This window comes from Tasmannia lanceolata, unplaced genomic scaffold, assembly GCF_043159265.1.
Source record: "Tasmannia lanceolata isolate RefF3 unplaced genomic scaffold, GAP_Taslan_0.1 ptg000020l, whole genome shotgun sequence".
NCBI classification, from domain to species: domain Eukaryota; kingdom Viridiplantae; phylum Streptophyta; class Magnoliopsida; order Canellales; family Winteraceae; genus Tasmannia; species Tasmannia lanceolata.
Window position 1 is genome coordinate 16,562,375 of NW_027518697.1, and position 122,345 is coordinate 16,684,719.

General features: G+C 39.7%; 4 protein-coding genes across 7 annotated transcripts; 3 read left to right on the forward strand and 1 right to left on the reverse strand.

Annotated features, from left to right (window-relative positions):
* Nucleotides 1-21,775: 21,775 nt before the first annotated feature.
* LOC143855120 (protein CHAPERONE-LIKE PROTEIN OF POR1, chloroplastic-like) lies at nucleotides 21,776-40,125 on the forward strand. Its single transcript, XM_077365312.1, has 3 exons — nucleotides 21,776-22,179; nucleotides 25,309-25,669; nucleotides 39,588-40,125. Exons 1-3 carry the CDS (start codon nucleotides 21,847-21,849, stop codon nucleotides 39,761-39,763), a joined length of 870 nt encoding a protein of 289 aa, XP_077221427.1. The 5' UTR covers nucleotides 21,776-21,846; the 3' UTR covers nucleotides 39,764-40,125.
* Nucleotides 40,126-54,284: 14,159 nt separating this feature from the next.
* LOC143854642 (translation initiation factor 3 (IF-3) family protein) lies at nucleotides 54,285-84,373 on the forward strand. The gene is made up of 8 exons (XM_077364697.1): nucleotides 54,285-54,648; nucleotides 54,733-54,823; nucleotides 56,458-56,525; nucleotides 58,726-58,824; nucleotides 59,426-59,482; nucleotides 62,901-62,969; nucleotides 81,888-81,950; nucleotides 82,505-84,373. The coding sequence occupies exons 1-8, from the start codon at nucleotides 54,442-54,444 to the stop codon at nucleotides 83,897-83,899; spliced, it is 2,049 nt and encodes a 682-aa protein (XP_077220812.1). The 5' UTR covers nucleotides 54,285-54,441; the 3' UTR covers nucleotides 83,900-84,373.
* Nucleotides 84,374-86,583: 2,210 nt separating this feature from the next.
* LOC143853717 (uncharacterized) lies at nucleotides 86,584-104,422 on the forward strand. Of its 3 annotated transcripts, XR_013237284.1 has the most exons (15): nucleotides 86,584-86,653; nucleotides 87,173-87,807; nucleotides 93,217-93,298; nucleotides 93,443-93,499; nucleotides 94,712-94,767; nucleotides 99,167-99,389; nucleotides 101,503-101,589; nucleotides 101,688-101,762; nucleotides 101,838-101,921; nucleotides 102,138-102,202; nucleotides 102,345-102,591; nucleotides 102,682-102,770; nucleotides 103,844-103,958; nucleotides 104,048-104,166; nucleotides 104,212-104,422. XR_013237284.1 is itself a non-coding variant. In XM_077363440.1 (14 exons), the coding sequence occupies exons 2-14, from the start codon at nucleotides 87,233-87,235 to the stop codon at nucleotides 104,087-104,089; spliced, it is 1,797 nt and encodes a 598-aa protein (XP_077219555.1). In that variant the 5' UTR covers nucleotides 86,584-86,653; nucleotides 87,173-87,232; the 3' UTR covers nucleotides 104,090-104,422. The 3 variants fall into 3 exon arrangements, 2 of the variants coding, with proteins under 2 accessions (XP_077219555.1, XP_077219556.1); XM_077363440.1 differs by having other exon boundaries at nucleotides 104,048-104,422; XM_077363441.1 differs by lacking the exons at nucleotides 86,584-86,653; nucleotides 87,173-87,807 and adding an exon at nucleotides 89,860-90,064 and having other exon boundaries at nucleotides 104,048-104,422.
* Nucleotides 104,423-105,899: 1,477 nt separating this feature from the next.
* LOC143854473 (pre-rRNA-processing ESF1-like protein) lies at nucleotides 105,900-121,664 on the reverse strand. 2 transcript variants are annotated; one of them, XM_077364471.1, is made up of 9 exons: nucleotides 121,510-121,664; nucleotides 120,643-120,730; nucleotides 119,979-120,483; nucleotides 119,194-119,265; nucleotides 118,650-118,873; nucleotides 109,536-109,698; nucleotides 107,744-107,872; nucleotides 106,757-107,457; nucleotides 105,900-106,402 (listed from the first exon to the last, which is right to left on the reverse strand). In XM_077364471.1, exons 3-9 carry the CDS (start codon nucleotides 120,459-120,461, stop codon nucleotides 106,171-106,173), a joined length of 2,004 nt encoding a protein of 667 aa, XP_077220586.1. In that variant the 5' UTR covers nucleotides 120,462-120,483; nucleotides 120,643-120,730; nucleotides 121,510-121,664; the 3' UTR covers nucleotides 105,900-106,170. The 2 variants fall into 2 exon arrangements, with proteins under 2 accessions (XP_077220586.1, XP_077220585.1); XM_077364470.1 differs by having other exon boundaries at nucleotides 119,979-120,730.
* Nucleotides 121,665-122,345: the final 681 nt, after the last annotated feature.

A 122,345-nucleotide genomic window follows, 5' to 3' on the forward strand; every position in this document is an offset into this window, starting at 1 on the left:
TCGATCGGTTAGACGTTTAGTCGAACCGATGGCTAGACTAGGAAGCATATAGTCAACCCATGGTTTTCCTTAGAATGCACAGCCTAGATACACATAGGATATAGGGCCCACCTGCATTAGCTTAAGGCTAATCAACTTGCATTAGTTAGGGCATATAGAGTCCTAAAAATTACAATCCACTTGAATTTAAGCAATCGCACAAAAAGCTTTAAACATCAGTCGAGTCTAGTGGATCGAGTCTAGGATAGCGGTCCTAGAGTTTTAGGCATCGTAGTTTAGAATAGGGCACCGAACTACGTTGGCTCTGATTCTTCCCGAGGCCGGGATACGTAGTGCAGCTAGGATGGATGGCCATCCTGGTCCGAGTCAAGTATTGCATTAGAGTCTAGGGTTTGTCGTGTCGGGTCGTGTGTCGAGTCATGTTGTGTTGTGTGTTTTGCTGTGTTTTCTTATTTTTATGTACAGATCTTATACCTTTAGCTGTAACATGCATGTGCTTGTCCACCAGAACTTAGACACCAATTAGGCATGGCACTCATAACCTAGCTATTCTTAGGCGACATATCTTTCATTTCTTTTGTGTGTGCTTCTTATTCATCTCCGAGACATGCATGATTAGCTAGACGTTATCTCGGAGATATTCGTTCCCATTTCGCATGATTTTCGCCCAAAACTCTTCAAAATTAATAATAAATGGCATAAGAGACCAGGTGCTAGCACTTGGGCGAATTGGGGGCGCCTAATCCCTTCCCCATTCGTCATCAGGCACGAACCCTATTTTATATCTCTGGTTATCCGTTGCAACAGAGCACAGCATGGGATCCAGGGCCCACTTCCTTGGATGGCGACTCTTTCTTTGCTTAAGGTGCGTCTCGAATCCGGGCTAGTCCCCGAATCGAGAGGTATCTCACTTTACATCGCCTCTCATGCTGTGAGGGGCACTCTTTCGAGAGTTCCTTGGTGGGGCTCTCCTTCACGTGGACGATCCTGAGACTCGCGCGGGGGCACGTCCTCCCGCCCCGTCCCGGATCGCGGGTCCACAGGCTGGCGACTCTGCTGGGGAATTTTTGAAACATTGCCTAACTCTGTAAAAATGCCATTTCTAATTAATTTTGAGGAAATTTGGGTCAAAACCAAGTTAAATGGGAACTTTATCGTTAGAAATCCAGGGGCACCAGATAGGTGCGTAATTAAAACATGGGATTCACACACTACACATCATGCATTATCATATTTTTTATTCCTTTCATTGTTTTTTATTTGTTTTTCATTATTGGCTCCACGGGATAGATTCAATGCGTGTCCGACTGGGATGTCATTACACCCTGATGGTGCTGTTGAATCTATTTCCAAGCTATGCGCCAGCGCTGCAGCCGTAAACACTCGGTGCACTTGTGTTTACAGCAGCCGATGAGCAATGAAGCATACTATGTATAACACTCGGTGAACTTGAGTTATACATATTAAGTATGTTTCATACGCATAGTACCCGATAGATTGAGTCCGGAGCCCTACTTTGTTTTATATATTATGTATATACTTACTGGCTTAGTGAAAACCAACTAGGAAGTACCCGTGTTTATATACATCTATATTGTACTCATATAGGACGAACATATGTTGCTTACACATGTGAAGCCTAGAGTTAGGAGCCTTGTCCAATTTGTAGACTAGGGTAGCTCACCTTGCGTGGCTACAGCGCGGTCCTAGTACACTCATCAGTCTGTCACGAGTCGAGACCTCCTTGACTCCGCTAGATTAGACTAGGGTTGGTGTCCCTGGTTAGGATGTATATATGTGTATACATATTTGTTATTAGATTAGGGTTTACTTCCTAGTTAAGTTTTCCTTCATAATCTAATCAATTATTCCTCTCTCTCCATTCTATGGATTATCATCAGATGCTTGGCTCTTTTAGCCATGATCTATCTCCCATGTGCTTGATCATTTGATTGATCCTGATCAGGTGTACTCCGCATGTCGATTATGAGTCTATCTTGCCATTATCATTATCGGAGTGTGTTCTTGCTGAGAGCCCTGCTTTATCTTGACCATGACGGCATACTCTTCATGTTTAGTTGCTGAGACCCTCCTAGTATAGCCGTTATGCTGCCAATTTTTTTTCAGAACCCTTGAGCGTAATCATTCTCCTTTTGGGTTCGTTGACAACCATGTGCTTACCTTACCACATCTCCTGGTATAGCCGTTATGCTGCCGAATTTTTTCCAAATACCTTAAGTGTGGTCATCATCCTTTTAGGCTTGTTGACGAACCATGTACTTGCCGTACCACATCTTCATGTACAGTTGTTATGCTGTCGGATTTTTATCCAAGGGGAGGATGTGTTTGTGCTACCTTTTGCTTCAACTTGCACATTACATTGTCATGCGATTAATTCTCATTGAGCCTAGTGTTTATGATGTCCATGACAGGAGTCTTAGTCACTCGTCTACCATCAACCCCAAAAAAGCTTTCATCTCTAAACTCGCTTGGTCTAGCCCGCTACCTGGTAGACAGGGATTCCCTCATTCTTCTTGAACTCAAATGCTTCTGAGAACCCTGCACATAACCATGTTGCACTTCTTTCACCCACCATGGGAACCATTTCACCCATTCAACCCTTCACATATCTTACCACCTTTACCTGTACCGCCTCTGGGCTGGAAAATGATTAGGAAGGGAAAAGAAAAATGTCAGAGCTTGAACTCCTTGAAAACATTATACCAGAGAAAGCCTTGCCATTGTCAGGTGCTAAAGGACAATTTAAGCTGGATCAACAGAAACTTGAGAGGCCCTCCCTTCTGAGATTCTAACTCCAGGATTGCTCTCTCAAATCATTATCATCATTAATGAAGGCACGTTGCCCTTGAACTTTCAGCGCCAATCCGTTGCCTCCGATGAAGTGTCCCATCTTTGAAATTTGCTTTGAAGTGTGTATACCGACCCTCCTGTCAAAGTTGGTAAGTCTAACCATGTCAATATCAATTCTAAGTATGTCATGTTTTGTGGTCTCTCTCATTGTGAGCCAATGTCCCATCTTTTGTTGAATTTGATGGAGAGCCTATCGTGGCGCGTCAAAAATCAATGTATGTACTTCAAACATTCAATGCAACGAACATTTGATTCCAGTGTCGTCAGTATTCTTGGATCTAATGTTAATAAACAAATTAAGACACCCTCCTCAGACGAGGATGCCGATGAAATTCTCCTCGAGATTTGAAAGCTGATCAAACGAGGGGAAGAGCGTCGAGCAAAGCCACTCGAAGATGAAATCGATACCGTGGATAGTGGTATCCAAATCCGAAACTCGGGAAATAAGGATTGGCAAAATCTCCCGAAGAGCGCAAAGAATCGATAAATCTATTTAGAGGGTTCAAATAAGTGTTGCTTGGTCCTATGAGGATAAACCGGAAGCGTGTCTTGGCATTGTTCAACGTAAGTCACCCTCAGCTTCAGACATCGGGTGGAAAAGCAAAAATTTCAAACGAAGAATACCAGATATCAAGTGAAGTTAATGAAAAATTGAGAGAAGACTTTCGGACAACAAAGTCATGAGCATAGAACATGAACCCCAAAAAGAATACTTGGGCTATACATTACGATGGAATTCTAAGTCAAAGTAATCAAAGGGTAAGGGCATTCCCGCATTTCAAATGAACAAAAAAAGAAAGATAGAATCCAGAGACGAAAGGAGAAGGGAGCATGCCCCACGTCAACTCCTTAGAAATATCAGAATCCCGAGAATTTGAGTCGGTTTTAAAGCATCTTCAGCATATAGAGAAGACCCTGAGTCTTAGAATACTGAGCATCAGTGCAAGATCCCAAAGACAAAGTGGGAATTCAATCAGTCAAGTTTGCGCAGTACAGATGAAGTCTTGCCAGGAAATGCCGCCAGACTCCTAAAAAAAAAAAAAGAGAGAAAAAAGTTCAAAGCCATTGAACCTTAGCCATTCAAAAAGCTTGTATGCCAAAACACCAGAAGGCCATCATTGGACGCCTGCGCTTTAAACGCCAAAAATCCCAAGTTTGAAAAATCCTTTTGCAAACACCTTTGAGCCTCAACAAAATCAAACATTCTTTTCAAACACCCGCAAACCAGGGGCAATTCAACCCGAACTACGCGGACCTGATCCCCAACTCTTCGGGGGTACGTAGGCAACTTGATCAATTCAGGTTCGGTCAAATCCTTGGGGATAAAAACTAAATCATCCCCTTTTCAAACTTTTGAAGCTAAAAAGCTAAACCATTCTTTGTTAAACCCAAAGCGAACTACGCGGATCTGATCCTCCATTTTTGGGGTACGTAGGTAGTCTGGCAAGACCAGATTCGATCCAAATCGTTTGAACTTTCGATATCTAACCCTTTTGAACCCAAGCCCGCCTAGAAAGTCCTTCTGGTGAACAAGCAGAGGTTCAAAGTCAAAAAAAAAAAAAAACGATGGAGTCTGAAGACCCGCTAGGCTGAAAACCCGAGAGGGCGGTCTAGGCAAAATTTAGGGTCATTCACCCGCTAAGTTGACAACTGAAAAGTCGGCTTAGGCAAAAATTAGGGTATCAAGCCCGCTGGATTGAAAACCCAAAAGGGCGAACCAGGCAAAAGTTAGGGCAAGCGGTCCGTCAGATTGAAAACCTGAAAAGGCAATCTGGTCAATGGCAATGACTTCCAACGAAAAAGCGAATCATCAAGATGGAGAAACAGTCTTCAACCAGGGCAAAATCTCGGAGTCCAAGTAGTGCCAGCAAGCTTACTTTAACATTCCTCTAAACTGGGGCATTGAAACCGAGCAATCCAAAAGGGATAATAACCATGACCTAAACACCGAAAAAGGAGAGTAGTGCCTCTTGACACGGTCTTCGAAATACTCTAAGAGTGACTAAGCCATACCCTTAAAAAATGACACATCAGATCCAAGAGCGAAGTCGAAAGCGAGTCGAGTCCTTCGAGCAATAAGAGTCTTCTTTGATTGAGTCCTTGGAAATCTGTTCCTCCTTCATATTTGTGTTCCCTTTCCTTGCAAAGTCCAAACTGTCAGGTGCTGGAAGAATGGGAGTGTGTCCTCCAAAATGCGAAGAAAATTCAGAGTAAATCCTGGTTTAGGTATCAGAAGGGGCGGGAGACATCTTGTTCAAACCTACCCGAGACCTTAAGCCTCCAAAAGTGAGCCATGCGAAAGAAGAGATTTTCAGACTCAGCCATCATGGTTATTGTCCTATTCTCTCCATACAAAAAAAAAAAAAAAAAAACTTTGCATCCTCAAGCCTTCATGAAACGAAACATCTTTTCTTCAACCATCATTGTCTTGCCTTCTTAAAACTCCTGTCATGGAAACACAATATACTAGGGGCATCTTTTATGACTTGCGTCATAAAAGATGTCAAGCGCACAAAGGCAATCAGTAACAATGTCTCAAGCAAGTAAGGATAAGAGGGGTACAAGCACATCTCAAGCCTAACCTCTAAACTCCTCAGTTGAGTCCTCTTTTCAGAAGAGTCAATTCTCTAAGAAAATCAGTTTCCCAAGCGGAGTCTAGAATTTGCTCGCGCAGCCTTCAATCCCCGGCAAAATCAGAAAAAATGGTCAATATCCAAATCCCTGCAAGTTATCTGAGTCCAATTCTCAGCAAGGAACTCATACTCCCAATTTCCTCGGCAAGAGGCAATCAGTCTAAAAAAAAAATCATCATTCGAAATCAATCAATTCTCAGCAATATCACTGTCCTTCCAAGGCTCTTCGTGGTTTGTCAGGCAGGCACATCATGGACCCTTGCTCCCTGAATGGCTCTTCGTGATCTGTCCTTTAGGATATATCATGGACCCGCTCTCCATGCTCATTTCATTCATCTCCATTACTTGTTATTCTTGTTGGGCTCTTCGTGGCTTATTGTCATGGACCCCAAATTTCATTCTAGGCTCTTCGTGGCTTATTGCCATGGACCTTAGATTCATTGCGTGGCTCTTCACGGTTTGTTGCCGTGGACCCTCGATTACTTCTTGGCTCTTCATGGTCTACCATTCAGGTATACTACGGACCCATGCTCCCCGATTGGCTCTTCGTGATATGTCCTTCCAGAAATATCATGGACCCACTATTCATAGTCATTCCATTCATATCTTTTACATGTCATTTGTTTCTGCATGTTGGGCTCTTCATGGCTTATTGTCATGGACCCCAAATTCAATGTTTGGCTCTTCACGGAGTATTGCCGTGGACCCTTGATTCCTTTCTGCTGGGCTCTTCATGGTTTCTTGCCATGGACCTTAGATTCATTGCGTGGCTCTTCACGGTTTGTTGCCGTGGACCCTCGATTACTTCTTGGCTCTTCATGGTCTACCATTCAGGTATACTACGGACCCATGCTCCCCGATTGGCTCTTCGTGATATGTCCTTCCAGAAATATCATGGACCCACTATTCATAGTCATTCCATTCATATCTTTTACATGTCATTTGTTTCTGCATGTTGGGCTCTTCATGGCTTATTGTCATGGACCCCAAATTCAATGTTTGGCTCTTCACGGAGTATTGCCGTGGACCCTTGATTCCTTTCTGCTGGGCTCTTCATGGTTTCTTGCCATGGACCTTAGATTCATTGCGTGGCTCTTCACGGTTTGTTGCCGTGGACCCTCGATTACTTCTTGGCTCTTCATGGTCTACCATTCAGGTATACTATGGACCCATGCTCCCCGATTGGCTCTTCGTGATATGTCCTTCCAGAAATATCATGGACCCACTATTCATAGTCATTCCATTCATATCTTTTACATATCATTTGTTTCTGCATGTTGGGCTCTTCATGGCTTATTGTCATGGACCCCAAATTCAATGTTTGGCTCTTCACGGAGTATTGCCGTGGACCCTAAATTCCTTTCTGCTGGGCTCTTCATGGTTTCTTGCCATGGACCCTAGATTCATTGCGTGGCTCTTCACGGCTGGTCACCGTGGACCCTCGATTACTTCTTGGCTCTTCATAGCTTATGGCTATGAACCCTTGATTCTCAGTTTTTCTAATCCATTAATCACTCAATATCTTTCTTGCAAGGTTCTTCGTGGCTTATTACCACGGACCCCGGATTATGGCTTGGCTCTTCGCGGTTTGTTGCCGTGGACCCTCGATTTCTAGTTTCCTAAAAATAAAAAAATATAAATAAATTTCGTTCCGCGAGGCTCTTCGTGGCTTACTACCATGGACCCTCGATTCCCGTTTGCTTGGCTCTTCACGGTTCACCACCGTGGACCCTCGTTTTCTGCAAGGCTCTTCATGGCTTATTACCATGGACCCCTGATCAAAATTTTCATTCAACTGTTGTTCTTCCTTGTCTAATTTGGTGAAAAGCTGGACAACAACTCTCTCTAGTTATTTTGTTGTCAAGTCATGGTCCGTCGTTCCACAGTGTGCCGTCACCCAAGTGCGGAGTCAGGAATACCTGTGTGACCGATGTGTTACTCGAGTGTGACCGATGTGTTACTCGAGTTATTTCTCTGGTGGGAGGCTATCTCACCAATATGTTTTGAATGCTGAGTTATGTGTCCAGCATTTCACCAAATTAATATTAAGTCATGTTGAATGTGAAATTTTAAAACGAAAGTCTCTCTGAGAGCATCTTTGAGAGCATCAAGCCAATAATCAAAATCCTTTTCATTCAAAACCCCTGAGGCATCCCTTCCCTCCAATTCGAGTGAGACCCCTGAGACATCTGTTCCCTCCACGAGTTCAATCTTTGTAAAATAAATTTTGGGCCAGTCAAAATGTGTTGTCTGTTCAGCTTTGACATTCGCGCGACAAGCACACTCTGCCAAAGAGGGGCATCTGTAGACACCCCATTTTGACAAGGCCCTAAACCCGCATATTCGAATAAAATCCCGAGGTCAGACGGAAAATGAATGAAATTAATCCGAGCAAAAGAGAATGTGGGGCCCGCTTGTGTGGGACCCGTTTGTGTGGGACCCGCCTGTGTGGGACCCGCTTTTGTGGGGCCCGTTTGTGTGGGACCTGCTGATGTGGGGCCCGCTGATGTGGGACCCGCTTGTGTGGGGCCCGCTGTTGTGGGACCCGCTTATGTATTCAAAGAGAGAATAAGGACAGTCATCATTTCCTTTGTTTTTAAAATGGCCGGTAATGAGTATGTTTTTTTTTTATTATTTTTTTTTTATGGCATCCGATGCCATTTGTGATGATTGTTTTTATTTTTTTTTACGAAAAAATGAGAAAATGGGGAGGAAATGGGGGGACATGAGGGGGACAAAAAAACCCTCATTTTTCTCCCCTCATGAAGACTCATGATGAGTCTCGGACTCATGATGAGTCTCCCCCTGGTCTCTCGCATGAGGGGGAAAACCAGAGAGAAAGAAAAGAAAGGAAATCGACAGTGGAGAAAAAGGGAGCAGAGGAGAAAAACCAGGGGGAAAAAAGAAAAAAAAAGAAGAAGAAAATCGGCAGAGAGAGAGATCCGGCCAGTCATCTTCTCCGGCGAATTCCTTGCCGGAATCCGATCGCACATCTCTCATTACCAGTCACCTTCTTCATCTCCATCTACGCCACAAGCGTCTCAGATCCGGTGGTTTTATATTGATCCGGCGGATCTCCGGCAAATTTCTCCCTTCTTCGGTCAGTATCATCGGATTCCGTCGATTTTTACTACCTCCTGCAATGATTCCATCTCCGGCCAAGATCCGAGGTCTGCAAATCTGAAAGGAGAGAGGATCAAGCTGCTGATTTCAAATCTTTCCGAGCTTTGATCATTTTTTTTAAAACTCGATTAGCAGTCCATGTAAGTAGTTTCTCTTGAATGTTTGTTTTTGTTCTTGAGTTTTATTTGGAGGCTTGAGTTGCTTGTGATTGTAGACACCCCGCTGGTGTGTGGGGCCCGCTGATGTGTGAGGCCTGCTGATGTGTGGGGCCCGCTGTGTGTGGGGCCCGCTGTGTGTGGGGCCCGCTGGTGTGGGGCCCGCTGACGTGGGGCCCGCTGACGTGTGGGGCCCGCTGACGTGTGGGGCCCGCTGCTGTGTGGGGCCCGCTGATGTGTGGGGCCCGCCGCTGATGTGGGGCCCGCTGCTGTGTGGGCCCCGCTGTGTGTGGGCCCCGCTGCGTGTGGGGCCCGCTGTGTGTGGGGCCCGCTGTGTGTGGGACCCGCTGTGTGTGGGGCCCGCTGGTGTGGGACCCGCTGATGTGGGACCCGCTGTGTGTGGGGCCCGCATGACGTGTGGGGCCCGCTGTGTGTGGGACCCGTTTATGTGGGGCCCGCTGATGTGGGGCCCGTTTGTGTGGTTTTCTTCTTTTTTTTTATATAGTCTGTCATGGAGAGTTTAGGATTCCGTCCTTCCATCTTTCAGAGTCAGTCTTCAGCATAGGAGTCAGTCCTTCAGTCTTTCAGGGGTCTGTCCTATCATCATAGGGGTTAGGATTCTGTCCATCCCCTCATCCAATCACGTGATTTTATTCACTCCTGCAAGGTATAAGATGCTGTCCAACCCTTGCAGAGTTGTTATTCTGTTCATCCCCCCGCAAAGCATAGGATGCTTCCAACCTTTGCGGGATATCAGGAGTCTGTCCTCCCCTTGTGATGATAGGATTTTGTCCTCTTGTGTCGAAAAATTCAAAAACATCTGAAAAATCAAAAATCTCAAAAATCTCGAGTCAGTAGAGTGTAGTTAGGAAAATCTGTTCCGAACTACGGATGGCTTGATCCCTAGCTGAGGGGTACGTAGTGCAGCTTGGGGTCCACATCCCAGGTCCAGCCAAACCTTTGAAAATAAACATTTCAAATATTCCCAAAATACAAAAAACTTCAAAACCTCCAAAAAAATACAAAAAACTTCAAAACCTTTTCAAAAAGATCTTCCCCTAGAGTTAGGAGTCTGTCCTAGATATTTAGGGTGTTTTAGAGTTAGGAGTCGGTCTTGATTTGTATTGATGTGGTGTGTCCTGTCGTGTGAGTGTCCCTAGAGTTAGGAGGCCTCAAGTCGATCGGTTAGACGTTTAGTCGAACCGATGGCTAGACTAGGAAGCATATAGTCAACCCATGGTTTTCCTTAGAATGCACAGCCTAGATACACATAGGATATAGGGCCCACCTGCATTAGCTTAAGGCTAATCAACTTGCATTAGTTAGGGCATATAGAGTCCTAAAAATTACAATCCACTTGAATTTAAGCAATCGCACAAAAAGCTTTAAACATCAGTCGAGTCTAGTGGATCGAGTCTAGGATAGCGGTCCTAGAGTTTTAGGCATCGTAGTTTAGAATAGGGCACCGAACTACGTTGGCTCTGATTCTTCCCGAGGCCGGGATACGTAGTGCAGCTAGGATGGATGGCCATCCTGGTCCGAGTCAAGTATTGCATTAGAGTCTAGGGTTTGTCGTGTCGGGTCGTGTGTCGAGTCATGTTGTGTTGTGTGTTTTGCTGTGTTTTCTTATTTTTATGTACAGATCTTATACCTTTAGCTGTAACATGCATGTGCTTGTCCACCAGAACTTAGACACCAATTAGGCATGGCACTCATAACCTAGCTATTCTTAGGCGACATATCTTTCATTTCTTTTGTGTGTGCTTCTTATTCATCTCCGAGACATGCATGATTAGCTAGACGTTATCTCGGAGATATTCGTTCCCATTTCGCATGATTTTCGCCCAAAACTCTTCAAAATTAATAATAAATGGCATAAGAGACCAGGTGCTAGCACTTGGGCGAATTGGGGGCGCCTAATCCCTTCCCCATTCGTCATCAGGCACGAACCCTATTTTATATCTCTGGTTATCCATTGCAACAGAGCACAGCATGGGATCCAGGGCCCACTTCCTTGGATGGCGACTCTTTCTTTGCTTAAGGTGCGTCTCGAATCCGGGCTAGTCCCCGAATCGAGAGGTATCTCACTTTACATCGCCTCTCATGCTGTGAGGGGCACTCTTTCGAGAGTTCCTTGGTGGGGCTCTCCTTCACGTGGACGATCCTGAGACTCGCGCGGGGGCACGTCCTCCCGCCCCGTCCCGGATCTGGTTCCACAATGATATGACATAAAAACGGCGCTGCTCTCAAATCCTGCCACGTGTCGTCCTGTGGACCCCGATCCGAGAGCGGCGTGAGGGAATGGGTCCCTAACACCCTCTCGATCATCCACTTGTGAAGGAGAGCTCTACCAAGGAACTCTCAAAATGGATGCCACCCTCATAGCATAGCACAAATGGCGATATAAAAAGAAAGAGATATGTCTCGATCTGGAGCCAAGGCTCGAAACTAAGACATACCTGAAATAAACTCAGAGTCGCCATCCATGGATATGCCATGGAACCCTAAAATCAAATCCTCTGTGCAATGGATAACCAGAAATATATATGGGTTCGTGCCTGGTTACGAATGAGGAAGGTCTGAGAGCACCCCCAATTCGTCCGAGTGCAAGCACTTGGTCTCTTATGCCATTTTTATTAACTCCAAAGAAGTTTGGGTAAAAATCATGTGAAATGGGAACAATCCTCAAGAGTCGTCTACCTAAGCATGCATTTCCTAAGGATAAAGATAATAAGCACACATAAAATAAAATGAAAGATGTGTCACCTAAGCATAGCTAGGTTATGAGTGACATGCCTAATGGGTGTCTAAGTTCTGATGTGCAAACACATGCAAGCTATAGCTAAAGGTATAGGATCAATACAAGAAAATAAGAAAACACAACAAAACATACAACACAAATCAGTCCTATATGTATGACAGGACAGAACGAATCCTAATTCTAATGCGACCTGACTCGGACCAAGATGGCCGTCCATCCCAGCTGCTCTACGTATCCCGGCCTCGGGAAGAATCGGAGTCAACGTAGTTCAATGACCTATTCTAACTACGATGCCTAACCATCTAGAACTACTAACTTAGACTCGATCCACTAGACTCGACTGATTTTTAAAGCTTTTTGTATAACTGCTTAAATTCATGTGAATTGTAATTTTTAGGACTTTCTATATGTCATAACTAATGCAAGTTGATTAGCCTTAAGCTAATGTAGGTGAGTCCTATAACCTATGTGTATCTAGGCTGTGCAACCTAATGAAAACTATGTTCTGACTATATGCTTCCTAGTCTAGCCATCGGTTCGACTAAATGTCTAACCGATCGACTCGAGGCCTCCTAACTCTAGGGACACTCACACGACAGGACACACCATATCAAACAAATCAGGACAGACTCCTAACTCTAAAACAAATCAAACGGCTAGGACAGACTCCTAACTCTAGGGAAGATCTCTTTGAAAAAGGTTTTGAAGAAGTTTTTGCATTTTTGAAAAATTTTGACAAATTTATTTTTAAAGGTTTGGCTGGACTTGGGATAAATATCCCAAGCTGCACTACGTACCTCGGAAGATGATCAAGCTAACGTAGTTCGAAACGAACTCTTCTAATTACTGCTTCTAAAACATTTAACACTTCAGAAGATTTAAGGTTTTTTATTTTTATTTTTTTTAATGTTTTTTATGTTTTAAATTTCTAATATTTTTGAGTTTTAAATGTATTCAATGTTTTTGGATTTTAAAGATGTTTTAGATATTTTCTGAATTTTTAACTATCTTCACCCTTTTGGTCAAAGACCTAAGGGAATATACAAAGCAAAACCCTAGGGCGAATAGGAGAAACCCCTAAACCCGGTAAACTAACGCCAAAGACAAGGGAGTGATCTAAGATCACAAAAGAAAAAGCTTTAATGAGACTGTGCTAGTCCCTAACAAACAAGAGCGACGACAACACTGAGGAGAAACTCCTGAGAGCAACTAAAGAAAAGAAGGAAATGAGTCAAAGACTCTCTAATACCGCTATCAAAGGACGAGTGAATCAAAGACTCTCTAACAATGCCAACCAAAAGACGAGTGAGCCAAAGGCTCTCTAATACTACAACTTAAAGGAGGAACGAATCAAAGACTCTTTAATACCACCACTAAAAAGGATAAATGAGTCAAAGACTCTCTAACACTCTAATAAAGGAATACCCATACGACATAGCATGTCTTTCAGACAAAAGGAGAGAAAAACAGGGAGGTGAGACTGAGCTAGTCTCTCAAAGGGGAACTCTATAAATGAGAAAAGGCTAGTCCCCAAACAAGGACTCTGTAAATGAGGCAAAGCCTGCCTCCTATGGACAAACTCTCTACCAAACTAAAACAGACTCTCAGAATGGAGGCTCTAAATAACAAGGCTTGTCTCCGAGGGAGAAACACCTTAATGAGACAAAGCATGTCTCCTAGTGCAACTCATTATTGAGACCATAGTAATCTCCTAAGCAAAAGGCTCCTCTATCTAAAAGATATCTAAAAGACTTAGAAAGTCTCCTAAATAAAAGATGGGGACGCTATTAGGACTGAGCAAGTCCCCTATAATAATGGGCTTGGGTTAGCGCCTTCATTGCCCTAGCAATAATATGCAAGGTCACTGCGATTAAAAATACCATGCTAGTATTCTACCTATAAGGGCGCCCGGCAAATGAGGCTATACAAGCCTCCCAAGAGGAGGAACTTCTAAAGCATATGCTCCTAAATTTTTATCAATAGAGAAACAAAAATCAAAGGACAAACAAAGATTGCACTATGCAGATATGCCACACACTGACTATGTTAATAAAGCCAACAACAATAATGTTCAACATTAAATAATATCATTAACTTGTGCTCTAAAGTGATGGACTCGCCTAATGCAAGGGTATGGGTAATGACAGCAGCCACTCTCTCATCACAACATTTAAGGGTTGCCATTATCAAAGAGGTATGGGCTACCATTAGCAAAATAGTGTGGGGCTGCCATTAACAAAATACTAAGAGGGTTGCAATATGAACAGAATTATGTCATAATTGGGGCTAAACTATGGACCGAACCAGGGCTGACCTGGGCTTGCCATTATCAAGAAGGTGCAAGGGTTGTCATATATGCAAGTGATAAATCCGTTTATTCATGAGGATTATATTTTCTCCTTTAGACTCCCTGTTAAATGATATATGCCATGCACACATCACCTTCACACTCATATAGTTCACCTGCCATATCCATTCATTGACATATACATTCATACACATTGCCATACCCATTCATTGGCATATATATTTGGCATATATTCATAGGTATATGTGCGTACTTGAAACAGGATGAATAATATTAAGACCTTACCAAAATAAGGACTAAATCTTCCACACTAGTAGCAGAACTTGAGGAGGGGTAGAATCTATGAATGGACATTACCCATAATCATTTATCATCTAAACAGAATAACCATTAACCTATTAGCATCATTCTAAATCAACAGGTATGCTAATAGCCACTCATATGGGTCACAAAATCATAGCATTTTATCAATAGTTCAGTTCTGACCACACTCCTTCAACTAAAAAAAAAATAATAGCATGCCACTTAACAGAGTTAGTAAGCACAAAGTACAAATATATATATATATATATATATATATATATATATATATATATATGTGAGATTATATTGACAATGCAACAAAACATTACAACTAACGCCCATTCAATAAACTTTCCAAGTAGTAAAGAGTATCAACAATATATTCCACCATTAGAGATCAAGGGCCATCAAACTATGCTGTCAGTACCAACAATATATTCCACAATTAAAGATCAAGGGCCATCAAACTATGCTGTCATTACTGTAAGATGATACCAATAATAATTTTTCCAAGCTGCTATAAATCAATGATGACTTTCATCAAATATTCTTGTGAGTGTGAGACAGAACATCCAGAAATTATACCATCTTTATCATAAAACAGTGTAAATATCAACAATGAGATTTTATAAGGGAAAAATTAGAACTGGATATTCAGACATGCTTATCCACTTTCTATACCTTGGAAAGGATTGAATGGGAAACCACACAATGAGCTATTGGCATTCTCAAACCATATAAAGAATTACAAAGATGATTTGAACAAGGAAAATAAAAAATAATAATACCATCAATGGGCTAAGGTAGGACAGATGTCTGTCCTCTACAGCAAGCTTGGACAAAATAACAAATACAATGATCTTTAAAAGCTTTTCTATATGAAATTGCTACTGGATTCTAGCTACGAAACAATCTAAATTCAGTTGTAAACTAGAAAATGTTCTTCATAAAATCATATGCTCAGTGTAGATGCACAGGCTGCTCTTTCCAAAGACATATGGCACACATTATTTGACCCTTCATGCTGAAATATGGGGTGATTTTGCGTGAAACAAAGGCTGTAACATGGACAGGAATATGGGCAAAACCTTGCGCAAACAAATGAGATAAATACGCGCCAAAACAGGGACCGAGTTATTGTGCAAAAGATTGAGTAACACTTGTACCAAAACTGGGCAGTTTTGAAGATCAAATCTGTAGAGAAAATAAGCAAGACTTGTACAAGAATTGGGCATATTTGAGGACAGATTTGTGTGCATGAACTATGCCAAACAGCGACAGATTTGTTTGCATATATTGTGTTAAACATGAACAAATCTGTGTACGTGAACCTGTGCGAAACAGAAACATATTTGTGTGCATGTACTGTGCTAAATATGAACAAATCTGTGTGCGTGAACCTGTGCCAAACAAGGACAGATTTGTGTGTGTGTAAACTGTGCAAAAGCTGGGTCCATGACCAAGTAGGGGTAGTATCCCATCATCAGGCTAGTAAACACATAAATTGTATTCAATGTAATCATCATTTCAACTCAACCGACATTACACACAAACGGGATAAACTGATAAATACAACCATGATCAAAGCATATAGTTCAGAATTATTTTTCTTATTTTCTTTCGAACCAAAACTGGACATAATGGCTATCCAGATTTTGCTACAATTAACAAACTCTCCTTGCCCGTATGACATGCCGCATAACCAAAGAAAAACAGGTTTGATTTTATGCAAGAAGTGATATTGATAGACAATTTCCAATGAATTCAATACTCACTGCTTCATGATCTAATGGACCAACCTGTACATAATGATGTAAAACTAAAGAACACATGGAGGTAGCTTCAAATTTACTCAAATTCAGTGTTTATCCTAACTGTTCCCAAAACCACATCTATATATCTAACAGGGAATATTTAGGGAAAATTACCACAAGTCACAAGAGCTTCACCATGGAATTCAAACAGGGAACCAATCATTTATTGCTAATTGAATATCACGATGAAACAGACTTGAACCGAACACACATATGAACACAAATATATGTGTATCTGAACTGAAATATGCTTGAATTGAACATATGTGTGAACACAAAGATATGTCTAAAACGGGTTTACTTATATCCAATGTAGCATAGAATAAACAAATTCAACATAGGCTTATGATAGAACTCAATGTAATGATCATACTTATATCAAATCTAGTTTTAAATAAACATTTTAAACAAAACATTCGAACATTTAAAATATAATGATAGCCTCAAATGTACACTTACCTGGATCAAAACCACTTGATCTTAAAAAATACTAGATTCACCATTACACTGCCAAAATGGGGTCACGCATAGCCAGATCTACCCAGCAACGATGCACTTGCAAGATAAACAGAGTTTCACCTCAAATTTCACAAGGAATAGATTGGATCCGTGTTGGATCCACAGTTTTAAAAGGTTAATCGAAACTTGAGTAAGACAGATCTAGGATTCTGGATGGAAAATGAAAGCTAGGTCGGATTTAAGATCGTAATGGTCGGATCTAAGGTTTTACAACTCAGATCTAGGGTTTCGAAGGTAGAAAATGGGGGTTTAGACGAGGGAGATGATGGTGGATGAAGGTATAAGCTGAAAAATGGTCAGATCTAGGCAAAGTCACCGGATCGGAGAAGATCGGAGATCGGAAATAACTAGGATCTGGCAGATTCGATCGGAGAAGACGATCAGAGGGATAGATCTGAAAATTTCAACCTCTCGATTTCCTTCTCTCTCTCTTTCTCCTTCTCCTTCCCTCTGTGAGAATCGGAGGTTGGATCTCCGACTAACGATCGGAGGAATGCTTGGATATAGAATTTCCGGCAAAAGGTCGAAGAAAAACGATCAGTGGGAGAAAAAAAAGAAAAAACCTAAATCCTCTTTTGCTCTCTCTCTCTCTCTCTCTCTCTGAGATTTTTTTCAACGAGAATGAATAGTTCCCCTCATTTTTTTGATTTTTTTGTTTATATATTTAAAATAAAAGTTGATATTCGCACCCTCACTTGATGAGGCGCGCGGAAAAGGATGAGGCGCGCCCGCCACTTTTGTCCTATTTGGCCCGGGCGCGCCCATCGCAAGATAATTCACCCCCCTTCTCACTCGGACATTCCCTTCCACAGATAATTCACCCCCCATTTATGCACTTCTATTATGCCTCCTTCTCGGTTCGTCTTATTTGACCAATCAGATCGGATTTTGATGAAATTTGGCGGGGGCCTTGGCGAGACTCTAACCTATCTTAGGGTAGAAATTGGGGTCCCAACTCTTTGATTGGGTAGGGTTTTACACACATAATGCGAACTTGGGTCCGGTCAAAATGGGGTGTCTACACGTCCATGCACCAATAAAGCCTAACCATCATGAAGAAAGGCGTTGGGAAACGGCAAAACCGTACGATTGCGACACGTGTCACCTTCTGGCCGTCCAAACCTCATCATCACAAATCACTTTCGACTCCTCCCCACCTAATAAAAAGGAAGGGTCCGGAGGTGGGAAACCAAGCAAAGAAATCTGACTTCAAAGCCACTAGAGGAAAAATACGCGCCCGGGCCCAGAGCCACGGCACGAGAGCTCGACACACGAACACAACAGGCGGAGGAAACTAAACGCGCTAGGCAAAGGCTCGGAACCCTGCATAGGTTCGGGCAAAGTGTCACAATTCCTCGCTGCAAGGAAAATATATACCAAACACAGTGGGAAAGCAACCAAGCAGATGGGAAAAGCAACATAAGAAACACGGCACAAACTCATAAGAACCATCCATTCACATCTTTTTGGCCCACAGGCCTACAAAAAAAGGGGGGGATAAGAAACCAAACATAGGGCACGCAGGCCCCAAAATCCCCGACAAGAAAAGGGAAGAAAGGAAAAAGAAACAGGAAAGCAGGAAAAGTAGAAACTAATCAGAAGAAAACTCCTCTCCCGAAGGATCCCCTTCCTCTTCCCAGGAGCTCTCCAGCAAGGGGTCCACCTCGTATTCAAGCAGCTGCTCGTTGAGGGAGTGAGCCTTTCTCTGCAATGCCTCGTTCTCCCGCTTCAAGTCATCAATTTCCTTACCCATCTTCGAAACACGACCACACAGTTCCATCCCCTGGTGATAGGCCCGGGAGAAAAAAGACCACTCCCTGGCGACACTGGAGCGAGACGACTTGTCCTTCTTAGGCAAGGAGGAAAGACGAAGGGGGGAAAGCCCAAGGAAGGGCCCGAGTCCCTCCTAGCCCTTTTCCGGCGGGCCGTAAAGTCCTCCTCCGGGTCGGAGGACAGGTCGGGGTCACTCGACGATCCCTGGGAAAGAGGGGCTTTGCCCCTAACCTGCGAAGGGGAACCATACATGTTGCCGAAAAAAGGGAAAAGGTGCGAAGAAACACCTATCTCAGAAAAAAAAAGCAATGACAGAACGCCGGGATGGTCTTCCTTTTTAAGCTCGAGGGAGAAACCCTTGTGTCTCGAAACAAGGCGACCCACCCGGCACGTGTCTCCGACCGAAAGCCACATGATGACGCTACCATTTCCCGGGGATGACTGCCGGATAAAACGGCACGTCTCCTCGTACTCCGGAGCCCCCATAAATGCCCTCACCATGGCATCGCTTGACCAGACATTACTCCCTTGGCCCATTCAATGGACCAAAGGAGTAAGGGGGTGTTATGATGGGACATAAATACAGTGCTGCTCTCAATTCTCGCCACGTGTCGTCCATGCACCAATAGAGCCTAACCATCATGAAGAAAGGCGCTGGGAAACGGCAAGACCGTATGATTACGACACGTGTCACTTTCTCACCGTCCAAGCCTCATCATTATCACAAATTATGGAAGGGATTATCCAGCAAAGCCACGCGCGCCGTCGAAACAGGAGAACGACCCAATCCTGTAAATGAAGGTTTTCTCTCCATAATGATGAAAAGGTCCGCACGCCACCCCTTAAAAGGGGGAGAAGGGAAGAAGAGAGGGGATTCATCTTTTTCTCATCCTTTTTTCAGCTCCCACAAGACAACCGGAAAAGAGAGAGGCAAGGCAACAGCAGAGGAGGCCGGGAACTTAATCCCACTCTCCCTGTTAGTGCCCTCCGACCCATCCACCCACACACCAAGAAAAGAACCTGCGCCTTGGCCTTGGTAAACCTGATCGAACCCTCTCCTCTTCTCGCTGTTCTTTATATTGATTGGTCAACGAATCTGACTTGAGTGTCGAAGTGATCGTCCGGGACCCACCCCGGACCCTCCTGACCCCTTTGTTTGTGATTGCAGACCCTGCGGAGGCTCTCTACCGACCGCGCGATCGCAGACCCAGATTCAGACGCCATCACGAGCCATTGCCCCATAATGAAAATTAATTTTTGGATTGAGTTTCCATATCTTTTTGTTCTTTTTCATCCTCATCACCATTGTTTGTCTTGTTACTTTTTTTTCTTTTTTTTTTTTTTTTATGTTTTTTCAAATGGTTACTAATTTTTTATGTTTTTCTTCTTCCGCAGGTTCTTATCATTTTTTAAAGTATAGTGGCTGAAGTTTCACAAAGAGAAACAATTGATTAAGATTATCTAGGAAGAAGAAACACATGATAAATAGGGGGGAAAAAAGATGAAGAAGAAGAATAACTAAAATAATTGAAAAAAAACCTTAAAAAATATGAGTTTCGACTTTCGTTGACAAAAAAAACTAAAGCAGTAAAAAAATTTAAGAGGTAAAAAATCATTTTACCCCTCTTTCAAGGCAAATTACAAACCAAGTAGCCATGTCAATTACTTACATCAATTGAATTTTTTTACACCTAGGGCCCACCATTTTACACCATGCAAAGGGTAGATACCCATTTTACACCATGCAAAGCCGAAGACATGAATGTGAGTGAGGTGCAATAGGGATAAGATATTACTTTACACGAGTGATGCCATCACCCATAGTGGCAACAAAACAAATTGCCTCATATGTGATGTACATATCTATGGGCACATAAATTATGCGTGACCTTTTACCAATTAAGGAACCTCAATGCAATAACTTAAATTAAATAATTAAGTAAACCTAAGTAAGAGTTTCAATGGTAGATGATGTAGCATTTTGGCTTAAGTCATGCCTGTTTTTTTATCTCGAATTTATCTAGGAACGAGGCACCTAGCATAGAAACCTTATTTCGCATCATGCATTCGTGCCCGATGCACATAGCATATACACGGCACAACACCTGCTATTACTTATCAGATGCGCCAGCAAATGTAGCATGGGATTTACTAGGCAACTTCACGGCTAACTTTTGGAGGGGAGAACAACGACCTCAGGTGAATTAAATGAATAAGACAAAATCAGCTAAAAGGTTAACCTATGTGGCTGTTCTCTTGTGCAAAGTTTTGCCAAGAAATTGCTTTCCGCAAAATTGCCTGGCAAAACAACTAAAAAAATGGGAGGGGAGAGAAATTTTCCCTTTCAAAACTTTATTTGAGCAGTGCTACTGATATTGGCACTACCATGTCTTAATGATTGCACCAACTCAGCTTGTCTACTGATATTGGCACTACAGTTATGGCTTGAGAAAGATTTTTGGGATCTGTAATAACATTTGACATAGGGGTGCAACTCGGGTAGCGTTGATGCCAACCCGACCCTTACCCGAGCAACCATTTGCTCAACCCGAACCCGACCTGACTCAAGTTCAACCTGACCCAACCCGAGATTTTAAGCTTAAATAATTAAAAAATTATTAAAAATGTCGGTTTCACTCGGGTCGGGTTGCCCGAGCCCTCAACCCAAACTCAATCCAACCCGACTTTTTTTCCAGGTTGAGCCCGCCCAAGTTGCACCCCTAACTTGACAGCTTTTAAATAATAAAAGACAAGCTGAGTTAGTGCAATTATCAAAACACGGTAGTGCCAAGTGCCAACATCAGTAGCCTTTAGTAATTATCCTGATTTCGGGTTGGGCTGGCAATTTCACCCTTGAAAATGGGGATCCGCCCCCACCCCGCGCCCGCACGGGGATTTCCCTGACTTGGAGTAGCCGAGCAGGGACGGGGCCTTGACCCGCCCCGCTCCGTTTTAACATACAAGCCATTATCAATATCCTCTTATTTTAGTACTATTTTAGTATTTTTTTTTTTTTTTTAACAGTAAATATTTCATTTATGCTAGTGCTATTGGCACTACCATATTTTGATAAGTGCACAAACACTGCTTGTCTTTTTCTTTTTTATGGGCGTTAAAAAGCTTTTTTGAGGTGAGGTTTTTTTGTATGGACGGGGATGGGAATTAGGTATTCCCCGCCATCCCCGAAGTGGGGATGGGGAATGGTCCATCTAGCGGAGACGGGGACGGGGAATGCAACATCCGGCCCGCCCCGTTTTTGGTAATACTCCTAAAAAGGAAACCTCCCCTTTTCACGTCTTTTACATCGGTTCATTTCTGGGATTAATTTGACTAATTAGATTTGGTTGAAGATAATTTTCACCCCCCTGCAGTACGCATGCGCCCCACTTATAAAATGATTTGACGTGAACGGTGGACAATTTTAACGTTTTCTGACGTCAAATCAAGTTAATATGGCGGCGCATGCGTACTCCAGGGGGGGTGAAAATATCATTGATATTAGATGTTAACCCTCTTTCTCTCTCAATCTTAAACAAGAAAAGATAGAGAGATAGGAACGTCTACGGTAGAGAGAAAAACGAATGAAATGGCAGCGGCGCTCTATATCGGAGCCAGCAACGGCGTCCTCTATCGTGCGCCGTGTGGCGCATCTAACCCCATCTGGACTACAACAGCGTTAAGAACACAAGGTAAGAGGTCGAAGCGATGGTGGGGTGAGGTCGTACCCCCACGGCGCAGGTTAGAACTGACCACTACTTTTACTGGTTCGAGAGCTGATGATTCAGCTCCTTCTGAAATGTCTGTTGAAAACGCTCTGAAACTGCTTGGAGTTTCAGAAGGAGCTTCGTTTGATGAAATCCTTCGCGCCAAAAATTCAATCATTTCTTCTTGTAAAGAGGATCAAGAAGCTGTTGCACAGGTTTTTAATTCTTCAATTTAATTATCTTTTCTCATCTGGGTTTTTGTTTTTTTCAGATGTCGATGTGGGTTTTTTTTTTTTTTTTCTTTTTATATTTTGGATTAGGTTTGTTTGGATGATTTTTTCTGTTCAAAGTATCGAGATTTTCTTTTGTTTGTCTGAAAGGGAAGCGATATATTCGCACCCACCCCCCCCCCCCCCCCCACCCCCCCTTTTTTTTAAACTTGGGACAGCCCCTTCTAGTGTATTTCTAACTACTCTTTTAGACTTGAGAGGGCTGTCCCAAGTAAGAAAAGGGGCGAATATATCATTTCCCATCAGAAAATGCTGAATTTGGGTGATAGTATGAAGAGAGCTGTGTCATATATTCAAATTCTGTCGATGTGGGTTTTCGATTCTCGTTCGAATTACATTTGTTTAGATGATTTTCTGTTATTTTTATGGGTTTTAGTTCTTCTTTTGCGTATCTGAAAATGTTGAATTTGGGTGATAAAATGAAGAGAACTGTGTCATCTATGAATTTCTGTTGATGTGGGTTTTCAATTCTTGTCTGAATTAGGTTTTGTTTCGATGATTTTTTGCTGAAATATAGAGATTTTAATGGGTTTTAGTTCTTCTTTTGTGCATCTGAAAATGTTGAAATTGGGTGATAAAATAAAGAGAGCTGTGTCATCATGCAAATTTTTATATGCTATTGTTGGTGAATTATTGATCTTGACGTCCAACAATGAGTAATCAGAGTCCTTGCATTTGGATAATCAGATCTGAAAACCAACAATTGTAGGATGATTTATGAATTGGCAATCTGGGTTGCTTTACAGAATACATGATTGCCAATTTTGGATTAGCAGAATGTGTTTGAGCTTTGAACCCAGAGAACAACTTTTCATTGCCATAGTTTTAGCATACATATTTGAAGTGAACTCAGAACCGCTTACATGAATGACAATAGAAAATGTTGCATCCTGACCTAATGATAATTTGAATATGACTTCTTAATGCAGTATTCATTTTAGATGAACCATCACTGCTAGTTTGACCAGCCTGAAATGGGTTTCAAGAAGGGTATTTTCTTCTATTTGATGAGATTGGAATTAGAAAGTGAGTAAAGAATGCTTTAATGTGGAAAAAGGACCATCAGTGCTAGTTCGATCACCTCCTTAATATTGGGACATGGCATACCTTGACATCTTATTTGGATTCTGATCCAATCGACAGTTTTTTTGTGTTACTTACTGATAAAATTTCTGGTTTTGCTCTACAAACCCAGGTGATGGCTTCCTCTCTTTCTATTAAACCCAGGGAAATTCTTATTGGTAACTAGTCAAGGACTGAACTGCCTCTTTATCTATTGGTGCATACCTCAACCGTGAAGCCATAATTTGGGTTGTACGTTTTGACATTAACATGACTTTGGTAGCCTTGACAGCTGATGCTGGCCATGGTGTACCTATTAAGTTCTAAATGTCTACTTCTTTATTTCAGATTTTATGTATCTATAACATACTAACTAGATAGCCCATAATGACTATTTCTTTCAAAGAATGACTTGGATGATGGTGATCTAAATATTAATTCCAAATCCTCCCTGAGTTGTAGAAAAATTGTAGACTTTCTCAGAGAAAGATTGTCGAGGGGGGGGGAGGGATGATGTGGACGACAGCAACAGAGGCTAAGAAAGGTAGTATGAGTGGCTGGGGATATGCTAGAAGTTTAGGATCTGTGATTTGGAGGGCAGTATGGGTCCTAATTTTAGTGAAGGTATTAGATTTGAGGTGGGAAAGGAGATACAGTTAGTTCCTGTGTTGATGAATGTGGGTGGGGGTGTTCTCTTGTTAAGTTTTTTTACTTTATAGTGAGGTTAGGATCCAGTCAGGAGTTAAAAGTATGATATTGCTTTGCACAGAAGTGTAGGAAACTAACTTCATTGAATACTGAAAGAGAAGGCTTGGAAAGAAGATCGTACGCAATTGCTTTTGTTGCCTCATCCAAACAGGGCAAAGGAAGATGGTCTGTTGTCTAAGTTTGTGATTGAAATTAAGTTCAGCAGGGTTCCAAATCTTTTGTTTTGGATGGATTCTGTTAATCAAATGTTAGAGCTTAAGGTGGGCAGGTTACTCTTGCAATGTCATCTCTGGGCTGCAACACTAGGTAGGTGTGCAAATGAAATTGGTCCTTTCTCCAAGGACATCCCTAGGTGTGCAAATGAGAGTACAGATGATCTTGCTAAAGTAGCGGATGCTGGATAAGGAATCTTAATATATATATGGGAATTTTTTTTTTTTTTTGAGAAGGTAACATAATTTATTAGATACTCGAAAGAGTCAATACAATAGGGGGACAAGGAGTCCCCCAATCATATAGGGGAATCCCCATACAACACAGAAGAAAATTCCGATATAATCAAGAGATAGACCTAAACTGGTCGGATAAAATAACCCTGGTGTGGATAATATCCACACCCTCCTTCACCAGACCATCTGCCATCGTGTTCGCGGACTGCCGCCGGTGAATCAGTTGGGGGCGAATCATACTAACCAAATCCCTGATTTCCCCAATCGTGTTGTTGAGGCGCCAAGGTCCACCGGAGCGGTTAGATGCCCATGCAATAGTGTTAGCGGAATCACCCTCCACGATTAACGGCCCAATTTAGTTCCTTTCGCACCATTTCAGCCTGAATAATAGTGCTTTTGCCTCTGCTTCATTTGCATCACAGATGCCCGCCGATCCAGAGAAAGACATTATTACATGTCCCTCATTATCCCGTATAACACTGTCGATGCCCGCCCTTCCGTCCCTTTTTTATATATGGGAAATTCAGTGCCTTTTTTTATTGTAGAGCTAGCTTTCCTCCATCCCTTGTACCCGTCTTGAACCCTACACCTCATGGCAATAGAGCATCTAGTGCCTTTTTTATTATACATTTTCTTTCTTCTTCTTTTTTTATCGTGTCTTTATTTTAGGGATTCCTTGACCCCGTTCTTTGTTTTTGCTAATAAAGTTGAGGAGGAAACATGGTAGAACTTAAGGAGGAGGATTTCGTTTGATTCTTTCTGCTACTCCCTTATGCTCATTTTTGTTCTCATGATTAACTTATCAAGAAAACTAAAAATGTTGCTTGTGTTTCAGGTAGAGGCTGCATATGACATGTTGCTTATGCAGAGCTTAAATCAACGGAGAGCAGGCAAGGTTGTGAATAGCAACATCCGTTACGCCGATGTAAAGCCTTTAAGTAGTCCTGGAATGAGTGTGGTGCCCCAATGGCTGCAATCTACAGTTAAGAATGCACCGGTTTCAGTTGAAGCACCATCATCTGGAAACTTAGGTATACAAGCTGGGGTCTATGGTGCATTGATGGTTTTCACTTTTGTCAGTGGGGTCTCCCCATCTTCAACAGGGCCATATGCTGGGGCCGACGTTCCTGGGCTAATATTGGCGACTAGTTTTGGAGCTTCACTATACTTTTTAACCAAGAAGAACAATAGCCTAGGTAAGGATCAATCCCTTTTAATGTTATATATTTTTAGCTTTCCTATTCATGACTTTATCAGGACTTGTAAAAAGCCCCTGGTTGTTTGCCTTTTTTTTAATTTCATGGCACCTGGTTGTTTGACTTAAACCGGAATCAACCCGAAATCTACAGAAAAATGATCACATATTTACTAGGAGTCCTTAGGAAAATATGTTCCTTGAAAATATTTGCAGTTTTTGAAAAGCTTTCATCAATAACCCTTGACAACATTCATTAAGTAACAAGCATTTCTCAATTCATGCCTGCCCACCTATGGTGTCCTGATACGTTTTTTTTTCTTTTTTCCTTTTTGTTTTGAGAAAAGATTCTTACACAGCAATTTATTGGACTATGATAAATAAAAATGGAAATAATCATTTGCTGGAAGCAGCTTCACAAGTGAAATGAAGGTCCACCTCTTGCTTAAATAAACTACTTTCTTAGCAGTTGGAGAGTTGGTGGGTCCCTCTTGCATGAGCATACTATGCTATCCTGATAAACTTCAGATTTCATGCATGTTGCATGGCCCCACTAATCTTGGTAGCGTATGTCAAACATGACACATGCCTGCATATGTGTGTGTGCAGGGAAATTCAAAGAAAGATGGGAAGGAACTGATATTCCATACCATAAATCAGATCAAGCAAATCAAATGGCAGAAATATACACATGTGCTCAAAAAAGAATGTGGTTCTCAATAATCTTTAGAAATCGAATATGAAATGTGTGTGTGCCCATATCCATCATATTTCCATCCTTCCTATTGTCTATCGAACCTGCAATGAGTTGGATGGGCTTTCATGTGTAGTTGAAAGTGCTTTACCCCCAGAGAGGATGTTAAGAAGCAGAATGGGTTAGTGTGCCTAGGTAATTGATAGCTATAGGACACCTAATGGATGGGTTCACCTAGTGGCAGGTTCAAAAGAGGTTTGGCATGAGCTGTCTGGGTATCTGGACACTAAAGCTGAGATCTTTATTGAATATTGAATAAATTGAGTTACCTTCAAGAATGTTTTACTTGTTTATGAATATTGTATTGAGACAGTTCTGGAGGTCGTGGTTAAACAAGGGTTTTTCATTGGCTACAGCAAGTGTGGAGCCAACATGGGTACTTAGCCTACAAGGACATATATGAGCTCCTCGAGTGGATATGATTTTGATTGGTGTCAGCTCTCATCATGGTTTTAAATTTCCATCGAAACGACTGGAATTTTTTTGTTTCCATTCCTACCGAGACTATCAAAATGCATAAACCAAAATCTTTAGTGTAATAGTGGTTTTCTATATCAGCATATTGATATTAGTTCTAGAGGTGGTGTGGCTCCACCATGGGTACTTAGCCTACCAGAGCCAAGGTTTTAAATCTCGGTTTCGGTTTCGGTACGAAATTTCGGACGAAATCTTGTAAAAATTTCGGGTGAAATTTTGTACTTTACCAAAACGTTTCACCGAAATTTCAAATTTCCGAAACTTTTCTGCGAAGTTTGGTACTTTTCCGACTCAATGTGGATTTCGTTTCGTTTTCCAACAAAACCGAAATACTTCGGCTGAACCGAAACGTTTTTGCCGAAATTTAAAACCATGACAAGAGCATATATGAGCTCCTTGAGTGGATATGATTTTCAATGGTGTCAGCTCTAATCACGGTTTTTACATTTCCACCGAACTGACATGAAATGACCGAAATGTTTCCGTTTCCATTCCCACCGAAACAGAAATAAAAACCGAAACGACCAAAATGCATAAACCAAAATCGTGTGTAATAGTGCTATACTATATCTCTATATATTACATAATTATATTCATATGAATTGCATGCGAAATGTGGTGCTGTCTATAAATATTTATATGAATTACATGTGAAATTTGGCATTTACTAAATTATCAGACATGCGTGAACACCGTCATGAGATGTTCGATGTTTCAAACCATTATGGATGACTGTCTTGCTTATGTGATGGTTTCTAAGTATGTGTTTGTGCTTATTCTAGCATTTCCTGAAGTTTCATCTTTAAATTCTAACATTTGCATATGTTTCCATATGTTTCCGTGATTTTCTGGGATTTTCACCGAAATTCCAACCGTAGCCGAAACATTTCCATTTCCATGGCGGCCGAAACCAAAATCGAATCCGAAATTTAAAACCTTGGCTCGTAGTAGTGGGCCTATAAAGGGGCCTCAAGGAACAAGAGTGGACGAATAATCTCCTTCGGTATGAGACCATGCCATTCAAAGGGTAAGACATTAGCAATTAAAGATGAGTTCAGTAAAGAGATTATTGACTTTGGAAGGAAATCGAATTTGATGTTCCAGTCTCTAAAATGAAAGGCCCAAGGTCAAGGTCCCCCCACCCCACCCCACGCCCACCCTGACTAGGTATAAGAGAACTATAGTTTGCATTGAAGTACATAAAATGGAAATACTCTCCCACTACATTAAAATCCGACTAAAGACGGGAGCACATTATCTCCTACGTGAAGTTGAGTTGAATAAACTCATCTCACTGATGTATCCGACTTGTAGTTAGTGTTTCTAGTAATGTCTAAATTCCGTTTCGGTTGCCATTTCGTTTTGGTCACCGAAACAAAATTTCGGTGGGATTTCGGTCATTTCGGTCGAAACTTTTCGTTCACACAAAAAATATATTAAAAAATATGAGAAAAATCTAAAAAAATAAAAAATCAATAGAAAAAGATGAAAAACTAATAAATAGTCCAAAATATGTGTCTCAAAAGGCATATTCATTAGTTAAACACATAAAGTCTTGCACAAGTCCAACTGATAGTCTGATACATAGAAAAACATAAAAAAAAAGAGATACATGAAAGTGAAACATAGACAATAGCTAGTAGCAACAACTCTCAGTCATCATAACCCGGATGATCATATTCAATGTCTTCTTCGTCGTCGTTGTCGCCACCGTCATCACCACTTGGACCACCAGTAGGGACATCTTCTTCAAGAGGCATGAGAAAGTCGTCGTCGTCGTCCCCGGCCCCAACCACAGCAGTAGGTGCTTCAAGATTTTCCTACCCAATGTCTTTCGGCGTGAATATGACATCTTCTTCTTCTGTAACCCAATCCATCATGACATCCAGATGGTCTATGCTCAAAGGGTCACTAGTGGTAGATGATTTCCTCAACAAGTCCCTGAAAAGGAAAACATTAAGTTTAATGTCAAAGGTTAAACTTAAAAGCTTAAAGTGATGAGGTGAGAGTTGAAAATACTATATTACGTTGTATACCTTTCTCGAAACTTAAGATTGTAATGGACAAACACCAAGTCATCTAATCTCTGGTGCTCCAACCTATTTTTCTTTGCAGAGTGAATGTGTTCGAAGGTGCTCCAATTCCTTTCACACCCAGTCGCACTGCAGGTCTGACTGAGGATTCTGATCGCAAAGGTCTGTAATTCTTCCACGTCATCTCCGAATTGATTCCACCATGCAACTGTAAAGTAACAAATAGTAAAGCATTATTTGTTGAGAAACTAAAAGTTAAAATGAATTATACTTAATTAAACAAACAACTCAAATATACCTGGCCCCAACTTCGTTCGGTTGCGGATTGCAAGCTTCATTCCAAACATACCCTTAGCCTCTCGATAATCCTCAATCTGATTGGTGATGAGGTCTTGTGTACCTTCATCAGCTACCAGTCGAGTGATGCATGCCAACAAGCCTCTGGTTACTTCACTGTGCCTAGAGAAGGTAGGAGTGAAAAAGAGAGCAGGGTTAAGAAAATATCCTGCTGCATGGAGGGGACTGTGGAGTTGCCTATCCCATCTTTGGTCGATGATCCTCCAGATGGGATTGTAATCCGATTTTCTCTTCAACCTCTCCTTGATGTTCTCTTTGGCCTTATCCATGGCCTCATATAGGTAACCCATCGCCGGTTTGTCCTGCCGATCTACCAAACGCAGCACTCTCACTAAAGGCTCGCTGATGTGTAGAATGTACTTGCATTGGTCCCAAAAAGATTTATCCAACACAGTACTAACTACCCCTTCACTCAGTGGGTGTTGGACAAACCTACTAGTACTATACTCATCAGACACAAACATCTGCTGAAGTGCTTTCCGATTCAACACCAGACTTTGTATGCTAAGGAAATTTGTAGCAAATCTGGTTGCAGCAGGGCGGCACAACTCCTTCCCACCTGTGAACTTCTTTCTCATCAAATTCAAGAGGCTTCCATGGTTGTAGATGAACTTTGTAATCGTCCGAGCCCTCTCAATTGTGGTTGCTATGTGAGGAAATACAGTCGGTTTGCACAGATGCTCCAAGATAAGATCTAAGCAATGAGCTGCGCAAGGAGTCCAGAAGAATGTACCAAACGCGGCTTCTAGTCTTTTCCCAGCAGCTTTGTAACTTGGCTCACTGTCAGTTACAAATTGCACTACATATTCCGGATTCACCTCTCCGACAATCTTTTCAAAGATATTGTATAATTCATCGGCATTCTTCACTATGCCAGATGCATCAACGGATTTGAGGAATATGACTCCTTTAGGGTAGTACACCAAAAAGTTGATTAGGGAACGTTGTTTGGTGTCTGTCCATCCATCTGCCATAATGCTACAGCCAGTGTATCTCCATGACACCTTAATCTCCTCCAAGTACTTGTTTACCTCATCCACTGTATTCTTCAAAATGGGACCCCTTAAAGCATGATAAGTAGGTGCCTTATAACCCGAACCCATGGCATTCACAGCATCAAACATAGGTTGCCAGAAAGGTGAATTGGCAACGTTGAAAGGGAGATTGGCATCGTAGCAAAGCATGCCAACCGCTATGTCTGCTCTATCCATTGTTTCTTTAGTAGCCAAAACACTTTTAATGCTTAGCTGGACTCCAGGGGTTGTTCGTGGTGCAAAGAAATTCCTGATCCCTCCTGTGATTCCCTTCTTCTTCCTTTTTGTACCACTCAGTTCTACAAGAACTTCCTTACCTCTTCGTTGAGGCAATTGTGTACCAATGTCTTCTTCATCCTGCTCTTCTTCTTCGTCTGGTGTGCCATAAAAACCTCCAACATCTGCTCTGGATAGGCTCATCCTAGCCCTTTCTTTTCTCTTTGCATCTAAAAGTTGCTTCATTCGATATTTTTCATCTTCAGTCACTTTTTTGCATGATGCTACTTCACCAGGAACAACCGCTAAATGTTCTTTCAAGCGGGTTATACCTCCACCCGATATGACTTTGCCACAGAATATGCAAGTTACTTTATTTTTTTTGACCCGGAACCAATGTACTGTAAGCCCATGCCGGGTCATCCGATCTAGCGGGTGCCGAACCAATAAAGGATGCTCCTGCAGAAGGTCCCGAGCCCGACCCACTCATTCTGAAATGAAGTAGAAGAAGGGGAAAAATGAATTAGAAGAAAGAAAATTGAAACAAATTACAAAAAAATGAAGTAGAAGGGGACAAATGAAGTAAGAAATAAAAGAAAGGAAATGGAAATAAATAAAGAGAACCTTAAGGTTGAACTTGAGTTGAAGAGAAGAAGAAAAAATTAGCCTCCACTCACTTGAAATAAGCCTTTGGAAATAGTTCTTGACTTCTTGTAGTGGTAAGTTGAATGTATGCCTTCCCTTTGCTCTAAAATAGACTTGGATTGAGTTGAAGAAGAGGGTAGACTTGTAGGAAATTTAGTAGAATAGATAATGTAAGTGAAAGTAGAGAATGAAGGAGAATCACTTATGTGAAGGTGGAGGATTAGAAGGTAGGGAAAAGGCTATTTATAGAGTTTTTAATTGATTGTGCATTTAAAAATGACTAAAATACCCTTCCCAATAGCTATAAATGGTCACATTTTGAGGTTAAAATGGTCAAAAACCAAAAAGAGCCGTTCCAGGGGCATTGTTGTAAAATCTGCAAAATCCAGTCAAACTAGCCGTTATAGCCAATTTCGGACGAAATTTTGAATTTCGTCCATTTCGGACGAAATCCGAAATTTCAAACGAAATGACCGAAATTTCGAACGAAACGAAATTTTGAAGATTTCGTTTCGTTTTCGGAACGAAAACGAAATTTATAACCTTGAGTCCTAACAGAATTTTCAGTCATACATAATAGGTCGATGTTCTCTCCCGGAAATGTGAGCTGAGAAATGGTTCTCCTCGAAATTGCCTAGCAAATCCCATGATCAATTGACTATGCCATTCTAGAATTTCAAATGCAACTATGAGTCTTGAATAGAAATCATCAAACCCACATTCCTAAGAATTTCAAATGAAGAATGAAGAAATCTATCTAAATATTAATGAAACTTATCATCTTGCAAAAAAAAAAGTAATGTCCTAACAGAAGAATTTAATTTGCTCTTATGGTCATTCGGTCAATAATTTCAGTGATAATAATGGCAACCTATATGGGCCTAGACGCTATGGAAGTCTCTAGATTCAATTAAGATGGGCATTATGCTTGAAGTATCTCTCGAGAAAGAATCTATTGCAGAAGAAAAATCATTTCATAAGTTGTATTGGGAAAACAACCACATCATGGACCAAATGAACTATATTGGATGCTCTTAATAGAGTTAGGAGCAAAAGATCAGCGTGGTGGAGAGAATGACCCAAAGGTAATCAATGTTTTTTTTTTTGAATGATAGAAAGCTAGTCACTGTTCTGACACAAGAAATTCATGTTGCCCCGAATTAGGGTGGCAGTATAGTAGGATGGAGCGAACTGAACAAGTACAGTAGAATGCCCCCCCTCCCCCCCCCCCCCCACCACACTCACACACACGCACGCACGCACACAAACTACATAGGGGAGAGGACAGAGCTATCGATTTCATTGAATTACATAAAATGAAAGCAGTTACACACTATAATGACGGGGTGATCGTCTCCTATACGAAGTTGAGTCTTAGAAACTCCTCTATGTATGCAACTTGTACCTAGTGTTTCTAGTAATGTCCTAACGGAAGGATTCAATTCACTGCAGAACTAACTGGATTTTTCCTGATCATATTGTGGACCCCTCTTTGAGGGGTGGACCTTTGCCCCTGGGCCCAAAAGGGCGTGCTCTGTGGAGCTTGGCTCTTTTGGCATCCATGTGGGTTATTCAGAAAGAAAGAAACAGCCGGGTCTTCAAAACCGGCTGTTTCAGGGGAGTCTCGTAATCTTCCTTAAGAAAACCTTGGCAGAGATGCGGTTGAGCATGATTACTACGACCAAACCGACCTAATGTGGCTACTTCCCATTCTGGTTATGTTAAGCTAAGCTTTGACGACTCTAGCTTGTGGAGTCCTGGACTGGCTAGTTTGGGGGTCTTCTTCACGAGGTTGACAATGTTACACGGTGGGCATATTACGTCCCGGGAGACCATACATATGCGACCGATGTAGAAGTACAGGCCCTCTTGCCCGAGATCCATTTAGTTGAGGTTAGGGATTTAGACTTCCTAACTGTGGAAGGAGATTCCCTTAACACAATTCGTTGAGCAAGTGTGTGAGCTATAAGGAGAGGTGTGCTAATGCGATCAAAGAGGTCCTCAACTGGGTTGAAGGCCACCTTATTAAGTTCCATCACATATGGCGTCCCACAAATAGTGTATCTGATCGTTTGGCTCATTCTGGAGTTGCCAGACCTTACCTGAAGCTTTTTGACTTTCTTCCTCCTCGATTCTCTATATTTTTTCCTTTTTTTATTAGGCTCATATTGACCATCTTGATCCCTGGGCCCTGCATACTTTTTTCTTTAATAAGTCGTTGCCATTCAGATAGAAAGGATTTAATTTGCTAGTACAATCAATAGACAATAATGGCAATATCCATGGGCCCAGATGCGATGGGAAGTCTCTAGATTCAATTAGGATAGGTAATATGGTTGAAGGATCTCTCAAGAAAGATGCTATTGAAGAAAAAAAATTCATTTCATAAGTTGGACTAGAAAAACTACCACAATTAGGACCAAATGAACTACGCGACACTCAAAAATAGAGTTAGGAGCAAACAATAAGCTTGATGGAGAGAACGACCCAAAGCATTTCAATGTTTCGACACTAGAAGGTCAACTCGCCCCTATGAGGGCGGCAGCACACCCAGATGGAGGGAGCTGAACGGTCTAAACTTTGTCTTCGAGAGGAAGGAGAACATTGTGGGAGAGGGGAGACACAATTTGACACTTTTGAATTGCCTGAAAGCGTAAAAAGGAACGAAGAATTCGCTAGAAAACAGCGAAATATGCTAGAAATGAAACAAACAAGCATTGAAATTGATCCAAACATATCAAAGTCTGAGCAAAGATTAAAAAAAACATACTAGTAAATCTGTCTAAGTGAATTCCCACAAAATCCTCAAAAGAGAAACAAGGTTGACTTTTAATCCAGTCCATTGATTGCAATAAAATCCCAGCCTGTCAACATACTTAAAATAAAATAACTTCATACCTAAAACCCCCATAAGAAATATAGAAATAAAAAGACTAATAATGGGCATAGGGATTTTGAAACTTATGGGCTTTCCAAAACCCTATCAAAAATTTCTAAAATTAATTAAAAATCACTAGAATTCATAAAATGGGATATGCCAATTTCCAGCATGAACTGAAGTGGGCAGAAGTCACTGTTGATTTCAGCATGTACAGTATGTTTCAGACGCAATTTTGGGTCATTTTTTCCTTCTCTTTCGCTGCTGCTTCTTTGCAACTCTTGGGTCTATCTATTGACATGGATTGAATCATCCTCCTAGTCAGAAAGAACTCACCTGCAAGTTGTTGCTTCAAATTGTTGATAGATTTTGTCATCAAGCACCTTGAATTCTTTTTCCCAAAATCCATGTTGTCTGTTTCTGGCATTTCTTTCCATTGAAAGTACCAATGATATGATTTGCCACATGTTTTCATCATATTCATGCCAAATACTTGGGCAATCTTGTCTTCAATTTCTTTCTGAATTTATGTGTCCGGGACTGTATACATCACTATCTGAGCATATCCTTCAATTTCTTCCTGGAGTTGATCATTTGCTGGCTCAAAGTGATTCCTTGGACCCAATAAATCAATCAAAAACCTCCTTTGACATGTCAAAATAATAAAAAGTTAAAATCCACCATATCAATCATTGGCTTTCCCATTCAGTTTTACCTTATTAGCTTTTAAACACTGCTCCCACTACATTAAAAAGTTCTTGCCTGATTATTAGCTTTTAAACACTGCTCCCAAGCATGGTGGCAACAATCTCCTACATATTGTCATGATTATTTTTTCATCTTAGGGCACGCTTGGCTACCATGAATTTACTTTAATGATAAACTAATGTCTCCAAGTGGTGAGAAAGGAGTAGGGCGGGTGAAGTGGCTAAAAGTCAGGAACCTAAAATCAGGAAACTGGTGTCTCCAAGTGGTGAGAAGTGGATAAAAATCAGGAAACAATAAACTCTACTCAAAGTAGGATCGACTTTTCCTGATTTTTATCCACTTCTCACCCTCATCTCAATCATGCCCTCTCAAATCTCTCTTCTCCCACCCGCCCTACCCCTCTCTCACCACTTGGAGACACTAATATATCATGAAAAAAAATACTTGGCTGCCAAACATGGCCTTATAGTTTCATCAAAATGATATTTCCCAAGATTTCCCAATATTTTTGCAATATCATCCTGATGTTGCATGAGATTCCGAAATTATTTGTATTTATCTGCAATATTTACTGGTTCCTCTTTGTTAGCTTAGTTATTTCCTTTTTTGCATTTTTTTATTGTCAAAGACTTTTCTGATAATACACCTGCATATTTATAAGAATAAAGGGGATATTCATAGTTGCACCAACTACTGGGGAATTAAGCTAATGAGTCACACCATGAAGCTTTGGGAGAGGGTAATTAAGCATAGACTAAGAAAAGAGACTAAGGTGTCAGAGAATCAGTTTGGCTTCATGCCCGGACGATCAACTATGGAAGCTATCTTCTTGATTAGGCGGTTAATGGAGAGAATTAGAGAAAATAAAAAGGACCTTGATATGGTTTTCATTGATTTGGAGAAAGCGTATGATAGGGTTCCCAGGAGTGTTATGTGGTGGGTCCTTGAAAGGAAAAAAAGAGCCTACTAAATATGTTGATGTGATTAAGGAATGGAGCAGTAACTAGTATCAGAACCACGGATGCACGTCTAGTGAGTTTCCAATTACAATAGGACTGCACCAAGGACCAGCCCTAAGCCCTTATCTTTTTACTCTAGTTATGGATGAGCTTACGGAGGGTATCCAGGATGAGGTGCCGTGGTGTATTTTATTAGTAGATGACATAGTATTAGTCGACGAAACCAAAGCAGGAGTAAATGCTAAGTTAGAGTTATGGAAAACTACTTTGGAATCCAAAGGTTTTAGACTGAGTAGGACTAAGACAGAGTATATGGAGTGCAACTTTAGTAATGTAAGGAGGTGGGACGAGGATGTATAAATATGACTGGACAGGAGGTACCTAAGAGGGATATCTTTCGCTATCTTGGTTCAATTCTACATAAGGAAGGAGAGATTGAAGAGGATGTTAACCATAGAATAAGAGCAGGTTGGTTGAAGTGGAAGCTTGCCTCAGGAGTTCTGTACGACCGTAAAATCCATACCAAATTGAAGAGAAAGTTTTATAAGACAGCTGTAAGGCTAGCCATGTTGTCCGGCTCAGAATGTTGGGCCACCAAGAAGTAGCATGTGCATAAGATGAGTGTAGCGGAGATGCGAATGCTTAGATGGATGTGCGGCCACACAAGGTTAGATAGAATTAAAAATGAAGACATTCGTAAGAAGGTGGGGGTGACACCAATTGAGGAGAAGATGAGAGAGCAACGCTTAAGATGGTATAGACATATCCAACGTAGGCCTTTGGATGCTCAGTTGAGAAGAGGCGACTCGTGCCAAATTGATGGAGTAAAAAGACGTAGGGGCAGACCGAAAACAACTTGGGTAGAAACAGTGAGGAAAGACTTGGTAGCTAGGAACATAACAGAGAACATGACCTTGGATAGTATAGAATGGAAGAAAATGATCCACATAGAAGAACCCAACTAGAGCCGAGATTAGAGCCGGGTAGATTCCTTTCTCCTTGTTCATGAATTTTTTCTAAAGGATTCATTTAGCCGACCCCAACTAGTTTGGGACGAAGGCTTTGCTGAGTTGAGTATACCTGCATAAAAACTCAACAGTTGGAAATGTCTTAAGAAATTCCTGCAAATGATATTTGTCACTATGATTCTAGTTTCCTGAAAAGAAGAAATCGTGCATTTATTTAAGACATATGTCAGGTGCAATCTTTTGGGGAATGGATATGAATACTCAAAAAAATCCTAGTAACTATTAGTTTGAGTACTTATCTTTGATATGGTCACAAAATTAGCAGAGGAGGAAGGATGGTTCACTTGGTTGAGAGGAGATTGAAAGAGATAGTTGGACGATAACTTGCAGTGAGGTCATGTGGTAGAGAACCTTTAGAAGGTTTTCTTAGTCAAATTTGCTGTTTTTTGTGGTCTATGCTCAGTCAAGCAAGTCGGGCTAAAACAGTTTGGGTTGGAAAACACAATGGGATGTTTCAGTCTTGTAGGAATCTTGCATTGGATGGCCCCTACCTTTTGGGAACTTGTTATTCGTATGTAAATTTGCATAGGAAGCTTGTTGGCATGAATTTTGTGCTTAGCTCACTCTATTTTTCTATTTTTGGTATAACTAAGATAAGAGGCAACACCCATTGTTTTGAAAATCAGAATCGAATTGTAAATCGTAATAAGGGTTGAATCGTATTGTAAATCATAATAAGGGTTGAATTGTATCGGATCATAAATCGTAAGATTCATTCAAACACACACACACACACACACACACAGATATGTGTGTGTGTGTGTGTCAGAGAGAGAGAGAGAGAGAGAGAGAGAGTGTTCCTACACCTTAGTGTAAATAAGTTATATACACCCTAGCTTAAAATACATTGGGGGCCACATTGTTTGGGTGATCCAAAGCATTCATTTGATGGGATCTCACATAGATAGGGTGTGCCCAAAAAATCAGCTCCATAGGATCATCCCAACCCTTCGAACTATGGAGGTAAAAATGGACGTGCATAAACCTTCACAAATCTGTCCCTTTTTTGCCTCCATAGTTCTCGAAGGTTAAGATGATCCTATGGAGCTGATTTTTTGGGCTAACCCTATCTATGTGAGATCCCATCAAATGAATGCTTTGGATCACCCAAACAATGTGGCCCCCACTGTATTTTAAGCCTAGGGTGTAGATAACTTATCTACAGTAGGGTGTAGGAACTCTTCTCTCTCTCTCTCATATATATATATATATATATAGCAAAAGAGAAAAGGAGAGAATTATTTGAATTTCTCCCAAAATTCTATGAGAATTACACATCACTTTTTTTAACAAAGGCACCCATTCAACCCACATATTTTCAATCCTACCCCATCCTTTATGCTTTTTAACAAAGGCACCCATTAAAGCCCACATAATTTCGATCCTAGCCCCTTCCTTTATGCTTTGTTAATAAAAAAAAGTGGACAAAGTCAACAGTGACGTTTTTTCTTTGCAAAATTACGAATTGGGTACATATGTTATATAATACTACGAATTTTTGTGAACATATTACATAGTACTGCGGATTAAGGGCGCCTTTCAAAATATTGACGAATTCCGGGCACCTTAAGAGGAACAACAATTATGGAGACCTCTATAGATTGGAGGGCTAGGATCAGCCTATGGAAATGATTTTACGGGCACAACCTATTTATGTTGTGTTCCATCACATGGATGTTTTGGATCAACCGATGATGTGGTCCGTACAGTTCTTTGTCGGCCCGTGCATTGCACAGGGTGTTTTTACAAGTGTGTGTGTTGGTGTGTGTGTGTGTGTGTAACATAACAAAAATCATAAATAAAGCATAGAAAAAGAAAATGACCAATTATTCATTTTTCATCCAAATTCATTAATTTAAATAGAAACTACCATGATTAATTATTCACTGTCATAATATGAATTGTTTCCTAACAAACTTGTCACATAGTAACAATATATTTCCCATTCAAACCCACGCATATTGAATAATAATGTTAGAAATAATAAAAGACAGAAGTGCATATCAATTCTCAAAGTCTCAAATATCAATTATATAAAACCAGTAAGTCATCGATGTTGTCATCATTATAGTTGTCTCCCTCCTTGATATGAGAAATGTCAAGCATACACACTATGCTTGACTGGTTCAAACTGGTTTGATTCGTTTGAACTACTCCTCTATCTCCTGCCTCCTTTTGAGTGGGATTTTGAGGGCTTCTTCTGGTGGACGAGGAAATGGGGTCTTTTGAAATAAAGTCCTATCTTCTTTTATACAAAACTTAATCAAATCGCATGAATTTGTATTAAAAAAAAAATATCGCATGAATGGTGTGAATCATATACGGTTTATGATTGAATCCAGTCGAAAATTGTCGTAAGGCTCATGCAAATTTAGATTCAATCATAGACTCAAATCGAAATCCATAAGATTTGATTTGAATTTCAAAATTTGAATCGTAAGTCATAAAATTTTCTAAACTATAGCTACACTAAAAAAATCTCCACAAACGTTCTGAAACAAACAATTGTCAACAGTCCACAACTCTCACCAAGATAAATATGATGTAATTTTCACAGTGATGATCTTCCACCATTGAATTTTTGTGGCTGGCTGAGTCTAATCAAGTCACATAGTGATGGGAAATAGGACAAGAAATTACAAAACTGGTTGATGAAAAAAAGAACTACAACGAAAATGGGCATTTTACATGAACGTAAGCAGACCTTGCTCCCCAAAATAGAATATATCAGATGCATTAGCTTGGATCTCTCTCGTCATTTCTCTAAAAACTCCCTAGTGTTCAGTTTATTTTTTAAAATGTAAGAACTGGTTGATCATTTTTTCTGCAGGAAAGGCGACTCTAATAACTGTTGGGAGCCTTATTGTGGGTGCAGTTGTGGGATCAGCTGTTGAGAATTTATTTCAAGTAGATATTATCCCATTTTTCGGCATCCGTTCCCCTGCTGTAGTGGTAAGCGAATTCATTCTCTTCTCTCAGCTTTTGGTATCACTGTATCTAAGGTAGGTTTTAAGAAGAAATTAGTCACTGAAATAACTGTAATTATCATTTAAATGTCCGAATGGCACCAACACATGACTACCCCGCTTCCGTAGGGTATGTGACAATGTACAAAAGGATCAGAGCTTTCATAATTCATGGGTTGCTCTAAAAATGTCTCAACAGTTTATGTACAGTTTTTATCACTTTATTTAATAATTCTTAAGTGGTGCACAAGAACTCTCCCTGTAACGGGATTGAAAAACTGCCTGTGCTATTTGGATCTTGGGTGTAATACTGTAACACAGTGAGTTGCTATCTATGAACTCAGACTCAAGTCCAACAGAGTCGTAACTCGTTCTTATCTAGTAATTTTACTCTTGTGCCCATTCATCAGCCTACCAAATACTGCATGCGCTGGCTCAACGGTGGTGAGCAACACCAAACAATTGAATCTACCTTTGGTAAAGGATATACAGATTTTTCAGTAGTATTGACTGTTTATATTTTTTTTCCTTTTTGGTATGTTATGGTTAATTGCAACAGCTGATTTGATCTAGCACTTGAAACAAGTTACAATAGAAACACACCCTCAGTTTTTAATGACAATAAAATTTATTAAAAGCAAAAGAAACTACAAGATCGAGGGGGTCTCAAAAGCATGACAAATCACTACCTCAAAACAGAAAAGATACAGGACTGCCAAGACTACAAGGACTCAAGAAGGGATAAAAAAACAGTAATTTCATCTCACAGTTGGCTGCATGTCGGATATCCACATCGTGACTCTTGATCACATTCGGAATTTCTTCAATGATGTCTGTGAATCTCCGGGATAGCAATCGCTGTCCTTTGCCCATCTGATAATATTGAGGGAATCACCTTATTTTCGGAGACAATCAGTAATGTTCTGATCAACTAGTCTAATACCACAAAGAAGAAGAGCCTGAACCTGAGCCTCATTAGAATCTCTATCGTCAATTGGAGAGCTCTTGGAAATACTTTCAATACTAGCAGAACTTAGATTTGTGGGCAAACACAAAATATATACTGATGATGATATAACAATCAGTTTGTGGAAGATCTTCCAAATCTTCAATTTTCGCAGTCCATCTATGGAAGATGGGTTCCCACCCTTCTCATCCACCTCCTTGGATTTCAAACTGCGACAAGTTCATTATACATGTTTAGAGAAGCCTTAAAGAATTAAGTCCGGATTCAAAAGCCCGTCTGAAATACATTTAACATCACTCTCTATGTCTCATGCATGCAACTGTGATGTGTGGATCTGTCTTTTGACTCTGCAGAAACTAGTGTTTTTGGTAAATAGTAGCCCTGGCCTGGTCACTGTGACCCCCTTTGTGAGGAAGCATCCCTTCTCCCAAAGTTACAGATCCGTTTTTCCTAGTTCCTTACAGAAAGCTCTTACGTGCCGCCTTAGGGATTCTCTACCTACCCACCTGTGTCGGTTTCGGGTATGTTCAACCTTTTCCTAGACAAACATGCTATGTGTAAGATGGATCAAGGGGTTTAGCTTTTATTGGTGAACCCTAAACGAGTCTTGATGGATCAAAGGGTTAGGAACAACCGACCTAGGTATTTTCAACAGTATTTGGCCGCATTTCTCATTGCTATTGATCCAAACGGATCCATTCACATACACGATAGATTGGATCCGCATTTCTCTTTGATGTTTGTGGTCTTCTATCTTATGTATGGTCTATTTGTTTAGGATGGGACCAAGACCATATGGATCGCGTCACGATGTTCTACAAGATCAACGGTCTTGATTTCACATACATGCTAAGGCCCCTGTAGTACCCAAAAATTAACTTGTGCATTGATTGTAAAAGTGACTTTCTGCATAGTTCTCAAAACGCATACATATGGATTTGAAGTTGAATATGATTATTTGCAAGTAATGGTTATAGAGAGCTACTAGCATAATGGAGCATATCTATATAGGTTATAGTGATTGGCACAAGATCTTCATTCTGTTGAAAAAAGAACCTTTGCATTCCCATCCTGGAATTTAAAATGTGTGTAAAATTTGTTTTATGCGTAACCCATCATGTCTGGCAGCTAGGAATTTTTTCATGATAAATTAGTGTCTCCAACCGGGGGGGGGGGGGGGGGGGGGGGGTGCTAAAAATGTGATCCTTCAAAATTTACCGTGATTTTATTGCGATCTAAACTCAATATTGAGTCTTTTTCCTCAAATCCAGGCATGATGCTTTCAGTGGTTAACTTTAGACCAGCCACCGGTCTTTCTTTGCCGAGCCACACTCTCGTCTTGAACCCTTTTGTAACCCTAGTTAGATGTTTCAGTAGTCGAGCGAAAGGACTGAAGAGACTTTGTATCCAGACTCACGAGAGTCTCTGACTGCTCAGTCAATCAATATTGGAATGGGTGGGTGATTGACTTTTCTTTTATAGATCTTATAGAATAAAAAATCAAAGTGGTGATCCCTGACCCAATATCTATTCTTGTATTTTTTTTTTCTATTTTGCCCCAGGCCAACCCAAACCCAATCTGCCTCGGTTTGAAAAACCGGGTTAGACAGGTTGTGAGATATAAAGGCAGGTTGGGTTAGCTGTCCCTTGGTCACATGGGTCATATCCACAAGGCCATTTGATTTTTCAACAATACAATAGAGCAACTAAGGTTGATGGTGGCGCTAGGATAGAACTAGTGTCTCAAAGTTCGTCTCCTCCACCTTTGGGTTTCCTCAATCTAAACTTTGATGGATCGAGCTTGAGAAAACAAGGTCCTGCATGGCACACATCACACTAGCGTAAATAAGCTCTAGATGGGAAAAGCAACACAATCGAAGGATTGGTATTGCGACGCTTGTGCTTATCGGAACTTCCAACGGAGGCGGCTTTGTCGCTGGGAAAAGCAACACAATCGGAAATATGCACCTGAAAGCATTCCCCCAATATCTTGGCAGGGGAAACCAAAAAAAGGAGAAGAAAAAAGAGACAGAAGAAATAGAGGTGAAGAGGATTCTAAATGGGGAATTAGCTGATTGGTGGTGCCCCTCCTGTAAATATTTTAATTTTAGGTGGAGAGATAGATGCCAGAGATGTGGTCTGGAATCAAAGGGTGGGACTCAGCCTCCGGGTGAGAAATACATTAATCTGGACCCCGAATCGGATCCTAGTGAAGATGATCTTTGACCTGACTCGGGGACAATCTCCATTATCTCTAAGCTAGACTCTTCGATCCTCTTTTTCGGGAATCGAGGTGGAATCACGACTATCGTCACTTAGCTGTTGTCTAATTGGAAAAATAAGAGTCTGGATCTCCGGCCCTCTCTATATCGGGGGGGGGGGGGGTGCTAAAAATGTGATCCTTCAAAATTTACCGTGATTTTATTGCCATCTAAACTCAATATTGAGTCTTTTTCCTCAAATCCAGGCATGATGCTTTTAGTGGTTAACTTTAGACCAGCCACCGGTCTTTCATTCCCGAGCCACACTCTCGTCTTGAACCCTTTTGAAACCGTAGTTAGATGTTTCAGTAGTCGAGCGAAAGGACTGAAGAGACTTTGTATCCAGACTCACGAGAGTCTCTGAGTGCTCAGTCAATCAATATTGGAATGGGTGGGTGATTGACTTTTCTTTTATAGATCTTATAGAATAAAAAATCAAAGTGGTGATCCCTGACCCAATATCTATTCTTGTATTTTTTTTTTCTATTTTGCCCCAGGCCAACCCAAACCCAATCTGCCTCAGTTTGAAAAACCGGGTTAGACAGGTTGTGAGATATAAAGGCAGGTTGGGTTAGCTGTCCCTTGGTCACATGGGTCATATCCACAAGGCCATTTGATTTTTCAACAATACAATAGAGCAACTAAGGTTGATGGTGGCGCTCGGATAGAACTAGTGTCTCAAAGTTCGTCTCCTCCACCTTTGGGTTTCCTCAATCTAAACTTTGATGGATCGAGCTTGAGAAAACAAGGTCCTGCAGGGCACACATCACACTAGTGTAAATAAGCTCTAGATGGGAAAAGCAACACAATCGGAGGATTGGTATTGCGACGCTTGTGCTTATCGGAACTTCCAACGGAGGCGGCTTTGTCGCTGGGAAAAGCAACACAATCGGAAATATGCACCTGAAAGCATTCCCCCAAATTCTTGGCAGGGGAAACCAAAAAAAGGAGAAGAAAAAAGAGAGAGAAGAAATAGAGGTGAAGAGGATTCTAAATGGGGAATTAGCTGATTGGTGGTGCCCCTCCTGTAAATATTTTAATTTTAGGTGGAGAGATAGATGCCAGAGATGTGGTCTGGAATCAAAGGGTGGGACTCTGCCTCCGGGTGAGAAATACATTAATCTGGACCCCGAATCGGATCCTAGTGAAGATTATCTTTGGCCTGACTCGGGGACAATCTCCATTATCTCTAAGCTAGACTCTTCGATCCTCTTTTTCGGGAATCGAGGTGGAATCACGACTATCGTCACTTAGCTGTTGTCTAATTGGAAAAATAGGAGTCTGGATCTCCGGCCCTCTCTATATTGCGGGGGGGGGGGGGGGGGGTGCTAAAAATGTGATCCTTCAAAATTTACCGTGATTTTATTGCGATCTAAACTCAATATTGAGTCTTTTTCCTCAAATCCAGGCATGATGCTTTCAGTGGTTAACTTTAGACCAGCCACCGGTCTTTCTTTCCCGAGCCGCACTCTCGTCTTGAACCCTTTTGAAACCGTAGTTAGATGTTTCAGTAGTCGAGCGAAAGGACTGAAGAGACTTTGTATCCAGACTCACGAGAGTCTCTGAGTGCTCAGTCAATCAATATTGGAATGGGTGGGTGATTGACTTTTCTTTTATAGATCTTATAGAATAAAAAATCAAAGTGGTGATCCCTGACCCAATATCTATTCTTGTATTTTTTTTTTTCTATTTTGCCCCAGGTCAACCCAAACCCAATCTGCCTCGGTTTGAAAAACCGGGTTAGACAGGTTGTGAGATATAAAGGCAGGTTGGGTTAGCTGTCCCTTGGTCACATGGGTCATATCCACAAGGCCATTTGATTTTTCAACAATACAATAGAGCAACTAAGGTTGATGGTGGCGCTCGGATAGAACTAGTGTCTCAAAGTTCGTCTCCTCCACCTTTGGGTTTCCTCAATCTAAACTTTGATGGATCGGGCTTAAGAAAACAAGGTCCTGCAGGGCACACATCACACTAGCGTAAATAAGCTCTAGATGGGAAAAGCAACACAATCGGAGGATTGGTATTGCGACGGTTGTGCTTATCGGAACTTCCAAAGGAGGCGGCTTTGTCGCTGGGAAAAGCAACACAATCAGAAATATGCACCTGAAAGCATTCCCCCAAATTCTTGGCAGGGGAAACCAAAAAAAGGAGAAGAAAAAAGAGAGAAGAAATAGAGGTGAAGAGGATTCTAAATGGGGAATTAGCTGATTGGTGGTGCCCCTCCTGTAAATATTTTAATTTTAGGTGGAGAGATAGATGCCAGAGATGTGGTCTGGAATCAAAGGGTGGGACTCAGCCTCCGGGTGAGAAATACATTAATCTGGACCCCGAATCGGATCCTAGTGAAGATGATCTTCTTTGACCTGACTCGGGGACAATCTCCATTATCTCTAAGCTAGACTCTTCGATCCTCTTTTTCGGGAATCAAGGTGGAATCACGACTATCGTCACTTAGCTGTTGTCTAATTGGAAAAATAGGAGTCTGGATCTCCGGCCCTCTCTATATCGGGGGGGGGGGGGGGGGGGGGGTGCTAAAAATGTGATCCTTCAAAATTTACCGTGATTTTATTGCCATCTAAACTCAATATTGAGTCTTTTTCCTCAAATCCAGGCATGATGCTTTCAGTGGTTAACTTTAGACCAGCCACCGGTCTTTCTTTCCCGAGCCACACTCTCGTCTTGAACCCTTTTGAAACCGTAGTTAGATGTTTCAGTAGTTGAGCGAAAGGACTGAAGAGACTCTGTATCCAGACTCACGAGAGTCTCTGAGTGCTCAATCAATCAATATTGGAATGGGTGGGTGATTGACTTTTCTTTTATAGATCTTATAGAATAAAAAATCAAAGTGGTGATCCCTGACCCAATATCTATTCTTGTATTTTTTTTTTCTATTTTGCCCCAGGCCAACCCAAACCCAATCTGCCTCGGTTTGAAAAACCGGATTAGACAGGTTGTGAGATATAAAGGCAGGTTGGGTTAGCTGTCCCTTGGTCACATGGGTCATATCCACAAGGCCATTTGATTTTTCAACAATACAATAGAGCAACTAAGGTTGATGGTGGCGCTCGGATAGAACTAGTGTCTCAAAGTTCGTCTCCTCCACCTTTGGGTTTCCTCAATCTAAACTTTGATGGGTCGAGCTTGAGAAAACAAGGTCCTGCAGGGCACACATCACACTAGCGTAAATAAGCTCTAGATGGGAAAAGCAACACAATCGGAGGATTGGTATTGCGACGCTTGTGCTTATCGGAACTTCCAACGGAGGCGGCTTTGTCGCTGGGAAAAGCAACACAATCGGAAATATGCACCTGAAAGCATTCCCCCAAATTCTTGGCAGGGGAAACCAAAAAAAGGAGAAGAAAAAAGAGAGAGAAGAAATAGAGGTGAAGAGGATTCTAAATGGGGAATTAGCTTATTGGTGGTGCCCCTCCTGTAAATATTTTAATTTTAGGTGGAGAGATAGATGCCAGAGATGTGGTCTGGAATCAAAGGGTGGGACTCTGCCTCCGGGTGAGAAATACATTAATCTGGACCCCGAATCGGATCCTAGTGAAGATGATCTTTGGCCTGACTCGGGGACAATCTCCATTATCTCTAAGCTAGACTCTTCGATCCTCTTTTTCGGGAATCGAGGTGGAATCACGCCTATCGTCACTTAGCTGTTGTCTAATTGGAAAAATAGGAGTCTGGATCTCCGGCCCTCTCTATATCGGCTAACGATAATCTGTATGATATTTTGCGGTGGGCCAAATGAACCTGGAACCTCCCCTGCCTCTCATGCCCTTGTCTTTTATCAGCGGACGAAGTTTTATTTATCTTTGAATCGGAACAAGAAGCTGCAGAAATCCTGGGCAAAGGCAATGATTGGTGGAAAGATCGACTCCATTCCCTCCTCCCTTGGTCCAAAGATTTCTCCCCGGGGCTGGAGGAATGTTAAGTCAGATTCTATGGCATCCCTCTTCATGTATGGGCCACATCAACAGTTCAAGCCCTAGGTAATCTTTTTGGTCGAGTTCTAGAAATTAAAATGGAAGGGAGCCACAACCATTGTATGACCTTCGTCTCTGCTAAGATTCTTGCTCCGTGGTGGAAATATGTACCACCCTCCGTTCAAATTCAAATTTCAGGTTAAGTTTATACAATCGGAATTGAATCTTTGGGCAGTAGGGTTCTATCGCCTCCGAATAAAGAATCACTCCTATCAGGCTCCGGTCCCTTGATTTTTTACTCTCAAATTCCGAAAAACTCTGTGTTGGTGGCAGAATGTCCGCCTGTTCTTTTTCCGGGGAACCTTGGCCAAGGAGCCGTTGGACCCTCGGGGCCCTCCCCTTTGATTTCAAATTTCAAACCTCCCCCCTTGTCAGAATGGTGTCCTGCCTGTTGCATGGGCTATACCCGGCCTAGTACCGGAAATGAGTTAAAGTTCAAGAAATCTCGGGCGAAGAGCTATTCAAGGCATGCTAGTCCTTTTTGCACTTGGTCAAGGAAAGGACGTTTTGCAAGAGCGAGGAAATATTTAAGTATTGTCAGAAAAAGATCTATCATATCCCCAAGGGGTTGCGTGAAGAACCCCCAGACAAAATTGCATGATGCAGACCTTCGTAGGGGCTCCCTGCCAAAGATAAAGGAAAAAGTAGTAGGGCCCCCCTTGGATTCATTTGGTAGGGGCCTTGCATCGTAATCTTCTCGTTTCTTGTGTCTGAGGAGTTCTCCTTTTTGGTAGTTAGGCTTCTTATTTGGTAAATAGGCCTCTATTAGTTAAACTTTTGGACACTTCTGTTGTGGGGGAGGGTTGAATCAGTTAGGAGTATTTACGGTATTATCTTGTGAAATGAAAAAAGGATATCGACACTTGCGTATTGGGATATGGTCCTGTGGTGACGACCCCTTTTGGCAGTGGCATCTCTTTTCGTCGATATTAGGACTTGCCTTGTTTGGGAAGAAACCTAATTTTGTAACAACTAACACTATCGAGAAGAGGTTGTGGGCCAAGGATGCGAAGATATGGGCTTTATTTAACGGGAGAGTAGGTCAATTTATCAGGTTTGTTCGTATTCTCAAGAAAAGGTAACCAATACTCTTATCTGGTAGCTAAGAGAATCGTAGCCCCTTCCTCTACCCGTACCTACAAGAGATTACGAAGAGAGATTCCAGATTACACGGAGTGGTTTCAACATTGTAGTTGGGTTCGTGGGCTGCAATATAATGCTGTAAAAGCTTCGGTGGAAGCCCCCACCGTTTCGGAACAAGTTAAAGGGATTATCAAGCGGCAGTGGAAGCAATTTCAGGAGAACTACAAACTCATTGCCAAAGAGTTCTTCCCTATAACAGGTACACTCAATGTAAAGGAATTTTGTACACCGATGTACAGACTCCCTTTTTTCCAAGGCTGGTTGGAGTATACCAATAACTCGAGACGGATGGAATGGGAGGCAAAACGGACCCTATGCATTCGCAAGATAGCAGAGCTTATAGCTATCCGGAAGAACCCGGTGGAAGAGGTTCCCTTTCCACAGTTTGCCTCGGATTTTTTCCCTGACATGGAACTGGAATTAGACTTTGGGATCCTAATGGTGGAGCTGAGCGAATGTGCATGATAGTCTTAAGCTACAGTTTGTTTTGTTTTGTTTTGTTTTTTTTTTTTTTTTTTTTGGAAAATTGAGGGATGGTTTTTCGGGAGCGGAAACATAGAAAAAGTAGGATGAATCTTAGGTAATAGTTAATATGGATGTTTACTTGGGGAACTTTAATTTTGCTTTGTGAAGAAAGAATGGATTGCTGGGAAGCCCGGGAGGGGGTCCTAATACTGGAAGAGATGGTTATTTTTGGAAAATTTACGGTGTTCATCCAGAGAGTAAATGGGCATCGAATGTGCAGGAGTGATAATCCCAATACTAATTTGGCAAGTCAGGGTATGCCCTGATTTGCCTTATAGATGCTATGTAATGTTACTTGGGACTTCTTGTCTCCCCATTGTACTTTTCATGGTATCAATAAATATATGTTGCCTTTCAAAAAAAAAAAAAAGCAGGTTGGGTTAGGTTACCCTCCTCAACCCAAGGTTTGGGTTAGGGTTGGCCTTGACTTGACCCAACCCAGCCCAGAGTTACACCCCTAATAAAAACTCTATTTTTTCCACACCCACAAACTCACCCGATCAAGAATAGCAAGCCTATGAAAAGTCAAGTGATGTGGACAATAAACATGTTAAAATGGTTGTTGTATAGAAAGAAGGGAGTTTCCCACTCTTAGAGAGATGGGTACTTACTTCCAACTTAGTAAGAGATTTTTAACCAAGAACAAGGCCTAAATTGCAATGAAATCTTGAGTGTAATTTGCTTCATTCACAGTTGGAAACCTCAAGTTGAATAGAAATTTATGGGTAACTATCCATGGATTAAGGATTTGGTTCGAAAACTTCGTGACCCAACTCAGCTCTGAGTCAGCACCAGTCTCATATATTCGTTAAATCCCAAAATACCCACCAGGAGGAAAGAACAATAGCAGCTTTGGATATTACACACTCAACACTTGCCCCCATTGTCAAGCATAAGTTTTCAAGGTCATCCTACTGGGTCTGAGCTTCTAATTCTTTTGTTTGTTACCAGATTTTGGCCGAAATTTCAGGGCTCCATCAGGGTGAACCAAGTAGATTATGTATGGCGTCACGTCCGCATAATGCACTTAACACTTACAGCATGATGAATTACAAATTCCTTCCCTAAGCAAAACAAACTCTACATGAAAACAGTTGTTTTAGCATTGATACTGTAACTTACATATCACTATTGATCGGCACTATCATGCAAAGATACAACCATCTCAAAAAAAAAAATCATGCAAAGATACAAAGTACCTGTATGAGACTCTTTACTATAGGCCATTGTTTGGTGACAGGAGAGAAAAAATCATCTTCCGTCGAATGCTTTTCTTATAACATCTGCTGGCATTGGTATTGTTGGTCCGATGTAAACCCTGCAGAGGAAGAGACCCATTCTCATTCCTCACAGGGTATCGTAATCCTCACCCATAATTTAAAGAACATTAACATTGGAACGGAGGTGAGATAGAGAGAGGTGTAAGATCCTTTCCATGAAAGGTGGCGTTGGATAATAATTCCCCAACTGAAATGGTGGGCCCTACCTTATGCATGGTTTGTGCTGAGATTGGGCACCATTTCATCAAAACGTAATGCTAAAATGGTATGTCTCCTACCCATGCAAAAGGTTAAAAAAAAATTCTATCAATATTCCTATGTTTAATAGCTTTTTTAAGTTTCAATAAAATGGGAAAAATTCATTATTTTGGAGGACAATTTAGGTAGGCCCATTAGGCTCATGCTATGCATGGCTGTAAAATGGTGGACCCTACTCCCCACAAGAAAAAATTGGGGAACAAAAACCCAAATTTCAAGGGGTAAGATTTTCTCACACGGTGGGCTATAGATTTTCAAAAAACCAATCCACTACGTAGAGGGAGAGATTTTATTCAATTGAGAACACAAGTTTAACAGAGAAATGGGTATTTATTTTCCATTTCTTTTAACCTCCCAATTCTTTACTATTGGAGATTGATTATTGGTCCATGATTAGTATTTATCAAATGCTTTATCTCGCTTTATTAAACTTGTGCATATGTTGGGGGGAAGTAGTTGTACTCATTCTGCATGTCTAATCTTAGTTTGAGGATCCTCCCACCTCATAATCAATTTGAGTTTGTTAATCATCAAAACAAGGTGGATACTTAAATCCATGGCCTAACAATTTCCTCATTTTTTATGATAACAAATCAAATTGATTATGAAGTGGGAGGATCTTCAAACTAGGATTAAATATACAGAATGAGTACAACTACTCTCCCTCAACATATCCAAATTTAAAAAAGCGAGGTAAAGCATGTGATGCATACGAAGCATGAACCAATAATCAATTTCCAAAATCCGCCCCCTTTTGGCTGATTAGGGTGGATTAGTAAGTTTAAGCACAAATGATGCATAGGATAACTGATAACCATGAAATGCAATCGGTCCCCCTCTCGGTCTCCATATCATTTTTCTAACTTTTACTATACTTCTTACTTCATGAATGCACCATTCTCATTTCTGGTTTCCTAATTCAATGAAATGCAATCTATATTTTCTCAAAGTAGAGAGGCTCTTGAAACCTGACTTGTGGCCATGATACATCATTCTCATTTCTGGTTTCCCAATTCAATTGAATGAGAGCTACATTTTCTCAAAGTACATATAGTCACTTGAAAACTGAGAGGGGGAGGTTTAATGGGTTGATATATGACTCCATGTCTCCATCCCTCCTCAACTCAAGTGACCTTATCTCTGCAATCATTCTCCTCCTTGATTTGATGTTCTTGGGAATAGAGAAGACATTGAGTGATTTGCTTTGTTTATCAACTCTAATGGTGAAGAAAGTCTTATGCGGGGGCTACTACTGTGTTCTTTACCGCCTTTGAAATGTAGTTGACAACTTGACATTGGCACTCGCTTCTTGTTCTGCACTCCGTGTGTTGAATGATATAATTCCCAAAAGGCTAAAACAGCCAGGCAAAGTAGTTCAATATAAAAAACAGGATTGATAATGTGAAAAAAACGGATGTGCAGATATCAACAACCCCAATCACCATACATGTGGGCCCTCGGGAGCTATCCATATCATTTTCTTAGGAAGCCAATTTCATCTTAACAAGTAAAAAGAAAAGAAAACCCTACACAGTGATATATGTATGTTCATCGAGACCGTTGATTATTGATCTTCTAGAACATTACGAGGAGCCCGAATGGTTTCGCCCCATGCCGAATAAATATCCCATGCGTGAGGGGTTCCCAACCACATTTGGCAAAGTTATAGCTGTCTCTCAGATCACATGCTCGAGACCATAGTTAGCAAAACGGGACGGCAAAAATTCGAGTTTAATACGGCATTGGTTCAAAAATAAGTAGTAAAAAAGGACGGAAACACAAGAAAATGAGTTTAGAATTTTGTCATTACAAAATATTGTCGGGGTAAATTGGAAAGTTGGCCCAAAAAAATACGTTTTAAACGTGTTTAAAACTTTTCCCACAAAAATTCGGAGTTTTATTCGTTGTAAAAGTTTTAAACGGCACACCAATAAAACATTTTTCTTTTTCTTTTTTTAAATACGCCATTTAAAATGGAGTTTTGCTGACTATGCTCAAGACACAAACAAAGCCTACAACCTGTCTTTATAGTAAGGAGCCTAACAACCTGTCTTTATAGCAATTTTACTTTCATAAAGAAGTAAAGAACCAATGGACCATGAAAAATGGAATTAGATGATGCTAACTCAGATGAACCCAATGGGGTGATCTGTCTGAACTGATCAGCATAAGAGCTATGTGAAACATAAAGGAGACTTTATGTTGAAACATGCTGGAAGAGATTTTCACAGGGTAATCATGGCAAGTTGCAAGATCGAGCCGATAGACTATTTCGAGTATTGAAGCGTACTATTGGGAATGTTTACATGTTTGATCTAGCAAGTGACGGGACTTTCTACCACTTTGAATACAGATGATTTGGAAGCATATCATAGAGATAATGCTAATGATCATCTGGCCTCGGCAGCAAGTCCATTTGAACCTAGGGAGTCTAAAGCAAGTGCATCCTTTAGTGATATTCCACCTACAAGAAGTAAAATTTTGATTTTTATAGTTCTTCATCTTATGCATGGGATCTTAGTCAATCATGGGACCAAGATCACGTGAGGGTTGCACAATTTCTAGGGTACTTACTAGGTGTTTTTGACCTGTAATTGGGTGCCACATCAACGGCCAGTGGTGTTTGGTTGCATGTTTTGATTCAAACTTGTAAGAAACTATTTACCTTATCTCTCCCATGTTTGCACATGTGACATGATTTTTGTCCCCCCGCCAGACTACTTTTAAAATGTGGTTTTTTGCTTGTAGATTCTTGAGATTTAGCTTTTGTCACTCTTTCTCTCTCATCTCTCTATATTAGTAATAACACCTCTACCGACCTTTATTTTGTTATGACACTCCATACCATAAAACTATTGACAACCAAGGGATTTGCTAGAGACCATCGCATAAGGCATTTTGTGGAACGGCTGTTGCATGAGAGAGCAGCCACATTGGCTCGCTTTTCAACAGATTTTGTCCTTATTCATTTAATTCATATGAGGTGGCTGCTCTCTCATGCAACGGCCGTTATGCGAAATTCCTTCTGCAATGCTCCCTAGCAAATCCCGACAACCAAATACTACTTACATTTACAACTGCTGTACAATGAGACTACTTCATTGTTATTACACCATTCTGACTACTACATTTATAATTCACCCGGCAACTACGTGCACCCAGATGTGCTACAAGTTCAATCTACCTTATTTTTTTGGAGATTTCATATGATGTGTGGCCAAACTGTTCATCTGTTGGGCCACTCCAAATGTACCCTACACTTCAAATCCGAGATTAACTTTTCTTGACTATACTTAGCTTCCCTAAACACTAGCACAATAGTAAATAACTTGCACAGTTCCAAAACAAGAAAACTAAGTCCCTAGGTAATAAACTCCCAAAAAAACTCATATATATTTTTTTAAAAGTACGGTAAGCCCACTCCATAGGACTATCCAAACTGTCCATCTGTTGGGCCACAACGTCAATAAGTTGTGCCCCAAAAACCATTCGCATAGAGACTGCACATTATGGAAACATATATAGATCAGAGGGTTAGAACCTTCCTATGGAAATGATTTTTGGGGCACAACTTATTTATGCTGTGTCCCAACAAATGGACGGTTTGGATCATCCTATGGAGTGGGCCCTACCGTACTTTTTAAAAACTACGACTTTGTACGGCCACACTTGGTATATAAAAAAGGGTAAAACGGCTAAAACAGGGCTGAAATTATCAAATCTCGTTTGCCGGAATATCGATCAAGGTCTGGATGAGCAAGACATAACAAAGAAATTATTGCCATATATATTGTGAGAGGCAAATGTTATCAGCACTACTGTATTTTGATGAGGGCACTCTCACTTTATTAAAAGTACGGTATTGGCCTCCGATCTGAATGTTAGAGGGTTGATCATAACCCTCTATAGATCGGAGGGTTAGGATCAACCTACGGAAATAATTTTTGGGGCACAACCTATTTAGGCTGTGGCCCATCTAATAGATGGTTTGGATCATCCTATGGTGTGGCCCATACCGTACTTTTAATAAATTGAGAGTGCCCTCATCAAAATACGGTAGTGCTGATAACATTTCCCTGTTGTGATTGAGTTTCTTTTTTTCAGTCATCAATAAGAACCCTTATTTGTACTACTGTCCTCTCTTTTTTTTTTAAAAAAACCCTTGTTTACATATCGAAAGGCCGATTTTTATGTTTCACTGATTTGGGTTTTGGGTTTTAGATTCTTCTTTTGTTTGGTCTTTTCTGAAACTCGAATAATAGAATGCATCTGATTTGAAATTTCTAGGAAAGATGGTATTTTGGTATCGTATTAGGCCTACAAGATTTGAGTACTATTCTCATCAATGCAAGAGATTGTACTCTAGGGTTTATGGGTTTACTCCAATTGATCGAATTCTCATTGGGAGAATTAGGGTTTTGAAGAGCTCTGATTCTTTTATTCATCAGAGGCCTACTGAGCAATATGTTGTTTCAAGATTTTTCGCTGCGCCTGTCCAGGTAGTTTTATAATTCTCATGTAATTTTGTTGATTGATTGATTGCCCATTTTTTTTGCTGATCAATAAAATCTATCAAATTTCAGCCCAAACCAAAGCCAGAAACAAAAGACCCAAATGGGCCTAGGCTTAATAGAGCGATCACTGCGGATTTTGTTAGGCTTGTTACAGAGGAAGGTATGAATCTTTTGATATTCAATTCAATGCGTTGAATTTTGGTGCATTTTTCTTTTATTTATCTGTTTATTTTTTCTGAATGATAAAAATGGAGGGTTTCATTAAGGCCCTGTTTCGATTGCAGGAATTTTTGTGAAAATTTTGGAAAGGAAATTTTTTTTTATTTTAGAATTTGATGTTTTACCACTTTTTGATTACACATACAAAAAAGTAACCTGAACAACCTTAGTTCAAATTTTATTTACAGTGACCTTCAATTTATAACAATATCCCTCTAAATAAGCCATAACCATATCATAACACTCTAAATTGTGCAATATTTTTCCTTGGGAAAAATTTCCCGCATGAAATGTTTTTCTTGCAATCCAAAAGAAAAGACACAAGTGAGATCAAGGAATAACTACAGAGGAGGAAGCTCTTGACCATGTCTAAGCTTGCTTCCATCCAAACCTTCCTTAGCTAAGAAGACTGCAACATCATTAAACTCTCCTTGGGATGTGATGAGTGTAGGCGGTGACTCTCTACTTAGATCCAATGCTTCCAAAATAACGTTTGCTATCCGTCACAGTCTCTTGCTTGCACTAGATGCTAAGAAGTCACATTAGTAGAATTCCCCTCCACCCATAAAGGACCCAACAACTCCTCGATAATGCGAGTCCTACGACTCCTAGAAGTAAACCACAAACTTCCACTTTAATCAAGCCTTCAATTCATTTTTTATTGGAAATCTATTTCAAAAAGAAGAAAAAATCTTTTATTGGTAATGCTGCTACTTATACATGTAAAATTTGCTTAACCGTACTCACATGACATATGCATTCCAGATATGTTTATTTTATAAAGGAGTTTTTAGGTCACACACATGTTTATTTGTTTGGATGGTTCTAGGTTGTACTTAACCATGGTTTTTAATTTTCCACCGAATCCGACACAAAATGACCAAAATATTTCCGTTCCATACCCAGCGAAACGGTACCAAAATCGAAATACATATTGAAACCAAAAATCATAAGTGCATTAATGATATACTATATCAATATGTATTACATAATTATATTTATATGAATTGCATGTAAAATGTAGGGTATGTATTATGTATAAATATTTGGGATTTGCTAGGAACCAACACCGAAAGGCATTTCGCGGCTGGCTGTTGCATGTGAGAGCAACCACCTCAGATGAATTAAATGAATAAGAAAAAATCGGCTGAAAAGTGAGCCTGTGTGGTTGCTCTCTCGTGCAACAGCCAGACGTGAAATGCCTTTCTGCGATGGTCCCTAGCAAATCCCTAAATACTTATATGAATTACACGCGGAATGTGGTATGTACTGAATTATCAGACATGCGCAACACTGCCATTATATGTTCGATGTTATTAAACCATTATGTATGAATGTCTTGCTTATGTGATGCTTTCTAAGTTTGTATTTGTGCTTATTCTAGAATTTCTTGATGTTTCATCTTAGAATTCTATCATTTGCATATTTTCCTTTATATTTCCATGATTTTACAGGATTTCCTCCAAAATTTCCAACTGAAACTGAAATGTTCCATCATGACGACTGAAATTTAAAACCTTGCAGTTAACCTGTTATTGTAAACCAAAGCAGAGCATAATTTGAGCAATTTTGTAGGGCATGGTATCGTTTCAAGGCGTGAGGCATTGGATCGTGCAATGAAGCTCAATCTTGATTTAGTCGAGGCAAGTTCTTTCAGTGGAATTTTATATTAATTTTATGGGATTTGCTAGCGTCCATCGCAGAAGGCATTTCGTGGATGGCCTGTTACTTGTGAGAGCAGCCAGCTCGCGAATGAAGACAAAATCTGCTGAAAAGTGAGCCTCTGTGGCTGCTCTCACATGCAACAGGCCATCCGTGAAATGCCTTCTACGATGGACGCTAGCAAATCCCTGATTTCATATGTCTCAAGAGGTGATAACTTTTATAAATACAATGACTTATCTGATATGGACTATCTATAGAATCTATGTTTACTTTTTTTTTTTGAAATGATGAATCCATGTTTACTTTTTGCTCATATGCTTCTGATTTCTGTATCTGGCTGCGTATTAGTTTTCTATTTCATGCTTCCTACATACCATGTTCTAATTTTCTCCTATTTGGTTTTGCTTTATTTTTCTTTTTACTTTTTAAATATATCAGTTACTGTATATGATGTGATCTACCAAGGATGACCCACTCTTCTGACTTAATACCAAGGAAAGCTCTTGTCAATTTACATATGTAGTTTAGCACACCATGTGAGCTACTCTAGTGTAAGATGAGAGTTACCACTGATGTTTTTAAAAGGAGGATGGAAAACTTATAAATCTAGTCTTTTGAGATGGGCTTTGCAAAAATAACTCCAGCTGATTGACAACCAGAGATTCCGAAGGCAGGCCTCTGTTACACGGTTTAAAGGTGTTAGATACTAACCATCCCATCCAACGTAGGCCTTTGGATGCTCCGGTGAGAAGAGGCGACTTGTGCCAAATTGATGGAGTAAAAAGAGGTAGGGGCAGACCGAAAACAACTTGGTTAGAAACAGTGAGAAAAGACTTGATAGCTAGGAACATAACAGAGAGCATGACCTTGGATAGGATAGAATGGACGAAAATGATCCACGTAGAAGAACCCAACTAGAACCAGGATTAGAGCCGGGTAGATTCCTTTTACCTTCTTCATGATTTTTTTCTAAAGGATTCATTTAGCCGACCCCAACTAGTTTGGGACAAAGGCTTTGTTGAGTTTGAGTTTGAGTTTGAGATACTAACCTTCCCATGCAAAGCATGGGCTCTAAATCCTCCTCTAATTTGAGAGACCGGGGTGGGTGGGTTGGGGTCCGGGTTGTATATTCTCATCTTCTGCCCATTAGGATCTGCAAATCCTCCTTGATTTTCAATGCTGGTAATGAGTTTGCTTTGACATCTTCAGCACACAAAGGTTATGCTGGTAGAGGTCATGGCCGTGATTTTCAATGCTGAAGATGAGAATTCATTGCAAACTTCTCCATCGCCAAACTTGCAGTCCAATATAATGAAATAACCTTGGGAGCCCTACAATAAACTTTATAGGATGACCTAACTGAAAATTTCCACCCACGGTCCTTTCCCCTATCCACAATTCCTACCCCTTTTTATGCACACCCCTTCTAACCTACTTAACAAACTCACAATTAAAGCTATCTCCCCATCTTTCATGTAACTTCCTATCAATTTATTACCTTATCTTGACAAAGTAATTAATCGAAAAATGTTTTATTTGTTATTTTTAAAGTTAGGTTATATGAAGTTACCTAAATGCATTTGGGATGATTGAATGATATAAATCTATTTGTTTATACATTATTTTACTAATTTGATCAGGGGAAGTTGATATTGAGGAGAATTGTATCGTGTTTTAGGCTTGATTGAAGGTCAAACTTGACCAAGGCAAGTTGATATTGAGGAGCATTGTATCGTATTTTAGGTTTGTATGAAGACATTTCAAGTCAAACTTGAACAACTTGGACCTAACCTACTTTTTCAACTATCATTTGATGGGCCCATCTTATGTGAGAAATCCCATTCTGGGTCTGGGGGTAACAAGTTTGCATTCTGGTTCATGTTTGTTATTTGTTTCTCTTTCCTTTTATATTAATTATATTTTTTTTCACTTTCTGCAAATAGTTACAAGGATCGTCTATAAAATAAGTAAGAAGTTCTCTTTTGATGATTCTTTGATTCTCCTCTTTATGTATGCTAGTGTTCTTGAAATTCATTATGCGAATATAGTGTCACATAATTCAATGGCGTCCACTTTGTCATATTGCATAAAACTTATTTTTTTCTTAAGATGGAACTTATTTTTTTCTTTAGCTGCTTCCTTTGGGGATCAGTAAAATTCCTTTTTTGTATTGTACAGGTCCAACGAAATGCAAAGCCTCCTGTTTGTAAGATCATGGACTACCATAGAGAGAAGTACAAACAACAAGTTAAGGAAAAGGACCGTTCAAAAGGCAAGGTAAGTTACTTTTCAATTTTTGCCAGCTTTTTTCATCTCCTGACAAGTTCATAATACAAGTCTCTTTGGAGTGAATAGGGACACTATTCTTGTAAAGGGAATGTATCATAACAAATTCTTGTTGTATCTGTATCTAGAGTAATAACGCCCATCTGTTTCTGCTTCTTTCTTCTTGAAAAAAAACATGATAAATGCATCAGAAATTAATTCAATTTTTAGGTCGATCGTTGGCTTTGAATTAGGTCTGGACATATTATCTTAATCTTTTTATTTAATATTTATGATAATTTCCAAGAGAAACCTCAAAAATTGAAATCTTTCGAGAATTTCTTTGATGAGAACTCGCCAAGAATGATCTTTCTTAATATGCTTGTTTCTTACCAACAGAACTGGCCCTGGGTTGCTACACTTGCAGCAAATTTGTCCAAGATTCCTTACTATTTTCTGAAAAGGCTAATGTTTTTTTTTTATTTTAATTTTTTAATTTTTGAATGGCAAATGTTAAGCTATGAAATGAATTGTCTAAAGATCGTTAATCGTAGAAATTCGATTTTTGGAAGATCCTTGAAGAATTTTTAACAAGTTCTATTTTCTGATGCAGCATGAAGTGACCCTACGCAAAGGAAATTGCAAAGAAGTCCATTTTACGGGAAAAATTGTAAGTTGTACATATTCTGCATCATTATTTTATTGGAATTAAAGCTTACCTATTTTGAGAATAAAGTAGAAAAAGTCAAGTTTCAAGTTTATTTCAGTTTATTCTCATTCATCTGGTATTTTCATTTGAAGGGTGAAGAAAAACGTATCTAGCATAAGTAGAATCCCTAAAGTAGAAAAAGTCATGATATGCTTTCTTGTAGATGGAAGATTTCTGAGTTTGAGGGTCATGTTATTGAAACTCAATCTTGTTCAATAGCCAATTTCAATTGCACGTCTTTTTATTCATTTTGGAAGGTAGGATATAATGATCTGTGAGATTTGATTGTCACGTAAGAGGTAAGGCTTAATTGTGGTGAATGTTGGTGAGATTATTTTCAGTTCCCATTGATTTATAACTATCAATGGGTTTACTCTCTATGATGGCAGTACACCTCACGATAAGGAATAATCAAAGCCAATGATGACTGATAATAGCCAAGAAATGTCAAAATAGGCCCAAATGGACAGAAAACAGACAAGAAGTGTCAATGAAGATTGAAAACTTGCAAATGCAGATTAATGATAATATTTCCTAGTAAGAAACAAATTAACTACAAGCACAAGTCCAAAAAACGTATTACCATTGATAAAAGGTCCAAAAGCGTTAAAAAAGCAGGCCCAAACCAAGAGAAAAACAGCATGTTTATAGATGCAAAAAGGTCACAGAGATTTAGATACGAGTTAGAATCTCAAACAAAAATTACCAGCAGCTTTGTAGATAAAAAACGGCCAAAAGGAGGAGGAATCCCTCTACAAACTCCTTTGAAGCATGATCAAAGACCGTAGTTACAGAAAAATGGATATAAGAATAGGAAAAAACCCAAACAGCATATGAAAAAAAGACCCAAAAATTCGTCTTGGTTACCATTAAAAAAAAGAAAAGGAAAAAACCCAAAAAGCTTACCACAATTCGTAGAGGCATTGAAAAGGAGAAAAGCCTTTAGAGCTGCATCCCTCAACGAAAACAACCCTATATTAGTGACTCCTTTCCATTTAACCTTGATAAAATGGCGGCTCTCTTCGGTCTTCAGCATGGCTAACATTTGGGATGAAGATGAACAGAAAAACAGTTTCAGGATTCACGTATGGGGTGAAAATTTCACCATAGTTGCCCTGGACATCTGGGATGAAGACAAATAGAAAAACGTTTAGCCTAGGAGATGCTCTTATACCATGTAGAATAAGTAGAAGGAGACTAGAGAAGATTTTTCTGAAAGAGCATAAGGAGAGAGAGAGTCTCCTTGCCATATATTGACATGAAGGAGATCCATTATTGCAATGACTACAGTACCCTTAATGAAGGGTAAACACTAAAAAGAATTACACAGATAACTCACCCACAACAAATGTACATATAACACATGACAACATTGATATCCACATTCATACTATGGAGGTGTCGCATTCCCAAAGAGGGGTGGGATTGCATTCCGGACAAGGAAGGATCAAGCTCCCAGGACACGTGGGAGCATACTCACTACACAGATGTGCTCCTAACCTTCCGGATTTGGGGGTTTGGAGCATGTTCATCGCCATCTTTGGGCGGATATGGCTTCTAATCGTAAAACTCGACCAATATAGTACTGTACCTTTTCTCTTATTTTTTTCATGATTTTGGTTTTCAATTCTTTCATCATTTGGTCAATAATTCTTCATTGACTTGTTTGGACAAATCAAACTTAAAAATATTAAGACTAATTCTCGTGTTGATTTGAGTTTTTCAACATTGGTATAATTATCAAGAGACATCATCTATTGATCGGATAGTTTCCTTATTTTAGTAATGAGCATAGTAGCCGGAAACTCCTTGGGCAGGTGGGAAACTCGTTTCCCCTAAAACGCGTTTTGGAAAGGTAGGAAGCTCGTTTCCCTAAACAGCGGGAAACTCGTTTCCGAAATGCATGAGAAACATATAAGAGGATTATATGAAACACGTGCGAAACGTATGAGGGTAGAAAACGTATGTGAAACGTGTGGAAAATGTGTGAAACTTACGAAAATAATTTTAAAAAAAACACACAAAAATTGTGGAATAGATATTAAAAAGGAAAAAAACGGCGTATACAGTAATAAAAACAAAAGGTAAGAAATATCCAAATAGAAATTTGAACTTAACAAAATTTAAATCTACAAAACTATATATTTCATATTTTCCTTGTGTTTCACATGTGTTTTCATTAACGTTACTCTATTGTTTCTGAAATGTTTCTAATGTATTTCCTAAGACGTTTCTCATACGATTTTTTATTATTTTGTCGTTTCTCATTTCACCTCTATGTCTTCCTTGCGATTCCCATTTCCGTGTCCTATTTTGCTTCCCGAATCCGTTTCCACCCTTGCAACTATGGTAATGAGTATATTTCTTGGTTTCACACATATATAGTATTGTACATGATGGGTTTTCTACTCTATGACCATTCTATTTTGTAATAATTATCAAGAGATACCATCTACTTAGTGTCCTTGTTTTAGTAATGAGCAATGTTTCCTAGAATGTGGTTTGTTTCGGTACGCGAAACGGGTACGGGTACGATGGTAGCCCAATATGCGGCACGATGAGGGTTGGCTTAGTTGTTCACTTTTTGGGTTTGCGGGTCGATTTGGAGCGCTAATCCAGGTCGCTTCAATGCTTTGTGTGTGTGTGTGTGTGCATGCGTGTGTGATTTGGACTCTTATCAATTACCAAAATACAAAACAAACAGGGCATAAGGGGATTGGGAACTAGTGAAAAATGTCAAATGAAGTGAACTTTATGAGGAAAGAACATGAAATCATAATCAACCGGCAAGTTTGATGAGTTTGAACACGGAATCATAATCAACCGGTAAGTTTGGTGAGTTTGAACAAGGGAAATGCCAGAATTTTAAGTGCATGGCAATAGAGGAAGTGTGATATCCTCGTGTAAATTATGAACCGAGCAGCAAGAGGGAAGAATCCGCCGTTGGTGTCTTTCTCAAAGGGCGAAAACAACTCTCCTATCACCGAGAATTCTCTCTCTCTCTCTGTCTCTCTCTCTCTCTCTCAGCATATGTTGGTGCGTATCTTTCTTTATCTCTTGCAGGTCCCCATTTTTAGTGATTTGAGTTGCAAATGAACCATGTTTGGGCCGTGCGACCCGGATCACCATTTTTTTAGCAATCTGGGTTGCAAACGAACTGTGTTTCTGGTCGTGTGATCCAGATCACGGGTCGATAGGGTGGGTAGCGCCCCTAGCAACACTGGTAATGATTATGCTTCTTGGTTTCACACATTTTATAGTATTGTACACAATGTTTTTTCTACTCTATGACCATACTATTTTGTCTCTTTTGTTACTTTGAGCATTCTTATTGTTAAAGAAATGAACTAACTTCGTAAGTAATCAATTATATTTCCAGGAACAAAAAGACCTCCAAACTAAAGCAGAAATGGTCAAGAGACTGATGGAACGTGGTTACCGGGTGAAGGTATTGCATTTTCCTTCTCTTTGGATGTGCTAGGATTATATTATTTCCCTTTTTTTATAATCTTTGTAGCTTAGTTTTTTTTAATGAAGCTTTTCTTTGTTTGAAGGCTAGAAAAAACATGTTACCTTTTGATGTGTATACCATTGTTTACGAATTTTTAGTAAGTGACCTACTGATAGTCATAACACAGATACTATTGTAGTAACCAAGGGAAGTTTTAAGATATATTCTTGAAAAGAAAACTGAACTTTCATGAGGATCCCTTGTTTTTGAATCTTGATCTACTAACCAGGGGGGTTGAGGAGTATACTTCTCGAATACTTCCATTCGTTTACGTTCTCTTTTGGGTGAATCCCACATGGATTTCACTTCATACTGAAAGAAATAATCTATTTAATGGAAACATAAATTTTGGATTGTTGAATGACCAAGATACATTGTGGGTATTCTTAAATTTTACTTTATTCAATGCAAACATAAATCTTGGATTGGTGAATTACCCAAATACATTATGGGTATTCTGAAACTTTACTTGTTAAAGAGTATTTGGTAAACTACTCTATAAAGAAGCTTGCAAGCATACGCATATAAGCCCATGCTGTTGGCACAATACTAAGTTCAGTGAAGAAGCTTGTAACCCAGACAAATTTATCAGATACTTGTTCCACCACCTCCTCTTTACCCCTCTTTTATTCCTTCTTACATGGATGGACGCCATCAGATACTTGTTCCACCACCTCCTCCCCAACCCTTTTTTATTCCTCACATGGATGGACGCCTCCTTAATGGGCCTGTGCCAGCACCCATTCTACATTCATTGGGTATTACCAAGTAGGCCCGAGCCCAAGTCCGTAGGTTGACGATAGTACCTGGACCGATCAGGTGGTGCACTGGGGAGGATGGTCAATGGTGTTGGATTGAGTGGCCAGCAGACCCAGGTCCAAGTTTGTGGGCCGAGTAATCTTGGTAGTAGGTTGACTCCTCCTGAGCATAGAAGAAAAGAAGGCCAAGAGGGAAGATGCACTTGGGTGCGAGCCAGGAGTGACAGAGACGTGGGTTGTAGGCCGATGATGTCAATGTGGATGTGGTAAATGACCCTTCGTGATGTGATTTTTGCCCTTGCAGTTTGGACCAAGGTTGCCAGAGCGGAAAGCGAAAGCAGGAAGCAGGAAGCGAAGGCTCTCAGGAAGGTGGGAAGCGTGAAGGGTTGGAGAATTTTTTAATAGTTAAATATTTAAAATAATTTAAAAATATATAAATTACTAAAAAAATATAAGAAATAATTATATGAACCGAATATTAAAAAATACTTTTATTAAAAGATCCAACATTTGCTTAAAGAAAAATCACTATGAGCCGAAATGCCTGTGTTGACCAGTGCGTTGATCAGTGCCTGACAAGAAGAAAAAATTTAGAAATCAAATTATAAGATTTTTTCTAGACTTTTGAGATTTAACAATGTTTGGACATGATAGAATTTATGAATTTTTAAAATTGGAAAAATACCCCATCGTTTGGAAGTTAAGGTTTTGACCCGACCCATTTTTTTCGAATTTTGTACTAGAACTGGAAAGTTGATTTTTTATCCTTTTAGATTTGGGTCTTGAAACAATTTTTAATAGATTCAAATGGGGGTTATTACCTTATGGAAAACACTTTGAAAACGGGATTCCATTTGGAAAATAAAAAGGGGGCTGACATGGCCCTTGATTTGACCCTTTTAATGTGTATTTAATGCTTTTTATTAGGATCCGAGCTCCCTCCATTTGTCTTTTAGTGGACGTGGCTCTAATGACCGATGTCCATTTTTTCCCCAAAATGGAATCTCGTTTTCCTAAGTACTTAAATGACTTTATATGTAAATACTAAGAAGAGGAAGAGAAGAGGACTAGCAAGAGACATGGAGGGTAGATAAGAAACACACTTCCCACAGAGTGGGATACGCGTTTCCCATGTTTCCGAAACAGGATTCCCAAAAATCGGGGAATCGAAAAGATTCCCGTTTTCGAATAGATTTTCGGAGAATCGAGGTTCCCCATTCTAAGTAGGGATTCCTGCTTCCTTGGGAGGATGAAGATGTGAACAAGGGGTGGGAGGCCAAAGACGAAACGTTTCGGTTTCGGCAGGAAACTGGAACGAAACGATGAAATTTCTTTTCGTTCCAGATTTCAGTCAATTCCGGAAATTTCAGCCTAAATTTGATGAAATCCGGAATTTTGTCCAAAATCCTGTATAACAGATAGTTTTGACTTTTGCTCGTTTGAGTGTCCAAAAATTACTGAAATGTCTCTGTAACGGCTACTTTTGTCTTTTTACCATTTTAGCCCAAAATGTGCCTGTTTATAGTCGTTTTCATAGTTGTCAACCCGTGACTCGATTTCTTAATTTTATGACTCGTAACTCGTGACACATAAGAGTTTTTGACAAAAAACAGAAACTTAGTTAAAAAAATATAATTATATATCAAAAGATGGACCATGGAAAAAAATAAAAACCTACAGCACATGGATAATGAACTAAGCCAAAAATATAAATAACTATATGCTAGTAACTTGCATGCACAAAAATAATTAAGTTCTGGTTGGAACTTAATCATGGGTGAAATTCCTTGCTATAGATTTATATCCGTTCATGATTTATAGTGTGGTTGGAAAGAGATTTGTGGTGGTTGAGGCCAAGGATCGAATATTGTCCAAGACTAGGAACCTCCCGCACATGGTTTTTTGAAGCTAAACTTTGACAGTTCTAGCATGGGGAACCCTGATCTTGCCGGAATTGGAGGGGTTGAGGGATGAATTTGGAGCTATAAATGGGCTTTTGTGGGTCCCATTGGAGTCGCAGACGCTAATGAAGCTGAAGTGCTTGCTATTTACCAAGGAATAAGGTATCTTGAGAATGAAGATTTGAATAATGTAGTGGTAGAAGGAGACTCGCTCAATGTGATAAGGTGGCTTAGTGGCTCTCATTCCTTCCCATGGAGATTTGCCTCTTTCTTCGATAAGATCCAAGACAGGGAGGGGGATGCATTGATTTCTTTCCATCATGTTAAGAGGCCAGCTAATGGTGTGGCAGACAATTTAGCTAGATAGTAGATATGGTGTCTCTAGGGAGAGAGTGGGGCTATTTGACTCCGTTCCAGCTTGACCCTTGCAGTGGGGCTTGTTCTTGTCTCCCTTTTTCTATCTCTTTATTTGTATATAAATCCTCTTTTTTTCTCATTTAATGCAATTGCCTACCATTCAAAAATAATAATAATAATTAAGTTCTAAGTTTTAAGTTCCGACTTCCAAGTTTTTCGACTCGACTCGACTCTTAAGAGTCTTAGGTTTTCGACTCGACTCGTAGTGACTCGTAAGAGTCACCGGTTGACTTGTAAGAGTCAACGACTCGACTCGACTCGAGAGTTGACTTGTAAGAGTTTGACAACTTTGGTTGTTTTATAGCTGTTGGGAGGGATATTTTCATCATTTTTACTTATACAAGCTTTTAAACCTCTATAAGTACTCCTTTCCCCACCAACTTCTCCTCCACCTTCACATACATCTTTCATTCATTCTCTTTTCTACTTTCACCTACACTCTTCTACTAAATCTTCTACACTCTTCTTCAACTTTTATAATCTTTAATCCAACTCTATTTTGGAGCAAAGGGAAGGCTTACTTTCAACTTACAACTACAAGACCACTCTACAAATTTCCAAAGGCTTCAAACTTCAAGTGAAGGCTACCATTCTCTTCGTCTCAAGTTCAAGGGCTTCGATTCTCCTCTAAAGGCTTCAAGTCCAGGAAAGTTTAAGCTTTATTTGTTTCCGTTTCATTTCTATCATTTCAATTTCATTTCAAACTTCATTTCTCCCCTTCTTCTACTTCGTTTTAAAGTACAAAATGAGTGGTTTGGGACCTTCTGTAGGAGCATCCTCTATTGGTTCGGCACCTGCTAGATCAGATGACCCGACATGGGCTTACGAAACATTGGTTCCAAGTAAAAAAAACAAAGTAAGTTGCATATTTTATGGGAAAGTCATATTGGGTGGAGGTATAATCCGCTTGAAAGAACATCTAGTGGCTGTTCCTGGTGATGTAGCAGCATGTAAAAAGTGTCGGAAGATGTAAAATTCTGAATGAAGAAACTCGTAGATTCAAGAGAAAAGGAAGGGCTAGGAAGAATGTATCATTAGCAGAGGTTGGTGGTGGTTTTTATGGCACACCAGAAGAAGAGGAAGAAGATGAGGATGAGGAGGAAAAAGACATTGGCACTAGACCAATGACTCGGCGAAAGGGAAAGGAAGTTGTCGTAAAACTAAGTGATACAAAGAGGAAGAAGAAAGGAATCACGGGGGGCGGGGGGGGGGGGGGGGGGGGATCAGGAATTTTTTTGCTCCACGAACAACCCCCGGACCCCAACCAAGCATTAAAAGTGCTTTGACAACCAAAGAAACCATAGATAGGGCAAACATGGCGGTTGGCATGCTTTGCTATGATGCTAACCTTCCTTTCAATGTTTCCAATTCACCTTTCTGGCAACCTATGTTCAATGCTGTGAATGCCATGGGTTCGGGTTATAAGGCACATGCTTTAAGGGGGACCATTTTAAAGAATACAGAGGATGAAGTAAACAGCTACTTGGAGGAGATTAAGATGTCATGGAGATTCACTGGCTGTAGCATTATGGCCGATGGATGGACAAGCACCAAATACCGTTCTCTGATAAACTTTGTGGTGTACTGAATGCTGATGAGTTATTCAATATCTTTGATCGGATTGTCGTAGAAGTTAATCCGGAAAATGTAGTGCAGTTTGTAATTAACAGCGAGCCAAGTTATAAAGCTGCTGGGAAAAGATTAGAAACAAAATACGGTACATTCTTCTAGACTTCGTGTGCAGTCCCTTGCTTAGATCTAATCTTGGAGCACTTGAGCAAACCGAGTGTATTTCCTCACATAGCAAACACAATTGAGAGGGCTCGAACGATTATAAAGTTTACCTATAACCACGTAGGCCTCTTGAATTTGATGAGAAAATTCACAGGTGGGAGGGAATTGTGTCGTCCTGCTTGGACTAGATTTGCTACAAATTATATAAGCATATAAAGTCCGGTGTTGAATCGGAAAGCACTTCAACAAATGTTCATGTCTGACGAGTATAGTACTAGTACGTTTGTCCAACACTCATTGAGTGAAGATGTAGTTAGTATTGTGTTGGACAAATCTTTTTAGGACAATTGCAAGTACATTTTAAACGTCAGCGAGCCTTTAGTGAGAGTGCTACGTTTGGTAGATCAGCAGGACAAACCGGCGTTGAGTTACCTATATGAGGCCATTGATAGGACCAAAGAGAACATCAAGGAGAGGTTGAAGAAAAAATCAGATTATATGCCCATCTGGAGGGTTATCGACCAAAGATTGGATAGACAACTCCACAGTCCCCTCCATGCAGTAGGATACTTTCTTAACCCTGCTCTCTTTTTTACTCCGACCTTCTCAAAGCATAGTGAAGTCACCAAAGGCTTGTTGGAATGTCGACCTGATGAATGATGAAGCTACACAGGACCTCATCAGCAATCAACTTGAGACTTATCGAGACGCTACCCGTATATTTGGAATGGAGCTTGCAATCCGCAACCGATCGAAGTTGAGACCAGGTGTATTTGATTTGTTAGTTTAATTAAGTTTATTTCATTTTAACTTTCAGTCTCTCAACAAATAAATAGTTGGCTGTTGGTTCCTTTACAGTTGCATGGTGGAATCAGTTCGAAGGTGACGTGGAGGAATTACAGAGCTTTGCCATCAGAATCCTCAGTCAGACCTGTAGTGCGACTGGATGTAAAAGTAACCGGAGCATCTTCGAACACACACTCTGCAAAGAGAAACAAGGAGTACCAGAGATTGAATGACCTGGTATTTGTCCATTACAACCTCAAGTTTCGGCAAAGGTATACAACTTAATTTAGAGTTTTCAACTCTCATCCCATAACTTTAAATTTTAAATTAAGTTTAAACTTAAACATTAAACTTAATGTTTCCAGAGACTTGATGAGGAAATCTTCTATCACTAGTGACCCTTTGAGCATATAGATCATCTGGATATTATGATGGATTGGGTTGCGGAAGAAGATGTTAGTTTCTTGCATGAAAATATTGGTTGAGAAAATCTTAAAGCACTTACTACGGTTGGTGCCAACGACGGCGACGACATGCCTTTTGAAGATGTTCCTCCTACTGGCGGCGGCGGCGGCTGGGACGAAGAGATTGAGTATGATCATCCGGGCTATGAATGAGAGTCGCTCTTGAGAGCTACTGCCTACTATCTATGTATGAGATTGAGAGATGATATCATGTATTTCCTTTTTAAAGTTTTTCTATGTATGGCTCGCACTTGTGCAAGATAATTTGGTGTTTAATAATAAAGTTGTCTGTTTTTTTACATATTGTGGTTTATTTACTTGTTTTTTTATCTTTTTCTATCAATTTCTGAATTTTTGGGATTTTTATCATATTTTTACTATTTTTTCTCGGACCGAAAAGTTTCGAATGAAATGTACCGAAATGACTGAAATTGCGTTTCGGTGGCCAAAACGAAATGGCCACCGAAACAAAATTTACAACTATGGGTTGAACCATTGAGGCATCAGAATCGAACGGAGAGAGAGAGAGAGTTCTGAACTCTCGGTGACTAATGATCGAGTGAGACACAAATTGTTTAGTTCGGATCCTTTTGGTAAAAAAGAAAATTGGTGAGCAGTATAAGATAAATTTTTCCAAGCAGGATCGTCAATCCCAGGAATAGTTTATCCTAGGATTTCTTTTCCCATGGTGATCGGGTTCCCTTTGGTTGCAAAATATCTTGGGTTTTGTAGAGGTTTTGTGTGGCTTTTTGGCTGCCACTTAAGCAAAAAACTTTCAGGTTTGTCATGGAGAGTTGCAATTTGCAATCGGTTCAAACGAAACGTAGGTGCGGATTAATAACCTACTGGTTCACCCAATTTCTGTGAAAACTAAATCTTTGCATCTTATTGATGTTTAAGATAGGGAGGTGAATATTAACTGTACAGATGGGTGGATGCCACACTACTTATGGGGAGTCAATTTTTTGGGATCTCCTTCGAGGGTAAGGAGCAGGAGGCAATTAAGTTTTCTGCCTCACTTGAAAGACATGTGGAGCAAGATTTTTTCAAGAAAATAAGAAAAAACGTGAATAGAAAAGAGACAGGTGCAATAGATGCATCCGTAAGGAGGGATGGGACAGATCTACCCATAAACTGGGAGGTGGAGACTGTCAGAGCAGCAGGGAACTTGCCAGATTCTTAACTCAACTCAACAAAGCCTTTGTCCCAAACTAGTTGGGGTCGGCTAAATGAATCCTTTAGAAAAAATTCATGAAGAAGGTGAAATGAATCTACCCGGCTCTAATCCTGGCTCTAGTTGGGTTCTTCTACGTGGATCATTTTCTTCCATTCTATCCTCTCCAAGGTCATGTTCTCTGTTATGTTCCTAGCTATCAAGTCTTTCCTCACTGTTTCTACCCAAGTTGTTTTCGGTCTGCCCCTACCTCTCTTTACTCCATCAACTTGGCATGAGTCGCCTCTTCTCACTGGAGCAACCAAAGGCCTATGTTGGATATGTCCAAACCATCTTAAGCGGTGCTCTTTCATCTTCTCCTCAATTGGTACCGCCCCCACCTTTTTACGAATGTCTTCATTTTTATTTCTATCTAACCTTGTGTGGCCGCCTACTAAGCATGGGTACTCTCCCGGGGGTCCCGTACCCGTACCCCACACGTATGGGGTGCGAGTACGTTCGCGTACGCCCCGGGTACGTCCCGGGTAAGCACCCTGCTTTAAAATATAAAAAAAAACCACTTTTTAGGTCTGGGTGCGTGTCGGGTGCATCGCAGGTGCGCACCCACCCATACCCGACACGCTTGGTTGGGTTTTTTAAAAAGAAAGGGGGGGTGTTTCAGCGACTTAAGGGGGTGTGTTTGTAACATATTGGGGGGGGGTGTTTATAAAACAAATAGAGGGGAAAAAACCCCGATCATTTCCTCGCCCAATGATTCCTCTCTCCCTCTCTCAAACCCTAATTTCCTAAACCCTAAATCCATCTTCTCCGGCGAGATCCCCTCCACTCCGACGACATCCCTCCCCTCCAGCAGCCCTTAACGGTAACCCTCACTCTCTCTCTCTGTGATTCTCTCTCTCAGCCTCTCTCTCTCTCTCTCTTACTCTCTCTCTGTTACTCTCGCTCTCTCAACCTCTTTATCTCTCTCTCTCTCTCTGTGTCTCTCTCTCTCTGTCTCTCTCTGTTTGTTTTGGATTTTGAGAACAGATTGTGAGTCCAAAGCAGATTTTTGGACTCACAATCTGTTGAGTCTAATTTTGAGTCCAAGAATCAGCTTCAGACTCACAATCTGTTCTCAAAATCCAAAACAAACAGGGCGTAAATGCTATTTTTGGTGCAATAATCTGTTGGATTGTTGGACTCACAATCTGCAATAATTTGTTGGACTCACAATCTGCAATAATCTGTTGGATTCAAAATTCATTATTGGATTGAGAGTCCAAAACTGTTTAGAGTCAAAATTATATTTGTTGGATTCAAAACTGATTGTCTATTTGTTTTTTGGGTGCAATAATCTGTTGGATTCAAAACTAATTTGGGTGCAATAATCTGTTTTTTGGGTGCAATACTTATTGAGAGTCCAAAACTGATTACTGGATTCAAAATTTTGTTTAATTTTTAGTCCAACAATCTGTTTGGTGCTCACAATTACATTTACGCCCTGTTCATTTGATATTGTGACAAACTAACAACCGATTGAGAGCCTAAAACTGATTGTTGGAGTCAAAATTATGTATAATTTTGAGTCCAATAATCTGTTTGGGGCTCACATTCGGTTGGGGTTTGCTTCTTTTGCTTACTAAAATTGCTTCCTTATAAATTTATAATTGCATTGCATTGGTTTGTCAGTTGCCACTTGCCTTTTGAATTTACATGGGTATGTTTGGTTGTGTATACAATTGTTGAATTTACATGGGTATGTTTGGTTGTGTATACAAATTTACAATTGTTGTTGCCTTGTAACCTTGTTTCTTTCAATTTGTGTAATTGAGAATTAGAGAGTCCCTTGTTTTGTTGGGTTGCAACGTTGCGTACTAAAATTGTTTTTGTTGTTTAATAGTTTTTCGAATGTATTCATCCAATGCTAGTAGTGCCGCCCAAGCCACACATACATCTTCTACTGATGAAGATTTGTCAAAGCCTTTATGGAAGCATGTCTCTAGATTTGATAAAGATCCTAAGGGTGGAGGGAATGTGAGGTGGCAATGCAATTTTTGTAATAAGAGTTTCAGTAGCTCCTACACAAGGGTTAGGGCGCACTTGTTGAAGATAACAGGACAAGGAATCGGTGCATGTCTTAAAGTGAAAGCAAGTGACCTACTTGCAATGCAAAGGTTGGAGGAAGAATGCAAAGAGCTTATGTAGCAAAATGCTCCCAAGAGAGTGCCATTGCCGCCATCATCAAGTAGTGGATCATTGGTTGCACTAGTAGTATGTTTGTCCCTCCAAGTTTTGATCTAAAGAGGAGGAAGACAAGTGGTCCAAGTGGGAGTGTGAGTGCTATTGAAAAGGCATTCAACACGGCGGCTCGCGATCAACTACATGCCGAGATTGCTCGGATGTTTTACTCCGGTGGCTTGCCATTTCACCAGCAAGGAACCCACACTACGCGAGTTCATTTTCGTTTGCCGCCAATAATGCACTTTCAGGTTATTTGCCTCCGGGATACAATTTGCTAAGGACGACTCTACTACAAAGAGAGAGGACAAATGTTGATAGGTTGTTGCAACCCCTTAGAGATACATGGAAGGATAAAGGGGTGAACATTGTTAGTGATGGATGGAGCGACTCACAAAGACGGCCTCTCATTAACTTTATGGCGGTAACCTAGGGAGGCCTATGTTTCTCAATGTGGTAGATTGTTCAGGGGAGACAAAGGACAAACATTTCATTGCCAACTTGTTGAAGGAGGTAATTATGGAGGTTGGACATGAAAATGTTGTCCAAGTAATTACCGACAACGCCGCAAATTGCAAGGTGGCCGGACAACTTATTGAGGCACAATTTCCTTCCATCTTTTGGACCCCATGTGTGGTGCACACTCTCAACCTTGCTTTGAAGAGCATATGTGCGGCGAAGAATGTGGAAGCAAATCAAGTTACATATGACGAATGTAGTTGGATCACGGATGTTTCAGGAGATGCTAGCATCATTAATAATTTCATAATGAATCATTCCATGAGACTAGCCATATTCAACGAGTTCAACACTTTGAAGTTGCTTTTCGTAGCAGAGGCTCGATTTGCGAGTGTTATTGTCATGCTTAAAAGATTGAAACTCTTAAAGCAAGGTCTTCAAGCAATGGTTATTAGCGACAAATGGACTTGCCATAGGAGGATGATGTGGAGAAAGCGAGATTTGTAGAAGAGAAAGTGTTAGATGACGTATGGTGAGATGCTATCGACTACATACTCGCATTTACATCCCCCATCTATGACATGCTTAGAGAGTGTGACACGGATACGCCTTGCCTTCACTTGGTTTATGATTTGTGGGACACCATGATAGAGAAAGTGAGGGCGGCGATATATAGGAAGGAAGGAAAGAGGAAAGAAGAGGAGTCCAAATTTTTTGACGTGGTGCACGAGATTCTTGTTGCTCGTTAGAACAAGAGCAACACTCCACTTCATTGCTTGGCTCATTCATTGAATCCAAGGTTAGGTGACTTTAAATTTATTTGGATTAATAGCTATCTATGCTTATTTCTAACTTTTGACTTGAAAGTTGAAGCTAAATTAGTTTTTTATTTCTTAAAGGTATTATAGTGAACAATGGCTTAGTGAGGATTCAAGTCGGGTGCCTCCACATAAGGATGCGCAAATTTATACCGAGCGGATAAAGTGCTTCAAGAGGTACTTCACCAATTCCGAGGACCGCACGAGAGCTAATGTGGAGTTCGCCCAATTCTCCATGAAGTCTGGATTATTCAATGATGTTGATTCCATCAATGAACGGTTCACTATCAAGCCTCATGAATGGTGGGCCATCCATGGTACACGTGCCCTTATGCTTCAAAGCATAGCATTGAAGATTCTTATGCAACCTTCATTGTCATCTTGTGCCGAGAGGAATTGGAGCACTTACTCTTTTGTGCTTTCTCTCAAGAGGAACAAAATAACTCCACAACGAGCTCAAGATTTGGTTTTCGTTCATAGCAATCTTCCGCTTCTATCAAGACAAACTCCACAATATAAGCAAGGAGAGACAAAGATGTGGGACATAGTGGAGATACATTTGATTCCTTCGAGGATGTAGGGGTACTTGAAGTTGCTAGTCTTTCTTTGGATGAGCCGGAGTTGGAGTCCATTGTTTTTACCGACAGCGTAGAGGATGATGTCGATATTGGAGATGGGGCGAAAGACTTCTAGCTACGATCATGAATTGATGCTTTATGTTATTTTGGTGCTTTAATGATGAACTTAATCACGTATGAAGAGTAATATTAGAATTTTTCATTTTGGTGATGTTATTGTTATTTGATTGCTCTCCTATTTTTTATTTTTTTTAAATATATAATAAAATATTATTATATTCAACGCACCCGAATGCACCCGCACCTGAGTTTTTTGGAAAATCACGTACACGTGTCGTGTCGCACCCGCACCCCGCACCCGCACCCGTGCTTCATAGGTGGTCGCACATCCATCTAGCATTCGCATCTCCGCTACACTCATCTTATGCACATGCTGCTTCCTGTTGGCCCAACATTCTGAGCCATACAGCATGGCTGGCCTCACAGCTGTCTTATAAAACTTTCCCTTCAACTTGGTAGGGATTTTACTGTCGCACAGAACTCCGGAGGCAAGCTTCCACTTCAACCAACCTGCTCTTATTCTATGGTTAACATCCTCTTCAATCTCTCATTCCTTATGTAGGATTGAACCAAGATAGCGAAAGATATCCGTCTGAGGTACCTCTTGTCCAGTCATATTCACTACATCCTCGTCTCGCATCCTTACATTACTAAAGTTGCACTCCATATACTCTGTCTTAGTCCTACTCAATCTAAAACCTTTGGATTCCAAAGTAGTTCTCCATAACTCTAACTTAGCATTTACTCCTGCTTTGGTTTCGTCGATTAATACTATGTCATCTGCAAATAACATACACCACATCACCTCATCCTGGATACCCTTCGTAAGCTCATCCATAACTAGCGAAAAAGATAAGGGCTTAGAACTGATCCTTGGTGCAGTCCTATTGTAATTGGAAACTCATTAGACGTGCCATATGTGGTTCTGACATTGGTTACTGCTCCATCGTACATATCCTTAATCACATCAACATATTATTAGACACTTTTTTCCTTTCAAGGACGCACCACATAACACTCCTGGGAATCCTATCATACTCTTTCTCCAAATCAATGAAACCCATATGAAGATCCTTTTTATTTTCTCGAAATCTCTCCATTAACCGCCTAATTAAGAAGATAGCTTCCATAGTCGATCGTCCGGGCATGAAGCCAAACTGATTCGCTGGCACCTTAGTCTCTTTTCTTCGTCTATGCTCAATTACCCTCTCCCACAGCTTCATGGTGTGACTCATTAGCTTGATTCCTCGGTAATTTGTGTAACTCTGAATATCCTCTTTATTCTTATAAATAGGTACTAATGTACTCTTCCTCCACTCATCAGGCATCTTCTTAGTCTTCAAATTCTTTTTAAATAATCTAGTTAACCAAACCAAACCAAACCCACATCACCCAAGCATCTCCAAGTCTCAATAGGAATATCGTCAGACCTCCTAGCCTTACCTAATTTTATATTTTTCATAGCTACTCTTACCTCTGATGTTCAGATTCTAAGAACAAACCTCCAGTTTGTATCATCAAAAACGTTATCAAGTTCTTCTAATTCGCTACAAGTTCTCCATTAAACGACTTATCGAAGTAACTTCTTCACCTCTCTTTAACGTCGTTTTCTTTTACTAACAATCTTTGATTCTCGTCTTTGATGCATTTTATATGATTCAAGTCCCTGCTCTTCCTTTCTCTCATCTTAGCAAGCTTGTATATATCTTTTTCACCCTCTTTCGTCCCTAACTTGTGGTACAAATCTTCATATGCCTTGCCTCTAGCTTCCCTTATTGACTTCTTAGCTTCTTTTCTAGCCAATTCATACTTCTCAATGTTCTCCTAATTTCTATGCAAACATTTATAACACTCTCTTATAGACCTAATCGCCTTTTGGACCTTCTCGTTCCACCACCACATGTCTTTAGACGGCAGCCCACTTCTTCTAGATTCTCCAAGTACTTCTCTAGTCAGTTTCCTGATATAACTAGACATCCCATTCCACATAATATCAGTCCTCTCGTCAAGACTACAATGTCCTTCTTTAAGCAATCTATCCTAAACATTTTTAGTTTTTCCCCTTTGTGATCCCACCACCTAGTCCTCAGATGTCTAACATCTCTATCTTTTCTCCTCCAACGTTTGATGCATATATCCAACACCACCAGCCTATGTTGTGTGACTAAACACTCCCCGAGTATGACTTTATAATCTTTACGCGCAGCTCTGTCCTCTCTCCTAGTGAGGATAAAATCTATCTGGCTACAGTTGGTGCCACTGCTAAAGGTTATCAAGTGTGAATATCTTTTCTTAAAAAAGTATTTGTTAACATCAAATCATATGTCACTGCAAACCCCAAAATATCTTCTCCTGCCTCATTCCTATTGTTAAAACCCAGTCCTCCATGAACCCTCTCAAAACCTCCACTAGTTCTTCCCACGTGTCCATTTAAATTTCCTCCTATAAATAACTTCTCTCCATGTGGAATTCCTTAGACTACTTCATCCATATCCTCCCAAATTGCCTCTTGACGGAATCATTTAATCCTATTTGAGGGGCATATGCACTAATAACGTTAATCGTCTCTTCACCTAATACTAATTTAATTAGAATAATTCTATCACCCTTCCTTTTAACATCTACAACCTCATCTCTTAGGCTCTTATCTATTATGATCCCTACACCATTTCTATTCATCTCCTTCCTTGTATACCAGATTGAAATGGAGAATTAAGGGCGGCCCAGTGCATGAGGCTCCTGCCATTGCATGGTCTGGGGAGGGCTAGATGTACCGTGTACGCAGCCTTACCCCTGCTTTGCAAAGAGGCTGTTTCTGTGACTCGAACCCGTGACAACTGAGCAACCTTACCGTTGCGCCAAGGCTCGCCCTCTGATGGGCGACTGAACAGAGAATTAACTATGAGAAAAGATCGTCAATCAAAAACACATTGCCCCGCGGCGACTCAACGATAGTAGAACTGTACATAAATAACTGGTGGTATTGGGATGACGATGATACGTTAGAATGTGAGGGGATTGGGTAGTCTCAAGAAAAAGGCTCATGTTAAGGAGGTCCTAGCTCATGCTAAATTTTGGTTTTTGGTTTCTTTCGGCCCAGAAATGGAAACATTTTGGTTTCGGTTAGAAGTTTCGGTGAAGATCTTTTAAAATCAAGGAAACGTATGGAAACATATGCAAATGATGAATATTTAAGATGAAACTTTGGGAAATGCTAGAATAAGCACAATTACTTACTTAGAAACCATTGCATAAGCAAGAAATCCATCCATAATGACTTAATCATATCAAACACGTAGTGACATGCGGTATTGCTTATGTCTGGAACATTAAAGTCAATAAAAAAGTACATTGCAATAAAGCATAAGAAAGTCTCCAAGGTTCGCAACTGTATGTCAATACCACATAGAGTTACGAGCTATTATTGGTCCCATGCCGATTTGACATCCCATGCATAAGATATGGTTACTTTCCTGTGCAATTCAATGATGCTGCTTTCCAAATATCATTTTCTACGCTATTGAAATTAAATAAAATGCAAAGCAAACTATGGCTTACAGAAAAAAAAATTCCCCTTTCTGTGCTTTCAGACTCAACATTTGTATAATTCTTAGGTTTTGAAATTTGAAATTCACGCGACTCTTCAAATTGAAATGAAAAGTGGGCTCACCTTCGATTCAACAAGGATGGGCCCACAAAGCATGTTGACAGGAATTAAAAATCTTAAATGTTTTTATGCCTTTGCAATTAGTATTAGCACCCCTATTTGTGCCATTTACATCCAAATGAAAATTTATCTATTAAGTGCAACAAATCAAAGGTTGAAAAAACAGGGTCTTAGAAGAAACTGGAGATGTTCCAAACTGAAAAACATGGCCTTAGGAAAAACAAATCAAAGAAACACATATTAAGAAAAAAATTCAAAATTTTTAGGGTTTTCCAAAATAGGGTTTTTCATAAAGCCATTAAAAAGAGTTTTTCATAAAAAACTCCTAAGTTTTTTGGTTTATCCAAAATAGGGTTTTCAAGAAAAATTCCATGGAAAAACCAGGGAAAACGTGTTTCTTCGATTTCAATTTTTTTGGTTTCGATTCGATTTATAACATATTTCTTTTAAATGGTAGCCAATATTATTAAAAAAGACCGAGATGGTCAGAGTATATAAAGGAAAAATAGGGACCAAACAAATACAACAAAAGATAATCAAGGAGGGAGAGAGTCAATTAGGGCTAGAGATTCCTTGGACACTCCCTTTCTAGCTAAGCTATCCGCCACCTTATTTGCAGATCGGCGAACATGATGAAACTCCACCACAATGGAACTCATCCTGTAAAACATTTCGTCAAACAATTGTCAAATCTCCATGGCAGTTTAAGAGATCCTTTCATCCAGCGAATGACATTCGATGAGTCACCTTCTACCACCACATTGTTCATACCGTTTTTCATGATTAGCTCCAAACCTTGATAAGCCGCCCGCACCTCCGTTTCCGATAGGACCCGCGTAGGCCCATAGAACCTCGCCATACTCATTTCCTTTAGATATTCGAGCGTTCTGCTCCTTCCAAATCACCCATAAAGTAGCTAGAAAGGAGACATTCTACACCACAGGACTTTGCCTTTATCCTTCCAAGGGTTCAACGACTATCCTGATAGAACCTCTAATGCTCTGTTTGGTTGCCGGGTTTTTTTTGTTCCCGGGAGTTATGTGGGAGAAAAAAATACCCTGGGAGATAGGTGGGAAAAAAAGAAGTCCTGGAAGTATCCTGGTAAAATAAAAATCCCATGTTTGGTTATGTGGGAGAAAAAAATACCCTGGGAGATATGGTGGGAGAAAAAAAAACCTTTGTTTGGTTGCTTGAACTATTGGGTAGAAAAAAATTCTTCTCAAGCTTATTTTTGGTTCCTGAGTTTATTTTGGTTCCTGGGGTTATCTTGGGATGGGATGAAAAGGCAATCATTACAAAAGTGGGATTAAAAAATTCACCCCACAAGTAATCATTACAAGAGTGGGATTAAAATAAACCTAGTGCTAAAAGGCAACCAAACATGGGATGGGACCAAAATTTAACTTACTCTCCCACAAAACTCCCAGGCACAAAAAAAACCCGGCAACCAAACAGAGCATAAGAGTAATTCCGGAAAAACCCAAGAGATGCCAAATCTGCAAAGCACCTTATAACATATTATGGCAAGATGTTTTTTTAGTTTTGGGAAAAAATAACTTTACATTGTAAACTATAACATTTTTTTTTTTTAAGAAGGTAGCCAAATTTATTAAAAGAAAGAGACAGAGATGGTCAATACAGAGGAAGAGAAACAAAAATAAAATAAAAAATAAAGATACAACGGAGCAAATAATTAAGGGGAAAGAGAGTTGAAAAGCGCCAACGATTCCTTGACTCCCAATCGAGCAAGGCTATCTGTTACCTCATTGACCAAACGACGTACATGCTGGAAAACTACTGGAGCGGATTTTACAGTCAAACATCTCATAAAAAAGGAAGTCAAATCTCCATGGCGGTTTTTGAATACCCTTAATCCACCGAGTCACATTCAATGAATCTCCTTCCACCACCACATTCTCGAGACTATTTCTTACCAAGATCTTCCAACCTTGGTGCACTCTTCGCACCTCTGCTTCTGTAGCATTGTAGCATCCGTCTCTCTTATGGGACCGGCAAAAGCTTAAACAATCTTGACCAAAATGGTTTACTACCATCTTTACATTTTTTTGTCGTTACAACCATTTCGGTCAAGATTTGGGAATTTTCAGGAATTTCGGTCATTTCGATGGAAATAATGATGTGGAACGAATCCATTGAGATTTCGTTTCACAGGGGATGGAAATGGAAGCTTTTTGGTTGTTTTGTGTCAGTTTCAATGGAAATTTAAAACCATGTTTGTGGTCCCTTTGTTTGAAATGAAGCTTGCGTGTGTTAGTATTGCAAATTTCAGACTTTGGATGTGGTCACATAATTGGCACTTTATGCCTTGGTGCGATGAGTGCCTCTGGTGTGATTTTAGTGGCTTGGAACAATTCCGTATTGGTTATGGAGGAGGATTGGGGATGGTGGAATGAGATATGTGTTGCGTGACTCTGTATTCGCAGCTTGCTCAAAAGCTTCATTTCGTGAAGGCCAAGCTGAGATTGTGGTCCAAAGCCAACTTGGGATCGATTAGGGCTTAGAAGATTGACTTACTGAGGAGGATCTCTCTCTTGGATAGAAAAGAGGAGGATGGGCCACTTAGTGAAGATGAAAGGTAGCTAATGTGCGAGAAAAAAGAAGATTATTGTCACTTCATTTTTCAAGAGGAGCTTTAGTGGAGGTGGAGTGCAATGCTAGGTGGTTGAAAAAGGGAGACAAAAAACATGACCTACTTCCGTAGTATGATGATCGATGGAACTAGTTGTGATGACATGTTGCGTATTTCTGAGGAGATTGCAGAGTTTTTTACAGCCTTATATTCGTTGGAAGGGAGGATGCGTCTGAAGCTAAAGAGGATTGTGGTTTACATAATTGAGGAAAGGCAAAGGGTGGCGAGGCAAAGGGTGGAACTTGAAAGACCATTTTCTTTGGATTAAGTGAAAAATGTAGTATTCTTTATAAAAGGAGATTGTGTTCCTGGTCCTAACGGTTTTTGTATGACATTGGTTCAGCTGCTATGAGAGGAAAGCAGAGAGGGTGGTTTGGAGTTGGGTTTGTAGGTGTAACCTCAAGGATTAGGAAATCGATGCATTGGTTCAGCTGCTGGGGAAGCTAGAGAAGGTGCTTGTCTCCTCTTTTACTGGGGATAGGAGACTTTGGGCTCCGGATCCTTCTGTTTTTTGTCCGTCCAACTATTGCTTGGTTAGGAATCCTTATTCATCTTTTAAAAGGGGATAGCACAAATTCCTTCTCTGTGCCCCTTGGCGACCAACAAATCTGTTTGTGAAGGTTAACATAACAAATTTCATCTCCGTGCCCAGTTTTCCTGAGGGCGATCCTTGTGTTCTCTCTCTCTCTCTCTCTCTCTCTCTCTCTGCCAAAAAAAAAAAGGAAAACTTCTTGCATGTCAAGGTATACACTGCATATCTGACTGTTAAATGGATATCAGAATATTTCTTTTGAAGTTTTTTTTTTCGGAATGGTTTCTTTTTTAAGTTGTTTTTCATACTTTTCAGCTCGTCAAGAAGGTTTTTTTTTCTTAACCTTACGGAGGTAATTGCCATCATTTACATTAGGAACTAAGCACATCATTGCCAGACTTTTTTATTTAGTTGTTATATTGTTGTTATTATTTCCATGTTTGAGAGATCAGAGACATACATTCTAGCTGCATATATTTTAGAAGATACTTAAAAAAAAGTCATTTTATCTTTCGTATTTTCTGTGGATTTTCTAACAATTTTTGTGAGTCTTTAATGTTGAAAGGATTTGAATTGGCTATGCATGCAAAGTTCAAGTAGGTTAGCATTTGACGATAATTCTTTCTTCTGTTTCTGCAAGTGTGAGGCACAGGGTAAAGAAGACGAAGATTTGGGAGCATATCTATCACGTCTATCAGCTCTGGTGACTGTCATATCTTTTTGAATTCTTTTGAAATTCCTAGTTTATAGTTTTGTAGAAGACATCCATATAGTAGCTGGTTGTTAATCAGCTTTAACTTAATGAGGCTAGATTTACCATCCGACATTACAGTGCATGTCACAAATATCGTTCCCGGGAATTTCTCTGCAATAGAAAATCTCGGGATATTTTAAATTTTATTTTATTTTTTTAAGGTTTATATCAGAAAAAACGGTAAAAATAAACTAATTTGCAAATATAAAATATCAAATATATACACTTTTTAATTCGGAATTAGGATTAGGTCGAAGTTTTTAGGATGTTTGAGAGATTTTTAGAGTGAATGAGAAGTTCAAGATGTTTTTTAAAGTCAACTCCCTAATTTATCGTGATAAAATTGTTAGAAATTTAATGTCTCGTGAGAAAATTCAATTTCTCACAATAAAACATTTGTTTATCATTTAATCAAAATATTGCGAATTTCTTGTGAGAAATTGAATCTGTCTCTGACAGTGAATGTTTCTTACTAATATCCTTCAATGCCATTTTTTAAACAGATAGAGGATGTTGCTTTTGTGGAAAGTGGTCCGAGGGTGGAGAAAACAAAAGCATTTGTGATAGTCAGGCATACCAAGTTTGGTCCCCCAAAGAAATCTGGGAAGAAAACTAGTACAATTATGGCTGCTACCCCACCATCAACAACCAACAGTTCAAGCCCTGTTCAAATGCCTCTCCAGACTCAAGAAGAATATGAACCTGCAGAGTCCGGTTCGGGCATGGAAGATGAGTTTATTTCTGACCAAGAAGTCTACACCCAACATTCTATTGAGACACCTATAGCTACTCCAATGGAAGTTCCCGAAGGAGACGCTGGTGAAAAATTACCTTGGTCAGCTTTTGATGCTGCTGATGATTTTGAAAAAGTATTTAACTTTGATGACAATGGGAATGGTACGACACCGAGGTTTACCGATAGGCCCATTGATAGTTTGGACCCTCTTTCTCCTCCAGTGGTTACTGATATTATGGACCTCTTAAATAAGAAACCTCATGTTGTAGTCAATGAATCTGTTATAAATAAGAAGCAAGAGATTGGGAGTAGTACAATTTCACAACAGCATGTGGGCCCTCCTGGTAAGCCAGTATTTGACTCCATAATATCAAAACTAGGATCTGGGAATGGACAGGCAGGCAGGGCGTTCAATTTTGGGGAGCCTTTATTTTCGGCCGAGAATCAGAATTCCCGAAAAATTGATCTGAAGAACAGATTCCAGGAAACAAAATCAACAGAAAGAAGTAGCGGAGTTACTGGATCTGGGAATGGACAGGCAGGCAGGGTGTTCAATTTTGGGGAGCCTTCATTTTCGAGCGAGAATCAGAATACCCAAAAAATTGATCTGAAGAACAGATTCCAGGAAACAAAATCAACAGAAAGAAGTAGCGGAGTTACTGAAAGCAAAATAGAAGTATCTGAATTCTCTTATGCAACCCAAAAAGTCCTTGTTAATAATAGGGGGGTGGGAGCAAAGGGCCCGCCAGCATCAGAACAAAACTCGCAGAATCGAAAATGGCAACCACAGCCAGGCTTTAATGCTGCAAAATCTCCAGAACAAAAGGTATCAAGTACTGACAATTCCTCACTGAGAAATTTGAAGCGCCCCCCCATGAATGAAAATCAGAAGAATATAGATGCAAATCAAGGAATGCCAAGCTCAAGCTATGGCATTTTCAGTATTCCAAAAACAACTGCCTCTGGTGATCAAAGAAGCTCAGGGGATATGAATGGGGATAAGGAAAGAAACCCAATAAAATTCACAAAGCTTCCCAATTCAAGTGGGATTAGTTCTGATCCAAATCCGCCACAATCGAAAGTTGGTGTCCAAAGGCAAGATACTGGTAAGACAAAACAAGGAGGTTGGGGGGTATTCAGTCAAACAGAAGCTCAAAGATAATCCACTTATTTTGAATTCTCCTAAGTGGACATAACTTAAGTTTTGAGTTTCCTTAAGATCCTAAGATGAAGCCAAAGATTATTTTTTTTCCAATTTATTTGGTTCATAGCTGCACAAGCATGTCTTCATATTTAATTGACTACATAAATTTTCTGTAGGAAATTTCATGTATCCCTTCAAAATTTATATGAGTAAGTTACTGTTTGTACTTTTATAACTACTTCCATGGCCAGTAGGTAAAATTTCAACCATCTTTTGGTGGTTTCTTGATGTGGATTGTAGGCCCAATAAGAGGCATAATTGCCCCTTGGAACTTTTAGGGATTTATTTCCATGTTATTTAGCTTTTAGGAATTTTATTTCCATGTTTTAATATTTAAGGCTTTTATTTTTCATGGAATTTTATTTCCATTCCCTATATATAGGCTTAGATAACTTTTGATGAAATAAGATTGATTTGCGTTTCTCTTTCCCTTTTTTTGTTTTTGTGGATTAGTTTGTTCTAAGGTTGATGAGTTTTATTTAATTAGCATCAATCCCTACTGCCATGCCTCCTGGCTTTTTCATTGCCAAATGCTACAGTGCAACAGTTGAAACCAGATATTCAGGGACTTGAGCAGTGATCACTTGTTGCACTCTAATTTTTAAGTGTAATTGATCTGTAATTGGGTCTATTGTGGCAGTTTAATTTTACCATGCATCTTGTGCTGAGTGATATCTACACCAATTTGAAACCGAAACTGTATAGAGATCAATGGCAAACTTGTAACTTGGCTATTATGTTGCATCAGTACGGATACGAGTGTCAGAATCCGATAGGGGTATCGAGTGTCTGATTCGGCAAACCTCAAAAAGAAATATTCATGGATTCAACAAAATATTTTAATCAGTTTGCGCAAATTAAATATAATTATATGGCTATAACAATTACGGATTTGATAGGGTCTAGCATTTCGCAGAACGTCTGTTGCATTAGGGCTCAGCCACATAGGCTCACTTTCCAACTGATTTTGTCATTATTCATGATGTGGCTGCTACCTCATGCAACAGCGGCGAAATGCCTTTTGCGATGGACCCTAGCAAGTCCCTAACAATTAATGTACTAAAACTTTTAATAGGTTAAGTAAATTAGGAAATTTTAATAGGGTTATGATTTGTGGAGGTTTAGAATGGATGGCTAGAAATTATGATCCTATAGATCGGATGGTTAGGATTATGGTATGGAGCTGGTTTGTTAGGAACACCCTATCTATGTGAGGTAGTGTAAATGAATGGGTTGGATGAGTCAAACTACTATGGGAGACGGTCACCAGTAATCTCCACATATTCATAGTTGCTTTCGCTAAAATTTTAGTAGTGTAAAATAATAGTAGGACATATGACAACAAGGGCACGTTTGGCTATTATGAATTTTTTTTTCATGAAAAATGGGTGTCTCCAAGTGGAGATGAGGGCGAAGTGGGTAAAAATAAATAAGTTAGTGTCTCTGATGAAAAGTGGCTAAAAATCAGGATATCAACTTTTTCCTGTTTTTTACTCACTTCTCAGGCTCATCTCAATCGCGCCCTTTCAAATCTCTCTCCTCCTACTCCCCTACCTGCCACTTGGAGACACCGTTGGAGACACCGATTTATCATTGGGGAGGGAGGGGGGACCTGGCTTCCATACATGGCCTTAGAGGGCGCTTTGATTCTCAAGAGGCCTACATGTGCGTGTGCATGGATTGTCAGATTCAGGCTCTGGAATCATGATCAGATTCCAATTCCAAAAGTTGGTTAAAAAATAACTACATCAAAGGAGGAGCAAATATAATATTTTAGCATGTGAAAAAGAGCCGGCAAATGAGGAGGCGGATAAGCTTGCTAGGGAAGGTGCAGGGAAGCAAGAGCTTGAGCTCTTCAATTTTCTCCCGCCATGATAATTTTGCTTCATTTTGTTCTCTTGTATTTTTTTATGCTTTTAGCCGTCCTTCTCGGCCGGCTTTGTATATTCTTCTCCGTCTATTAATGATATCTAACCATTCAAAAGAAAAAAAGAACTAAATCAAAGGATCAAAATTGACTCCGGGACAGAATCAGAGGGGGGGGGAATGCTCCCTGCTTAGGAGGTGGCACTCTGATTCTGCTCTGTTTGAAATAAAATTTTAATTAGAATTTTTTTTAAATTAAAATTTGAGGAATGCTAAATTGAAGGTCACCATTGTAAAAACCAGCTGCAAGCGCGCCTCCATTGGATCCCCCATCATCAAAGGGCATCTATAATCCATTTATAATAGCACTTCAAAATATAGAATTGATGGAATAATTAATGCCCTTTGATGATACAGATCCAATGGGGGCGTACTAACGCTAGTTTTTCATGGTCGCCCTTCAGTTTAGCATTCCGCATAATTATTATTATTATTATTTTCTCATTCCGTTCCAGGGAGAATAGGAATAGGAATCGGAATATTATTTCCATTCCGATTCAAGAATCCCAATCCCATCCCTTCCTGACTCCGTATAAAAGGAAATGATATTTTACCCCCCTGCTGTACGCATTCGCCCCCCCTGTAACGTGAACAGTTATAAACTTTAACGCTTTTTGACGTTGAATCACCAAGTAAAAATGGGGCGAATGCGTACTCCAAGGGGGGTGAAAATATCATCGCCCCGTATAAAAACTCCCACATATGTAAATAGCAGATCTCATTATCCATACTCAAACCCTTTTCTCAAGAGCTGCTTTCGAGCCCCTCTTTACCTCCTTCACTCAGGTTAGTAATTCCACGCCTTCTTTTTCCTTCTCCTCTTTTAAATCTAGGGTTTTTCTTTCTTCGTTTTCCATTTTCTAGGGTTTTTGTTTCTACGTTTTCCATTTTCTAGGGTTTTGCCGCGTCATAATCGAATCCTTTCCCCTTTAGGGTTCTTCAGGACATGATTTTTTGTTTGTTTTAGTTTTTATTTATTTATCATAGTTGAATCCATACACTAATTCAAAATATCCTCTTGTTGATTTCTTTTCCATTGGTTTGATTTTGTGGATTTCAGAGGTTTTATTATCTTTTCCATTTTCTAGGGTTTTGTTTGATTCACACATGTATCGATGCGCAGATTTCTTTCTTTCTATGTTTTCTATTTTCTAGGGTTTTGCCGCCTCATAATCAAATCCTTTCTCCGTCTAGGGCTCTTCAGAAGATGATTTTTTTCTAATTTATCATTGTTGAATTCATACTCTAATTCAAAATATTCTCTTGTTGATTTCTTTTCCATTGGTTTGTTTTTGTGGATTTCAGAGGTTTTATTATATTTTCTTTGACAAGGTCTGTTCCGACCTTGTTTTCGTCCACGTTTTGATGGATTTCGACGAGTATGATTACTTAGAAAAGACAGTAGAAAATCCCGAAAATCCGCCTAAAGAGAAAGAATCTGCGAACGGCGGATCCGAAGAAAAAGAGCGTAGCCGGAGTTCCAAACGCCGTCACGAAGAGAACGAATCCGACTTGGATCACCGTTCTAAGCGGTCAAGATCGGAGGACAAGGGCCGGAATCACCGGGACAGGGGATCTTCGCGCCACCGTTCGTCTCCTGATCGTCACCGGGAGCGGAGCGAGAGGGACCGGTATCGGAGTAGCAGAGAAAGGAGGGATAAGGATAGGGAGAGAGATTTGGATGAGAGGAATGGGAGGGAGAAGGATAAGGAACGTGAAAAGGAGAAGGAGCGGGTAAGGGAGCGTGATCGCAAGAGCGAGAGGGAGAAAGAGAGGGAACCGGAGCAATCCCGTCGGAGCAGGAGCCGTTCCGAGAGGCACCACAGTGACCGTAGTCGGGATGTCGAACGAGATATGGACAGAGCAAAGAGCAGAGATAGGGAACTTAGAGAAAGAGAAAGGGAGAGGGAATTGTTGAGAGACAGAGGCCGTGAAGGAAGGTAAATAGTTTTTTTCTTTTCTTACTGTCTGCACTAAACACGGTGATTAGAACTGCTGAATGATGGATTGATCTTTGGCTGAGATTTGCTTTACTGAAAATTAATGGAATATATTGTTTACAAGTTGGAGCTTCAAAAATTATGATTAGTTCTCTTTCTACCAAGTCATTATTTGACTCACACATGTATCGATGAGTAGACATATTTGATTCATCCTAGTGGTGCGTCTGTCAAATTTTTCAATGAATTCCTAAGGCTTCAGGTTATCATTTTTGTCATTTCGAACTTCATTTCATTTCATTAGTTTAGGGATGTTAGAAGCAATTACAAATTCCTCAAAATATTTTGAGTTCATGACAAGGCTTCAACATGCCATATCTTTTCCAATCATAATTACAACATGCAATTTGATCAGGAGCAGAAAGATGCACTAGCTGTCTGCAGAATGTTGCACTGTAAACTCTTCTCGACCTGTTTTTAAGAATGTGGAGTTTCATGGGGTATTTCTAATTCTGACAAATGTGTATATATACATGTATATATTACTTTAATTTAAGTTTTGGGTTGAGATGAACATTTAAATTCCACCCTCTATAGCCGTGAATAGATATGTGATGAATTTGTAGATTTTTTCAGAGAAGGACCACCAAGGAGGGTAAGCACTGCCCTATAAGCCTTTTTTTTAAATTGCCGGTACTTCTTATTTGTCTTTATGGTTTTTCCTTCATTTTATCCACCCGCTTCTGTTAATTACATTATTAATTAAGAATGATTTGAAATTTTAATGACTTGTTTGAGTCAGTAGGTCAACTCACTGAGTCAATCATCTTAGCAGAATGGGTGAAACCCAAGCCGTCTCTAACCTTTATCCATAGAAGGATTAAATAGTATAGCTATGTCTTGGTGGAGCTGTAGCATTGCCCAATTTTTAGGTTGTTGTTAATTTCATTGGCTTGTTTACTACCGGTGAAGTTGTAAACATTTAATTCAAGGTCTTCGTTTGCTTACCACCGGGGAAGTTGCCATTTAAAAAAAAAATATTGGTGAAGTTGTATCCAGGGAAATTTGGAGGGAAAACTTTTTAGACTTGAAAGTTTTGACAGGCATGGATTTTTTTAATCAATGTCTAGCTTAAACTCCATTAGCTTCTGAACGAGCTGATTTATGAGACACGGTGTCGCTTATATGCTATCTTGTGATGGCCTGTGGTTCTTTTTGTGTTGCAATGCTGGTAAATAGCATTATGTGCATTTTTCCATAATGTTCTAAAATTGAGAACACATCATGGCAGAGCCTGTGGTTGTTTTGTGTCGTAATACTGGTAAGTAACATTGTGTACATTTATCTAGAATGTTTAAAATTTTAGAATACATCGTGACTTGTTGCTGCTTGCTGGGTGGGGAATTTTTTAATTAGTAGGTGGCAGGTACCACTTAAAAAATATTCTCATGATGCATTTGTTGGGCTGGACAGTTTTTTGATGTTTTTGCTTTTCTGATTTGTTAATCTTCAAACACCGTATTTCTATTTGTTAATCTTCAAACTTTCTGCCATCTCTTTGAAAATTTCTACTTATGTTTTCAAACCTTGCATGGTTTTTCAGGAACTGAAGATTTTCTTGATTGCAAAATTTTCTCTCATTTCTCTTTTCTCCCTCAAACACCGTATTTGCATCTAAGGGTTATATTACTGTTCAGATGGTATTATTGTATTGTTTCTGGCACTATTAGTGCTCAAGTTTCATCTAGTTTACTTCTTCTGTTCATCAATGTTGGAAATTCTGAATAGATTCTGGAAACTCGCAGATCCGCTAAGAGCAATCTTCAGATGGTCATTCTGGCAACTGAGCCAGGCTCAGGAACTCAGGTCATGGGTCTTAAAAGTCCACTCTCCCTAGATTTTCTGAAATCTATTTTAGAAATTGCATTTAAAGATTGTGGTTGGTGGCATAGGTGGCTTTGAAGAGGAGTGTGATGTCTTGTTATAATTTTGGTAACCCTCCACCCCCGAACACAACGACTTAATTGGATTTATTCTGTTGCAGACATGCTGGTGAGGGGAGTCATGGGCTTTGCTTCACAGAAACACTTCATCTTCTGATGCTTGTGGGGAAAATGACTGTTCAGTTTTGCCAGACAGCCATAATTCTTTTGCAGGATATATAATCTTACCACTCAGTGTGGTTGATGATTGTCTGTCATGAGGAATTAGGCCTTTTGGGTGCTCATATCATGTTCCTTCTATGGCCTTTTGAGAGGTCAAGTTACAAACTTGTAGGATCTATGTTCTATATTTGAGTCCAAGTTTTCTGCGTTTTATGCCACTGATAATTGTTGTTTTCTCGTCACCACCTCTGAATGGGACTATTTGCTACTTTACCTTCCCAGAATCCCCTTGCCCTGCTTGCACCCCCACAACCCCCTCCCTTACCCCAATGTTTTTTTGCTTTGTCCTACATCCAATCCAATTTTAGCCGATTAGTTTCCCTCGTGAAGATTTTGTTCCTTTTGCATGTGTTGAAGGAGTCTTTGCTTTAGATTTTATTGTCAGTTATTCCTTTGATATGCCTTTTTCTCTTTATAATTCCTAACCTTTTCTCTTGAGAACCGCTGGATAGTACTATACTGTTATTCATCTTTAATTACAAGTGCATATATATGCATTATTAGCTTCTGTACATTAAAAACACAGTGTGATGGTTAAGTGCGTTTCCTAAGGGATTTTTAGCATAGGATTGACTAATTAAAATCTTCAGGCTCATCTTTCATAGTATTCTATTGCTTCACAGGTATGGGTTCATGTGCCGGAATCTGGCATTATTATGGAGTGTTGTACTCAGCAGACCCCAAAAAATATAATTCATGGATTTGGCAATTTGTTTTTGGGAAATGATATCAGCACTCCAATGTTTTGATAATTCCGCTCCCCTTCATTTTTTTTTAGTATTTAAAGGGCTTGTGAGAGCTTTTTGGGAACTGTAATAACCTTTTGACAGCCTTTTAAATACTAAAAGACAAAGAAAGTGGAGCAAAAATATCAAAACATTGAAGTGCTGATATCATTTCCCTTGTTTTTAATCAAATTTGACATAATATATATTTCTATTGATAGGATTATAATGGGCTATGAATGGATTTTTAGAGATTGTTATATTTATCATATAAACTTTTTTGTAGAAGTACGATAAATGTAAATTCATGTTTGCACATTCATAAAAATCTGGGGAAAAAATCTAGAGACATCATATGAATCCATGGAGGGCTGGTACCCAATAGGGGTGCAACTTGGGTTGGGTTGGCTCAGGGTGAGGGAAACCCGAAGGGGCAATTTCTCAACCCTAACTCAACCCTCAACCCGAACTTGGTCTACCCAACCCAAACCGACAAATGAATATCCCAACCCGAACCCGACCCGATTTCCAAAAGATTTTCAAAATAAGAGGGATAATTTTAGGTTTTACAGTTGAAAGAGAGGAGAAACAAGTCATGACAACAAAAATGGAAAACCCTATTCATAAAGATCGAAATAAACACTGATAAGATCGAAAGAGACTTACTTGATCTGTTCGTTGATTGTAGCCTCACTATCCTCCGAATACCTCTGCATCGAATCATGAGGAGCGGTTGGCATGGGCATCAGCCCCTCCTTCACCTCTTCGAATGGCTCGAAACAACCCTATAAGAGGCGGACTGTTTGGACCCTTCAACTCCATAGCAAAGAATGAAGATCAAACAAGAAAGACATAGAAATCGAACTTTCGTCGTCGTCTTTTCATCTTCCTATGTGTAGGGTTAGAGGAGAAAGTCGAGACTGGGGAAAGAGACTAGTTTAGGATTTAACTTGTAAAAGAGGTTTTATAACTCGTGCATTTGCGAATTTACCCTTATGTGCAAAACTACATGCTAAAACCCATAATTTCGGGTTTTTTTTTTCTAACCCGAAATCAACCCGAATTCCTGAAATCCAAACCCGACCCTTGAATTTTTTGGGTTGAACCCAACTCGAGTTGCACCCCTAGTACCCAACATCTATTGATAAGTGTATTTCATCTGTTTAGAAGAATCCATGAGACATATATGGTGGTACACTTGTTCTACCTTCAAATTTTGGTTGTACTATTTAGCTTGACAAGCTGATTTGACTAATAACTGTTTTAAAAAAAAGAAGAGCTACTTTGACTTATAGTAACACTAAACATCTGTTGGAGTCATGCATTTGTGTTTTTGCATCTTGGATCATCTTAGTTGGACACACTAGCACAGGGACAGGGACTCTGGCTCCACTATGTTCCCTACAATTTTGGATTTTTTACATGCATTTATCATACCAATATGGAACTGTATAAACCATTTAAAAAAAAAAAAAACTTTCTACTATGGATAATGGATTTACATTTAAATATGGAAAGATCGTTTGGAGTTGCAGTTTTAGGACAAACTTCTCTAAACATAATAACCCATTTATGTTTCTTTCATCCCCCTCAAAATAGCATGGGTCTGAGATGTTTCTTCTAAGTGATTGCCCTAATGCATGTCTGTAGGATTTTATTCTCCTTTATGCATTCTGGTACTCTTTGATCCGTATGTAATTTGTGTGATCTATATGTTGGAAGTATGGATGATGCAGGGACCTCATTCTTTTATGCTTTTTTCTGGAACTTGACAGTATAACTTCTCAATTATTACTGTTATGCATGAACTTTGTTTTCTTTTCCTGCTGTCTCAAAATGTTCTATGCGTTTGCAGGCATGACCAACTTTTTATTTGGGGCCAAATAGACTGCTGATGCAAGATCATGGTGTTGACTCAGAATGATGATGTTACTTGCAGTTTTAATATAATCCCATATTTCCATGAATAAATACACATTAAATTTATCCTTGATAGATTGCTTTGGTTGCATGCAGTTGACATATTCTGCATCCTGAGTTTTCCTCTCATAATATTTAATTGCAAAAAAAAAACCTTCTAGTTTCTTTATTTATCACCATGTTAATGCTGTTTTTTTAAATGTTAATGCTGTAATGGAATATAGCCTTTTACATTTTACTCTTTGCCAAATGCCCAAATTGGTCGAATCATGTTAACTTCTTGTAGGTTCCCTGCAGGAATATATAAGTGGATCTGATCTTTGTACACAAGTTGGAGAGAGAAATATGCTGCCATTCCAGGATTTATGCTATTTTTTAGCATCTGATCATATTTATACACTGTTTCAGTTCGAGGCGCAAAACATTTTTTAAATATGTGAAATAGAGCTATATGAATCATCTTATCTTCTCAACTGGCTTGCTTCAACATAATTTTCCTTATATTTTCAGTGGCTGTTGATCCCATGTTCATCAAGGTTAGGTTGATATATTCTTTTCTTGGTCTCATGAACTTTAAGGTTTCCATTTATTTCATGCAGACAGCATAAAGAGAAGAAGGAAGAGGTTGTGGAGCCAGAGGCCGATCCTGAACGAGATCAGAGGACTGTATTTGCTTATCAGGTATTGATATGTGGTTTACATGTGTATGTTCATTTCTGATCTATCATTCAGTATATTTGTGTTAATATTGTTTACTCTGAGGTTACCATTAAAGAAAAATTTACTCTTTAGGGTCCCTAACCGATGTTTATGCTATTTTGGCAGATTTGTTTGAAGGCAGATGAAAGGGATGTTTACGAATTCTTTTCAAAGGCTGGAAAGGTTAGTAATTTTCTTTTAGCTTTTTGTCTCATTCGAAGTGTTACTATTTGCTATTTGTATGAATTTTTGACTCCTCGGACATCTTGTCTTAATTTCTATTTCACCCTTTTTTACATTTTAACAAGGATAAATAATGAACAATAAAATGAAACATAAAGAAAGTTATAAAATATTGTATTATGGTTCTACATGAATTATGATCTAGGGCTTGTAGGAGCTGACATTAACATGGGTTTCTCTGAAAATTGGTGGAGTCAAGTTTTGTCTCACAAATTCACCCCTCCTATATATAGGTTTTAAATTTTGATTTCTGTTTAGGTTTTGGTCCCCACAGAAACGGAAACATTTCGCTTTTCGGTCGCCACGGAAATGTTTCTGTTTCGGTTGGAAATTTTGGTGGAAATCCCGATAAATCACAAAAGCATATGGATCATATACAATTGAGAGGAGTCATGAAACTTCAGGAAATGCTAGAATAAGTACAAATACACATTTAGAAACCATCACATAAGTAAGGCAATCATCCATAATGGTTTAAAAACACCTATCACCTAGTAGCATGCACTGTCGTGCTTGTATGTTAATTTAGTACACATCAAATTTCACATGTAATTCATATAAATATTTATATATAATACATGCACTACATTTTGCATACAATTCCTATAAATATAATTATTTAACACATATTGATATAGTATACCGCTATTACATTTTTTTTAAATTGTGAACCACAATCACATTTATGATTTTGGTTTTTCCATTTCGTTCCGTTTCAGTGGGGATGGAAACAAAAGCATTTTGGTTGTTTCGTGTCAGTTTCGGTAGAAATTTAAATCCATGCTTGTATATTATTTCTGCTAAATCTTATATAATTTGGCAATTAAGAGACACTTCAAACAAATTTCAATTAAGAGGCTTGTAACAAATTTTAGTGTAATTGGTGATTTTTTAAATTCTCATCACATTAAATATCTGTTTTCTGTTTAGTGTAATTGTTCTTTTCTGGTCCCATATTCTTGTATTTGGTGAGTTTAATGGTGCACTTAAAACGTGACAGGCAATCATATAGGCTGCCTCTCATGGTGCATTTATATAAACTTAAAAGTACCTATGTCAGGGGAACTTCTTTTGTAAGTCAAAGCTTCTGAAAATGTTATTATACTTCTCCATCCAGTAAATGGTTGACAGCCTTATATTTGCTTTTTTCAGGTGCGGGATGTACGCCTCATAATGGACCGTAATTCAAGACGTTCAAAGGGAGTTGGGTGTGTTCCATTCTTCTTCCTTTTTTAAATTAGTTTGCATTTTGGTATCCTTATGTAGACCATGGCCAACTATTGTTATACGGGATTTGCTAGGGTCCATCGCAAAAGGCATTTCGCAGCTGGTCTGTTGCATGTCAGACTAGCCACTTCGTGAATGAAGACAACAGCTTTTGTCTCCATTCGCGACGTGGGTGGTCTGACATGCGACAGACCAGCCGCAAAATGCCTTTTGCGATGGGACGCTAGCAATTCCCTTGTTATACAGTAATAACTTCAAAAGGATATGGGATATGAGTTTTTCTGCTGATATTTTTCATTCTATTAAGTATAGGCTGGTGGTTTTAAATTTGCTTATTTACATGTAATAAGGAAACTAGTTTATCTTAGCAGGATGAGTAACTCCTCAGGTGCTTCCATATGTATGTGTAGCAGCAGAGGAAGTAAATTTAAATCACGAGTATATCTATATGTATGTATGTAGATACGCATTTCCATATGTTTATGTGCTACTAACACCCTCAAGACGCAAGACTTTTTCTCTCTTCTTTTGAGAAATTCCATTGCTCCTTATATAGGCAAAAGCTATCCTCGCCGTTGAAGCTTCGATTTCACTGAAAAGCTTTGTCCTCATTAGTCATCCCTATAACAATGAAACTACTAAAAGATAGTACCTTAGTTTAGTCTTTCAAAACACGATTCCCAAAAAAAAAAGTTAGTGTTTCAAAACGCTGCCAAAGCAAATCCTAGTCGACTTGGCACGATGCGGTCAAGTATTCGATCGACGCAATTGAGTGCTCGTTGATGAGGTGGTCATAACTTGGGAGAGTCAAATGAGTTTTAATTGATTTTGTAGTGCAAAATGTGGACTCAGACAAGAATGCGACCAAGGTAAAAGGTAGTCGACTCAGGGGAGTCCAAGATGACGTGGTGGAGTTTTGAAACTATGCCTTAGTTGTTAATGCCGTTTCTTTTTTGGCATTCCGTTTTGGTCAGTGGGATGAGACATGCTAGTGTTTCAGCCGTTTTGGTATTTTATTTCGGAAAAAACGCTACAAGTGGAGAATTCTTTTTTTTTTTTTTTTGTGTGAATGATACTGGAGAACTTTTTTTAAATAGCTAAAAATTGAAAAAAAAATAGATAATATTTTGAAAAATATGAGAAACCATTAGACCAACCAAATTTAACGAAAGACATTAATGGAACTAGGAGAAACCATTGAAAAATAGATAATTTTATTGCTTAAAAAAATTATTGTAATACATTAATGGAACTAGGAGAAATTAATCATACGAAATGCATAGTGGTAATTATGAATATTACACATAGAATGATGATTGAGCTATTCAAATTTCTCATAGATCAAATGCCATCTTTCAATTAGAAGCCATCTCCTAAAGGCTGTCATAAGCCGTACGATCATACTCAATTGAATGGTACCCCTCGTCACCACCACCAACAGTGGCACCTACATTATCGGATCTAGTGGAGCAGAATCAATGGACAAGGCTCCTCTGAAAGTTCCCGAACTTGTCTTTCTTTAAATTTAATTATAATTGGAATACAACTAAAAGAAACCCTAAAGAATACAAATAAAACCTAAAATGTGATACATATAGTCTATGCTGCATGAATTCTTTGCCCCCCTATACCGAATCCGTGTCGACAAGTCTCCACACGTGAATCAAGCATGGATTCACGTGGGACACACCCGGATTCTTGTTGTACCCTTGTCCCGCACGAATCCTATTTTTTTGGGTGAATCCGATTCGTCGTTGTCTCTCTTAAAATGCGAATCCTATATATATTTTTCCTTTAAACATGTTTTCTTCTTAACTTCTCCTTATATATGAAAAAGCACAACCCATATTTGTTTTAATAAAAACAAATATGGGTTGTGCTTAATAAAACCTCCAACGCTTTCGACCCTCCACCCTCAAAATTTTCATGAATACACACACATACATATATCCTCGATCCCCTTCCACTTTCTTCTTAGCTGCTAACGTTAGCATAAAACAAGGGTGGGGCCACATTGTTTGGGGTGATCCTAAGCATTCATTTGAAAGGGCCCATCATGGATGGGGTGTACCAAAAATCAGCTTCATTGGATCATCATAGGATGTCCATTTGTGGGGATGAAAATGGACAGATACTGTTTGTCCACTAATCTGCCCATTTTTTCACCCCCACAAATGGACATCCTATGATGATCCAATGAAGCTGATTTTTGGTGGACACCCTATCCATGAAAGGGGGCCTTCCAAATGAATGCTTTGGATCCCCCCAACAATGTGGGCCCGACCTTGTTTTATGCTAAAGTTAGCAGCTAAGCTTAGCTGCTAATGTTAGCGGCAACCCTTTTCTCTTATATATATATATATATATATATATATATATATATATATATATATATATATGGGAAAGGTGTGCGTACTCGGTCGAGTAGATAAGCTTATCTACTCGGTCGGGTTAAAAACAGTGGGGGCCCACATTTTTGGGGTGATCCAAACCATTCATTTGAAAGGCCCTTACCTAGATAGGGTGTCCACAAAAAATCAGCCCCATAGGATCATCCTAACCCATCCAATAGTGGAGGGGAAAATGGGCAGATTTGTGGACAAGTTGTGTTTGTCCATTTTTCCCCATTTTCCCCTCCACTGTTGCATGGGTTAGGATGATCCTATGGGGCTGATTTTTTGTGGACACCCTATCTAGGTAAGGGCCTTTCAAATGAATGGTTTGGATCACCCAAAAAATGTGGCCCCCCACTGTTTTTAACCCGACCGAGTAGATAAGCTTATCTACTCGACCGAGTAGATAAGCTTATCTACTCGACCGAGTACGCACACCTTTCCCTATATATATATAGGGAATTGCTAGCATCCATCGCAAAAGGGTTTTCACGGCTGGTCTGTTGCACATCAGACCAGCCACCTCGTTAATGAAGACAACAGCTTTTGTCTCCATTCACGAGGTGGCTGGTCTGATGTGCAACAGACCAACCGCGAAAAGCCTTTTGCCATGGAGCTTAGCAAATCCCATATATATATATATATAACATTTACTGAATCCATGATTCCTACTTTTTGGGTTTGCTGAATCTGACACCTCGAATCTGTCTTGGATCCCGACACGGGAATCCGAATCCATGCAACATAGCATATAGTGGATACGGGGTACCTCTTTCAAATATACCATTTTAATTTTTATTTAAGAAGGCAAAAACTCCTCCACTTCCAAGCCTTCCCCTTCATGAAGGATTAGAATTATAATCATTTGAATATAGAAGCAACACAGAAAGATTGCAAATGAAACAAATTGAGTAGTGCCGTTATCAAAATATGGTAGTGCGGATATCAATCCCCTATATATATATATATATATATATGTGTGTGTGTGTGTGTGTGTAGGAGATTTTATGGAAGTTAAGGGATGTGTTTGAAAACGTGCGCGCGCGCGCGTGTGTGTCTGTGAGAGAGAGAGAGATTTTCGTTGGCAAAATTTTGGCAGCATGTTGGGTGCCACCTCTGCATAGGTTTTTTTTTTTTCCTTTTTTTTTAGGAGAGAGAGAGAGAAAGAGAGGGGGGGGGAGGGTGGTTTGTCGGTGAACAGTAAACCCCAGGGGTCCCCTCCCTGGATCTTGACTGGAGTTTACGGGAGTCCAAACTACCAGACTAGAAAAAGCCTTTGGTCTGCCCTGGCGGAAACAGCTGAGGATCGTGATCTCTCCTAGCTCGTGACTGGCAACTTTCTTCAATGACACTCCCTTTGCCGAAGAAAATAGACGAGGGAAGCAACAGTGTGTGTGGGTGAGAGAGAGAGAGAGAGAGAGAGAGAGAGAGAGATTTTGTTTCCAAAATTTTGGAGGCATGTGGGATTTGGGTGCCACCTCCACCAGAGAACGGAGGGTGAGGGTGGTGGGGGTGGGGTGGTCGTCAATGAACAGTAAAACCCATTCTATTAAACACACCCATATGTTTGTGTGCGTGCGCTCGTGTGTATAAAGATTTCTTCCTTTTTCTTTCATATCTCTCTCTCTCTCTCATTTACACACACACACATACACACGTGTACACAACAACAACAAATGAAGGATACATTTCATTGCAGTAAACCTGATTATAAGCTTTAAATCTTTGGATCATAAACCTAACCTAAGTAGCTATCATAATTACATTTAATGTTGGAAAGAATCAAAATCTCTTCTCTAGTCATTGCACGTGTTCAATATAGGAGATATGTTCTTAAATATGTGTGCTTGCAATTTGCCTACTTTATCAGAAACTTGCTAGATACATTTATTATATCTGCCTACAGCTAATACTGTTTTTTTGCCCAAGCCTGTTGCATTTTTGCTCGGATTTTAAATTAACTAATAAAGCTTAATGGTATTTATAGGTATATTGAGTTTTACGATGCAATGTCAGTTCCAATGGCAATAGCACTCTCTGGTCAGCCACTTCGTGGTCAACCAGTGATGGTTAAACCATCAGAAGCTGAAAAGAATCTGGTTCAGTCAAACACGGCTGTAGGTGGTATGATTGGACCCTATTCAGGGGGAGCTAGACGATTGTATGTTGGTAATCTTCACTTCAATATCACGGAAGATCAACTTCGCCAGGTATAAATATTCTTGCTTTGGACTCTTGAGTCTTGACTAAGTAAAGCAAATGGTTTATGTTCACCTTTGTTTCTAGGAACTTGAATTAATTAATGGAGGTGATGAAGTGTTTGTTTCTTTTATAGTTGCACAATCTTCTACTTAAGAGTTCCTCTCCCACTTCTAAAATTTGCACTTTCAAGCTACTATTGGTGCTAAAATAGCTTTTGTACTTTTGTACTTTTGCTGCCACTGTTTTCTTGTAACGAATGGTGGTGTTCACCTTTGTTTATAGGAACTTGAATTAATTAATGGAGGTGATGAAGTGTTTGTTTCTTTTATAGTTGCACAATCTTCTACTTAAGAGTTCCTCTCCCACTTCTAAGATTTGCACTTTCGAGCTACTATTGGTGCTAAAATAGCTTCTGTATTTTTGTTGCCACTGTTATCTTGTAACGGATGGTGGTGGGCTCCTTGTTTGCTAGGGTTGGATTGTGTATGGTTTCTATGTGAGTTTTATGATTTATCACCTCCATAATCTTGTGCTCCATGCCATTACATGCCAACTCCACTTAATGTGAGGTCTGGTTATAGTTTGGATGTTGTTCCTGGTAAGCAATTTATTAAACATAAATTTCAGTCATATTTTTGGAAATTTCAATTTCCGATCCTCAGTGAGGATTGTATTGGGAGTATCCCTCATCTCGTATACGGTATTTAAGTTGAAAAAGCATGTTCATTTTTTTTTTTTGAGTTTGGAATACAATTCAAAATGTTTATGAGATACGAGGTTGTCATGGTCAGATTCAAAGTATCACTCTCTCCAAGTTTTTCTCCTGTAATGAAATAGTATCTCGAGTGCTTATGGCAGGGTTAAAGATCTTCAACGTATGACTAGGTAGGGAGTTGTTTGAGAAGCATTATTGAAGAGATTAGGGATTTAGATGTATATTGATGTTTATTTCGCTCTTCCTTTTCACAAAAAAAAAAAAAAAAAAAAAAAAATCTTTCGATCATAGTTTGTGAGAAGCCAATGAATTAGCTAATGTGTTTGATAGAGGAGGCATAGTTTGGCATAATTTATGCACTGGGCAGGCTCCATCAATGTAATCTTTTTTTTTTTAATGGTCCATCAATGTAATCTGTCTTGCTTTTATTTCTCAATGAAGTTTTAGGTATCCAAATTAAAATCTATTGAAATTTTAATCATCTTTTAGGTATCCAAACTAAAAACTCTTGAAATTTTAATCATCTTTTAGGTATTCAAAGTTCCAAACTAAAAACACTTGAAATTTTAATCATCCTTGAGAACATTAGTGTGTAACATGACTGTGGTCATATATATAATGTGGGGGGTTTATTCTGGTGCATGTGGCAGGAGGTTATGGTCAATCGGTTCAATTTGATTTGGTATATATTGTTGACAAGGCAAGTGATATTTGGTTTGGTAGACATATATTGTTGACAAGGCAAGCGGTATTTTTTCTTGGTAGACATATATTGTAGACAAGGCAAGAAGTGATATTTGGTCTATGTAGGACTTAGATATGTTTGCATTGTTGCTTGCGAACCTTGTCTATGTATGTGTGTGTGTATATGTCTGTGTGTCTCACTTGATCTGTCTTTTAAGTTCTTTGGTTTGAGTCCATGCCAGTGGTTCATCATTCATCCTCCCATAAAAAATAATAGAATGCATTTATGCAAGGGGTTCAACTCTTTCATTCTTTTTTCTTTAATGTTCTTTTGTAAATTATTCTAGCCCCTCACTGTTATTCAGTGCTTATAAGAACAAGGCATCAGCTAGATGCGTTGGTCACTCTTGGAGCTCGTTTTGGTGCTAACCACAATGCACCGCGGAAATTCTGTTGTCTTGCAAAATATCTTCCGCTCTTTCTTTTTTTTTTTTGTAAATTATTATAGCCCATCAATTTTATTTAGTGCTTATTAGAACAAGACATCAGCTAGCGGTGTTAGGCCCCGTTCGGCAGCTTTATGATGATTTTATTGTCTTGCCAACTATCTTTTTAAAATTCTAGACGGCTTCAACTGATTTTCCCTATGCTGGCAGTTTAAGTTTTATATGGCTTCTTTTATTGATTTCTGGACCTGATTTTAGAAGGATGGTCCCATCCAGGTATTTGAACCGTTCGGTACTGTTGAACTGGTGCAGTTACCTCTTGACCCGGAGACTGCACAATGCAAAGGTTTTGGTTTTGTCCAAGTGAGTATGAATAGATTCAGAATTGTAAGCTAATAGATTTTAGTATTTTTGTCGCAGTTTGAATTGTGAGCTAATAGATTTTAGTGTTTTTGTTGCAGTTTGCACGTCTTGAAGATGCGAGAGCTGCTCAAAGTTTAAATGGACAACTAGAAATTGCTGGAAGGGTTATAAAGGTAATCCCTTCCTTTTGATTCATCTACCTTGATCGTACATCTTTTCACTAAATATTTTTTTTTCCACCCCTTCAGGTTTCAGCTATTTCCGATCAAGTTGGAATGCAAGATGTTGGGGCAAATGCTAGTGATTTTGATGACGATGATGGTGGAGGCTTGGTTAGTAATGTCCTCTTCCCAATTCTTATCTTTCTATATAGATGGTTGGGATAGTATTGTATTTTACCCATGTCATCAATCATTTTGTTCAATTTTTGTGTATTAACTGATAGCTCAATGATCTATTCAAAAAAAAAAAAAAAACTGAAAACTCAATGAGCACTTGTTTTTTTTATAGATCCAGTTAGTTTATAGCTCTCTTTGTTTTTTTGGCAGTCTCTGAATGCACGATCTAGAGCTATTCTCATGCAGAAGTTGGATCGCAGCGGTGGCACTACAAGGTTTGCAGCTTCTGAGCTTGTACATTACATTACTTTATTTATTTATTTTTTGGAATGGTAAAAGCAATGCTCTTGAGACTTGATGTACATTACTTAATTCTGTCCACTGCCTTTGATTTTGACCATTCCTATTTCTCAACAGTATGGCTGGTTCAGTTGGAGCCCCTGTCATCAATGGTGCTGCCCTAACTCTACCAGTGGCACCGGCTCTTGGTGTTTCTCCCGCGGTGGCTCCACTTATATCCCCGTTGGGACAGGCCTCTATCCCAGCACTTGCAGGATTGCCAGGTACAGGCCTTCCAGTTGTTCCTTTAGTTCCACCAGTTGATACGATTGGAGTCCCTAGTGAATGCTTGCTGTTGAAGAATATGTTTGATCCTCAGATAGAGGTTGGTTGGATCGAACCCTTCTCGTTCCCACTTTCTCTTATTCCTTTAATGCTTTGTTGAGTTATGTTGAAATGATATTTTCCATTGCAGACTGAACCAGATTTTGATTTAGATATTAAAGACGATGTTGAAGATGAATGTTCGAAGTTTGGGACAGTGAAGCACATCTTTGTGGACAAGTAAGTAGTCCTATATTTGGAATTTCTTTTTTTTATTCTACTTTGTATTTTATTTTTTTTGAAAGTTTACGGGCTTCATTAAATCCAAAAAACGGTACTCGGTGGCTGCCTTAGGGACGAGAAGTCCCACTTAACAAACCAAATACTGCATAGCCCATTCATGTGGTCAAGTTCTTAATATTCAGCCCACTCTAGTACTGTGTCAAACCTATCCGCTCCTTTCGCATGGTATCCACTTCTCCATTTGCAGAAAGTAAGACAAGCTGGAAAGAGGGGCCAATCTTGATGCTAGGGTCCCTGGTTTCTGATATTACACGTGCTAATTTCCATGGGCCAAAAGTTTTATATTAGAGCCCCAACCAATCACATTTGAAAAATCACCCTTTATGATAAATGTTAGAGGTTCTTGCCTTCGCTCGAATGTTGTGTCCAATTTAATTTCTTTAGCAATCCTAACCATAAAACTCTCAACAACTCATTCATCTCATCATTGGATTTCTCTTATGTTTACATTTTTTTTGGCTACTAATATTTGCACTACCATGTTATCCACCTCTCCATTTGCAGAAAGTAAGACAAGCTGAAAAGAGGGGCCAATCTTGATGCTAAGGTCCCTGGTTTCTGATATTACACGTGCTAATTTCATGGCCCAAAAGTTTTATATTAGAGCCCCAACCAATCACATTTGAAAAATCACCCTTTATGATAAATGTTGGAGGTTCTTGCCTTCGCTTGAATGTTGTGTCCAATCTAATTTCTTTAGCAATCCTAACCATAAACTCTCAACAACTCATTCATCTCATCATTGGATTTCTCTTACGTATACATTTTTTTGGCTACTAATATTTGCACCACCATGTTTTCATAATTGCACTAACTCATCTCGTTTTTTATTATCTAACAAGCTGTCAGATGTTATTACGATTCTCAAAAAGCTCTCAAACACCAATTTAAAAAAAGAAAAAACAAGATGAGTCAGTGCAATTATCAAAACAAGATGTTAGTGTTCCAACATCAGTAGACTCTTTTTTGTGTGCACTTGATTGTCAGAGTTCACCACTGGATCTTGACAGGAATACTGCTGGCTTTGTATATTTACGTTTCGATAATGCAACATCCGCCATAAGTGCACAGCGAGCTCTACATGGGAGGTGGTTTGCCGGGAAGATGATCACTGCAACTTTCATGGTAATCTCTGTTTTTTGCGTCTCCTCTTTTCCTATGGTTCACATTTGCATCAAATACCTGATGAACTTTGTTTCTTTCTATGTTTACAGCTGCCCCAAAATTACGAGGTGAAGTTCCCAAACAGCAAATAAAAACCATCTTTGAAACTGATGCATTGGGTACAGTGAAAAGTATTTTGGGTCTGTTGATTGTGCCCCTCGTCGTTTGAACATGGGGAATGGAATGGTTCCTACACTCATCACTTACAGTAAAGACATGATAGACATGGATGTGTAATGTTTAGGTCCTGAGTTGCATCTCTAATGGTCATCTCAGAAGTTTTTGAGCTTCGGTTGGACTTGATTACTTGATTTCTTGTTCTTACAGCATCTTAAACTAATGAAAATTCTACATAGCATAATGTTGGATATGGATTTGGAAAAGCAGTTGTAGATTGGTTTTTTATATGAAGACTCATTTTGTAAGATGATGCCTTTTGATTTGAATGATGAAAAGCTGCCCAATTCATAATATTATGGGATGATCCCTGGAGTTAGGGCTGCACATGTTCGACCCGGATCAGTTTAGGGAGGTTTTTTGAACCGAACTGATCTCATCTGTTTGGAGAATATCCTAACCGTAACCGAACCGATGGGGGTATAACCAAACCAAATCGAACCAATTTTGGGTTCGGTTCATGGCTTATCCTGTTTTTTGTTCAGCTTTACATCAAATGAGGCTTTTATGTTGCATTTATATCTAGGGTTGATACCCTTAGGGTGACTACAATGACAAAATTACCCCCAGACTATGCAAAGTAGCAAAAATCCCCTCTAATAAGAAGACAAAAGAAAGGAGGTGCAATTTTGAGTTAAAGGGGGTGGGCAAAAATGGGATTCTAGAGTGGGTGACCAAAATGGGGTGTCTATAGTTCCCATCAGTTCAGTTAGGTTCATTTTTGGATTAGAACTCAAAAATCGTCAATCGGTTTGGTAAACAAAGCTTAGAAACGCCCGGTTCAGTTTATCAGTTTGGCCGGTTTTTTGTGAAGCCCTAGTAGTGGGTGATCATACTATCTCTAAATTACCGGTTTGTGAAGCCCTAGTAGTGGGTGATCATACTATCTCTAAATTACCAGTTGCACCATGCAGATCATTCAACAGCTGTGTGAGTGCAACTAGGGTCGATTTTTGGGAATTCGAGTTGAGCTTTTACCATACAATCCAGGTTCGGAGACTTGAATTCATTTGTTACTAGCCCTCCCATCTATAGAGGGACATATTGGAAACTTCTATAGATAGGAGGGTTAGATTATACTATAGTTCGAAGGGTTAGGATCATCGGCTGTATAGTACTTTTTAGAAAAATACGGAACTATGCAGCCTAACAAACAGGTAATTTTTTTAGAAAGTACTGTACGGCCCACTCCATAGGATGATCTGAACCGTCCATCTGTTGAACCTTACTTTTTGAAAAATGGGCAGCAGCCACAGTAGCCGGTGACCCAGAAAGCTGTCATCTTTCTCCAGGCCTGATTGTTATGCCTGTGCTGAGCAGTGACAAAAAAAGGGGCTACCATTCAAGTTCTAAGATTAAATGCTTAAAGACATTCAACTTTCATGTAATGTAATCCACAGATGATATGCGTGAAGATAAACATCTCCTAACTCAAGCCTATTATGAACTTCTCCTATTAAGAACTTTTAGTAGTATAATTTATAAGTGGGAAATGATAAATGCGCCCCTTTTCATCGCATGGGACACCCAACTGCAGTGTACGTGGCAATCAAATCCGTTGAATCCTTCTGACATGAAGTACAACATCCCCTCTGCTGTGATTGATACACTGCTGCTGGGTGTCCCAAGTGATTAAAAGGGGTGCATTTATCATTTCCCTTCATAATTTCCTGTTTGTTCTTTACTTTTGATGTTTTCTGAGTGGTGAAATTTCAGTCTGCTGTCTCTGTTTGGCCTATAAAAAGACCTCAAACCTCACATTAGATGAAAATGTTCGGGTCAAGTACTTTCACATCCTAATTAATTAAATGTTCATTAATTTATATTTATGAGATAACTAAAACAAAATTGACAATAGAAAATCCAGCCAGGCCTAAGTGAGTCAAAGTGAACCCCTAGTCCAGGAGCAATCTACCAAGAGTATTCTCTATCCAACATATCATTTTAGTCTACCAAGGTTAAGGAAAGTGTAGACCAAAAGTCTAGGCTCTTACTTTCAGCTTTGTAAAGTTCCAACCTTTCTCTTAACTGATCGAACTAAGGATGAGAGCTCATGCTTATCTTTCTTTGATGGCATGTCATCAGACTCTGAATGCTTTGCTTTCTTCGACGAAGTATTATCAGAGAGCAACTGAACTTTTCTTGATGGTTCTGTTTCTTCTTCCCTTGATACTTCTCCAGCACCCTTTTGCTGCTTTTGTAACAATTGTCGTGCGTAAGTAGCACTCCTGCAACAACATAAACAATGTTTCTTAATATGAAATGGAAAACGTCATTCTCGCCATTATTTTCTGTTGATTTGTGCATCCACCATCATAGTTTTAAATTTCGACCGAAATATTTCGGTATCGGTTTGGACCAACACCAAAGTGCATGGAATCAGTAAAGTAAAATATTATATTTCAACCGAAATTTAAGGATTTCCACCAAAATTGTCGAAATTTTAGAATTTCAGTGGAAATTTTATGAAAACTAAATATTATATATTTTTACATAATTTCGGCCGAAACCAACATTTAAATCCTTGAGTACCATTAACTAAGAAAATGACCGGGTACGACCAGATATTGTTTGCAGAATACCTTTTGAATTGGGGATCTGTTGGGTCCAAAGCAAAAAGATGAGAAGTGAACAGGGCCAAGAATCGTGGATCATCATGATCAACGGTTGGAAGCATATCATTAGCTGGCATTTCCTTCCCCTTTTTACCCTTAACCTTTTTAGCTTTCAAATTATATCCCTTTAGACCGCGGTCATTCCCCTGGTCATCAGCGAGTAACAATTCGAGCTCCGCTCTACTTGCTTCTTGTTCCTTGTTTGCGTCTGGAGACAGTTTTCTTTCTTTTCGATTCTTTTTAGCCTTGGACTTCTTCAATGAATCTTTTTTATTGCTGACATTGCCATTGATTTCTAAAGGGTCTTCAACAAAGAAGTCATCAGGTTGGTCAGGGGCTTCCGACTGATCAGAATCACTAATATCATCCTCGGATGAGTACTTGGCCCCGTTCTTCCTTGCCTTCTTCTTCTCACTCCTTTTCCTGAGGTACGCCTCCCACACAGTCTCAGACTTCTTGTCCTTTTTCTTCTCAAGAATGCGCTTGCTTATTTCTTCTAGACCAGTATTAAAAGTGACTTCCATATCCTTGATATTATCATCATCGGCATCTGAACCATCTCCAGACTGTACTAGATTACGATACATGTCTCGTTTTTCATCATTCTCATTGTCATCAGTTTCTTCATCATCAGAAGCCAAAAATTCCTTCAACTCCAGCTCAGCGACCTTTAGCAAATATCATAAGCATAAAATCAATAACAGTAGCCTTCTTAATTTTTGCAAAAATATGGAAACCGGGTAAGCGTACAATTCCATAATGAGAGCTAGGATGATAAACCCCAGAAAATGAAGCTCTAAAAAATATCGCAGAAATCAATTAAGAAGGTAACTCAAATCAGTTAAGCATTACAGTTTTCCGAGAATTACAGCTTGATTGTAATAAACTCAATTGGAAATATGGGAAACTTCTAGGTTAACCATACTAACTAAAATTATAAGGGACTTCAACAACCTGGTCCGGATTGAATTTCCGTTTCAAGATCTTCTCACGGTGTGGTTCATCTTCATCCCAGGAAATATGAATATTACTGTGCTGCAGCGCACGAGTTTGGAAATCTAAGCTTTTGTAGTTTGTAGGTGCCTGAAGTGAAAAATAGATTTTGAGCAATTATTGGAAAATAATGTATGAGAACCATCAGACAATTCCAAAATCATAAAGTCACAGATCATTTGATTACAGGACCAGTGGCAAGGTACTGAAGAAGGGTATTTATTGTAGGCATTGAAGAAATCACATTAATGAATAAAGTATTTAAGCCATTCAAAAAAAATGAATAAAGTATTTACAAGGTTACAGGCATTGATAAAAAGTTACAAAGTTATCTATGGCGTGAACTGGTAGAAGCTCTACTGTTTTGAAGGCAAGTTCAATTATTTTTTCTTAAACCATGAGCATAAGTAAAGCAAACAGATTTGAGCATTTGACCTTGTAACCAAGATCAATTCTAGTGCCATGCAATAACAACAGCCAGAAAATATCCAATTTGCTGGGATCTAACTCTAGAATTTACATGATAAATTTTACGTGTCATATGGATGACAAATAGTATTGTGCAAGTCTTTTATGACTTGTCATATTTTATCGGCTGAATCTAGTGAGTCATTGAGACCTATAATTTCATTCTTTCTGTGATTGCATTATACATTTGTTGCACCACATCCAATAGTGTTTGGTGTTACTTATGGAAAGGCTGAAAAGGAGAATGGTTTTTCTCACTTCTATTAGCTCAATATAAATAGCGACAATATATAGGGGTCCATATTGAGAATAGTCAATATAATTTCTTGGAAGGTTGTCTTATATTTTAAAGCAGTATTGCAAAGAAAAAAAAGTTGAACAAGTAAATGGACATCCTTGTCAGAACTTATCCAAGCAAATGAGAATTAGCAGATGCACGGAGGCCAGAATGAAAATTGGCATTGCATTGGGACAATGAGCAATATTCATAAATCTTCAGATGGAACCGAAAATGAACAGATAATATATAATATTCTTTAAACATAACATAGATTAGTCAAATTCTTACTTGCTTTCAGATGAGTGAATATTAAAAATACAAGTCTGACTACAAAGATTTGAGTAGTGTTCACGATTATCACTAATACAAAAATAAATAAAGTGTTGAGAAATCAACACCTTTTGACTCCAATTTGGATGGCAATGGGTCGTGGAAACCAGCAAACTGAACTACTCACATTGTTATAGCAGCACATTTGTTATGCTGGGCCCCACATTCCATGACCGTCTGGTCATAAATGAGACTCTGACAGAGTCACACATACCATTCATTTGATATGTAAGAGAACCACTGGATTATATCCCTTAAGGTTTTGTTACAAAAAGTTGAGGTTGAAAATGCTGGACCCACCATCCCATGACCATCCTGTCATAAATGAATCTGTGACGGAGTCTTATATACGATTCATTCAGTATGCAAGAGCAAGACAACCATGTATAGCCCTTAAGGTTTTGCAATGAAAAGTTGAGGTTGAAATCCATGAAGATGTCCTAAATCTGTGATGTGAAAGAAACTGATTGCAAAACATAACCGAGTTCAAATAAAAATTAAAAAAGGAAAAAACTAGCCAGAAATATGCATTTACGAACATATAATGTTAAGTGCTACAATGTTGAACATTCAAAAGCAACTCTTGAAACCCACACATGCACATGCATGCACCTTGAAAGGTAATATATGCATACTTTAATATTCAATTCCACGAAAAAAGTTAGGGTTGCATACCTCTGTCGCAATGTCACGTGGAGGATGTTTAAATTCTGTCGAATCTGGAATAAACCGCAAATCCAACACATTTGATGTTCTTTCAAACTCAAGTCCATCGCAAGTTTTGTAAAGGCGATCCGCTGTAGCACTTGAGTCGCATTCCACAACTGCATAGTAGTACCTGAAATTTTCATAAAAAAAAAGGGGACAGAAAATTTAGTGCTTCTGCCTGTGGAAAACAATATAGATGGAGTATTGACTTTGAAATGCATATTAAATACAATATAAATCAATGCTTTCACGGCTAACATGCAGGGCGGATAAGTATTACGAAGTTATAAAAGTCTGAAAAAGAATTATTTCATTGCAAAATCTGGAACACAGGATAAAGCTAAGTATATTCAGCTCACAGGCTGCTAGCTTGCGTTCCATTATGTATCCATGAGAATACGCTAGAATCATCAGAAAGGGGAACCAATAAGCCAAATTGCAATTCTTTTGGAGTAAATAATTGGGATTGGAGAAAGTAACTGAGGATTTTATGTAGACAGAAAGGAGATCAATTGAGTAATAAATCAAGGGCGGTGATAAATTCGCACCCCTTTAACATAAAAAAAAAGGGCTAAAGTTAGCCTCATAATTCACGTTAAAGGGGTGCGAATTATCCTACAGGGGGTGCGAATTTATCATCTCCCTAAATCAAAAGGAAAATCAGCTTAATGCTGAAGAATCAAAATCCAGAGCATATAATTACCAGCTAGAATAAGAATCAAACAGATTAACACGGCAACAAAATTTTAAATTTCTGCCAAAATCGATATGGGTTACATAAGTATATTTATATGAACTGCATCTGATGTGTGGTGTATGTACAACTCAACTCAACTCAACTAAGCCTTTGTACGAAACTAGTTGGGGTCAGCTAATGAATCCTTTAGAAAATTTTCATGACGAAGGTGAAACGATCTACCCGGCTCAAATTGACTAAGTCTAATCCTGACATTAGTTGGGTTCGTCTACATGGATCATTTTTTTCCATTCTCTCCTATCCAAGGTCATGTTCTCTGTTATGTTCCTAGCCCTCAAGTCTTTCCTCACTGTTTCTACCCAAGTTGTTTTCGGTCAGCCCCTACCTCTTTTTACTCCCTCAATTTGCCACGAGTCACTTCTTTTCACTGGAGCATCCAAAGGCCTACGTTGGATATGCCCAAACCATCTTAAGCGGTGCTCTCTCATCTTCTCCTCAATTGGTGCCACCCCCACCTTTTTATGAATGTCTTCATTTTTAATTCGATCTAACCTTGTGTGGCCGCACATCCATCTAAGCATTCGCATCTCCGCTACACTCATCTTATGAACATGCTACTGAATTTATGAGGAACTCATCTTCAACCCTCCCTTATCTTGTGGATGTTGTGTATTTGTGATAGACATTTTTCATTCCATGTTGTGTATGTGATTGCACATCTTGGACCATCATAGGCCAAAGGAGGTTGGGAATCAGGCTTCCCCCTCATTGACCCTGATCCAAGGGATTCAAGGGAGAAATCCTTCGGAATTTTTTGGATCTCTTAAGAAAGTGAGATGCAAACCCTATTACTACCCTTCTTACGCCTATCTCAGTGTTGATTTGATGGAAGATGGGCCCCCTGGCCCAATTCTCCTTGATTGGTGGTTTGTTTGTGTGTTTGATTGCTTGATCTTAGATAGTGTCGACATACTGTTTGAGAATTAGGTCCTGAGCTAGGGCATCTTCTGTCACGTTCCCAGTATGGATAACATGATTGAAGTCTGGGTAAAATTGCACTGCCAAACTGAGGAGAAAGGTTCTTGACGATTATTCTTAATTGTTCTTCTTATAAGGGCGTTTGATCATCTGAGAAGCCATCCAGGGCGAAAAAAAAAGCGATTTGCAATGCTCCCTCCCTAGGTCGACGGAAGCCCTTGGGAGGGAGGCTCTCTCTCTCTCTCTCTCTCTCTCTCTCTCTCTCTCTCTTTTGAGCCTCGACCTCTCTTTCTTGTATCTCCCCATTGCTGGCTCTCTCTTGTATCCCTCTCTTCCTTTGTATTTTTTGAGTCTCGCCCTTTCTTTCTTGTCTCTCCCCATTACTGGCAAAAGAAGAGCGGTGGAGGCCAGAACTGGAACCGTGGAGGCCAGATCTGGAGTATGGCATTTCCGTGGTGGCTAGATCTGGGGTCGTAGAGGCCGGATCTGGAGCCAAGAAAAACCGCGGAGGTTGCCAGAAGCCGTGAAAGGCTGTGGGTTGCTGGATCCGGAGCCGTGGGAAGCCGGCTATAGGCGGAGCGATCTTATTTTTTTCAAGCCGTGGATTACCGGATTTGGAGTGGATTGCAAGTTAGCAATGGGGCTGATGGGTTTGGCAGTAGGAGGCTGTGGTTTCCGGAATCAAGATCATGGGTGGTGGCTTGAGGATGGGCGTGGTGGCCAGTGGCAGTGGAGGTCGCCGGATCTTGATGACGGTGGTGATGGCTGAGACTCCCCCAGCGGAGATGATTTTTATTGAGGAATCAAAGGTGAGACTGGGTGGTGATCGCAGTGATTGGTGGTGGTGCGAGTTGGAGGTCGAAGGAGTTCCGACAATGTTGTCTGGTGGTTAGCTATTGTACACGGTGAGGGCGCATGATAGCTCTGGGCTTTTGAATGGGATCTTTGAAAATCGAATTCGGAATGTGGTGGAGAAGTCTGTGTGACGTGGCAGGTCATGATCTTGACTTGGGGGCCCCACAATATGGTATTTTTTGTTTGATTCGATACACTTGAGGCTATTGGGTAATGTAAGGGTAATGGGTTTTCTTTTGGGCCAAGGAGAATGCTCTTGGGTAATTCATACTATGTAAATCTGGTGGGACTACTAGTCCCCATCGTAAATTTTGCTGGTATGAATATATTTGTCAATTTTTTTTAAAAAATCATCTGAGAAGCCTTCCTCCTCCACTTTCTAACAAAGGCAGTAAATGTTTCCCTGGGCTCCTGCTTTAATGCCTCTAGGTCTCGGCGAGTGACTTATATCGCCTCTTGATAGGAGAACTGTTCAATGAACTTTGAGGCAATATCTTCCCATGTCCTAGAGTAAGCAGGGTCTAGAGTGGTCAGTCATTTCAATGCAATACCCAACCGAGACACTTGAAACAGCTTGGCCATTAGTTTATGAGACAACCCTTGCTGTTCAAGTAAGGTTACGTACAACCTCAAGTGACTCCTTGGACACCATGTCCCATCACACTTGATTAAATGCTAGATTTTGAATTTAGGGGGCAGGGTGACGCCCGGGAAAAGAGAAAATTCGGTCATTTCAAGCTTGTTGGGGTTGTGATTCTTCATACTTTGAAAATCGAGGGCTAATTTCTTAACCATCTCTTCGAACTCTTTCTCTTTTCCTGCTCTGGGGAGGCGGAAGACAATTTTCTTCGGCGTATTGCTTGTCTTCAAACTCATCAATCGGAGCTATTACGGATCTCCCAGGGGCTTGGACTATGGAACAATGATTTTGAATCACATGGGTTGTTGAGGTTGAGGCTTTCTCATTAGCTTGACCCTTCAAAAGCATGGTCGAAACGAAATTCACAGTAAGTCGGAAAAGTACCAAACTTCGCCGAAACGTTTCGGAAATTTCGGCCGAAACGAAAATTTCGGTGAAACGTTTCGGAAATTTCAGTGAAATTTTTACAAGATTTCGTCCGAAATTTCGTACCGAAACCAAAACGTTGACCGAAACCGAGATTTAAAACCTTGTTCAAAAGTGCTACTTCTTCGGTCAAGGTGGAGACTTGCCTGGAAAGGTACATAATCAATTACTTCATTTCGGACATGAGGGATTTCTCAGAAGGCTCAGCCATCTGGTTGGGAGGAGATGACACTGGTGAAGGAGATTGGCAACTTAGTCTCGATGACTGGCGAGACCAAACAGGCTTGGAAATAGTGGCTCTCTTAGGAGCGATGGTGAGTGGCTGGGTTATACTCCTTTCATGAAAGTGAGAAATACTAAGTTTAATGAAAGGTAATAAAAAAAAATGCACATTAAGACAAAGATGATGTGAACACATTCTCTTATATTAATAACATTTGAGAGCTGTACATGGAAATGTGAGAGAATAGAGAAGACAACTCAACAACTCAACTCAACAAAGCCTTTGTCCCAAACTAGTTGGGGTCGGCTAAATGAATCCTTTAGAAAAAATTCATGAAGGTGAAAGGAATCTACCCGGCTCTAATCCTGGCTCTAGTTGGGTTCTTCTACGTGGATCATTTTCTTCCATTCTATCCTATCCAAGGTCATGTTCTCTGTTATGTTCCTAGCTATCAAGTCTTCCCTCACTGTTTCTACCCAAGTTGTTTTCGATCTACCCCTACCTCTTTTTATTTCATCAATTTGGCACAAGTCGCCTCTTCTCATTGTCCAAACCATCTTAAGCGGTGCTCTCTCATCTTCTCCTCAATTGGTGCCACCCCCACTTTTTTACGAATGTCTTCATTTTTAATTCTATCTAACCTTGTGTGGCCGCACATCCATCTAAGCATTCGCATCTCCGCTACACTCATCTTATGCACATGCTGCTTCTTCGTGGCCCAACATTCTAAGTCATGCAGCATGTCTGGCCTCAGCTATCTTATCAAACTTTCCCTTCAACTTGGTAGGGATTTTACGGTCACACAAAACACTTGAGGCAAGCTTCCACTTCAACCAACCCGCTCTTATTTTATGGTTAACAGCCTCTTCAATCTCTCCTTCCTTATGTAGAATTGAACCAAGATAGAGAAAGATATCCCGCTTAGGTACCTCCTGTCCAGTCATATTTCCTACATCCTCGTCCCGCCTCCTTACATTACTAAAGTTGCACTCCATATACTATGTCTTAGTCCTACTCAGTAGAAAACCTTTGGATTCCAAAGTAATTCTCCATAACTCTAAAATAGCATTTACTCCAGCTTTGGCTTCGTCGATTAATACTATGTCATCTGCAAATAACATACACCACGGCACCTCATCCAGGATACGCTCCGTAAGCTCATCCATAACTAGTGTAAAATGATAAGGGCTTAGAGCTGATTCTTGGTGCAGTCCTATTGTAATTGGAAACTCACTAGACGTGCCATCCATGGTTCTGACACTTGTTACTACTCCATCGTACATATCTTTAATCACATCAACATATTTAGTAGGCACTTTTTTCCTTTCAAGGACCCACCACATAACACTCATGGGAACCATATTATACGCTTTCTCCAAATCAATGAAAACCATATGAAGGTCCATTTTATTTTCTCTAAATCTCTCCATTGAGAAGACAACTCAACAAGGAAAACAAAATACCCTCGTAATATTAACATTTATTTTGACATTTATTTACAAAGATAAGCTCTCAAGAGTCTGCCTCCTCAACTTTTGCTTTCTTGGCTTTTTGCTTCTCCAAATCATTGTTCAATCACTACTAGTAATCAACGTGTACTTCACCGACAGTTTTCGTGACTATACGGCTTAAATACCTAGTGGTTCCATTCTTCCACGCATCTGCCACAACTCTCGTTGTCTTCGAGCCGTAAATCTCAGGGGGATGGAATGGTGTAGCAATAAAGGTCTCATCCTGGAGGGCTCCATATTGGTGGAAGATTCGCCTGGGTATATAGAAAGGTTTTTTTCGAGACCAAGAAAACGAACATAATCATAACCGCGAAACTCTTGGAAAGCCTCACAAAATCTGGTGTACCTCCAACTACTGTGGTCTAGCTCAAGGGAGCTCAGCCACTCGACCCACTCAGATATACGACGGGTATGAATCTTGCATTTCCATGAGGCAAACTGGAGAAAGGTAACATGTTGGTCTGAAGAGGAAGTGAAGACCCTAAGTTTCTCGCAAAGCTAGGCGTACAACAACTTAGGGCAACCAGTGAACGACTTGCTATGGAAACGAGCATAATCGTCCAGCTCTGCAAATGTTTCAGCCAAAGTGGTAGGGACCGGATTACACCCACGAGAAATTTGATCGGAGTACTGAGGAGGCATTGTTAGATGGTTGGATAGTTTAGGTATCGTGAATAGGCACAAAAACATGAGGGCGTTAAGGCGACAATTTTGAAACTGATTGTCGGTCCGCTTGCCCATGGTAGAAAAGGCCTTAATCATTTTGGTGACGACTACACCCTTGTCGTAATAGAAGGAATCGGTTTGCACAAGAAAGGTGGCCATCAATTTGTTAAACAAAAGGCCGTGGCTGCCCTTAAATGAAGGTTGGAATAGAGGGCCAAAATGGGGAACCTCTAACAAACAACACCACTTTTCGAACGTAGGGCATATTTCCTGTGCGCCGAAGCGGAAGACATGGAGGTCAGGATCCCAGAGACTCGCAGCTGCATGGAGAAGGTTCCACTCTATATCTATGGTATCCATGAAGGAAAGCACGCTGATAGCCAGCCCAACCGGGTCCTTTGGGCAATAAAATGGCATAGAACTCTTAATCCAATTCATTAATTCGCCGTTTGACATGGTGTCTCTCCTGGACTAAAAAAGGGTATTGGTGAAAGAAATGATTAGTTCCTAAATGGATGGTCTCCCAACAGCATGTGCACTCATTTGATGAATATGGCAAGACTCGTAATCGGCCAGAGGAACATGATCCAATCGGGATGAATCAAAGGTGACGAAATGTGGCTATGGACAGGTTCATGATCAAAAGATCGGAAGATAGATAGATCTTGGCCATAAAGATGGCGATCCCATATGGATGAGATTGAGCCGATGATGATGATTGATTGTGTGATAAAGGGGAAACTTATATCTAAGATCACAGGAAACAAAGAAACCAACCTACCCAAGGGTAGGGGTGCAACTTGGGTCGGGAAACAATTGAGGGCAATGCCTCACCTTTCCCTCTCTTGAACTCTCTCTTCTGAATTAAGGCTCCAAATGACATCAAGTGAAGAAATCCAGGGTTTTAAAACAGGACATGCACCCTTATTCCAATCAAGGTTTTAAATCTCGGTTTCGGTTTTGGTTTCGGTCATCAGCGAAACCGAAACGTTTCGGTTTCGGTACGAAATTTCGGACGAAATCTTGTAAAAATTTCACCCCGAAATTTCCGAAACGTTTCGGCAAAGTTTGGTACTTTCCGACTCAATGTGGATTTCATTTCGTTTTCCAACGAAACCGAAATATTTCGACTGAAACGAAACATTTCGTCCGAAATTTAAAACCATGATTCCAATTAAGTGAATGCACGAAAAAAACTGGAAACACAGAGCACTTGGACTACTATTTCAGCAAAATCTAAGTCTTTCCAATCACTCCACTACAGTCCAAGATCTCACTCCGAATGATCTCTTTCATTCACTATGTATTCCCCACATGGAGAGGACAAATATAAATGAAAGAGAAACAAAACAATCACTTCCACCCATTGTCTTTAAGGACTCCAAAGCTCAATGATGAGGCTTGATGATTTCATATGTCCATGACATAAAATTAGAAGGCAGCTCATAGGTAAACAGTTAACTCCTTGTGGCACCCTTTGAACTGAATAGTTTTTTGAAGGTATCTATTTGTCAAAAATAATTCATGTAGAGGGTATTTCTCAGTGTCATCACCAGCCTCAAAAATCAAAGCAAAGAGGGCTAACCTGACCAAGATCTATCCATTAGAGACAACTGTTAAAAAATACACTGATAAAGCAGTCAGATATGAGACACTTATATATTGACTAATTCTCTAAAGCTATCATGGAAATGTAAACTAAGAGGCTCCAAAAGATCAGATGACTTTGCAATTCAGATTCAGAAAAAATAAAAAATCAGATGACTACGTTATGGGCCTTAGGGCTCTATACATATGTCTACCCAACCTCCATTTACCTCAGACCAAATACCTAAGCTACGCTCTTTTCAGTGTCTTAAGTAAAAGATGATCTTTTTATGCATATGGCTCAACGGTGATGGCCCACAATTCCTTAGTCAACATGTCCCCGAAATGTAAGCCACCATCTACAACACAAATCAATGGAAACCGTGGGGATTGGTAAGATTGGATCAATAGAGGGATTAAAGAAGATAAGGAATGAAAATCTGAATGGAAGGAGCACAAGTGCATCTTTTGAGGTCTGATGGAGGCTGTCAGGTAGATAACCTAGACTTACCAAACAGAGCAGCAAGGTGTTTGTTATGCAAGTTCAGGTTTTGTACAAAAGTGGACCCCATCAGAGCTCAAGCACTAGTAAGGGACACTATTGTCGGTTCCTATCTATCTATAAATTGTTGTCTGCAAGGATCACGCTAGAGCTATACACTACAACCAAGGAAAAGCTCGAATCTTTCATCCCAGAACCACAAAGAGGTATGCATGTCTCAAAGCAAACTTCAAATAGAGGTACCAAACAGGAAATGAGAAGTTACAAGCAGAAAGGATTTAAATGTCGGTTTCGGTGTCAATTTCGGCCACAACTTCGGTTTCGGCCGAAATGATGTAAAAAGGTTAATAAAATTTCAGTTTTTAAAATTTTTCCACTGAAAATTTTGAAATTTCAGTAATTTCCATGGAACTGAAATTTTATAAATATCAGTAGAATTTTATAAAATTTCAATGAAAATGTTGTAAAAAGAGATAAAAAACGAAATTTCGCCGAAATCTTGTATGAAACCGATTCCATGCACTTTTTGTGTCGGTCAAAACCGACAACGAAATATTTTGGCTAAAATTTCAGATTTCGGACGAAATTTAAAACTATGACAAGTAGAAGTCAAGATTATACAAATAAAAGAAACGGGAAAAAACATTGAACATTTACTGTGAGTAGCGATTAAGATTTCAATGTTTAAGAAAAATCCTCTTAAGTATGATAGATTTTAATATAAAGACAAGTTTTTTGCATGGATATCATAAACATAGCAACATAAAGGGTGGCACAGTGCACGAGGCTCCCGCCATTGCGGGGTCTGGGGAGGGCTAGATGTACGTAGCCTTACCCCTGCTTTGCAGAGAAGCTGTTTCCGTAACTCGAACCCGTGACCACCAGGTCACAATGGAGCAACCTTACCGTTGCGCCAAGGCTCGCCCTCTATTATAAACGTAGCAACATGGAAACAACAACAAAAAAATAGCTCACTATAACTTCTCAGTGAATCACCTTAGCCTACTCTTCTCATAAGCACGCAACTTTCTTGTGTCAATCTCAGCATCATCATCATCATCATCACTGTGCTCATCGTCGCTATCAAAGAAGTCAGCGGGTCCATGCACGGCTTCATGCTCCATGCGCTTAAGCCCAAACTCAGAAGGATAGACGGCCACTGACAAAATTTGTCCACCTTTAGGGAGAAACGAACTTAATAGTACGTATAAATCAACAGCCTACATAAAATGAAAAGCATTAGCAGCCAGCACAACTATAAATCTCATAGATAATCTTTTTTGCATATAAAGTTTTCTGCATGGGTAATAGTAAGCCCCCCCCCCCCCAAAAAAAAAAAGAAAACCCCCACACACTCACACCCCAAGTGTAAATTCCTGGCTCCGCCCCTGTGCCTCAACATTGGCGGGTCGAAGGACATGTTGAAACGCTATCGCATGACCCTCAACCAAATCTAAGATATCCTCAATAACACAAACAACCCTCCAAGGGAATCCCTTTTCTAATCCAATGACTAACATTGAGAGGGTCAGGCACATACCTTAACATGACTCCAGTCCATATCAACAATTGCAAGTCGGTGAGTTTCGCCCTCAATTAACGGTACATCCTCCTGCTTCCACATAACAAACCAATAAAGTAAAACAAATAATAATCACATCATGTAAAAGATAATAAGCTCGACACAAGCAAGATTGCATCGAACATTCTCAAAGTTACAAAAGTTTTCAGCTTTTGAACTTTGAACATATCAAGTTGAAAGAAACATATGCTATCGATAATAGAAACCACAAACTATTCACATTACAACCAACAATTAAAAACCAATGAAAAATAAAATGCCAATGTCGTTAGCGCACAAATTTCCAATTCCTTCATCCCTCTACACATAAACTGCAATCAGAATAATGTAATAGGTCCCCAATTGCAATTCAAGAATAACCATGCTATTGTTAATAGAAACCACAATTATTCACATCATATCCAACGATAAAAAACAAAAAAATAAATAAGGGGAAATGATATCAGCACAACCATGTTTTAATATTTGCACAAACCCAGCTTGTCTTTTCTTTTTTTATAACCTTTTAATAGTTCTTTAAATACTAAATGCCAATATGGGTTAGCGCAAATATTAAAACATCTTTGAACTAATATCATTTCCCAAAATAAAATGTCAATATCATTAGTACACAAATCCCTCCCTCCTTCATTCCTCTACACATAAACTACAATCCCAATTACAATTCCAAACCCAAATTCCATTTTTTCCCTGTTTTGCAATTCAATAATCGATTATGAAAACAAATATAAACTTAAATTCACCTTATCCGAATCCACGTCCTCCTCAGAATAAATTTCATCACCATCATCATCACTATCAGTAGACGAAGAACCCGACTCGCCTACCAATTCATTCACATCCTCATCAACCGACAGTGATTCCGATTCACTCGATTCGGAATCGGAATCAGAATTTTTCACCAATTTTTCTGCTTTTTCTTCTTCTTCTTCTTCTTCTTCTTTGTAGTAATGGAGGAGAGGGTTTTGGGTGTTTTCTTTTTTGGGTTTTCCTCTTTTGTCGAGGGCAGAAGAGGAAGAGAAGTTTTTGTCAGAAAACATGCGATTAAAACGAGAATCAATTGGGATTTTGGATTGGTGTTTGTGAGGTAGTTGGAATCGAGGGTCGGAATGGAGAGAGGAGAAACGGGAGTCTGTTATGATGTTATCCTGCGCACACCCTTTGCCTCTGCCCTTGTTTTTGTTTTTCATCTTATTCTTCTTCTTGTTGTTGTTTTCGTTGGTCATGGGAGCAGCTTAACCTACGCACCTGCGCAAGAATAGTCTAATGTAGGAGTGCTCTGTGTGTTTTGGGTTGGAGACGGCGAAAGTTATATGAATGCTCAGTTCTCTTGTCGGGAAAGGAAAGGAAAGGGAAGTGAAGGGAAGCAAACTGACGTGGCAGAAAGGAAAGTGAAGGAAAAGAAACCTGATAGAAAACCTGTCAGATGAGTGTTTCGTTGCACAGCGTTGCAGGGAAACTCAATAGAATGAAAAATCGACAGTAGGATGATCACCTGCAAAAGAAGAAAAAAAAGCATGAATAACAAGAAAAAATCATATTTGTGGAACCCTAAATCCACCCAAAATCAAATAGATCAGGTGTTCAAATTAATAAAACCAATTGAGTATAATACATGGAGAGTTCAGGGTCGAGTGTTTCCTTCATAGAACAAAAATTAGTCCAAGAAAAGCAACTAAAAAATACATGGGCCAACCAACAACAGGAAGACATGAAAAATACATGGAGAGATTTGTGAAAAATACATGAAAAAAAAATACAACTGATTTTGCAATAACCCCACAAATACAAATAACCAACTGATTTTATCATAACCCTACAAATAACCAATTATCACTACTATAAACTGATTGTAACAACCCTAGCATCCAAAAAATGGAGAGGAACAATCAGAAATCCTAACTAAATACCCAAAAACATCAAATGGAGAACTAGAATAAGTTGATTTTGCAGTTTTAGAAACCCTTAAATCTGTTTTAGAATCCATAAAAATAAAAAATCAGATTTCTGATTTTTAGGGTTTTATTGCTCACACCCATACTCGTTCAAAAAAACCGAAACCCTACAAAATCTGAAACCAAAACCCCTAAACCCTCAAAATATGTACATAAGAAGAAGGGGAGTGTTGAAAAGAGAAGAAGAAGAAGATATCTCGATCGAATCGACCGAATCAGAGAGAGATCGAGCGAGAAAGAGAGAGAGATAGAGAGAACCAGACGAGAGAGAAAGAGAACCAGACGAGAGAGAAAGAGTGAGAGAAGGACAGAGTCTTACCGGAGAGGAAGGCCGGAGGCGACGAGGTGCAGCGGTGGCAAGGAAGGAAGACGAGAATGAGTTTTTGTCGACGAAAACTAGGGCAAAAGACGGATTTTGGAAACTAGGGAGAAAGTAAATCAAAAGAACACAGCAGAAGCGTTTTGGGAGAAGGGTTCTTAAAGGGTACTGATATCAGCACTACTGTATTTTGATGAGGGCACTCCTCACTTTATTATAAGTACGGTATGTGCCGTCGATTAGATGGGCCACAGATTTTATCCTAACCCTCCGATCTGAAAATTAGAGGGTTGATAATACTCAGATTGGAGGGTTAGGATCAAACTATGGAAATAATTTTTTGGACACAACCTATGTAGGCTGTGGCCCATATCTAATGGACTGTTTGGATCATCCTATGGTGTGGGTCATACCGTACTTTTAATAAAGTGAGGAGTGCCCTCATCAAAATACAATAGTGCATTTCCCTTCTTAAAATAGGAGAGACTTTATTTGAACAGAGTGGAATGGTAAATTCGCCCCCTATTTTCCCACAGTCGCCCCATTTTACAGACTCTGCACTGTTTATAACCGGCTAAAAAGTTGTCTCTCTATATATTAGGGCTGCAAAAATAGCATGGGTCGGGTTTAGAAATCATGGGTCTTGGGTAGGGTTGGGTTTTAAATTGGAAAGCCCGACTCAATCTTGCATAGTGGTTAGGGCCGGGGTTAAAGAGAAAAAAACCAAAATCCGAAACCCGACCCGACTCATATGGACTCATATGGGTGTACTTGGACTTCCTTTAAATATCTCTTGAATAACATAGCAAATTATTTTCCAATATCGTAATACAATT

Bases quoted from the DNA above. Each gene is read 5' to 3' on its own strand.
- LOC143855120 (XM_077365312.1), top strand. From the start codon at position 21,847: ATGGCAGCGGCGCTCTATATCGGAGCCAGCAACGGCGTCCTCTATCGT. The intron at 22,180-25,308 runs GTTTTTAATTCT...CTTGTGTTTCAG, and splicing joins ATCAAGAAGCTGTTGCACAG to GTAGAGGCTGCATATGACAT. The intron at 25,670-39,587 runs GTAAGGATCAAT...TTTTTTCTGCAG, and splicing joins CAAGAAGAACAATAGCCTAG to GAAAGGCGACTCTAATAACT.
- LOC143854473 (XM_077364471.1), bottom strand. From the start codon at position 120,461: ATGACCAACGAAAACAACAACAAGAAGAAGAATAAGATGAAAAACAAA. The intron at 118,874-119,193 runs GTATGTGCCTGA...CATTTTATGTAG, and splicing joins TGGACTGGAGTCATGTTAAG to GCTGTTGATTTATACGTACT. The intron at 107,873-109,535 runs GTATGCAACCCT...TTTTCACTTCAG, and splicing joins CACGTGACATTGCGACAGAG to GCACCTACAAACTACAAAAG.
- LOC143854642 (XM_077364697.1), top strand. From the start codon at position 54,442: ATGGTATTTTGGTATCGTATTAGGCCTACAAGATTTGAGTACTATTCT. The intron at 54,824-56,457 runs GTATGAATCTTT...GCAATTTTGTAG, and splicing joins TAGGCTTGTTACAGAGGAAG to GGCATGGTATCGTTTCAAGG. The intron at 59,483-62,900 runs GTAAGTTGTACA...TTATATTTCCAG, and splicing joins TCCATTTTACGGGAAAAATT to GAACAAAAAGACCTCCAAAC.
- LOC143853717 (XM_077363440.1), top strand. From the start codon at position 87,233: ATGGATTTCGACGAGTATGATTACTTAGAAAAGACAGTAGAAAATCCC. The intron at 94,768-99,166 runs GTGTGTTCCATT...TGGTATTTATAG, and splicing joins AGACGTTCAAAGGGAGTTGG to GTATATTGAGTTTTACGATG. The intron at 101,763-101,837 runs GTAATCCCTTCC...CCACCCCTTCAG, and splicing joins TTGCTGGAAGGGTTATAAAG to GTTTCAGCTATTTCCGATCA.